The 144,179-nt window shown below is 31.6% G+C and overlaps 11 protein-coding genes across 15 annotated transcripts; 7 read left to right on the top strand and 4 right to left on the bottom strand.

Moving 5' to 3' along the window:
* Positions 1-4,237: 4,237 nt before the first annotated feature.
* LOC137823103 (lysine-specific demethylase JMJ26-like) lies at positions 4,238-8,370 on the bottom strand. Its single transcript, XM_068628225.1, is given in 13 exon segments — positions 4,238-4,448; positions 4,537-4,656; positions 4,745-4,811; positions 4,813-4,828; positions 4,905-4,977; positions 5,065-5,472; positions 5,988-6,317; positions 6,667-7,339; positions 7,424-7,487; positions 7,557-7,689; positions 7,806-7,905; positions 7,990-8,102; positions 8,185-8,370. Coding segments are annotated over 13 exon segments (2,355 nt in total). The 3' UTR covers positions 4,238-4,376.
* A 9,247-nt stretch (positions 8,371-17,617) lies between these two features.
* On the bottom strand, positions 17,618-19,718 carry LOC137820377 (caffeic acid 3-O-methyltransferase). The gene is made up of 4 exons (XM_068624442.1): positions 18,847-19,718; positions 18,454-18,764; positions 18,273-18,337; positions 17,618-18,175 (listed from the first exon to the last, which is right to left on the bottom strand). The coding sequence occupies exons 1-4, from the start codon at positions 19,263-19,265 to the stop codon at positions 17,873-17,875; spliced, it is 1,098 nt and encodes a 365-aa protein (XP_068480543.1). The 5' UTR covers positions 19,266-19,718; the 3' UTR covers positions 17,618-17,872.
* Positions 19,719-35,098: 15,380 nt separating this feature from the next.
* On the top strand, positions 35,099-36,120 carry LOC137822195 (RPM1 interacting protein 13-like). Its single transcript, XM_068627095.1, has 3 exons — positions 35,099-35,372; positions 35,647-35,733; positions 35,853-36,120. The coding sequence occupies exons 1-3, from the start codon at positions 35,142-35,144 to the stop codon at positions 35,937-35,939; spliced, it is 405 nt and encodes a 134-aa protein (XP_068483196.1). The 5' UTR covers positions 35,099-35,141; the 3' UTR covers positions 35,940-36,120.
* A 7,441-nt stretch (positions 36,121-43,561) lies between these two features.
* On the top strand, positions 43,562-46,020 carry LOC137820526 (nascent polypeptide-associated complex subunit alpha-like protein 2). Its single transcript, XM_068624658.1, has 4 exons — positions 43,562-43,836; positions 43,952-44,054; positions 45,362-45,480; positions 45,563-46,020. Exons 1-4 carry the CDS (start codon positions 43,735-43,737, stop codon positions 45,902-45,904), a joined length of 666 nt encoding a protein of 221 aa, XP_068480759.1. The 5' UTR covers positions 43,562-43,734; the 3' UTR covers positions 45,905-46,020.
* A 16,085-nt stretch (positions 46,021-62,105) lies between these two features.
* Positions 62,106-63,286, top strand: LOC137821240 (uncharacterized). Its single transcript, XM_068625739.1, has one exon. The coding sequence runs from the start codon at positions 62,327-62,329 to the stop codon at positions 63,020-63,022; it is 696 nt and encodes a 231-aa protein (XP_068481840.1). The 5' UTR covers positions 62,106-62,326; the 3' UTR covers positions 63,023-63,286.
* A 2,054-nt stretch (positions 63,287-65,340) lies between these two features.
* Positions 65,341-70,223, bottom strand: LOC137820904 (U-box domain-containing protein 62-like). 2 transcript variants are annotated; one of them, XR_011082712.1, is made up of 8 exons: positions 69,463-70,214; positions 69,056-69,356; positions 68,043-68,124; positions 66,670-66,727; positions 66,286-66,374; positions 66,068-66,162; positions 65,917-65,987; positions 65,341-65,735 (listed from the first exon to the last, which is right to left on the bottom strand). XR_011082712.1 is itself a non-coding variant. In XM_068625232.1 (8 exons), the coding sequence occupies exons 1-8, from the start codon at positions 69,929-69,931 to the stop codon at positions 65,615-65,617; spliced, it is 1,281 nt and encodes a 426-aa protein (XP_068481333.1). In that variant the 5' UTR covers positions 69,932-70,223; the 3' UTR covers positions 65,341-65,614. The 2 variants fall into 2 exon arrangements, 1 of the variants encoding a protein (XP_068481333.1); XM_068625232.1 differs by having other exon boundaries at positions 66,068-66,157; positions 69,463-70,223.
* Positions 70,224-79,135: 8,912 nt separating this feature from the next.
* On the top strand, positions 79,136-79,888 carry LOC137822194 (zinc finger protein 7-like). The gene has a single exon (XM_068627094.1). The coding sequence runs from the start codon at positions 79,136-79,138 to the stop codon at positions 79,886-79,888; it is 753 nt and encodes a 250-aa protein (XP_068483195.1).
* Positions 79,889-88,355: 8,467 nt separating this feature from the next.
* On the top strand, positions 88,356-89,108 carry LOC137822193 (zinc finger protein 7-like). Its single transcript, XM_068627093.1, has one exon. The coding sequence runs from the start codon at positions 88,356-88,358 to the stop codon at positions 89,106-89,108; it is 753 nt and encodes a 250-aa protein (XP_068483194.1).
* A 7,448-nt stretch (positions 89,109-96,556) lies between these two features.
* On the top strand, positions 96,557-97,720 carry LOC137822192 (uncharacterized). The gene has a single exon (XM_068627092.1). It carries the CDS (start codon positions 96,557-96,559, stop codon positions 97,718-97,720), a length of 1,164 nt encoding a protein of 387 aa, XP_068483193.1.
* A 13,185-nt stretch (positions 97,721-110,905) lies between these two features.
* Positions 110,906-115,549, bottom strand: LOC137820128 (probable LRR receptor-like serine/threonine-protein kinase IRK). Of its 4 annotated transcripts, none has more exons than XM_068623967.1 (4): positions 115,051-115,549; positions 113,590-114,913; positions 113,421-113,517; positions 110,906-112,648 (listed from the first exon to the last, which is right to left on the bottom strand). In XM_068623967.1, exons 2-4 carry the CDS (start codon positions 114,905-114,907, stop codon positions 111,199-111,201), a joined length of 2,865 nt encoding a protein of 954 aa, XP_068480068.1. In that variant the 5' UTR covers positions 114,908-114,913; positions 115,051-115,549; the 3' UTR covers positions 110,906-111,198. The 4 variants fall into 4 exon arrangements, with proteins under 4 accessions (XP_068480068.1, XP_068480069.1, XP_068480066.1 ...); XM_068623968.1 differs by having other exon boundaries at positions 115,386-115,513; XM_068623965.1 differs by having other exon boundaries at positions 113,421-114,913.
* Positions 115,550-135,688: 20,139 nt separating this feature from the next.
* LOC137821102 (tRNA-aminoacylation cofactor arc1) lies at positions 135,689-143,777 on the top strand. Its single transcript, XM_068625529.1, has 12 exons — positions 135,689-136,168; positions 136,489-136,584; positions 137,443-137,613; positions 137,910-137,975; positions 138,916-138,981; positions 139,895-140,008; positions 140,608-140,774; positions 140,907-140,997; positions 141,093-141,161; positions 141,266-141,357; positions 143,104-143,167; positions 143,475-143,777. The coding sequence occupies exons 1-12, from the start codon at positions 136,100-136,102 to the stop codon at positions 143,577-143,579; spliced, it is 1,170 nt and encodes a 389-aa protein (XP_068481630.1). The 5' UTR covers positions 135,689-136,099; the 3' UTR covers positions 143,580-143,777.
* Positions 143,778-144,179: the final 402 nt, after the last annotated feature.

The raw sequence follows: 144,179 nt of genomic DNA, 5'->3' as shown, positions 1-144,179 counted from the left end.
AGAAGCAAAAACAAATTAATTTTTTTTTATCTTACATCAATAATTTATTTTTTATTTTGCTTCAAGACATTTCACACTTTTTTTTTGTTTCAAAGCAATCTAGAATGCTACAAAGAAGGATTTGGAGATATTTTATTAGTAGAAAAAGTCATAAAATTTAACTTCAATAAACTATCACAAATATAGTATTTACCAACAGAAATATAATGTCTTGTAATAACAACTCTATTAGATTAAAAAACAATTCTGTAACATCTTTATACTAACAAAGAAGTACTTATTAACTATTTCCTAATTTCATAAACATGGAAAAAAATTTTAAAACAAGTAAGTTTCTAGATGACAACTCTAACTTCATTTGTCCCTCTCCTACAACTTGTGTCATACTCTTAATATAAAGAAAACATTTTTTATGGGCACACACTTGAAAATTAGCCCTAGAGTCTATAAACCAATCATTTAACTTAAAAAACATAATTTAACCCAGGTTTAGGGTAAATGCTAGCTGATGGTAACATTGAAAAAAATTATTGGATAGATGATTAGTAAGCTAAAATGTCCATTCTCCATATTTTTATTCTTAGGTTAATTGTTGTTATAAGACACATTGTTAATAATTTAGAAAAGAAAGATTTTTTACCAAACTTATTTTTTAAAAATAACGTGGTTTTTAAAGAAACAATGATAAAGTGAATGTTATGCTTAATGACATAAGAAAATAATAAAGAGAAAAACTTTTAGGTCTATCTTCAAACTTGAAACACATGATGTGAAGTAAAATGAGAACGTGTAGGCAGAGGCAGAGCTAGTGTCTAGCCTTGGGCACTCTAAGCCTAATTTAGTTCAAGTCCTTACCAATCTGTTAGTAGCTGTAGAGGGTGTAAAAAGTATTCAGCCCATTTTGGGCTGGGTCCATTCATGCTCTAAGTCAGCCCAGTCTTGTTCTGTTAAGGGTGGTATTGCTGTTGAGGAGAACGAAAACGCCATTTTGAGGGTTGGAAAAATAGAAGATAAGCGCTTGTCTCTGGAGGGCGACTACGAGGGTGCAAGTGCGGGATTGGCAAAGCACTTGGAGTATCGGAGGAACTCGGTATCAGCTTCCAGCTATGGCTCTTACGGTGTTGTGAAACAGAATGAGATAGCTTTGTTCGAAGGCCCACAAACAAGTGTAATCAATCATGGAGAAAGCGTAATCGGAGACCCTGAAACGGTGCTGTTATCTCGGTTCTCTGGAGGACGAATTGGAGTGTGGAGGCAATTTTTTTTACTCCATCACATGGGTGGAGGCAGCGAGGGCTGTGTGAGATTGGGGAGCCAAAGGAGACCTTCAACATGACAACATCTGCAATTCCAGGTTGGTTCTCAACTCCCTTAGTAGGTCCATCTCTGATGGTGGCATTGCATTGTTAACTGCAATAAACGGTTCTGGGATTCTGTTAATATAGCGGAACCATTTAAATTACGTTTTATCTTGTGAACAAATAGGTATATCTTGTGAAGGGGATGAGGTGGAAGTAATTAACGAGATGGAACGGTTGGAAGAGAGAGACTCTGAGGATAAGAAAAGATGTGAGGAAGGGTACAAATCGGTTTGATTATGATTATCATAAGCTTAAATATTAGAGGATTAGGAGGGTTACCAAGTTGAGATATGTGAGGAAACTAATTTCTCTTGAAGGTGCAGAAGTTGTTTGTTTTCAGGAAATAAAATCTACATCTGTATCTGAAATAAGATCAGTATTCACAGCTATTCCCCTCTTTTATCTATCCGTCTTCAAAGCCCCTGATTCGGTTTATAAAAATTTTATTAGCATCCAAAGAAGATTTCTTTGGGGTTGGGGGAGGGACAGGAGAGCAATCTCATGGGTTAGCTAGGAAAATCTGTGCAGAGCTAGGGAGGAGGGAGGGCTAGGGATTAAGGATGTACGTTGTTTCAACTATGCGCTGCTCGCCAAGTGGAAATAGTGGCTGTAAGGTGATGAAAGAGGGAAATGGAAAGATATAATAAATTCTAAATACGGAAGTGTGTTAGGGCAGCCTCCTACTCCTATAAAATATCAATCGTGGTGGTGGAGAGACCTTATCAAGGTGTGTGGTGAGGAAGGTATGACAGGATGGTTCAATAAAGCAGTTGGGTGGAAGATTGGAGCGGGGACAAAGTGAGATTTTGGGAGGACTCTTGGGCTAATAATACCAACTTAAAGTCAATATACCCTAGGTTATATTCTCAGTCACTAGACCAAGGGTTAAAGGTGGAAGAGGTTGGTATCTGGGTTGACTCGGTGTGGGTGTGGAAATTAAGGTGGAGGCGTCCTGGCTTCGAATGTGAATCTACTTTACAGGAAGAATTGTTAAGATCCCTGTCCGGTGTTAATTTGAATAGGGAGATGAAGGATTGTATGACATGGAAGGGTGAAGATTTTTCAGTCAAGTCTGCATATGATTGTGTTGCAAAGAGTGACATCTGTAATGAGACTGTAACTTTTAAACACCTTTGGATGTCTAGAGCGTTTCCAAATGTCTTAACCACTGGTTGGAGGGTCCTTCTGGATAGGATACCGACAAGGGTAAACCTATCAAGGAGAGGTGTTGTGGTCGACACAACTATTTGTGCCCTTTGTCAGAAGTGGCCAGAATCCTCTCAGCATATGTTCTTGGAGTGTGAGTATTCACAACAGGTCTGGACCAGGTGCTATAGATGCATTGGAATTCTTTATGTACAGCACAAGACTCTTAGAGACCACTTTGAGAATTTTCTCTTGGTTCATGTAAATTTTAAACATAATCTTGTGTGGAAAGATGTGTGGGCAGCTATAATATGGAGTATCTGGGATCAAAGGAACAGAATAGCCTTTAAGCTAGGCAGAGTTGATACGGAGGAAATATTCCATATGGCATAGCTTAAAACATGGTTATGGCTGAGGTATAGGATGAAGTCCTTTAATCATTCTTTTTCTGATTGGCCTCTGAATCCTGTCTTGTTCATTAAAAGCTGTTATTAGATGGGAAGGCGTGAGGGGCAGTTGCTAGGAATAGAGATGAAAGGTAGGTTAGAGAAGTTTGGTAGGGTCCTATGGAGTATTCATTTGGGAGGGGTTGTGTGTGGTATAGAACCAGTGTTTTCACTGTAATAGGAAGATCTGGGTTCTGTGGTGGTTGTGGAAATGCAGGCTTTTGAATGTATATGTAATGGGTTGGGTAAAGCACTCATTTTACGGAGGGATGGGCTCGACAAGCAAGATGGAAGGAGCAATAAAAAGAAGTAGCAGAAACAAGGATCAGATTTAAAAGTAGGAAAATGCACTCGGTTAGGCAAAGCACTCATTTTACGGAGGGACCGCAACTGTAGTTCTTGAGGTAGGAATTATGTTAAGAAGAGTGCCAAAGGGGTTTAGTGTTATAGAGAATTTAGATAGATTTATTTAAAAAGTTTTTATACGTTGGGGTAGCAAGCCAATTTGGCTATGTATTAGGTGGAAGCTTGCAATGCTATTAGATGCTACGATTGTTGCTATGATTTGTGAAATATTTATTTAATTTAATTTATTCTTCGCCGATACAAAAAAAAGTACTCAAAGCTTTATCTTTGGAAAGAAAACGTTTTCACTGTAAATGTATAAAATAATTATACACCATCCAACTGAAACACAACAACCAGACAAATCAAACAAAGTGTAACAAAAGATCTTCAAACCTCATGAATTCTAATCACATTAAAACATGATGTGAAACATCTTATTTTAAATTACCTTTCTAAAATGATAGTTAGACTGACATTAATTTTATGAGAATGAATGAAGCAACTTAACTTTTTTCATAATTGAGGAAGTGGTTTTAGACTCTTAAAAAGAGTAAATTGCATTTGATATTTTTGTGACCAACCCAAGTTGGTAATAATTCTATACACTTATCCTGCAAACCATAGCAATAATACATACCATTCTGCACACTTTGCAGTGCCATTAAATTGTTGTTGTGGGAACCATCTGTTAGTCATTTATTTACAGTCTTATTATTTAAATGTTGGTCAAAACCAGCCTTATTATCTGTCTACTTGAATTTTCTTTGCCAATGAATACAATAATTTTCATTTTGTATTGTTTTGATCATTAACAGTTTACAAAACTTTGAGAATTGTCTTCTAAAATGTAACTCTGACAAAAAAAAGTTTCTACATTATTACCAAAATGGGAAACACTCAATTGTGAGTGGCTTTAGCTCTCCAATAAAAAACTTCACAATTTTCTATCTAGACTTTAACCCTCCAATAAACATTTCGACCTCACAATTTCTATCTAGACACTTAATATGCACAATCTAGAGTATCAGCGACCAAGGCAAAATTAAGTAGCTTTTTGAAAGCAGCGTTCATCCAGTCAAGAAAAGTTCAGCAAAGCTTTTAGGTCTGTGACAGCTTCATCAATGGCATAAACTATCATCTTCTTTATCTGTTCAACATGACCATATAAATCTGCTATTAATTTTGATGCATACATCATAAAGAGGAGAAGGAAATATAATTTAGAAGCAAATTACCTCAAGCTTATCTTCTCTAGCCTTGTGGTTCTTGGGAAGCTGGCGGAACTCATTAGTTAAACGCAGACACTCATGGATATTTTCTGGAGACACAAAGTCTACCGCAACTTTTGTGCATGACTGCAAGGTTTGGCATGTGGTGCTTAGAGCAACAGAAACAACTAAGTTATTTAGGAAAATTAGTCGAACATGTGTCTAGATATTTTACCTTGAGATTCCTGACTTGATGTGGGCATCCAGCAGGAATAAATACCGCCTCCCCAAGTTTTTGCTCAAGTCCACGGTTCTACATCTAAAAAATCAAAATTCCTGTTAGTAACAAATTACAGGCACTGAGCAAAAATTGTATGCAATTTCTTTGTACTAACCGAACTCCTCCTTCAGCTTCTTCTTGTGCTCCGATGTCAAATAAAAACATTGGTCATGAATTGGATGTGCAACCTAGTTAATAAATAACTTGATTTGAGCATCGGGGATAAAAGAATAAGGTTTGAGCATCAGAAATGTAAAGTGTTACAATTGTAATACCTGTTCAACGGGAGAACAATAAGTATGTCTAAATTCTCTTGAGTGCTTTCTAAGATATGTTTCTAACTTCTCAGAATCTTCTCTCCGAAAGATATCCCATAGAGCACTGCCTGTTTTCATTGATTCATTCTCTGTAGCAGACGTGACCCCTTCATGTACATCATTTGGAAAGATCCTTCCATTAATTTCAATAGGGCGCTTCTCTATGTCTTTGGATTCTAAAACTACCTTATTTTCTCTCCATACTCTGTTGTGTTTGAAAGGTCGGCCATTCAGGCTGTTGGAAACCCTTTCTTGAGCACACTGCTCTCTCTCACCTTGTACCTTGTGTGCTTCTTTCAACTTTGAAATAATTAAGTGCTGCTCATCAGTTAATATCACCTCTGCTGTATGGGTCAAAATATTGACCTATGACAATTACCAAAAAAGAAATTAGACCAAGAAAGAAGCCAATATGCTTCCATTTCAAACACGAGACATAAAAGTTTCTAAACCAAAATGCACATATACACCTCAACTCAAATGCACATCACGTGCACACTTATTTATTCTTTGTAATAAAGAACTATATTTTTCACATCCAGACCATCTAATTCAAATAAAGTAAAAGAAAGGCAATCGCCAATTCTTTTAACTCCTAAGTACCAAATTTTTATATTGTACCACCTTACAATATAGTTACACATTAAGAAACTAACTTCGAACCATATGAAGATATCCCTTTAGACTAGTAGGAAGAAAATAATATTAACTCATCCTCTACAAACAAACAATGAGAATTATTATTCAAACTTAGTTTCCAATCCAATATGCAAACAAAAATGTGATGTGAGCAAATGTGTGTGAGCGTAGAAAATTCAAATGAAATTGGCCAACTACTGCTTAAGCAACCAAATTACAGACTAGCGAAACTTGATGCATACCGCATCTGACATATCACAGTGAAGCTTTGTTACAGAGTCTCCTCTACCAAGCTCTTCTTTAATCCCATAGGCAATATATGTTTTCGGACCCATGTCAGGTTTTAGGACATGTGCTGGCAACTTCGCAGCAAGATTGAGAATTCCGCTCCGAGGATCGCTGTACTCTTGGAATGGCAAGGAGCGAATAAACTCATCACAATGGCGGGGCAAAAGATCTTCAAATTTATCAGATGGGGGCCAGTCTTTTAGCTTGAGCATCTCTGGCCAGAGATTTCTGTATGTTCTTCCCTCTATATAACCTTTAAAAAATGTGTGATTATCGATTTCGACCTGCATAAATTTAGAAGGGTAAATACTTAATAATATAGTATGTTGCACGAGAAACAAGCTAAAAATATTACACTTGAAATTTAGAAGATGAAATACTAAGATGGCAGTTGAAGCTCTCCACAATATGAGGAATCTAAAGCTAAAAGGGTATGCCTTATACATATTGAACTAAAAGTTAGTTATCTTATATAATGATAATAATACTTAGGGGTATAAAAGCATTCTTAAAAAATTATAAATTCGCAGCCAATCCACACAATGAGAGATTTGGTAAAAGAAAAACACGACAACTTTAGACATGCATGCTATAATATGACCAAAGTATCGATCAAAATGGACAAGGCCAAACCTCACAATTAGCCAGGCAATCAATGGCTTTCACTTCTGACATTTTTGAACCGACCTCTGAAACCCTATTTTCGCATAATGCTCGCCACATTACCATCGGCTTCCAGCTCAGACCGGTGCCCAGTTTAAGGGCATCAGGAACTATAATTGGTTCGCCATTAGCCCAATGCTTTTGGAAAAGTAACAATCCTCCCTTTTGAATGTTACTTGACTCTGAACAGGACATATTATCATCCTTTCTCAAAGAGGTGTATCTTGATACTGCTTTTTTTTGCTGAAGAGTAGTGTTTACATTTTCCCAAATTTTCAGCATACTGCGAGTTCTGATTTCCAATTCAGATATCCACCCACTTGGTAGGACACGTCTGAGCTCCAATGCAGCACTACCACAACCGCCGAACTCCTTTGGTGCACATCGGATGCTTCCATCACTCTTAGCATTCCACACATTAGATAGCTTGGTATGACATTCTGATGTTCCGAAATCATTAGACACAGGTAGAGGGTCTCCACCATGCATATATTCATAGCCCCTATTCACATATGAGAACTTCTGCTCGACCCGGGGTGTAATGCTTCCATCTCTTATTTCTTGGCAACAACTAAGGCAGAGTTCATAGGAACAACTGGGGCAGCTTCTATGAAGGTCAATAATTGAAGTAGCACAGTGATCACTGTTGTATGAAAAAAAGTAAATAAAACAGCTATTATAAAACATGTAAAGATCAGACTAGTATCTTTACAAGAAGGGCACTTACCAATAGATACGTTCATCGTTGCCACAAAGACTTGGAGGTATTTCCTTCTCAAAAGAATTCTTTCCTGACAAGATTTAATGTTGGTGATCTTTTCAATGCAATAACGCAAAACTTAAAAGGTGAAGATTAAAACCTAGTATTTTAGCTTCAATCTGCTCCTCTTGATTTTGTTCTTGACAAATTTGTTTCAAAAACGGTAGGAGTAAGTTAATCATATAATGCAGATACTGAGCCTTTTCATAATCGGTTATGTCCCTGTTAGATGTCTGAAAGTAGATATAAAAAGAAATTCAAAAGTTAGCAGTGCAGATACAATCATAATATATGAAAGTTTGTTTCATTATACAAATTAATCTAGGGTAGACATCAGAACAAATCAAACCTTAATCACTCCTCTTGAGCACAAGCAAACATTGCAATTGCAGTTTTTCCGGCAAAACGGACAACTTACAGCAATTTCTTCTATTTTCATATCAGGGTACCTGTGTGTAAAAGTCACAAACAGCACGGTTAACAAGCACATAATCATTCAGCATCATAGATTGATTAAATGTAAAGTGCCATACCATTTATCAATACACTGCATACAGTACATGTTCGGGCATTTAGGACAACGCACAAAAAGTCTTCTGCCCTTTTTCATGCATTGATGACAATTTCGGGGCTTTTGTTCAACATTCTGATCAAGAAGACAATCGGTTAGCATTATTGAAATATGATGTATTATACCATCTATTTAAGGTGCTGAGAAAGATGTTCACCTTCACATTATTCATTCTTCTTGATCTTCTCCTGGTCTTTGCCCCTAAGAGAATAAGCATTTCTTCATCTTCTAAATCATCATTCAAGAGATCATCTTTATATTTCCTTTTCTTGTTTGAGACAGGAAGCTTTTCCTTCAGTGAACACAAATCTTCTCTGTAAACTTTTGAGAATCTGGACAACATCTTATCCTCAGTTTGCGGAGTTTTTTACTGTTCTTTACTTTGGACAGCAACCTTCTTTGTTACTGCAAAATGAAAATTGGAAATGCAACTAAGTATTGTCAATAATTCACAAGCACACTCATTTTATAGGATTAGGAGTGGGCCATGCGGCCCGGCCCACGATTCACTACCTAAAAGTAAGGGGGTGGGCTTATTAATCTAGCCTGCTGATCCTGTTTGGCCCGTCCGCATAACCCATAGTCCGCGCGGGCCAACAGTGGGACAGGATGGGTTGACCCGCTGGCCCGTATAAATAATTTTTTTTTTAAAAATGAAAATAAAAAACATCTCATTTATTGTAGTGTAACATTTCTTTTATTTTATTTTAAAAAAATTGAATTTAATGTACTAAAAGGAATATTTTATTTTTATCATCTAAAGGATTTAGTATTAAGAGTGAAAGTGAATTTAATTTTAAGTAAAGTCTTATATTTAAAATTTGTTAGTAAAAAAATAGTATACAAAAAGATTTTAATAGGATAGTTAAAAAATTAGTCATCTTCATTAAAATATTTTGTAGCAAAACTTTAATAAGATCCACTTATACATTTAGGTACATATATAGGAAAAAAATAGATGCAAAACAAAACTTTATTATTTTTATCTTAATTAAATGAATTGAAACACGAATAAAATTTTATTTTTTTCAGTAATAAAAATAATTCTTTTTATAATTAATGAAATTTTAATTTTTTAAACAAAATCTTATGAGGGCTGCCCGTTGGCCCGCATGTTACTTCATATGTTGGACGGGCCAGTGAAATGACCCCGCACTCCTATCACGGAGCAGGCCATCCCGCATTGCCACCCCTGTTTAGGGTTTAGGGTACATGGTTCATGATTTATGGTTTATAGATTAGGGTTTATGATTTATGATTTAATATTTAGGGTTTGACGTTTAGGATTTAGGATTTATTACTTAATGTTTAGGGTTTGGGATTTAGGGTAAGGGGTGGCAATGCGGGCTGACCCGTCTCGCATAGACCCACCCCACACTATGCAAGTTCATTTCAGTGGCCCGCCTCGCATTAGAAGTAACATGTGGGTCAGCCCGCATAAGATTTAAAAAAAATCATTAATTATAAAAAAAACTTATTCTTATTACTGAAAAATTAAAATTTTAATCATGTTTCAATTCATTTAATTAAGATAAAAAATATAAATTCAACTAACAGGGTTATTAGAAGGCTTGATTAAAAATAATAAAGTTTTGTTTTGCATATATTTTTTCCTATTTATGTATGTAAATGTATAAGAAAGTTTTGTTACAAAATATTTTAATGAAGATGACTAATTTTTTAACTATCCTATTGAAATCTCTTCTTTATATTATTTTTTTATCAACAAATTTTAAATATAAGATTTTACTTAAAACTAAATCTACTTTCACTTTTAATACTAACTCCTTTAGATGATTAAAATAAAACATTCCTTTTTTTGAGTACATTGAATTCAATTTTTTTAAAATAAAATAAAAGAAATGTCACCCTGTAATAATGAATGAATGAGATTTTTTTAAATTAAATAATTTTTATTTATTTATGCGGGTAAGCGGGTCAACCTGTTTTGTCTCGCTGTTGGCCGCGTGAGCTGCGGGTTTACAGGATGGGGCAAAGAAACCCAGCAAGCTAGATTAATGAGTCCGTCGTGCACTTTTAGGTAGCGACCTGCATTGTCACCCCTATATAGAATTTAGAGCTTATATTTTAGGCAGAGCGAAGCTTCAAAGAAACACATTCTCACCCTAAATAATCACCTACAATAAAAAAAAATTACATACAGTAAAAACATTATTTATTTTTATAATTACTTTTATTAAAAATATTTTTATATTTTAATAATATTTTTATTTTCAATAGTTATTATTATTATTCATCTTTTAATAAAAAATAATTTATTTATTTATTTAATAAAATAATAATTGAATAATTTATTTTTATTTCAAAATAATTAAATAATTAATCTTTTTAAAAAATAACAGTTATATATAATAGTTTAATTTTTTAATATATATATATATATATATATAATTTATCATCTAAACAAAGAATATACTCAATTGTTATTATAATTTAATAAATAAATTCATTAAAAAAAATTACTTCTTACAAAGAATATACTTAATTATTTTTATAATTTAATAAATAAATTCACTTATAAATTGTAAGTAAATTCAAATAGACTTTTAAACACTAATTTTATTTGTTCTCCTATTTAAGAAAAAAATATAGTGTTACATAATTATAAGAAAAAATATATTTATAAATTTATGTCATATATTAATTTAATGAAATTATAATTATTAGAAATTTATAATATATTATTTATAATAAAAAGAATAAAATAAAATTTTTAATATTTTTGAAAAATACGGACATGATTCATGTGTTTCTACTAGTATTTATATAAAAATAATAATAACAAATAATAAAATGAATAATTTTTATCAATAAAGAAAGTTAAGAAAAAGATGAAAAAGAAATTATAATTATTATAATTCAAATGTGCACAAATGTTCCTCCATGCACAGGATCTGTTCTTAGACCCTTCAGTTAAAGTACAGACGGTCATTGAAAGGTTAAGTCTCAAAATACCAAATGCCACAAAGAAAATAAACTCACTCAAAATGTTCCGTCAACTTTTGAGCATCTGGACAACTTCGGTCACTGCAAAATGAAAATTAGCCAAATGCAAGAAGTATTGTCAGAATATAACTCCAACTCCTAAACATATACATGTAGAATAATTCACAAACACGCTCTTTTTATAAGTTTAAGGGTTAAAATTATGGTTTAGGCTTGGATAAGGGTTAAGGGTTTAAGATTTTGGATTTTGGGTTTTGTGTTTTGAGGTTTTGGTTTATGATTTAGGATTTAGAGTGCAATGCAGGTTTCTCCCTCCCGCATAGGTCTGTCCCGCGTTATGAATGTGGGCTGATTTTACTGGCTCGACCCGTATAAGAAGTAACCCGCAGACTAACCCGTATAAGATTTTTTTTAGAAAAAAATTAAAAATTTTAAAAAACTTATTTATATTACTGAAAAATTAAAATTTTATCATGTGTTTCAATTCATTTAATTACGATAAAAATATAAATTCAAAAACCAAGATTATTAGAATGTTTGATTAAAAATAATAAAGTTTTATTTTGCATCTATTTTTTTCTATTGAAATCTCTTCTATAAATTACTTTTTTATTAACAAATTTTAAATATAAGACTTTACTTAAAATTAAATCCACTTTTACTCTTAATACTAACTCTTTAGATGATTAAAATAAAACATTTATTTTTTAGTATATTAAATTCAATTTTTTTAAAAATAAAATAAAATATGTTTTTTTTTAAATAATAATTATTTTTTCTTTACACAAATTTGGGTCAACCCGTCCTGTCTCACTGTAAGCTCGTGCAGACGGGCTAAACGAGGTCAGCAGACTAGACTACCTACCCCGTACTTTTAGTAGACAGGCCGTGGGCCAGCCCGCATGGCACACTCCTAACCCTCAACCCTATAAAATGATCGTGCTGGTGAATTATTCACAATACTTGTTGCATTTCTAATTTTCATTTTGCAGTGAAGGTTGTTGTCCCAAGTAAAGAACAACCAAAAATTTCGCAAACTCCAGATAAGCCGATGTTGTCCATATCCTCAAAAGTTTACATAACTTCGAAGAGAAAAGCTGAATAAATCCCTGAGCATGGTCATTACAAGAATTGTGCAGTAAGAGTGACGGAAGAGAAGCGAGAGATTCGAGAAATCAATAAGTCTGATAATACAAAACCAAAGTTAGAAGGGAGAGAAGATTTGTGTTCACTGAAAAAAACAAAACTACCATGCTGGAGAAGAGATGAGAAAGAAAAGTTTACTCTCTCAAATAAAAAGGAAATATAAATATGATTTTTTATTAAGCATGGATAAATGAGATATGATTTTTTTTAAAACTAATAATTTTGTTTATTTATCTGGATCAGTGGTCAATCCGTCCTACTCTGTTATTGGTTCGCGTAGGCCGTAGGTTATGCGAGATGAGTTAAAACGGGTCAACATGCTAGATTAATGAGCTCGTCCACACTTTTAGATAGCGGAGCACAAGTCCGTCTGTATATTCCGTCCTGCATTACCATTCCTATTTAGAATTTAGAGTTTCACGTTTAGGGTGTGTTTGGATTAAGGAGGGGATTTGAGAGAATGAATTTAAAGTGATTTGAGAGGAAAGTGAGGTTGTTTGGATTGTAGGTATATTAGAGTAGATTTGTGAGGAAAGTTTATTGAATTTTGTGAATGATGTGATAGTTGTATGAAAATTTTGACATTTTAATAGTATTATGTAAATTTTTAATAATTATAAAATATATATTATAAATTAATTTTAATTTTATTATTATTTATTTTTATCAATATTAATTATTATTTATAATTTATAATTATAATTGTTATTTCATAAATTTATTATTAATATTTTTATTTTAATTATCATTTTATATATTTATTAATATTTTAATAATTATTATTATTATTTATGTTGATAATATATATATATATATATTAATCAAAATCTTCGCATTTCTTCGGAATTTTTCGTAAATATGCCAAAAAAGAAAGCTGAAAATATTTTGCCTTGTTTTCTACATTCTATTGTTATTTTATTTCTTGATTTATGAACTTTTAACGCATTTTTTACCTTATAACTTTCTGTTAGTTGGATCCAAACGTAGCATTAGAAATTAGAAATTAAAAATTAAAAATTAGAAATTAAAAATTAGAAATTAAAAATTAGAATTTAAAGTTTAGAATTTGAGATTTAAAGTAAAAGCATCAAAGAAACACATTCTCACCATAAATTCAACAAATTATTTTACTATAAAATCATAATATAAAATTACATAAGAAATCAACAAGATTGCAGTTTGTTTAAATATATTAGAATTCATAAAAGTCAAGAAAAGAAGAAATAAAAAGTACAACTAACTCTCCAGTCAACTTTTAAAATCAAATCCAATGGAGTTGATCCGAATCAACCCAAGAACATTGATTGCTCCCAACACATCATCAAACAAACCAGAGCACTTGGCCGAGGAATGACACAGGAATAAAAAAAAAAAAATTCAAAATTCACTCATAAAACATAAATACTCAATTCAATGAAACCGAAGTCTGAGAGAAAATAAAAAATCAAAAGATAGATTTTGATGTTGATGGCGATGACAAGAAGCCCGTGGATCAGTAACCTTTCATATCCTTCCTCTTTTAACTTTGCCCTTCACAAAGTTTATTGCTACCCTTTGGGAAAGGGGAAGTGGCCTTAATATGTGAAAAATAATTATAGAATCTTAAAATACATAGATTTTTCTTTTCCAATTAAGAATCTGGAATGATTTAGAATTGATGGATGGGATGGGTTGTGAAATTCTGCCCTCAATCACATGATTGCTTCTGTCACTACTGTTTTAGATTTTTTTTTAATATTTTATAGATATCAACCATTTGTTGGATTTATTTATGAAATGTATTTGATTTTAAATTTTTTCAATCAAGGTATACTCATATTTTAAATCTATACCTTTGAAGATATGCTATTGTTTACAATACATCCTTTTATTTTATTTTATGTATTATTTAAATTTATTTTATTGAATAAACAAATATTTAAATAAAATAGTTTTGAAGATTTTAATTTTACCCATTTTTTAAATTTCACTTGAAATATAAATGGGTAGAGTAATAGAAATTAGAAAATACAAAAAGAATATACTTAATAAAAAATAATTGATATAATGTTGAACTTTATCAAAGTAGGAATGAAACACTTTCCAAAAATAGGTTGAAAGGAAAAAATTTAGTTTATAAAAAATATTAGATAAACTATTTAATATTGATTATTTAAAGAATGATATACATTTTTTAGTTAAGTTTCTCACCCTAATTTTTTTTATGAGTGGTGAAAATATAAGTTTCTTAAGTTAAAATGTTTTTTATTAAAATCACACTATACTACTCTTATCAACTAATTTAATCTAATAGCAAATTAAAACATTAGTGAAAATAATATACTTTTATTTAATATTTATATAATTTTTCTCAAAAATATTTTTACCAATTACATGTACTTTAGTTCTTTTTTAGAAATCATAATTAACAAAATTCATTATTTTCATAAATTAAGATTCCCTGTATATTCAAACATTTTTCCAGATCCTAATTTCGCACTTATCAAATATAATCCAAATATAATGTTAGTCAATGTTACTCTCTCTATTTATGTTATTAAATTTAGAAAAAATATAAAATATAATTAATATTGGAAAATAAATATTTATATATTCTGTTCACATTTATCTTCAACTGATAAATAATATATTGAGGTTTAACGACCACTAGGGATATGACTGGTTTGACAATTGATGTTGCAAGCAGATTATCTCGGAAAGGAAAAAGAATGAACAGCAGGACAACAAGGTGGAGCATATAAGAGAAACTGAAATTGTTGACCTTGTTCGCCTATTTCAGAAAAGGGCATTCACATAGATTAATATGTATGTTGAATTATTTAATATTTTTACTCTTTTAACTTGTTTTCAAATAGTTTTCGTTATGTAATATAATTTATTTTTAATTTAACTTTTTCTTAAATTATGTATTTGAAGTTATTTTTATTTATCTTTATTGAATTTTGAATATCTATAAACAATTTTGAATTTTTTTATTATAAAATAGTCAAAATACCATTTTAAATAGGTATTAATAATACATATAAAAATAGTCACCGAAATTGATTTGGTGGCTATATCTACAATGTTGATGTTTAGTGACAGAAACAAAATCGGTCGCTGTAATTAAAAAAATATTTAGCCTATGAAATCAATTTTTTCACTATAAGGGTCTCCATTTAACCACCAAATTAGTTACCACAAGTTTTTTTTTAATTAATTACTTTAATCCATTAGCCATCGCAAATGGTGGTCGTTATCACCTTTTATTTCGACCATCGACTTAGTTACCAATTTTTTATAAAAATTTGGTCGCTTATTTGGTTCCTAATTCTAGTGACCAAATTTTTCACCGATTTAGCCACCAATTTTTTGTAAAAATTTGGTCGCTAATTTGGTTCCTGAAGTCTGGTGACCTGCTTTTCTGTAACCGATTTAGCCATCGAAATTTCAGTCGTAAATTTACGATTAATTTATAATTTAGTCGCTAAATGTTTTGCGATTAAGGTTTTCGCTTCCATTTTTATTTGGTGACTATTTCGGTCATGAATATGTTTAGTGACCGGTTATAGTACTTTTAGTGACCGAGGTGATTGCTAAAAGTGATTTTTTTTGTAGTAACTTTTTCACAAAAAAATGATAATTATTGTCATTGATGCTTTCTTTTAGATTTTCACAGCTGCTTGATTAATCTTTAAGAACAAGTTTCCCTTGTCATGTTTCTTCAGAAATTTCTTCCTAGGTTATTGATTTCTTTAATAACTTACATAATAGATTGAGTTACTTCCTTCATTGTTAAGTTTTGTTTCTTTCTGAAGCAACGTATTTTGCAATTGATGTACAATTCATTTATCATTCATGGCACTATAGATCATTTGAATAGGCTACTCAAATAATAATGAGTTCAAAATAAATTGTACAAGAAAATTTCATTCACAGTTATTTCGAAGGTTTTTGGTCTTACTGCAACAATGTTTATCATTTCAATAACATGCTCATGCATCTCATTAAACTTCATGGTAGTCAATGTACTCATTAATGTCCTAACAAAACATTTATCAGTAGTTTGGGAGCGTTCTCCCATAAACCTCAAACTCTTTAGCACTTCCATTTTTGCGAAATATTGTTTAAAACAATCATTCTCATAAACATTAAAGTGAATATGTTTGATTTTTTTTCAAGCTTTATAATGATTTTTATGTTCATTGTTGCTACAACCAATAATATTGACCAAGATTCATAACACTGAGGCAAAATAAGACTTGCTCAATCTAATTAGAGAAATTAAATTCATCACCCACTCACCCATCTCTCCTCATTGCATATACACAGGGTAAAGGTTGACACAAACAAAACTCACCCATCTCTCCTCATTGCATATACACAGGGTAAAGGTTGACACAAACAAAAGTGAATTCATCAAATTGGGGAACCAAGCTATATAATGAAATTTTACGTGTTAGAATCATAAAACACATGTCATACACATGGTTCTCACATAATGCAAGTGTCGAAAGTATTGGAAGGAGGCGGAAAGATAAACTTTCTCATCCTCTCAAATATGGACAAGATGATAACTTTTGGGATGTATTTATTACCTATAAGCTATCACTTCATGTAATGAACTATGGTTTAAGTTTAAAGTATATAATTTTATGATATAAATATAATATTATATATAATTGTAAGTAGGTTCTTATTGTAATAAAAATTAAATGAGAACACGAACAAGATTATCTTTAAAGACTTGGACGAACACTACTATTAAGGACTTTTTTGCGGTATGTTATCCAAACCCCCACAGTACAACAAGAATTTATCGAGTAGTATGCCGAGGATCACATTACTAGCAAGCTCTTAAGAGCAAAGAACCCAATATAAGAAAAAAGAAGAGAATGAGTAAAAGTGTGATTTCTGGAAAGGAGTGTAGACATCTACTTATAGGGAGCGGAAACTTGAGTTACACAGTTACATGCTTCCATGATCTTGGTAAGTTACTAAAGAGAAAGATGAACGTTTTGAAAAAGGGAAGACAATAAGAATGAACTTTGTGAAAAAGGGAGACAATGTTCATGTAACGTGAAAGACAAAGATATTGTAAATCAAGGTTCCAACGTTTACAAGATAAAAAAAATTAAGTAAAATCTAGATAAAGTTTCAAGCAATTAAACCAAGTGGTATGAAACAACTTAGACTTCCCTATCACACAAAATGGTATGAAACAACTTAGACACATGCAAGAGAGGAATGGTGCACAAAAAATACAAATTAGATCTACAATTTCATGCATGTAAAATTTAGCTTCTTTATTGTCCACGTTAAAGAAATAAGGAGAGTTGCTGATAAAAAAAAAAAAAAGATATAAGGAGAGTTATTGTATATAAACATTTTGAAAGTGTAAAAAGTAAGTAATGTGACCCTTTTATAATACTAATAATGTATAACACTTCTTTATAGTAATTAACAATAAAAAAATTAAAATTATTAGAATAACATGGTAAGTAAAAGTGATGTTTATTGAAGAATGACCGTAAGAGAGACACCAAAATATGTGTGATCAACTCGTATATAAGTCACATAAGTAACTTGTTATTATTTTATAAAGGGAGTACACATTTAAATTTATTCATTATTATTTTCCTAATGTATGAAGAGAAATTTACATTTTTCCGTGAAAGCTTCGTAAGTAACACCACAAGCATATCCTCAGTCAAAATCCAAATCCAAGTCGATCTGAATACACGCCAAATAACTTAAACCTTCTTGAGAAACTCCATGATGTAGGAATTGAAAGCAGAGCACAAGACTCGGAAACCTTGGAATCCAGATCCTTTGGCCAGAGCCTCAAACTCTTTCTCTGTTCTCTCTTTCCCACCTGGATTATGAGCCAACATTATCACATCGATGTGAACCACACCCTTTGTGGCCAAGCTAGAATCTGGAGCCACTGGAAGAATGCATTCTGCCACAATCACCTTCCCGTTTTCTGGTAATGCATCGTAGCAGTTCTTCAGAAACTTCAAACAGTGTTCATCACTCCAATCGTGGCAAATCCACTGGAGGTATAAATGAAATTAAAATCATTAGCATAAACAAGTAAGAAGAAATCCTTTAAACTAGGTAAGAAAAAGGGATTCAAGTTTTAACATTCACCTTCATAAAAACAGCGTCAGCTTTTGGAACACTCACAAACATGTCTCCACCTACATGCTCCACTCCTGCACCAAAACAGCAATGTCAAAATTTTCCATGAACGGGTGACAATGCTTGGAAAAAAATAATATAAGCAACAGCTCTAATATGATCGCAACCTCCTGAACTTAAAAACACCTACCTGGATAAGATGGGGCGTCTTCGATGACATGGGGTAAATCAAAATTAATACCCTTAATATTTGGATACTTTGAGACTATCATGTTTATTATAGCTCCAGTTCCACCACCAACATCTACCAGAGATTTAAGACCCTCAAAGCCTGTGTAGGTCTCAAGAATTTTCTTCATTGTGATGGTAGAGTGATCAGCCATACCCTTGTTGAAAACCTTGTTAAACCTTGGATCTGTTCCATGGTACTCAAAGGCTGTCATTCCATATGCCTTGTTAAATGGAATGCCCCCATCAAGAACTGCATCTTTCAAGTAGTACCTACAATAACACAGTCATGTCAACTTTAATTTAACTGCTAAAGGGAAATAGTTTTAATTCAATTATATCCTACTACGGATACCAGCTTTCCATGAGGACTTTGTCCTGGTTCATGAGGTTGAGAGCAGCAATGGAGACGCCATCCTCGTTCTTGACCAAGTACTTGGCAACAGGAGCAAGACCATAGAGCCTCTCAACCTTGCCATCAGGGAGAGTGCGGAGAGTGAAAGAGAGGATATTGTAGGAAGCCAGTAGGCGCAAGATGCGGTCCAACATGACGGGTGCCTCAGGGTTGCGTGTTGGGAGCTGAGAAGCAATCTGGGAGGGAGAAAGATGAACTCCAGGGCCACCCTTGGCTATGATTTCCAACAGATCAAGCTCAATCGCTGATTTCAGAACCATTGGGAGGACAGAGGCACTCGCCAGTTGCATGGCAAACAGGTTTGCCTCTTCATCAGACACATGGCTTGGAGTGATCTGAGTCTCACCTGTTGAACCCATTCTTGATACTTTCAATTTACCTCAGATTCTTTATTCGAGATTGGAGCAAGTGCTTTTGCTATGAGCCTGTGACCTCAATGCTTCCATCTGAAGTGCTTTTATATTCATAAAGATATAAAGATATTTAGAAATGATGTTAATGGCTCCCCTACTTGCACCTGTCACCGTCCCAACAACCACACCCAGGTCCCACAAAGACCATGTGTGAATACGCAAACCAAAATTATATTCATGCTCCTCTTTTACAAAATTTTGTACAGTAAAGTGGCAAAAAGTAGTCTGGTATGGTATGAATATGATCCATGTGGAATGTGGTGGCGAGTGAAATTAAAAAAGAATAATGTAATAAATAAGTTCACAAAGAAATGGACTAAACAAAGATGTGATGTAAAAACCAGTGAATAAGTGCTCATTAATTGAAGCAGAGTGTTCTCTGTTTGAAAAATGAAAAGCGAAAAAATCAGTTCGTAAATTAGTAAATTTATAAAAGTTGGTGAAATTGTAGAGCAAATGCAAGAAGGAAAAGAAGCCTCTGACCAGAAGTGCACTTGTACAAGTTTGTCAATATATATAACGACAGAGAAATAAAATTTCAATGAGAGGACTTTTTGATAGAGGGTTACCTAATACGTCACTATTAGAAGGAACTTTGAACTAATTTACGTAAGAGTCAGCATTTGTAGCTGCTCCAAAGTCTAAGCTGTTACACATACGTACCCAACTGGTACGCAAATTCAAATACCCATAAAATGTATTCATATTTTATTAATATTCAAGACCACCGAAAGAGAGAGTGGAGTAAGTATGGTTCAATTTTCTTTGTCAAATAGAGACAATATGGCTCATTTCTATATTTCTTCTTCCCCTTCCCAAGAAGTTCTTGATTCAGACTCATTTCCAACTCCACTGTTTTAGAATTTTCACATCAAATGACAAAAATAGATAGAGAAGTCACTTAACTTCTAGATAGATATGCAAATCCATTATTCAAAAACAGTGTGAATGTATATACTATAACTTGCATTACTTTAATTTTGAATAACAATTATAGTTGTAACTTTTGTACTGTTTTCTTGTGATTCAATTAACTTACCTTGTATGGTGAGTGAGCTAATTGATTGCTTGCAAGTTTGGGCCATGCCATGGTTTCTTAAGGACGAGAAAAGGATTGATAAAGACTTCACCGTCTCATAAGCAAGAAAAACTATTACCACATGGCTACCAAAAAGGGTTATTTCCTCAACTACAAATTATTCCCAATTCTGTTTAAAAATTTGTTCGTCAATTAAAAGAGAGACAGTGACAGTTGGAACAAATTTGAGGTATTAAATATTTACTCCATTTTCCCTTTTCAACAAAAATACCATTACATCTTAAATTAGCACTAATGTATTACAAAGTTAATATTATGGTCGAAATTTTGTAGCGGTTGAAATCGTTTTGTAAAACTTTGACCATATTTTTTGGTAATTCATTTTTTATATAGATATCTTAATATCGAAGTTATATTTATATAAACCAGTTAATATATTACTATTATCATGATTGTATGGTGTTACATTATTTTTATCTTGACGTGATGTTTAATTTTTTCTATTCTAACTTTGGAATAAAGAGGTATTTTTATTTAAGGTGAAAATATATACGAATTAGATGGGATATAAGATTATTTTATTTTAATAATAATTTTAAATTAAATTTCAAAATATATAGTTATCTTAAATACTAAAAGAATCAATATTCTTGTTGGAAATCACACATCGACTAGAGATTAGAGTCTTTCATAATATATAAGTGGGGGTGCAAATCTCACATCATTGAGCCGGTTTTATGAGGTTGAGTTAGGCTTAAAGTTCACTTCTTAACATGGTATCAGCGTCTATCCTAACGAGTATTTGTTGGGTTTATCAGGTCACCCGCCATCGGGCCGTTATCGGACCACCCATAACATATAACTTCACGCACGAGTTGGTAGTATTTAGTATGAACGACATTAAATTAAATTTATCTCGGATTAAATAAAATCCTAAATTCTAGCATATCCACACGCAACATCCGATGACATAACTAAAATGTGATGGTAGTTTTTTTAAAAATGGCACTTGGGGTTTAATACGGAATACGACATCCTAATAGTTCGTGGTAGCATTTCCACGTCTCTTACCCAAATTTTAAAATAAATTATGGTGTGAAGAAAATGATTATGTGAAGTATAAATAAAGGAAATAACAGAATGTGGAAGCCGCTAATGTTTCTTTTTTTCCCCTTTGTTTTGGTGCTTGAAATTCTTTAGTTCTTTTGACAACCAAAAGAAATTCCACAAACATATTTAACTTAATGCCAACCTCCCACCAACCTCCAACAAACTTTCTTTTCTGACTCCGCTCACTTATGAGGAACTGCTTCAAACTAATTTGGTGAACAAATCCTTAATCAAGATGCACATTTTACAAAACTAGTATATGTGGACAACTGTTGTCTACTTTTGAAAACAGGTTAAGGTTTTCAATAAACAATAACAACACACAATTTAAGAATTAATTAAGATTTTTCCTTCCCAATGATTAAAACACACAATATTTATTAACTTATTACATAGTCCCAACTTTAACATGTCATTCCTATAGATACAAGACACTTAATCTCAATTTAATTCTAATTTAATCTTTTTTTACCTATTTGTTTTATCAACTAAATGTTATTTATTTATCCTAACAAAATAATCAACATTTAAAAAGTCACTTTTTTTTTGACAAAAACAATGATAATTATTACGAGTAAGACCAGTTGCATCTTGTCGTGACCCCTCCACCTATGCAACCCCGTCACTCTCCTACCGCTTCTTTCACTGTTGAAAGTTGACCTTTGTGCATTCCAGATTCAGGTTAGTGTTTTTAATTTTTATTATATTTAATTAGTATTTATATATTCTTAAATTATATACCATTTATTTTTGTTGAATTTGTTAGTATTGATCCCACAAATATTGTTATATTTGTAGAAGTTTGTATTTTATGTGTTATGTTGTTAAATTTTTGTTAGACTTATTTATTAAGATTTATTTTTTTAAAAATTAATATATTAACTTGTGTAATAATTTTTTCGTCATAGTAAGTTTTATATTAAAAAGTAGTAGAGGTTGTTATTGAATCTTTAATTGTTTAATTCTCTGGTAATAACTTTCTATTAATTTATTAGTATATAATTTATAATTTATATTTTATATATTTTACTTAATTTTAGTTTATTGTATTTTGTGTTGATTTTCAAGTACATATTTGATTGTGGAGATTCTATGTCACCTGAAAACCAATATGAAATGCAACTGAAAGTTTATGATATATAAGGGATGGTGATTAAAGTTTATGTACTATTGAATTATAATAAAAATGAATCTTTTTCAATATATAAGACAGGATCAGACCTTTGATTAAAAAAGTGAGATTTACATGCATCGTAGAAAACACAACTCTAATAATGTACGCATATAACGTAGATATAGATTGGTATGGATTAATTCACCACGTATAAGTGATGCTTATGAGAGAGAGAGGTGGAAGAATTTATACATTTTGCACAACGTAATGCCAATAGTAGTCACAGTGGAGGAAGGATGAGGTATCCTTGTGTGAATTGTTTGAATGGGAGGACATTGCATGATTTGGAAATTAGAGAACATCTTTTGTGCGATAGATTTTTTTAAAAATTATACATGGATGTGGCATAGTGAGTTGTTATACTTACCAAGTGTGTGACAAACTTTATTGATTTGACAGTGGATGACATACTAGGGAACATGATCCATGATGTTGGAGTAGAGTCATTTGTTGAAGCACTTGTGTATTACAATATGTCCATTGATGCAAAAAATTTATTATATCGCGATCCAACTAACTCCACACGATTATCAGTAGTGTTAAGGTTGATGAATTCGAAGGCAGTGAATGGATGGATCAATAAAAGTTTCACATGATCGCTTTAATTGTTGAAGAAAATGCTTCCAAAAGGGAATACATTACCTAATCAAAATTATGAGGCAAAGAATATACCTTTTTTGACGAGTATGAAATATAAAAATATACATTCATGTCCTAATGATTTATTTTATATAGAAAAGAGTTTCAAGACTTTATGTCTCAAGTGTGTATTATCACATTATAGGGTTAAAAATGGTCAACGAGAGAATAATGATGAGGTCAGAAAGGACGGTCCTCCAATGAAGGTGTTTTTGGTATCTTGCAATAATTCCAAGGGTTAAGCATATGTTTGTGAATCCAAATGACGTTAAGAACCTTAGATGACATGGAGATGATAGGAAATGCGATAGACTGCTTCTTCATCAAGATGATTCTTTGCAATGGAAGAACATTGATAAAGAATTTCCTAAATTTAGAAATGAATCAAGGAATTTAAGACTTGGATTGGCTATTGATGGAATGAATACTTTTGAAAATTTAAGTAGCAATCATATTTCATGTCATGTTTTCCAAGTGATTTATAACTTACCTCTAGGTTTGTGTATGAAGTGTAAATACATGATGTCATCTACGATGATCTCTAGTCCAAAACAACCAGGAAATGACATAAATGTTTATCTTAGTCCATTGATTGAAGATTTGAAGTTATTGTGGGATCATGAGATTGAAGTGTTTGATGGGTTTGTCAATGAATCTTTCTAGATGCATGCAATGTTATTTTGTACTATTGATGACTTTTATGAATATGAAAACTTGTCAGATTATAATGTGAAGGGTCATAGAACATGTCTAGTTTGTGAAGAAAACACATCATGTGAACAATTGAAACATGGAAGGAAAACTATGTACCTTTGGCATCATAGATTTCTAAATCAATGTCACATGTATCATGGATTGAGACAAACTTTTAATGGACACCAAGAATGCGAGAGATGTCTCATTCCATTAACTAGTGTTCAAATTTATGAAATGGTAAAAAAAAAAATATGGTTTTTAGAAAAATGAAGAAGTCAACTATGACTATGACTGGAATATGAAAAAGTAGGTCAATTTTTGTTATCTTCCATATTGGTGTAAGTTAGATGTGAGACACTGTATAAATGTAATGCATGTAGAAAAAAATGTGTGTGATAGCTTAATTGGAAAATTTCTAAACATTGAAGGCAAGATGAAAGATGGTGTGAATGCTCATTTGGATTTGATTGAGAAGATTATACGACAAAAATTGGACGTGAGAAGTTGGTAAACATACATATTTACCTGCATCATGTTACACTCTGTCCAAAAAGGAGAGAACGAGTTTTTGTGAATGTTTTAAAGGTATTAAGGTACCACACGAGTACTCTTCAAATGTTAAGAGTATTGTAGTTATGCATGGCTTGAAACTAATTTGATTAAATTTTCACGATAGTCATGTTTTAATGCAATTAGTGCCTGTGGCTTTTCGTGGAATCTTGCCAAAAACATGTTAGGCATACTATAACTCGATTGTGTTCATTTTTCAATTCCATGTGCGGTAAAGTTATTGACCCTCAAAAGTTTGATGAACTTGAAAAATAGATCTTGTGTTAACTAGAGATGTTTTTTCCTTCATTAATTTTTGATATCATGATGCATTTGGTTGTTCATCTTGTAAGAGAAATTAATTTTTTTGAACCAGTTTATCTACGATGGATGTACTAGTTGAGCGATACATGAAGATTTTGAAAGGATATGTGAAGAATCAATATCGTTTGAAAGTTTCTATTACTGGAAGATACATTTTAAAGGAAACTATCTAGTTTTGTTCCAAGTACATGTTAAAAGTAAATTCTATAAGAGTTTTTAACAAATGTAACACTTTTGTAGATTAATAAGTAAGTCTTCAAAATATGATAAGCAAATATAGAAAAGATGTTCTACCAGCACATTTGTATAGCATAGAGGAGGTCTTACTATATTTAGTTACACACAAAGACATTGTTAAAGAGAACATGAGTGTTGATGGACCATGACAAATAAGAAATCATCAATGATTCATCAACATGTGAAATATTAACATGGTGCAAATGAATTAAAGTTTGATGTTTTAAGATATTTTGGCTATGAAACAAATGGTTATTTGTTTTATACAAAATATAGTAATGAAAACAGTACACTGTGAAATAGTAAACTCACTTTAGAAATAGATTTCATGCATTTTCCTACTTCAGTGAGAGACAATTATAAATAAATACAACATTTTTCTTAAAAAAAAAACTTGGATAATCGTTTTTTTATGAATTTTTTTAATACAAAACTTAATTTTAAAATTATTCTAAAAAATTATATTCTTGGAAATTTGTTTTAAAAGTTATATGTAAAAATTTAATATTCTTATTGGAAGACTTTAAGAAAAATCTAATTTTAGACCCCTCAATATAATTATGGCTTAGTGTTGTTTTTTATTTTCGTACAAACTATACATGTTTTTTTTTTTAAGTTAAGGCTTTAGGAGACTTTAAAAATACTAATAAAAATATTCAGGTTTTGAAAAAGTATTGACTATATAAAGAAATTAAATTTTCATTGTTATATATTATTGATGAAATTTGACTTGTCAATCGAATCTAATTGAGATACTATTATCATAGTGGCATAAACATGTCAAACATTTTATTAAAAAAAAATGAGTTTTAAAGAACGGTTTTATTTCTAGAGAGTTTTTCTTTAAAAAAATATGGGTCTTTTTTAAAACATAACTTCTATAGTTTTTTAAAAATAAAATAATAAGTAAAGTTATGTTTTAAGGTGCAAATAATTGTGTTACATGTCATGTTCTAAATTAAATAAAAAAATACATTTTTTTTTAATTTTATAAATTAAATATTAAAATTAAAATTAAATCAATAATATAAAAATACGAAACTTTTAGTAAAGATCATTAGAGTACAAGAATTTTATTTTTTTAATCATTCATATTTGTGGTGTTTTGATTGTGTTAGATATTATTAGATATAATTAGATATTATTTGATATTATGAGATATTATAGATATTGTTAGATATCTCATATTTATGTAATGGGCTTAGTCCATATGTTTCTTTTCCTATATAAACATAATCCTATGTTTCAATATACATAAGGGATTTATCCTATTCTTTCTTTTTCCTTAATATGGTATCAGAGTCATTTCGAGCCTATCTTAGTGAGTGTTTGTATTGGGCCTATCGTACCACCCGCTATCGGGCCGCTATCGGACCACCTATAATATATAGTCTCACGCACGAGTTGGCAGTCTCGGCGTGAGGGGGTGTGTTGGAGATCCCACATTGACTAGATATTAGAGTCTTTCATTGTATATAAGTGGGTGCAAACCTCAACCTCATGAGCCGGTTTTATGGGGTTGAGTTAGGCTTAAAGTCCATTTCGTAACATGGTATCAGAGCAAAGGGCGTCACAAGTGTGACCATTGTGGAAAACTTGGCCACAAAATTGACAGATGTTATGCCTTACATGGTCGTCCTCCTAGATCTGTTGCGGTTGCTCAAATTTCCCCTGTGCAACCTTCTACCATGGACCATACTTCAATTGATACCTCAGGCCAGCCTGCTATTTTCAATGAATTTCTTAAATGGTATAAGGATCGTCAGAACCCTAGTTCCACGACGTCTGTTGCACATTCATGTACATCTTTTGTTGGCCTCACTCACTCCACTTCCCATGGCCCTTGGGTTCTAGATTCAGGTGCCACTGATCACATTACTGGTAATAAATCCTTTTTCTCTTCCCTATCTACTACGGGTTATTTACCTTCGGTTACCATGGCCAATGGATAGGGTACCATCACATGGTGTTGGTACTATTAATCTTTTTTCTTCTTTATCTATTGATAATGTTCTTTATGTCCCTGGGTCTCCATTTAACTTATTATCCATTAGTCGTCTCACCCATTCCCTTGATTGTGTTATTTCTTTTACCAAAGATTTTGTTACTTTACAGGACCGGAGTTCGGGACAGATGATTGGCACCGAATGTGAGTCTCATGGACTTTATCAACTACAACTCTCTGCACATGTTGGCGCAATTATGGATTCTCCATCTCTCATTCATGCTCAGTTGGGTCATCCTAGTCTTGCCAAGATGCAGCAGCTTGTTCCAAGTTTGTCTAATGTGTCTACTTTATCGTGTGAGTCATGTCAGTTAGGGAAGCACATTCGTAGTTCTTTTCCTAGTAGTGTCTCACAACGTGCTTCATCTCCTTTTGCCTTAGTTCACTCTGACATTTGGGGACCAAGTCGTATTAAGTCTAATTTAAGATTTCAGTATTTTGTTACTTTTATTGATGATTATTCAAGATGTACTTGGGTATTTTTAATGAAAAACTGTTCTGAGTTTTTTTTTTCTATATTTCAAATATTTTACAATGAAATTAAAAATCAATTTGGAATTTCCATCCGAATTTTTCGCAGTGATAACGGACGTGAGTATCTTTCTCATTTTTTAAAAAATTTTATGGCTTCTCATGGTATTCTTCATCAAACTTCATGTGCTTATACACCTCAACAAAATGGGGTAGCTGAGCGCAAGAATAAACATCTTGTTGAAACAACTCGTACTATTTTAATCCATGGTGATGTTCCTTAGCGTTTTTGGGGTGATGTTGTTCTTAGTGCATGTTATCTCATTAATCGCATGCCATCTTCAGTTTTAGATAACAAAATTCCTCATTCTATTTTATTTCCACATGACCCTCTCCACTCTTTACCTCCCAAAGTTTTTGGGTCCACATGTTTTGTTCATAATTTTAGTCATGGTCTTGATAAATTATCTCCTAAGTCACACAAATGTGTCCTTTTAGGGTTCACTAGATCACAAAAAGGATATAAATTTTTCTCACCGTCTTTAAACCGTTATTTTATTTCAGCAGATGTCACCTTCAGTGAATCTTCCCTTTACTTTAAGTCTTGTCCTTCTCCTTCAATTTCTTCATCTAATCAAGTTAATATTCCCCTTGTTGTGCCTAGTGCACCTAACAATTCACCACCGCCACCAACTCTTCAAGTGTATAGTCATCGTCAAACGTCTCATCGTCCATCAGCAGACTCTATTCCGGTGCCAACACCTCATCCCCCTCCGGCTCCTACAGTTGAACCTCCGACTGTTGAACCTGATCTTCCTATTGCTATTCGTAAAGGTATACGTTTTACTCGTAATCTCTCTCCACATTATACTGCTTTGAGTTACCATAGACTATCTCAACCCTTTTATACTTGTCTTTCGTCTATTTCTTCTGTATCCATTCCAAAATTTGTAGGTGATGCCTTAGCTCATCCTGGTTGGCGTCAGGCCATGCTTGATGAAATGAATGCGCTTCAGAATAATGGAACTTGGGAACTTGTTCCTTTACCATCTAGGAAATCTGTTGTTGGTTGCAGGTGGATTTTTGCTATCAAAGTTGGTCCTGATGGTACTATTGATCGTCTCAAAGCTCGTCTTGTGGCTAAGGGTTATACCCAAATTTTTGGTTTAGAGTATGGTGATACTTTTTCTCCAGTAGCAAAGATGGCCTTTGTTCGCTTATTCATAGCTATGGCTCTTCTTCAACAATGGCCTCTTTATCAACTGGATGTTAAAAATGTTTTTCTTAATGGGGATTTGCAGGTAGAAATTTATATGGAGCAACTTCCCAGTTTTGTTGCTCAGGGGGAGTCTTCTGGATTGGTATGTCGTCTTCGCAAATCCTTATATGGCCTCAAGCAGTCTCCTAGGGCTTGGTTTGGAAAATTTAGCAATGTTGTTCAACAATTTGGTATGACACGCAGTGAAGGAGATCATTCAGTTTTTTATCGTCACTCGAGTGCTGGGGGTATCTATCTTGTAGTATATGTTGATGACATTGTTCTTACAGGCAATGATCACCATGGCATCTCACAAGTAAAACAACACCTTTGTCAACACTTTCAGACCAAAGATCTTGGCAAACTCAGATATTTCTTGGGGATTGAGGTAGCACAATCCAATACTGGTATTGTTATCTCTCAAAGAAAATACGCATTAGATATTTTGGAGGAAATTGGGTTGATGAATTCGAAATCTGTTGATACTCCCATGGATCCCAATGTCAAGCTTCTACCCAATCAGGGGGAGCCTTTTTCAGATCCTGAGAAGTACAGAAGATTAGTTGGAAAATTGAACTATCTCACTGTTACTCGTCCTGATATTTCCTTTGCAGTCAGTGTGGTGAGTCATTTTCTTAATTCTCCATGTGAAGATCTTTGGAATGCAGTCATTCGTATAGTGAAGTACATTAAAGGCTCTCCTGGAAAAGGTTTGTTATATGGTCATAATAACCATACTTATTCGGATGTTGATTGGGCAAGATCTCCATCTGATATAAGATCAACTTCTGGTTATTGTGTCTCCATTGGTGATAACTTGATCTCTTGGAAGAGTAAGAAACAAAGTGTTGTGGCAAGATCTAGTGCAGAAGCAGAATATAGAGCTATGGCCTCAGCTACTTGTGAGCTTATTTGGCTTAAACAATTACTTAAAGAATTGCAATTTGGAGAGGTTACTCAAATGACACTTATATGTGATAATCAGGTTGCTCTTCATATTAGCTCAAATCCAGTTTTTCATGAAAGGACAAAACATATTGAGATTAATTGTCATTTCATTCGAGGAAAGGTTATATCGGGAGATATCAAGACTGAGTTTGTTAATTCAAATAATCAATTAGCAGATATTTTTACTAAACCCTTACGAGGGCCTATGATTGATTACATTTGTAACAAGCTGGGTACATATGATCTATATGCACCAACTTGAGGGGAGTGTTAGATATTATTAGATATAATTAAATATTATTTGATATTATGAGATATTATAGATATAGTTAGAAATCTCATATTTATGTAATGGGCTTAGCCCATATGTTTCTTTTCCTATATAAACATAACCCTATGTGTTCAATATACACAATGGATTTACCCTATTCTTTCTTTTCCTTTAATAGCTTGAAAATGTAAGATCAAATGTGTTAGAAGAATAGGATGAGTTTGGAAGCGGGACAAATGGAACTTTGAAAACTTTTTAAAAACTTGACAAGAATTAGAATGAATCATTTATTGAACTAATTAATTAAAGGAAACCTAATACATAAATTAACATATTGAAAACTTAATTATAGAAGAACAATTGATATTCAAACTTAGAAATAGATTGCATAGTAATTTTTATACTGGTTTATATTTACTCTTAAATAAATACTAATCACTCGGGTAAACAAGTCAAGTTAAACACTATAACAAATGTTTACAAGAACAAGATACATCAAGAACACATTTATTGAATCCTAAAAGAGTATCCTTTAACCCTTTAACATCATGTTATAGAACCATAAAGAAAAACAAAACAAAGGAACAATATCACCTGATTACAACAAGATCAAAATTAATCTGAAAAACTCAGGTTAAGAACCTCTTAATAAAAAAGATTGATCTCAAGAATGTCAAAATAAAGCTTCAAGAAAATACCTTTTTATATCTAGAAGAGTAACTCTATCAAATGTAATATATTTTTCAAAACTGATACTTCAAAAACATACTTAGAAAAAAATTATAGAAGAGAATTATATAAAATTTATCTTGACAAATTTAATGGATTGAAAACACATTTTAATTTATTGATTTCACTTAATAATGAAAATAATGGATTAAATAAATATTTCAATAAGTTAAAATAGACTGATGAATACCCTTATAAAAATACTGAAAATATCAATTTATTAAAAAAAATTTTTAACATATTAAAATATTCTCCCAAAATTACTTACCATTTTGAGTAATAACAATCGATTAGAATATCCAGTGCAATTTTTTACAACTTTACATAAGACTATTTGAATTGGTTAAAAGATATTTTAATAAGCTTTTTTTATGATATTGTTCCACTGTGTTCAATTTTAATAGCTTAAATTGTCTTTTAACCAATTAAAATTATTCTCTAATCACAAAAAGTTCTAACATTAGAAAATACACCATCTTTCTTAAGTATTTGTGAATATCAACCTAATTACCAAGAGGAAAAACATATAAATCATAAAAAAAACACTCACACTATACAAAATTAAGTCTTCAACATTCAAAGCTTCCTTAGAAGTGAATTCATCAAATATAGTTAATAACATCACTAGCTTCAACAAAATGGTCATGTCAACAATGACTAATTCGAAAAAATATAAAGATTTTGAACAATCAATAAAACAAAAAAAATTAATAGGAACTCAATCGAAAATATTTAAATTTGAGAGACTTAAAACTTGATTAAATTGATTTTTACTTTTCATGTAAAGACCCTAAGTAATGACAATGCATAGTAACAACTACATTACTTTAGTTCACTACAAGAAAAAATGATTTTAATGAAGGTTTATTTTTACATTATCCAAGGTTAAAACTTCTATTAAGTCATTTACTCATGTTGAAGTTTCCCTCGCTAAAGGGGTTTTTTTAAATCTCAGGAAAAGTCTATTAGAACCCGTGTTAAATACCATGAGTTTAAGAACCTTCGTAAAATACCATGGGTTTCAAAACCTCTATTAAATACCATGGGTTTAAAAACCATCGTAAAATACTATGGGTATAAGAACCTCCGTAAAATACCATGAGTTTCAAAATTTCTGTAAAATGACTTGCCATTTGAAATAACCTTCAACCCCATTTTCCATCATCTCTAACGATCTTACTGACTTCTCTCATCCACCGTAAACACACTACTCTCTGGCACATACTTAATGGCCATCGACGACAATCCTAGCAAGGAATCACAATTCATCCACACTTATGTCTATTATATCTAAGGAGAAGAAACACTAAATAAGACATTATCTTTTTCTTGCTCCAATATTGCTTCTTCCATCACCTTACTTCTCCAACTTGAATCACAAGCCACTGTTATCTAGCTCGACAACAACTAGTGTTTATCACTGCTTTCTCTATCCTAAATAATTGCATTATCAATCAGATATGGCCTTCAAAACCATGTGTGTTCTTGGCAGATTGTAAGGACATATTCCAAGGAGAAACTAACTTTATTACTTCTCACTTTCATAGTTAATTAATAATTAAATGCATTTTAAAATAAAGGCCTCAATTTTAAATATTTCAGAACTATGAGAATTGAATATTAACAATTATAATTAAAACTAAAATTCCACATAAAATATACGTATATCAAAAGTTAAAACAAAATAAGTTAGGTATTTTGAAGTATAAGCTCGTGACAAAAAAAACTAGAAATTATATACTATCAATCATAAAAAAAAATGCAAATACGGTTGAAATACTAAGTATACAAGATTAATTATTGAAATACTTATTATCCAAGATTATTTTGCTGAGTTTTTAAAATAAATTTTTGAAACTTTAGAAAACTTATTTGTAATGTAAAGTTACACTTTCAAAATTTTAGATAATTTAGTTATAAAATATATTAAAACTATATATTTTTTAATTATTTATTTATAAATAGATTTAATTATATTTATTTATTGAAGTTTGAAAAATCTGGAGTGTTTTATTAAGGTTCTACAATAAATTTTTGGAATTTAATGAAGGTTAAAAAAACCTCCATTATTTTGTTGAGATTTTAGAATAAACCTTTGAAAGTTAACAAAGGTTAAAAATACTTCCTTTAATTTGCTGAGGTTGTAGAATAAACCTTTGGAACTTACTGAAAGTTAAAAAAAAACCTTCATTATTTTGCTGAGGTTTTAGAATAAACCTTTGGAATTTAACGAAGGTTAAAAACATCTATGTTATTTTGTTAAGGTTTTAGAATAAACCTTTGAAATTTAACGAAAGTTAAAAAAACATCTATTATTTGTTTGAGGTTTTAAAATAAACCTTTAAAATTTAACTAAGGTTAAAAAAATCTCTGTTATTTTGTTGAGATTTTAAAATAACCTTAGAAATTAAAAAAATCTTTGTTAATTAAATCAATTTCTATAATTATATTAACCTATTCTAAATAACCTTCTTTAAAATCTTTTTTTTTTCTTATAGTGGTTGATGACAAAATTAAATAGTAAATATTCATTTGTATAAACATTTTAAGTACTCAATAAAAAATTATAATAAAATTATAATAGAAACTCAATTGAAAATACTCTACTTCATAATAAACTTAAAATTTAATTAAGCATATATAATTATAATTATATAAAGAAGGATTTTCAAATATTAGAATATTGTATATATAGAAATAACACTTTCATATAGGATGAAATTAAAAAAAAATATACTAAATTATACCGCGAACTTCCAATTTCGTCTAAATAAAACTGGTTTTCAAAGAAAATAAAAAATAATAATAATAATAAGTTTTAAATATATATATATATATAAATATTTAAAATTATTTTCTTTCTACTATAAAATTTTAAAATGTGAAATTTTTATTTTTAGATTTTTATCATTAATTTTCATTTTCGTTTTAAGAGATATATCAAAAAACTTTGGGCCTCTTTTAAAAATGTTTTCTTCCTGCACCTCCATAATTTATTGAAACTTATAGCTTAAGAAAAAAACCATTTAACTCTTAAAATTATGGATTGTAGAATAAAAAATACCATATAGAATCTGCAATCCAAAAGTGTGTTTTTTCTTCTTCTTAATAAAAATTGCCAATACAATGGGGTTAGTGGGTACATTTTGGTTGAGCAGATCGGGAGAATATCCATATATTTTAATAATATATTATGAATAGGTTTTTGGTGTTTTTTATTTTCATATGATTTCATATTAATTATGAGGATTTTGGAGTTTTTTTTATTTTCATATTATATGATTTTATTATCATATTATATTATGAAGAGAATTTTGGAGTTTTTTTTTTCTGATTTACAATATACCAAATGGTTAATCAATATTTGGCACCCAATTTAATTGGGGAAATGGGTTTCATAAAATTTGTAGTAAAGTGAATTTAAAAAAAAATATATACATATATTCTGATTATAGAATCCGAAATTATTATATATTCGGAATAGAATTTGTTAAAAAAATACATGAAAGATTCTACAATTTTAAATATTTTTTTTTTCAAAACATATTCCAAAGTTACTAAATCTAGAAAATATTTTCAAAATGAAAAAAATTAATAAAATAGAAGATAATTTTAGTATTTTAAGAAGTATAAAAGTGATAAAAAGTGGAAGAAGAAAACGCCCTAGAATAAATAGAAAACATGAAAAAAAAATTGGACCTACTCTATTTTCATTTTTAAGAAAATAATAAATAAATAAACGGTTTTCATTCTATCATAACCTCTCCTCTCATGTTCATTCTCCACACCACTTCTTCTCCTCCTTCCCGCACCAAAAAACTGCAGCTACAAACACCCACAAAAGCCGACAGCACACACACACATATTTTCTCTGCATAGACTCTCTCGCTGCACCTTTACAACATTGCACTAGAGCACACCATCGGAGAACCAAGATCGGAGACAATAGTGAGAAGGAGAGTAGAAAAGCACAGGGAAAGAGAGAGGACAGTATAAAGAAAACGAAAGAAGAAAGAAAGAAAGGGAGCGGGGAGAGGAAATATAAGTCAGCATTGGGAGGAGGTAAAGATGTTTAAACCTTTGCTTTCTTTTCACCATTTTATTATCTTTAATAAATGTTGTTCAAAATCTTTAACATTCAAACAAGAACAAAATAAGAACCCATAAGAGTGGTGAGGGAGAAAACTGAGAAAGTCTCTTCAGTTTTTATTTTATTAAAATTCAAACTAAAGAAACCTTAGTGTCTTTAAAGAACAGTTATAATTATCAATTCAGAATTTGATATTTATTACTTAAACTAGCTGTGGTATTTGTAGAGTCCGCATTCTCATTACTTTGAAACCAAAAAGGGTCAGAAAGGAAGCAAGAAGAAATGGAAGAGATAACGGTGAATGGGAAAGGTTCAGTCATTCTATGGCCAAAGAAAGAGAGAATCCTAGTCTGTTTGGGTAAAGAGGACATGAAACGTTTAGAGAAAACTGAGGATTGTTTCATCTTAGATTTCGACCCATATGACTCGTTCGACTTCTCCATGTTTTCCTCGGACGATAAAAACCAGGGTGATGTCTCTGAAGATGTCTGCATTATTGGTGAAAACAGTCAGGTAAAATACCCTACAAAACCTGCCACACATGTTAAAATCTTACTTCAATATAATATTATTTGCTTAACCCTCCTACAATTGCTGTCGATGCATGGCTTATGTTTTGGTTTGGAGGGAAAGTAAAATGTGGAAAAAAGTTTTCATTTCTGAATCAAACTTTTGAGAATATTATTTTCGAAAAGGAAACGTTTGAGAATATTCTCTACTTGAGTGAAGATGTTTGTTGTCGAGTTTATTATTCAAAAGTGATTTGTTTTCTTACAAATTTTTATAGGTAGCTTGCAGGGATTACCCGCATCCAAGACATATGTGTCTTAAATTTCCGTTTACTACAACACCTCACGAGAGCTATTGTGAAATGGTAATTATAACTATCTGATTGGAATTGCTGTTTTTAACTATTTTTTCCTTGTTCGTGTCTGCCTTACCTCTCCGTCACCACCAACGTGTTCTGAAATATCCCTGTGATCAAATGTGCAGTGTTACTGTTGTGTTTGTGACATGCGTGCTCCTTGTAAGCATTGGACCCGATTTACGTCCCCACACTGTGATGAAGCTTATATATAACAAATATGCAAAGATTCTGAGGAACATGAAGAAATCTGTCGAGTATAAACTGAATTTTTGTTTTCAAGTTGTATGATGACGTGCCTTGACTGTATATGCTGGGGAATGAGATACTAATCAACTTCAAATTTTGCTTTTCTGGTGTAGTCCAGAATCACGTTATGTAATTCTGCAGATCTCACATCCCTTCAACTTCATGTTTTTATGCTAAAATAGCTATTAAAAGAATGTTTAAAAATGAGAAACCCTTGGATTGTCATCTCACAGTACTTACATTTAAGATTATATATGATACCTGAGAGAATGATTCACATATAAAAAGATCAGTATTTTATTATAATATAATATTTTATTTTAAGAAATGGTTAGTGTTATAAAAACTTTATTAATGCAGAAATCGTTGCATCTTTTACCGACATGTGAGCTGATGATCTGGAGAAATTTTGAAACATTCTAAATTTGAAAATGGTATGGTAACATGTTGTGGACTAGATTGACGACTTGACGTTACACGTGACATTGGGACGCGACATTGTCGGTGAATTTTTTGTAATTGCGATGGGAGTGAGTGTAAGAGTTTAACGTTTGAGTGTGGGTGCGGAAGAGGGAGAGTTTTGAACGAAAGGGAAGGTCGAACGGAATGGAGAAAGAAGCAACGACTTCGACGAAGGGAGGAGAGAAAGAAGCAGCAGGAAACATGAACAAGCAGTAGAACAAGCGAAGCACAAACCATAAACGTTTTCTTGTGCAGTCGTCGCTGCTTCTTTGTTTGTTGTTTAAGTATTGAGCATCATTGGCTTCACTCATCAATTAAAATTGACCCTATATTACATTGGTTACTCGAACCAACCACTGTAATATGAGCCATATATTACACCCATGGTAGAACTGGACACTCACTCTACCAGAACTGGTTACCCAGTCACAGGTTCATCCACATATACTGACACGTAAAATTGGGTACTTGTATGCCTGTAAGTGGTCACTTTTGTGACGTTTATGGCCACCAACTCTTCATGAAAAAAAAATAAAGTTTTTGAATATGTGCCATATACTACACTGGTTAGAACTGGTTACCCAGCCACTTCTCCACATGTATTAACATACGCAAAACTAGTTACCCATGTGCCTGTAAGTGGTCACTTTTGTGACGTTTATGACCACCCACTCTTCATGAAAAAAAATCAATTTTTTTTTTAATGTGGATCATATACTACACCGGTTAGATGACTTATATATTACACTCATGGCAGAACTGGACACCCACTCTATCAGAACTGGTTACCCAACCACAGGTTCCTCCACATGTACTAGCACACACAAAACTGATTACCCATGTGCTTGTAAGTGGCCACTTCTGTTTCGTTTATGGTCACCCACTCTTCATGAAGAAAAATTCAAAAAGTTTTTTAATATGAGTCATATATTACACCGGTTAGATTAAATGGCTTAACCAATGTAATATGGACCATTCCGAGTAAACAAAATAATATATGAACAATGATATATGGACAACTTGCTCCACTATACAACTCTTCATTAATGATATAAAAAAATGGTATTTTTGTCATTTCATACAAAAGTTGAAATTTTAGATAAAGAAAGAGAGTTGTATACTGGAGCAAGGTTGTCATTGTATCATTTTCCATAATATATTACACCCATTGCTATTTGACCCTATTTTGAAGCTCGCATCTCACTGCTCATTCGCGCTACTACCTTGTCACATCACCAAACGCAATCTCACTCTGCCACATCATTGTCAAACCTCCAATGTCAAATCTGTACGACTTGTCAGACAATGTCAATATATCGGGACTCTTCTAAATTATAAATTAGTGTTTTTATCGATACAATTTTTAAAATAACATTTTTTCTTAAGATCATGAACACTTTATTTTTTACTACTTTCCACTTTATAACTTTATTTATTTTAAAATAAAATAATAATATATTTAGTTATCAAATGAAAAGTGAAAAAAAATATTGATATAAATATTGTTAGAACTTGCGTCTCTCGATCTAAACTCAGACCATTGAAAGCACCAAATACAATACTCTAGTTTTCAATAAAGGGTATATTAAAGTAGAGCAATGATATTTATTATTATTTCATAACAATCAAATATATTATTATTTTATTTTTAAATTTTATTTATATTAAATGTTGTTAAAAAAATATAATATTTATTATTAAAAGGATTGTAAAGTGGAAGTGATCGGGTGGAGAACCTACTGTGAAATAAAAAAAAATTCATCAAGGTAACCAATAATCACATTCCAACTTCACAATCGTAAATGTTAAAATAAGAAAAATACCATTTGACACTTTAAAATAAATATATTGAGTATTAAGCCGATATTTTTTTTTATCGTTGAGGTGTTAAAAGTATCACCTCCCTTAAGATAATTCAAAACCATAGAAGTTTTTTCTTCTTCATTATATATATATATATATATATATATATATACTAATTTTCTACTTGAATATTATATTTTAGTTGGTTATTAAAATGGAATGTTTAAAACAATAATATATTTAAAATAAAATGTTTAAAGGAGAAATACACCCTTATCTCTTGAATTAGATTCTGAAGTTGAATTCAGTTTAAACCAAAGTTTTAAGATATACAAAAAGGTATTTTCTATTTTGTACTCCATTCGTTACATCCATTTTTGCACATTCTTTTTTTACTTTCGAATTATAAAATGCATAACATATTATTAGATTCAAAATTACCTTAAGAATTGTATAATCTAATAGCCTTTTAAAAAATGTGTTTTCTGGATTGTACAATCTGATAAGTATTTCTAGATCTGGTGATATTTTATACAATTTGGAAAACACATTTTTTCAAAAGGCTTTTGTTCCTGCTAGGGAGATGAGACCTAGAGAACTATTGAAGTCTTCTTCTCCTTCCTTCGGTCGGGCAGGTGACTGGGTGATGAGCTGTGATTCTTCTCGTCTTCCGGCTTATCCTTCGGTACTCGGCGCTCGGTCGTCGAGCGAATCACCGGATGGTGGGGGTACCTGCGAAGGCACTCCGACGCTCAAGTCAGTAAAGCGGGTGGTCAGCTCTCAAGTAGGTGAACAGTAATAAATGACATACATTACTCCTTGGAATGCGTGCTATTTATATTATTCTAATGGGCCTACTTTGTTAGGCCCGTTTATCGAGGTGGATACCGCTTAGGGTTGCATTACCTAATTCTTGATGATGGATTAGCTTCTCTGATCTCGGTTTGAGCGTTAATTGTAATGGGGTTCGGCCATCGGCCAAATTCTCATGGTGAGGGTCGGCCATCGGCCAAATACCTGTGGTCTTCGGCCGTCTCAGTTAAGTCTTCTAAGGTCTCGGTCTCTCGGCCAAGTCTCCAAAGGTCTTGGCCTCTCGGTCTCTCAGCCAAGTCTCCAAAGGTCTCGACCTCTCGATCAAGTCTCCAAAGGTCTTGGCCTCTCGGTCTCTCGGCCAAGTCTCCAAAGGTCTCGGCCTCTCGGTCGCTCGGCCAAGTCTCCAAAGGTCTCGACCTCTCGGTCGCTCGGCCAAGTCTCCAAAGATCTTGACCTCTCGGTCTCTCGGTCAGGTTGACTAGGCATCGGGCAGCCAGGTGGGTCCCAGCCTCGCCCAGTACCGGTACAACTTTTGAATTGTACAATCCAGAATTTTTCGGTGTGCTAACACCTCACCTTCCAGATTGTATCATCCAAAAGTCATTTTTTTTTCAAAAACTTGTTTGTAACTTATATTATATATTTGTTTAGAATTTTGTAGATAATTTGTAAGCATAATTGAAATATTTTATATTGCTTATGGATTTTACATAAACATATGGCTAGGACTAGAGGTGGTAGATCATAACCTGATAGTAGGCAGAGACCTATGACATCAACTCGTAGAGAAGATTATTGTGGTCAAGCTATAGATCACACTGGTCCTCATATGAATGATGCATAACAACTACATGATCAACGTGAAAGATTTTCTGGAGGACCTTCATATCTGTCTCTCCTAGTTAGTTTCAATGTGAGACTGTAGGAGGGTGAGGTAAGTCTGAAAATGTTTAGTTCAATTTTTAAATTTTTATCTATTGTAATTTGTATGTATTACATTTTTGTAATTCTTAGGATCGAGAAGAACTTAAGTTGGTCTCCCATGGTCGTAAATTAAGTAAATTTGGGGTGACATCCTCATGTTCACCCATATGTTGTTAATTCTAGATTGTTGCCTTTGTGTAACATTAGTTATGAGATGGCCGATAAAGGCTTGATTTTAGCCTTTGTCAAGAGGTGACAACATAGAAACATTTTCCACCTTTCCATTGGTGAGATGACGATCATATTGGATGATGTGTCGTCATTGCTACATATCCCCATTGTGGGACAATTTTTGACCTGTTCAGTTGGATTCGCTACACCTTTAACTCTTTTGGTGGAGTAGTTTGGAGTCACGATGGACATTAGTACATTTGAGATGAGACAGTGTCGAGATGCACACGTGCGACTTAGCTGGCTCAGAAAAGTTTACGAGGACTACTGCATACAACAAAGTTGAGATTGTGCAAGTAGCGCATATTTGTTGCATTTTGTGAGATGCACAATATTGTCGATAAAAGTGCGACCTTCGTCTCTGTCTCGTGCTTGGAGTTATTCAACAATTTACACAGGTGAGGCACACTATCAAATGTGTATGACCATGTTGGTGATGCTTGCTTTGTGCAAATAGAGCAATTAGGCGGCTATACGTCTTTTATTCATGTATGATACAAATAACATGTTAATTTTATTCAGTTAATTATCTTATAGGTGTGTAGATAACATTTGCGACATTTACACAAGCGTGGACACATGAACATTTCCCTCGCATGGGAAGGAGGGATATAAATCCCATAAGTCATCTATGGGAGCAGTTAGATATGTTAATGGATGACACATTTGTAGTGTTTGGATGCTGTTGTATGATACCCTTGATGGGTGACTTGGACCCCATTCTGAATTTAGAATTACCTTCTAAATTGTACAATCTATAATACATATTACAATATGTAGGTGTTATGGATTGTACAATTCAATATACATTAAAAAAAAAAAAAAAAACGAACGAAAAATAAAATGGACAAACACCACAATACTTACCTCAATCATCAACGTTTAACAATCAACAACCACAATAATTCTTTATACAACAACCACAATAAGTCATTATACGCAACCAATGAAGAAAAATTTACCCAATTAATAAAATGTATGAAGGTGCAGGAAAAATGTATCCCTCTAATATGTATTCTATCAAGTCTAATATGTGCTACCCCTCTAACCTTTTAGCCCAAGTCCAATCCATTAAGAATTTAGTAACCCAAACCAGGGACAGTGACGAACATAAAATTGAATATTATTATATAAATAACAAAAAAAAATTAGAAGCAAAAATTTGGAAGAAAACTCCAATAGCACCACATGTAAAAAAATTTCTTAGGACTGACTTCGAGTTGTATATCATATAGATAGTGGTAATAATAAAAAATAAATAATAATATTAACAGACATTAAAAAATCTTTAATAAAATCACTATTTTTATTTGTTTCTCTTATCAAATTATTTTTATTTTTAATCTATTTTTTTATTTGAATAACTTGTTTCTTTTTTCCTCATCCGTTCACTTCTTTGCTTTCTATTTCTTTCTTCCATACTAAAAATACCATTAATGTCCATAGTTTGGATTAAGTTATAAATTTATCTGTTTGAGGTTGGTGTTAAACCAAAGTTTGTGTTAGATTGCAATAAATTTGATTACTGTTTTACTTATGAACATACTGTTAATTCAAGATGAATAGCTTTGATGGAAAACACATTATTAACTCTTTATTTTGTCTTAAAATCTACACTAGAAAGAAAGAACTATTGAATTAATGGAAGAAACAAGGAACCATTTATAAAATATCCAAACATGATATTAATTAACCAACACTTTTAAATATCTTGTGACATACTAAATTGTGGAGAAAAATTAGCATAAAAAGAAAATTTAAATTCAAACATTTATTTTGTGTTTCATAATTGAAACACAAATTTATTGTGTCAAATATGAATTTCATATTTCACAGATAATGGAAAACAAAAATACTGTAACTATTAATGATTAGCAATGCGATTGATATTTTCTAATTTAAGTCCTTTAAAATTAAAAGCATTAAATTATTATTATTTATATTTATATTAAAAAACATTGATAATTGTTTGGCAAAACTAATGAAAAACTAACGCAAACGAACAAGTTGATAGCTATAAATTATTAAATTATAAGTGTTTGATGAAATTATGAATTGAATTTAATATTAAATATAAATGACAAAATTATGTATATTTATGCAATTTCTTTACATAAATTTTAACTTTTTATTAATAAAATATATTTTAAGGTTATTTTTAATATTATTTTTATTTATGTTTAAAACTTATAATCTATTATTTATTGACAAATCATTTAAATCATATTAATTTTACTTTCAATTGTTAAATATTTTCCAAAAATTGTGTATATATTAATCTTATATTATATCTTACAATATTTATATTGAAAATAAAATAAAATAAAAACTTTTGAAATGAGTATAATATGTTTAAAATAAAGTAGCAATAAAAAATATTAATTTTATATTAATATTAATGTATTAAAATATGTTATAAATAATCTAATAGTTGAAATAAATAAAATAAAATAACATAATTTTCTATTATTGTGAATATCTTATTTAATAAAATTTTATAAATAACAATTTTTTCAATTGTTAAATATTTTCCAAAAATTGTATATATATTAATCTTATATTATATCTTACAATATTTATATTGAAAATAAAATAAAATAAAAACTTTTGAAATGAGTATAATATGTTTAAAATAAAGTAGAAATAAAAAATATTAATTTTATATTAATATTAATGTATTAAAATATGTTATAAATAATCTAATAGTTGAAATAAATAAAATAAAATAACATAATTTTCTATTATTGTGAATATCTTATTTAATAAAATTTTATAAATAACAATTTTTTCTCTCATATAAAAAAATAAAAATAAATTTCCTTATTAGGGATGAATAAAAAATATTAAAATAAAATGTTATGTAGCAAAAAGAAAAGAATAATAAATATTTAAAATAAATAAATATAAAAGGCCACAAACTTATTATAAGAAATGGTCACACCAATTTATTAAGTGATAAAAAGAAAAGTTATAATAAAAATAAGTGAGATCCAAGTATAGCCATGATTAACTCTCCATATTTTTCCGTAATAAAAAATGTAATACGATTTTATTTTAATTATTATATATATATATATATATAATATATATATATATATATATTCACACACACACACATAATTCCACATTATTTATTATTTATAAGCATAAGTTAGTCTGTTAATTAATTTTACTCAACATATTCAATTTAGCCAATTACCATATTAACCATAAAATTTTTGTTTCCAATTTATCAACTTTGAATTAAAATTTCATTATATAACCTTTTTGTTAATGATGCTAAATAGTAAATGAAATTTCAGAAATTAGGATAAAAAATGATCATATTTATTATTTTACTAGACTCAACTAAAGTGGGCCGATGAGAAGAATGGCCCAATAAAGGTGCAAACCCTGGAGGCGGAATAAGGAGCAAAAGTTATCCCTATCTATATCTATCTACCATCATCCAAGCTCAGTGATCATCAGAACCCACGCGCCGAGTGATACTGCAAAATCCCAATCCTACCCTCTCCGACACAACCAGCCATGTCTCCAGGTCCTGTCGTTGAAGCTTCCCCTGAGGTTCAAACAGAACAAGAGGTTCCTTTCGTTGACGACGCAACTCAGAAGAAGAAACCTCAACCTCAGGTTCCCTTCACTAATTCTCACTCTTTTCCCTTTTCTCTTGTTTTAATTCCCAATACGCGATTCCACTCGTTTCTCTTATTGACGTTTGGTGTATCATTTCCGAGCATGTTGTCAGGATGACGACGCTCCCGTTGTAGAAGACGTGAAGGACGAAGCCGACGACGATGAAGAAGACGACGATGACGACGACGACGACGACAAGGAAGACGGTGCTCAAGGTGCTCCTCTCTTTCACTGCATTTTATGTCTTTACCTAACGAAATCCTTATTTGGTACTTTTTTTATTGTTTTGTTAACAAAACCCCCTATTTATCAACTTTTATTATTGAGTTTCCATGTTCTTCTGCATTTTTTTAGGGTTTGGGTAGAGCTCTTTGCTTAACTCACGTTAGACTAGTTATGACTCCCTTTTTGTGGTAAACAGATTGACATATAGATTAGATTTTATTCTTGTTAAGTTACCATCTTGTAACGACCAAACAAGATCTCTCTAATTATATATGTTTGTGTATAGAAATTGTTGTTGTTTGTTGACAATTAATGATCAACCGCTTCATCTTTTGGCTGTTAGCTCTAGATGATGGTCTTTGATGATTTTGTTTTGTTTTGAGTAAAAGCATTATTTTCATGAGGGTCTGGAGGTATCCTTTACCCTTTAGGCATTAATTAATCATGGCTGTCTTGGATATTCATTGATTGTTTGCACAGGACAGAGTAGGAATTAAAAGGGGAATGGGTAAAACTATTCATTAGTTGTCACATGATGGTTGGATTTCATATGCTGTGGCTTGAAAAAGCAGATCTGAGCTAGGTTCAGTTGTTGCTAATGTAACGTCCAGACTTACAGAATGTGCATGATCAGTAACACAATCGTTCAATGTATATCCGAGAATTAACAGAGGTGACTTTCGCATAATGTGTTGTCTAGCTGAAGAATGACTATATATGACTTTTTGGATTAGTTTTCACTGTCAATTAATCACTGAAGCATATATCCTAAGGTGATCTCTGTTTTGAGTCTCAGACAACTAGTTAATTTTAAACGTACGGAGTGTCTTACTCGTTTCAGATGCACATTTTGAGTCAGATGGTTGTTTTTTTGTTTTATTTTTTATTTTTATTACAGTCTTCATTACATCAACTAGTTCTTTAAGGCTGCTTCTGATCACTGAGCACTTTCTTATACCACCATAATCATGTTTGGGGTTCTTTTTGTTAATGATGAATTTCACATCTTAACTATATTTTTTCAACATCTGCTTTTATGTGTTTGATGATTTTTATATGGTTGAATTGTTCATGAAAAAAAATTACATACTGTATAGCTGTTTCAATGTAGCAAGTAAATAATTGTCGCAATCTTTTTGGAATAAGGGGTTCTTACCTTGAGAAAATTACTACGTACGTAGTTATGCACTTTGCTATTTGTGCTCTGTTTTAGCAGCCATAAGTATACTGGGTTTGTTTGGCTTGTTATCTGTTGATCTTCTTGTTCAGTAATTTGATTTATTGAACTGATATGCAGGTGGTGCTGAGGGTTCAAAACAGAGCAGAAGTGAGAAAAAAAGCCGAAAAGCAATGTTGAAGCTGGGACTAAAACCTGTTACGGGCGTTAGTAGGGTCACAATCAAGAGAACAAAAAATGTGAGTCATTATATGTATTGCTCTTTTTTGTGATCTATCTGGAAGGTTGATAGCCTTTTAACCAAGTTATTTTATGCATTAGATTCTTTTCTTCATCTCAAAGCCCGATGTATTCAAGAGTCCAAATTCTGAGACCTACGTCATATTCGGGGAAGCAAAAATAGAGGACTTGAGCTCTCAGTTGCAGACACAGGCTGCCCAACAGTTCAGGATGCCAGATATTGGATCTGTAACAGCGAAACAGGATCAAGATGCTGCAGCAGCACAGCCTGTAGAAGAGGAGGAGGTTGATGAAACTGGCGTTGAGCTCCATGACATTGATTTGGTGATGACACAGGCAGGAGTGTCAAGAAGCAAGGCTGTCAAGGCACTCAAGACTCACAACGGCGATATTGTTGGAGCCATTATGGAACTCACTACATAATTGGGGTTTATGTTTTGTTTGTATGTTTTTTATATTATATTAGAACTAGTGCCGTTTCTAAATGTTAAACCGAATCAGCCGATCAACCTTTATTTCAACCGTTATTGTTTGATTTAGTATTTTAGTCCTAATTTTTTAGCATTTATTAAGAGATGAATTAAAAATCCACAACTGAAGCTTTTAAATTTAGAACATTCTTGTTCGGAACCCAAATCTCAATTTTTCCGACTGAGTTTACTTTAAACATTGTGTAGAACTATTAGGGATGACAATCGGAGCAAGCTATGCGGGCTGTTTCTGCAACTTGCGACCTTTTTATGTTCGTTTCGCATAACTTTTGCAATCTGTGTGGGTTATGTGGATTAACAGCGGGAACAAATTAAAATCTAATTAATTAGGTTGTTCTGTCACTTAACAACAAATTAAAGTCTAATTAATTAGGTTGCTCCAATTCATTACGCCGTTGTCTAAACCCAACATCTTAAATCCTATATCATAAAATCCTATACCCTAAATTCTAATCTTAAATCCTACATCCTAAACCTAACACCACCCACCACCACCCCACAACTATCACAACCACCACCACCATTATCACCTAACCAACACCATCACCACCCCACCATTATCACTACCACCATCATCACCCAACCAACACCACCACCATTACCATCACAAGCCCACCACCACCACCAACACCACGTGGCATACCACCTCTACTTGGTATACTACCACTAATAGTCTAATTTAAACCTTAAACCCTACATCCTAAAATCATAAACCACAAATCCTAAACCTTAAACCCTACAACCTAATCCATAACCACCACCGCCACGATAACCACCCCACCATCGCCACAACCACCACCACCACAACACCACCTAACACTTAAACCCATAAACCTTAAACCATACACCCTAAACATTAAATCCTAAATCATAAACCTTTAACCCTTAACCCTAATCCATATATCTTACACCCTAAACACTAAACCCTAAAAAATCCTACACCCTAAACCCTACACCATAATTGTAAACCATAATCCTTAAACCATAAACCCTAAAATCTAAACTCTAAACCTTAAACATTCAACCTTAAACCCTAAACCATAAACAATACACCCTAAAACCCAAATCCCAAACACAACACCCTACACCTTAAATCCTAAATCGTACACCTTAAACCTTATATCCTAAACCATACACCCTAAACCCTACACTCGAACCCCTACACCATAAACCCTACACTATAAAACATAAAACTTACATCCTAAAACCCACCACCACCATCACCACCACCACCACCACACCACCCGATCACCACCATCACCAACCCACCACCACCACTACCATCATCACAACCCCACCACCACCACCCCCACTACCACAACCATCACCACCCCACCACCACCACCACCACCATCAACACCTGACCACCACCACCACCCGACCACAATCACCACCCAACTACCACCATCACCACCACAACCACTACCACCACCTCCACCACCACCACAACCATCACCACCCCACGACCACCACCCCCCCTACCCCCCTACCCCCCCCCCCACCACCACCATTACCACCCCACCACCACCACCACGTGACATACTACCTCTACCTTGAATACTACCACTATTAGTCCCACCTAAACCTTAAACCCTAAACCCTACACCAAAAATCCTAAATTATAAACCTTAAACCTTAAACTTGAACTCTAAACCATAAACCATAACCCCTAAACCTTAAACTCTAAACCATAAATTGTAAACCCAAAATCCTACACTCAAAACCCTAAATTCTAAACCATTAACCCTAACCCCTATGTCCAAATCCTCACCCCTAAACCTTAAATCCTACACCTTAAACCTTAAACCCTAAACCATAACCCCTAAATCATAAACCATAAACCATAAACTATACACCATAAATCCTAAACAATAAACCCTAAACCCTAAACCCTTAAATCTAAACACTAAATCTTAAACCATATACCCTAAATACTAAACCCTACATCTTAAACACTAAACCCTATACCCTAAATCCTAAACTCTACATCCTACATCCTAAACACCAACCCTAAATCTTAAACCTTACATCCTAAACCTTATACCTTAAACTCTAAATCCTACATCTTACACCCTAAACCATGTACCCTGCACTTTAAACCCTAAACCCTAAACCTTACACCATAAACCACAACCACCACCACCATCACCTTCACCACCACCACTACATCACCCGATCACCACCACCACCACACTACCCCACCTTATTTTGTTTACCTAATCATATATTTTTTATACACTTAATAAAATTATATCTAAATCTATATTTTTTTAGGTTAGTTATTTTTTTATGTCATTATTTATTTAGTTATTTGTATTATCAATAAAAAATCACCATCACCACCACCACCACTAGACCCTTAGTTGCTGCTCACCACCACCACCACCACCAACACTACCACTGCCACAACCATCACCACCCGACAACCACTGTCACCACCATCACCACTACCGCCACCACCATCACCACCCCACCACCACCCCACCACCATGTGGCATACCACCTCTACCTGGTATACTACCACTATTAGTCCCACCTAAACCTAAACCTTAAATCTTAAACCCTAAATATTAAACATTAAATCTTAATCCATAAACCTTAAACTCTAAACCTTAAACCCTAAATCCTAAATCCTAACCCATAAAACCTAAACCCTACACCTTACATCCTACACCCTACACCCTAAATCCTAAACCATCACCACCCCACCACCACCACCACCATCACCACTCCACCACCCCCATCTCCAAATACACTTATATTTCCTATACATGCATTGAGTGATAACACACCAGAGAATAAAAAATCTTCATTTTTCTTACCATCTTCTTATATACAATTTTCTTATAATTATAGATCGGTGCAATAACAAAATAAAAAAGAAAAAATAGCTTTGGAATAAGAGTATTTATAAAGGAAAATGTTTTATAAAGTAGCTCAACAATCATTCTATTAGTTTATATCGCTATTATGTTTTCAATATTACATTATAAATCTATATTTTCGTTTTTTTCAAGTTACAATGCTATTTTTTTCTGTTCTTATTTCATATACTAAATATATATTTGTACTAATATATTAAAAAAAATTATATATTACATATATTAGTTTTAAAACGTTAATTTTCTAATTTTTATAGTTCATTTTTTTTAATATTAAATATTTCTACTTGAATTTTACTCAATTTCTTAATCGTGTTAGCTTATTTTTTATTAATGACACGCAAAATTAGAATTTTAGTAATTTACAGAACAAGGAGTTTGGAAATACAATAGAAGTAAATAATATATATTTGTGTTATTTTATCAAGAGTTGATTCAAATAATTTTAGAATATGAAAATAAATTAACTTTTTTTGTTTTAAATAAATTTAAAACATGAAAAAGATGAATTGATCATTTTAATATTATCGTACACAATTATTGGACATTGTACGTAGTTATTATACGTTAATGACTATACGCAATTAATTTGATAATGATAGAATCACAAGATTAATGGATCAGTACATAATTAGCTTGTAATTTAGATAGAAAAAGTTTCCAAATACACTTATATTTCCTATACATGCATGGAGCGATAACACACAAAAGAATAAGAAATCTTCATTTTTCTTACCATTTTCTTATAGCTATAGATCGGTGTAGTAACATAATAGAAATGAAAAAAATGGAAGGATCAAATTTAGTTAGTTGTATTATGAATAAAATAATCAATTCTTTTAAAAATATGACAATATAACTAATCAAATTTAAGAACGTAAATAAACAATAAAACAAAAAAAAAGTAATTTAACCTTTTCTATTAATTAATCTTTTTCTTCTGTTATGAAAACCTCATTTCTTAGTTATAATCAATTATGAAATCAAGTTGAAAAATTACTATTGATAAAAGGAAAAAAACATTGAACTAAAATATTGAAATTCATGTTACAGCACATACCTTAAATTTCATTAAAGAAACTTAAAGAACTTAAAGAAACTAAAAGAATTTTCTTATCTTCTTGATTTCTTTGTAACTTCTTTTTGTCTATCAGGTGTTTCTCGAATAAAAGTACATATTGAGTCAGTCTTATCTCTATTTTGGAAAGTCAAAACTTTATATTGAAGTTATCTTTATCATATTTTTCTCTCGGTTTATTGTGAGAGTAAGATGATATTTTATTTTGTACAATGATCATTCATTTTGTAGAATACCATTTCTTTTGTACGATGAACATTTATTTTATACGATAACCACATTCATTAAACCATTAATTAATTTTAATTTACAAAGTTGAACAACTGAAAACATAAAAAAAATTATGTTGAAGCAGCAATAACAAGGTATACTCTGAAAAACCTTCAGAAAGATAGCAAGACAACAATATATAGGACAAACAACCAGTTTTATTAGTCATTCAAGACTTGTGAAAATATGTAATTAAAAATATGTAATATTTAGATAATTATTTGATATTATAAAAAATTTGTTTGTAATTTAATTATTTTAAAAAATCAGTATAATTTTTTTACACTTAAGAATAAAATGTTTACGTAATGATATATTTTTTTTACACTTAATAAAATTATATCTAAATCCATATTTTTAGGTTAGTTATTTTTTTATGTCATTATTTATTTAGTTACTTGTATTATCAATAAAAAATCAATTCTTTTAAAAATATGACAATATAACTATTTTTCTTCAAAAATCAATTCTTTTAAAAATATGACAATATAACTTTTTTTTCTTCAATACTTTAGGAACAAATCTAATAACATAAATAAACAATAAAAAAAAGAGTAATTTAATTTTTTTTATTAATTAATCTCTTTGTTCTATTATGAAAAACTCATTTCTTAGTTATAATCAATTATGAAATCAAGTTGTTAAATTACTATTGATAAAAGAAAAAAATATTGAACTAAAATATTGTAATTCTTGTTACAACACATACCATAAATTTCATTAAAGAAACTTTAAAATTAAAGAAACTTAAAACAAACTTAAAGAAACTAAAAGAATTTTCTTAGCTTCTTGATTTCTTTGTAGATTTTAGGTTAGTTATTTTTTTATGTCATTATTTATTTAGTTACTTGTATTATCAATAAAAAATCAATTCTTTTAAAAATATGACAATATAACTATTTTTCTTCAAAAATCAATTCTTTTAAAAATATGACAATATAACTTTTTTTTCTTCAATACTTTAGGAACAAATCTAATAACATAAATAAACAATAAAAAAAAAGAGTAATTTAATTTTTTTTATTAATTAATCTCTTTGTTCTATTATGAAAAACTCATTTCTTAGTTATAATCAATTATGAAATCAAGTTGTTAAATTACTATTGATAAAAGAAAAAAATATTGAACTAAAATATTGTAATTCTTGTTACAACACATACCATAAATTTCATTAAAGAAACTTTAAAATTAAAGAAACTTAAAACAAACTTAAAGAAACTAAAAGAATTTTCTTAGCTTCTTGATTTCTTTGTAGATTTTATGTCTCTCCATCTGGATGTATTTCTATCATTTTTAAATCTCCTCGTGTCAACAAGAAAAACAAGCGCTTTTTTGTTTATCCGGTGTTTCTCGAACTCATGAGCATATGTAGTCAACCCTATCTAGAAAACCAAGACATTATATTGGAGTTCTCTATCATATTTTTCTCCCGGTTTATTGTGGGAGAAAGATCATATTTTATTTTGTACAATGATCATTTATTTTGTACAATAAACATTTATTTTGTACGATAATCATATTGATTAAACCATTAATTTTAACTTACACAATTGAACAACTGAAAACATGAAAAGAATTATGTTGAAGCATCAGTAATAAGGTATACTCTGAAAAACCTTCAGAAAGATATCAAGACAACAATATATAGGACAAACAACCAGTTCTATTAGTCATTGTGACTTTGCAGTGATGCAAACTCTGTGGGCAAAAAGTGATGAGACATGTTGTGTCCATCTTGGTTTGAAGGAGATAACTGGTTATAATTATATCAAAGCAAGTGTTTTTTTGTCTATATGATATTTCTCAAACTCATTCATATAGTCCTATTTCTATCTTGGAAAGCCAAGACTTTATATTAAAGTTGTATCCATCATATTTTTCTCCCGGTTTATTGGGAAAGAATGATCATATTTTATTTTGTATGAAGATTATTTATTTTGTATTATTATTTTATATAATAAAAAATATGTAATTACTTTAGATAATTATTTGATATTATAAGAATTTTGTTTGTAATTTTATTATTTTAAAAATCAGTATAACTTTTTTACACTAAATAATAAAATGTTTACCTAATCATATATTTTTTTACACATAATAAAATTATATCTAAATCTATATTTTTAGGTTAGTTATATTTTGATGTCATTATTTACTTAGCTAGTTGTATTATCAATGAAAAATCATTTTTAAAAAAAAAATATAAAAATATAACTATTTTTCTTCAAAACTTCAAGATCAAATTTAATAACATGAATAAACAATAAAACAAAACAAAAAGTAATTTAACCTTTTTTATTAATTAATCTCTTTGTTCTATTATGAAAACCTCATTTCTTAGTTATAATCAATTATGAAATCAAGTTGAAAAATTACTATTGATAAAAGAAAAAAACATTGAACTAAAATATTGAAATTCATGATACAACACATACCTTAAATTTCATTAAAGAAACTTAAAAGAAATTTAAAAAAACTTTTAGAAATTTAAAAAACTTAAAAAAACTAGAAGAAACAAAAAGAATTTCCTTACCTTCTGGATTTCTTTGTAAATTTTACGTTTATCCCAACTGAGTGTATTCCTATCATTTTTAAATCCCTCTATGTCAACAAGAAAAGCAAGCACTTTTTTGTCTATCCAGTGTTTTTCGAACGCAGAGGCATATGGAGTCAACCCTATCTCTAACTTTATATTGAAATTCTCTATCATATTTTTCTTTCGATTGATTGTGGGAAAAGGATCATATTTTTTTTACAATGATTATTTATTTTGTACCATGAACATTTATTTTGTACGATAACCACCATATTTATTAAACCATTCATTTTAACTTACACAGTTGAACACCTAAAAACATGAAAAGAATTATGTTGAAGCAGCAGTAATAAAGTATACTCTGAAAAACCTTCAGAAAGATAGCAAGACAACAATATATAGGGCAAACAACCAGTTTTATTAGTTATTCAAGACTGGTGAACTTGCAATCATGCAAACTTTGTGGGCAAAAAGTGATGAGACATGTTGTGTCGATCCTGGTTTGAAGGAGATAACGGGTTATAATGATATCAAAACAAGTGTTTTTTTGTCTATCCGATGTTTCTAGAACTCAGATTCAGGTTAGTCCTATTTCTATCTTGGAAAGCCAAAACTTTATATTGAAGTTGTATCCATCATATTTTTCTCCCGATTTATTGTGGAAGAATGATCATATTTTATTTTGTATTATTATTTTATATAATTAAAAATATGTAATTAGTTTAGATAATTATTTGATATTATAAGAATTTTGTTTGTAATTTTATTATTTTTTTAAAATCAATATAACTTTTTTACACTTAATAATAAAATGTTTACCTAATCATATAATTTTTTTTACACTTAATAAAATTATATCTAAATCTATATTTTTAGGTTAGTTATTTTTTGATGTCATTATTTATTTAGTTAGTTGTATTATCAATACAAAAAATCAATTCTTTTAAAAATATGACAATATAAGTATTTTTTTTTTCAAAACTTCAGAATCAAATTTAATAACATAAATAAACAATAAAACAAAAAAAAAGTAATTTAACCTTTTTTATTAATCTATTTCTTTGTTCTATTATGAAAACCTCATTTCTTAGTTATAATCAAATATCAAAGTTGAAAAATTACTATTGATAAAAGAAAAAAACATTGAACTAAAATATTGAAATTCATGTTACAACACATATCTTAAATTTCATTAAAAAAAACTTAAAGAAACTAAAAGAATTTCCTTAGCTTCTAGTTCTTTGTAGATTTTACGTCTATTCCAACTGGAGTATTCCTATTATTTTTAAATCTCCTCATTTCAACAAGAAAAGTAAGCGCTTTTTTTTGTCTATCCGGTGTTTCTCAAACTCATGAGTATATTGAGTCAACCCTATCTTTATTTTTAAAAGCAAGACTTTATATTGAAGTTCTCTCTATCATATTTTTCTCCCGGTTTATTATGGGAGAATGATCATATTTTATTTTGTACAATAATAATTTATTTGTAAGATACCATTTATTTTGTACGATGCACATTTATTTTGTACGACGGGATGAGATATTTGTCATTTTTTGACTTCTTTATTTTTAAAATCTAAATTTTGAATTTTAAATTATGAATTTTAAATTTTAAATTTTGAATTATGAATTATGGAGTAATTGTAAACATAATTCAAAATGTTTTTCTTCTTTATTTTTAAAAACTAATATTTTGTTAACATAATTCAAAATTGTAGTTAGGGAGCCGTGAGTTACTCAACCAAACATTTTCCTTCAAACCTCATTTTCTCCCTGCTGTTAAAAAACGCATGCGAAAGCAGCACACATAATCACGAATCAACTGTAGAAAATAAACAACATAGGATTTAACGTGGTTCGGTCGCCAACTACAACCTACATCCACACGAGCAACTATTAGGTTTTCATTCTGTCTTGTTGCGCACCAATTACAATACAATGATTTCTTTCAATAGAAATTATAAAGGGGACACAATGATTAAGCTTACTCACTAAACATGGTGTCTAGTCAGCCCAACCCAATTGGTTCTGACTTCATACCCAACAATCTCCCACTTGAAGCCACGGAACAATGTTCACCTGCGTTTCGACTGTATACATGTACTTCATTGTTCCACCTTTAGTTGACACCAGCCTTCTTAATCATCTTGAAGACTTGTTAAAACTCCCCTGAGTTTCAACACGTCAGTCACTGACCCGTTCTATGTTCCTACCGACTCACACTTACAAGAACTGTTGGATCCTAGAATAGCTTGAGAACAAACACTCTCCAAATTCAATAATAAATTTTCTGGAGATGTTTCAACAGCTGGAATATTGGTTCTCCTAACCCATTGTCGTCTAGGAACCTCAACTGAAACATGACACGTGCTCCCATTGTCATAAGTACCTCTGACTAGTCTACCTGAACCTTTCCATGCTCGTTTATCCGGAATCTGACCTGTGGCTCTGGGTTTCTCTCTTGTAAAGACAACCCTCTTTTGCCCACGAGATTTTGTGAACCGGACTTTGTTTATCTTCTGAACTGGGACGGTCACTCCCTTAGAGGTTAATCCGACCATATACAGCGAACTTCTTTTTCTTCCAAGGGTCATGACAAGATTTCCCTTGACGACCTTCCACTGCTGATTTTCGAACTTCACATCATGTCCCTGTTCGTCCAACTGCCTAACAGAAATCAAACTTTTCGTTAAGCTTGCAACAACTCTGACATCCTTCAAAGTCCAGAAACTGACTGGCGTCTTCAACACTATGTAACCCATGCCTGTAACATCAAGAGTTTTGTTGTCTGCTAGTTTTACCTTTCCAAAGTCTCCAATAACTAGATTCTACAATGCTTCACTGTTGTGGGTAACATGAAATGAAGCACCAGCATGACCCATGAATCCACACTATTATCCGCGCAACAGACTAAGACGTCCTCTTCCGTGAAGTCTTCTGCAATGTTGACTTGTTTATCATTTGGGCATTGATTCCTGAAATGCCCCACCTCCTTGCAGTTCCAACATGTTACACTTGAGCAATCCCTAGTCTTATCTCTGATGACATATAGCGATTCACTAGATAATTCTCCATAACTCATTCTTCGGACATCCTCGGCAAGAATGAGATCACGACTCTTCTCAAAAGTGAATCCATCGGACTACCCTATCACTGCTGCACCTCGCGCCTAGCACCGCACGGTCACTGCTGCACCAGCAGAAAAATGCACACGCCACCCTGCGTCTTCCATCACTGCCATCGCATTGCACCCTGCGTCTTCCGTCACTCCGCCGCACTACCTGGACACGACCCTACTGCGAGCAAGCCACCTGCACAACGTCGCTAGCCACCACCACTCATGTCGCGACCCACACCACTGCACGTCGCACCTTCTATTGCGTGCGCCTGCCGCAAGTCACAGGTTTGGACTGTTGCAAATCCTGGGACGCCGTGAAACCCTTGCTTTGGGACACCGCTGCAACCCATGCGAAACCCTAGCTTTAGGACATTGTTGTCGCCTCTGCAAAACCCTAACTTTGGAATGCTATTGCAGCCCCTGCGAAACCCTAGCTTTAGGATGCCGCTACTGCGCCTGCAAAACCCTAGCTTTGGGACGTCGTTGTCGCCTCTGTAAAACCCTAGCTTTGGGACGCCGATGCAGCCGCAATTTTCACGTCTAGAATCGATTAATTTTTGCTGATTGGATCTCTAGTGTGTAAACGACAAGCTTTGATGCCACTTGATGGGAAAAAATGCACGCGGAAGCAACACAAATAATCACAAATCAACTGCAAAAAATAAACAACACAGGATTTAACGTGGTTCGATCGCCAACTGCAACCTACATCCACACGGGCAACTATTAGGTTTTCATTTTGTCCTGCTACACATCAATTACAAATACAATGATCTCTTTAAATAAAAATTATAAAAAGGACACAATGATTAAGCCCACTCACTAAATATGGTGTCTAGTAAGTCCAACCCAATTGGTTCTGGCTTCATACCAAACACTATCTTTCTTCTTCTTCAATGGTTCCGAAAAACCACTTACGTCATCCAAAGACTCTCTCTCTACAATGTCATTAAACATGTAACTTTCTGAATTCACATTGGATTTAAGAAGTGAACCCTTTCCCTCAAAAGTGTAATTGTGTGTAATGATGTAGGAAATAAGAAAAAGAAGAAAAAAGTTGCATGCTTCCAACAAAAATAATCTTTCATTCTTCTTAGGTATGCACATACTCTTCTTCACTTTACCCAACTTATTTATTACACTTTTTATGATTATATATTATTTATCATTATATTATGCGAGTACACACCTTTTTCACTTTTTAGAATTTAAAATTATTAATTATTCTTTTAAAACGAGTGATTTTTTAGTCTTTGTATTTTCTTTTAAATCTTTGTTCAAAATTTGTAAACATTGATTAATTGTTGGATCTGAAAAAGGAGAAATAAAAGAAACATGTAAAAAAAAAGAGTAAAGTGAAATTGTTTAAATTTAGATTAAAAAAGTAAAAATGATATTTTTCAATTTATTATTATTATGTGTGTGTATTTTGCAATTTATTCATAATTGACATTTTTTCGTAAGAAACAAAATTTGGAAACAATGAAACACTTAAAAAAAATTATCAATCACTCGCATTGGTTAAGCCAATTCATACAAAAGTATAATGATTTTACATAATGATGATGATAATGACATTATTTTATTTATAATGTACTACAAATTTATATTATTAATACAAGTGTGTGAATAATAACATTAAACATAATATACATAAATATTATTTTATATTACTTATTCAAATTTTAATATTAAACATAAATATATATATATATATATATAAATGAAAAAATAAAAAAATGTGAATACTCTCGCACCTGTGTTTCATACTAGTAAGAATTTATGTTTAACACCACACGTGTTTCATACTAGTAAGAATTTATGTTTAACACCACACGAAGGAAACACTTCCGGCTTGTCCATACTTTTAAAAGGAAAATAAATAAATAATAGTGGATTATTTTAAAAAGGAAATTAAAAGTGAATGTTATTATACATATAAAATAGATAATTACATAGGGAACATGAAACTGAAATAAAACATGAAAATTATACTTGCATTTATTGTTTATTATTTTACTTTCCAAAAATAAAAATTATTGTGTATGTAAAAAAGGGTGCCTAATAGCAAAAACAATCCTTCTCTTTTTTTTCTAAACGAAATTGGGTTGAGTCCAACTTTTTTTTTTCTCTATGTCTCTTCTTTTTTAAAACCAAATTGAGCTGGGCAGAAAACATGTTTTTTCTCTCTCTTTTTTTTATATTTTTTTAAAAACGAAAATACAAATAAAAATTAATAAAATAATAAAAAGAAATAAATAATTTTAAAGATTTATATTTTTTATTATTTTTATTTTTATTTTAACATTTTTTATTTTTTATTATTTTTATTGTACCATAGCGATATTGGGTGTTGACAAATGTGTTGTCATTTCACAAAGAAAGTATGTTTTTTTAATACTTTGGAGGAAAGCTTATTAGGAAAAGAATTTAACACCTATGATTTTGATTAGGTGCTTAAATACAACAAAACATAAAACATGATCATGTATCGTCGGTAAGACAAATGTTTTATTTAAATAGCAGATCATGTAATACACAAATGTTTTGTTTAACAGACGATATTTTGAAATTATTTCCTTACATCTAATAATAAGCACCTAAATTAAGTTAACCTCCTATTACTCAAATATCTATACACATATTTTATTGTTGCAAGAAATGTTCATTGTTTTCGTCTTACCAAAGAGATAAGTTCAAGTCCAAATACAAGTCAATATCAAATGATCTATTGGAGAAGAGTTGAAGTTGCATTCTTCAACAACTTTCTGACATAGAGAATTTCAACTCTAACTCAGTTGTTTGCCTTGTACGGGGTGCACTTGTACAATGAATTGGTGCAAAAGGTTATGCTATTCAGGGAGATGAGTATTGTCAATAATCAAGGGTATTGCGTAAAGTAGTATACTATTTAAATATGCATGGAGTGAATTTAATGCAATGTTCATATTTAAGCTTATCAGACACAGAAAGGACATGCTTGAAAAGAGGAAGCTACTCAACGACCAAAAATTGCCTTCTATAATGACTATCTTTTTCTAGCTTCTATAAAAAGCATCTTATCAAGAAGAATAAATAGGTAGTGAGGTTGCATTGTTCCAAAATTCTTCTTAGATGTTGAGCATTCCTCAAAGCTTATAAGAAAAAGAAAAAAGAGAACTCAATGCTTAGTCAAAGATTTTGTCAAATCCTTCGATCTAGAAAAACTTCAAGAAAAACACTTTGAGTGTTCATATAGAAAAATAGGAAATAATGTTTATCATTATGTTCATCGTAAGACGCAATCATTTCCTAGAGAACAAACAAAATTATTAGAATTAGAAGAAAGAGCATGAACCTTGTACTCGTTATGAGACACAATTCTCTCTAGTAGACAAATCCTATGATCTGATGATCATGGAAATACTTAACCTTCCTACCTCAACTAGGAGTGACTATTTGGCAAATACCCGTTAAGCTAGGAGTTGCTTGGTAAAGAATACTCAAGGGAGTAGTCAGGAGTTGCTTGGTAAAGAATACTCAAGGGAGTAGCCAAGAGTAACTAGATGTCCAAATAATACTCATTTATCCAGGAGTGGCTTGGTAAAGAATATTTGTCTAGCCATGGTTGACTAAGATTCAAAAGAATACTCAATTAAGCCAAGATCACTTATGTCAAGAATACTAAAGGGAGTTAACCAGGAGAGACGATGAGTCCAAACAATATTTAAGGGTTTTGTCAAGAGTGACTACAAACCCAAAGAATACTTGTACTTTATAGCATTAGTCTACGTAGTAGAACTCAATTTGTTGATTGAGATATGGATGTAATCTCTTGCGACAGATGAACCAATATAAATTGTTATGTGCATTTCTCTCTTCCCTATTCTCTTTACATCATATGTTATTATCATATGTACTAAACGAGGAAGGGAAAGTTATTGTGAATACACATATTGAAATCATTTTTATTGAAGTGTTTTGTCTAAGGTTTTAAGTTGAGATGCGTCTGAAAAAATATATTAGACGAAAGACTTACAGTCTGATCACTTGATGAACTAAACTATCGTGTAAATAGTTTTTTATTTGATGATGTTTGTAAAAAGTCTATAACTTTGATAAAAACACAATTCAATTCTCCCTTATTGTTTTTTTCCTCATAGACCTAACAAATTGCAGACCCATTGATAATCAATGAGAGACCAAGATAAAAAAAAATTAAACCTATAAATATAAATATAAGAGATTGGTAAGATTGGTAGGAAAACAAGTGTTGACTAGTGAAAGTCTTGAGTCAATTTATGCATAACCTTCACATTGATCATTGAAATGTTGTGATATGCATTTTCAAATATGTAAGACTTTTATGAAAATAAAGCAAATACTAAAGTCTTATGATATGGTGATGTAGACTCTGTTAGTTGTCCCATTGAGAGAAGATATATCACTTGACATTGTGTACTTCTTGGAAAGAGCTTTATATCAACGTAAGAAACAAAAAGTGTTGTTGTCCAATTTAGTAAAAAAAAAAAAAATATATATATATATATATATATATATTATTGTTGGAGTGGAGAAGGATAAGATCAAGATCATGGTATTCGGACGAAAAAGATGAGAATATAAGACTCAATTATCTTCTTTAGAAAGCCTGAATTCTAAAGCTTCTAGTCACACCCCTTGGTTTACTAAGTAATAAACTATCCTACTACTTTTTGTTTAAAAACTCTAAACCCTGTTCCAGCCCATATTTAAGGCCATCATACTCTCCAATTCTATACCCAAGGGTGTGACTTTCATTTCTCACTTATATTTTCTTTTCGATTGTCACACTCTTTATTTAAACACAAAGCTAACAATGCCATAATTAAACACTTAAATAAATTAAATCTTAAATTTTTATTAATTTTATGTATCTATTTTAATTTATTTCACACTTTTATTTGTAACATACAAAAGAATAAATCCTTGCATGCATTTTTTTAATTTATTCGTCATACATATATAATTTTTTTTTTAAATTAGCAAATCATAAAATCACCAACAACTTCCACAATTAGAAGAATTTCTTATCAAATCATAAAAGATGCAATTGGGTATTTAAAAAATTTCAAAATCAGAGCAATTCAGTTAAAATTCACAAATAGTTCTTCAAAATATGTTAATTCTATTATATAGTTATAAACTATCACGTATCATAAATTTTTTGACTTTTTCTATTATTTATTTTAAAATTCATGTTTAAGATGATTTTTAATTTATTGATAATATAAAAATAATTTCATAACAATATATGGAAATTAAATTAAAAACAAATCATAAACAAGCTTTTAACACTTTTCTTTAAATACCGTTCCATATTTAAAAATAGCATATAGGACACTAAATTTGAAACTAAGTTAAGAGATGATAGATAATAAAGAGATTTTCAGTATGAAATCAATTTAAACTATATTGTTTATCATCTATCTTAACATATCTAGCTGGTTCCTTATCAGTTTATTTGATTAGCTGTTAATTATTCTTAAAGTTGGAAATACTTGTTTATTGCAGTTATTGCTAATACACGGTTACATTAACTGTTAGATTAACAAAATTCTTAAAGTTTTGTAATTAATGATTGTGTAGTCTCACATCAGAAGGAATTAAAAGAGCACGCAAACAATAATGGCGCGCGTGTGTTTTTCTCGTTTTAAAAATGCGCGAGAGGGTGACGTGGAGATCAAGATCCGACGTGGCATCCACTTTGCACTCTATTAGCCAAGCTTTGAGCAAAGCGAATGCCAGCGTTCGCAATCCATGCACTTTTCGCGTGCCATCTCGTGCGATTCTCCCACACGCACAATCTCCCACACTCGTTCTTTATTACTCCTTTTCCCAAATTCCATCTTCACCGTTCATTCCAACCCAAATCACTCTAAAGTAATCAAAACGTGTGGTACTCAGAATTCGAAAGAGTATGGAGATTCCACTCCACAGGCGTCGCGTGTGAGCCTCGTGGAGGAAACCGTTAAGCCACGTTCCCATGCAACCCAACCTCGTGCCAATCAAACTTCTATTGAAGTACAGCGCGGACCACGGTATTCCCTGCACCCTAGGTTAATCAGCGTACAATGAATATGGTTTAAGAAAATGATGAGAAATAAAGAAAGAATGGGCAGTAGTATGGTATAAGACAATGGATAGGACCGCAGAGGAACAGAGACAACGTTCCCAAAGCTAGGAAATAACAGTGGTTGGTGAATGGGTTATAAAAAAGAGAAATCCGAGTCAGAATTGGAGTATGAAAAGTGTTTATCGGCCATTGATTTTGAACGCGTCACTTAACATCCATTATCCTATCGTGGGTTTTGCTTCTTATTAAATCATCTTTTCCTTTTCAAATTCTTCAAGATCTTGAATCTTTACACAAACGTAACCTAAACCAAGAACCGCTTTCGCTTTTTTTCGTTTTTTTCCACGCTTGCTTCCTTCTCCGGCCATCTTCGCTGATGGCGTCGTCTAAGGGAATTGCTTGCGCCGGAAACAGCCGCATCGCAGCAAACTTCGGAATCAGGAGCCGGAGCGGTTTGGCCATCCAACCCCCGTGCTCCGTTGCGATCGCGCGGTCGACGGCGAAGGCGGGGAGGATCTCGGCGGAGATGGCGACGGAACGGGCGAGTGTGACGAGTGTGGAACTGCCCGGGAAGCGGAAGGCAGGAGCGAACGACGCCGTTGAGGGACATGAGAGGCTGGACAGGTGGATGAAGGAGTCAGTGGTGGATATTGTGAAGAATTTGAGAGAAGCGCCTCTGCTGGTGCAGGTTTACCCGAAATTAGGAGCGGCGGCCACGACGACGGAGAAGAGGGTGTTGGTGGAGGACTGGCCGGCGGTGAAGGAAAGATGGGAGAAGGGCGAGTCGCCGATGCCGGAGGGGGTGATATTCGTGGAGGAGTTGGAGGGCGATGATGCGGAGGAGGGCAGCGGAGAGAGGACGACGAGGGCGTGGGGGGTGGTGGTTCAGGGGAAGGGTGTTGGATGCGGGCCGGTTTGCTATCTATTAAAGACGTGTCGGGTCGGGTCGGGACCTGGTAATGGAATGGGAGTTTGTTCGACCCACTTTTGCTTAGTAAAAGTGAAGGACTTGAGGGAAAGGGTGCAGTCGCAGCTGAAGAATTGTTGGCTTTTGCAGAGTCAGTGGAAGTGATGAAATTCAATGAAGCTGTACATTTGTTTCTTCATGAATAAGTTTTTGTTGCCACGGTTGATGCAATTCTTATAGCCAACATCCACTGTGGATCTGTACAGACTCAATACTCCCTTTTAGGGAATTTTTCATCAACCTGTCAAATACTTCTTCTTATTCCCTTCATTATTAGGGCTGCCCTCCCTTGTTTCTAGGTTTTACACCATTATTATTATTATTTGTTCTTCATTTTATCACAATTAATGAAGGACTTCTCTTTTATTACTCGATCTTATTTTATCCACCCACTTGGGTCATTTAATCATTCCACTAACTTCAGATTCAATCACACAAAACATACTTTAACTTAATTATCTTATTAATTCATGATGAATTATTTATGAACTGTGATGAATGATGATAGTGATTGTTAAATTAATTATGGTGTCAACCTCCTAATGATTTTATTAAGGTTCACATGGCTCCTCACTGTGCACATGTATATTATGTATCACATTTGTTATTTCTCTTATTTTAAAAAGATGCACAGTTGCTGATTATGTATCAATGTATCATTTCTTAGGATTTTTATTTAGGATATTAGATATAAAGTAAAGTCTTAGAACATTAGTTTATATAAAAAAATTAAAAATCTAATTTAGTTTAAACCATCTCTAATGTTTCCTTGTATAAAATAATAATGTTTAATAAACTGTACAACTGCAACAAATTATATAAGTATAGTTGTCAAAAAATGTAAGCTATGAAGAATAGAAATTAATGAAGAGAATGTCTTAAGTATTAAAATATAAGGGTCAGATCCACAGTGGAAGTTGGCTATAAGAATTTCATCAACCGTGACAACAAAAACTTATTCATGAAGAAACAAATGTACACTTTCATTGAATTTCATCACTTCCACTGACTCTGCAAAAGCCAACAATTCTTCAGCTGCGACTGCACCCTTTCCATCAAGTCCTTCACTTTCACTAAGCAAAAGTGGGTCAAACAAACTCCCATTCCATTACCAGGTCCCGACCCAACTCGACACGTCTTTAATAGATAGCAAACCAGCCCGCATCCAACACCCTTCCCCTGAACCACCACATCCCACGCTTTCATCGTCCTCTCTCCGCTGTCATCCTCCGCATCATTCACTCTTAATCAAGATTTTTTAATGAATTCATTGATTGGATTACTAATTATCTTTCTTGTATGTCTTTTACTGAAACTTGTTATACTTCGTGTGATGGAAGGACCCGGTTTCACAAAATACATAAAAAGTTGAAAATTGAGCAGTGAGTCTGAAATAAAAACTATTTTAGTAATGTTCACAATACAGTGCTCCTTAACAGGGTCTCCTCCTTGCATTCAACAAACTTTAAAAACTTATAGTTTGTCTGATATTGAAGAGATGAGCTTCGCTGTTAAGAAAAAATTGCTAAGGAGGAGCTTGATAATGCTTTTCATTGTCAATATAATATTTGTTTTGGAAAGAAAAGGCCAAAATGCTTTAGTTTAAAGATGAGGATAAAAATACTGTTTTTTTCCATGTTGTGGTTAAGAGGAGAAATAATTAGATTCATCGTCTACGGATTGATAATGAGGTTATTGAGGATCCTCAACTCATTGAAGATCATATTTTGAATTTTATAAAAATATTTATGTTGAGTTTATTTCTAATGCTCAGGATACAGGGTTGAGTCGGTTTATAATGCTCAAGATACAGGTATTATGGAAGGATTGGTACTTATATTCCTGAGCTGATTTCTTCTAAAAAAATATGATATTGATTAAATGTTCTGATTATTTAGAAATCAAGAATATTGTTTTTAATATTAATGGTAATAATACTCCTGGTCCTCATGGTTTTTGGTAATATTTTTTTTATTATTCTTGTTGAAAAATTATTGGGACACATTATAGCAAAGGTGTTATGTATTGATATTCTTCTTTGCCACTGATATATTTATTCACCCTAATCAAACAAAGTTTAAACACATTTTCTATTGCCAGATTGAGTTGGGGTCATGTAAAAAAGCAACCAATAACATTGTAGTAAAGAAATAATATTCATAATTATGAGTAAAATATAGCATATACATCAAAACAACCTATCTCTTTTTATGAGTATAGATATTGTTATTACGATATATTTAAAAATACTTATTATAAATTTTACTCAGTCTAAAACACTAAAACTATCTTTTAGACCATCTTTATTAAAAATTATAAATCTCCCTTTAAGTCTTGCTAATAATTAATTACAATTTTGAATAAAATTTAACCACCAAATAAAAAATGTATTACAGGAAATGTTACTATCAATCATAATAGTCTACAGCCGAAAATGGTGTATTACTGTTGTTTAAGGTCACAATCATTTATATATTCTGTCAGTTGTATCTATAACAAAATGATTACGCAGATACTAAAAATCGACAAGCACAAAGCATGGGTATGGTTTCAATATTTACAAACTCATCTAGCACAGTCTCTCGCAAGGGATACAACAATGGAATTACAACAAAGAATTTTTGTTGGTATGTCAACGCTTGAAGTGTGGAGGGATCAGCTTGGTGTAGAAGTATTTGATGACTGTGTGCTGCAGTTCTAAAGCCAATTAGGTGACATCTTGCTGGAGGCAGGCTTTGAAGGATCATCCAAAACCTTAGCAAGAGATCGATACTGCAACTTTACACTCTCTGCATTGTCCAATGTCTTCACCACATACCTGTACATAAGTCCTTTTGTTAACAACAGAAACAGCGTATTTTCTTGAGAATTTTTTCTATTTGGTTAGCTTTATGAAACAACGAATAGATTAGCATCTTATATATTAAGAAAAACCAAATTAAAATAGCAAACAAAGATTTGATAGTTAACTGCTTGAAGAAAAAATATAAAGCACTAACCATCCATTCAGGCATTGCGTTGTTACAATCGCTTCACGCCCAACAAAGCGTTCTGGAGTCCTTTTGTTTCCCTGATCCATTTTCTCTCTAATTAATTTCTTTAAAAGAAAAAGGTGAATGTTAAATAAAACCCCAAACCTTTTCACACTACCTTTATGACAACCCGGTCCATAACAGCAAACGGAAACTGAACACCTCTACTCCTTGATGGTTCCATAACAGATGAATCTCCAAATCCACCCTGTCCTATGAAAAATATATTTCATATTAAAAGAAGAGGCGACCAGCCTAAGAGGTTACTGATTTTCTTTTAATCTCCGTTTCTCACTATAACAAAGTATAAAATGGTACAGTAATGGGGATAAACACCTGATCAAATCTCTCTCTTCTTCTTTTAGGTGACCGGTAGAATTGAGACTCCTCCTCCCGACGATATGCCTGCACAGCAGCCCGAAGTGCTGATCAAGGCAGCCAACATCCAAAGAAAGAAAATCAGTATTGCACAACATGGACTTGCTCAGTACCTCAGATATCTTTTACGTGGTGTTAATGCATTTTCATTGTCAAAACCCGTCAATATTCAAAAAATAAATTGGTTGCACAGTTTTACTTAATTTCTTAAGTAAAAAAATCTAGGAGAAAGACTTTGTCAAAATTATACGTTATAATTTGGAGTATAATGGATATATAGATCACATTTAAGAGAAAAAAAATGAGTCATGATTTGAGTGCAAGTGATTGAATTTTGCTTACATAGGTTTGGAGATATTGATTCCTCGGTTATGGGTTGAGAACAGGTGCAGCAAGCTTTCTGAGTGCATCACATAACAACTATATTAGCTAGTTGACGACATGGTAAATCCTGATCAAGGAAAGTAATTTCTTATACATTAAAAAGGAAACTTTTTAATAAGAAACCTAAGTTGAAAGACCTAACTAACAGTCACTGACTAAAACAGGTCAAAAGTACTTTTAATAGGTGGGAGTCAAGTGTACCTCTTAAAACTTCTATTATAACCAGCTATGGGCTGATCAGCAACCCAAAGATATACAGACAAGAGAAATAACCACATTAATTTTCATTTCTAGTCAATTTATATTATATAGGGAATTCCGAATCTTGTCTTCGGTATTAATCCTCAAGAACCATAACTAGACTTCAGTTCTGACAAGTAAGCAGGAGAAGGGGAAAAAACTGCATTCAATGTCCATCTCCATTTGTCAACCTTTTTCTTTTTCTTTTTTAAATCAACTTCATTCTTCCACTTAAAGTTTTTGTCAGCTTCATCAATAATTCTTTTCAAAACACATTCCATAATTTTCAATTGACTGCCCATCTAAGTTACTCAAAGGATCACTGCATTCTTATGTCCTAGACTCACAGGTGACTCCTTAACCTTGTGTTTCTTTTAAAATCACTTTCGGAACCATACACAGTTAAGGAGTACAACATATACTTCTCCATGACTAAGGACATGTGGGCTTTTACCCAATGTTCCCTCCGTTGAATAAAAATATCTCCAGTTATTTTTCTCAATTTAAATTTACATTGAAAATGTAGGATCTGAACCAAATTTTGTTATCAGCACAGATCCTCAGATATTTTCTCTTCACAGTGGGGCCCCAACGAAAACAAGTGTAACATTTCACATGAATTCCCATCAGTGTCATCTTATGAGCAAAGCAGACATTTAACTTCAACAATTTTGATACTAAGTCATTCGAAGAGCAGAAGATTCCAATATTCCACTCGGTATTAGTTTAACATGGTAAATGAAAAAACTATTATTCTTTTCTTTACCTAAATGCATAATTTTAACAAATTTTATACTGTTGTGAATACACAGAAACTTAAATGTTCTTGGAACAGTAAAGTATGATCAAGATCATGCAAAAGAAAAGAAGACCAATAGTGGATAAGTTGAAGATGCAGAAGCAACTACATGCATTATTTTGCAAAAAAGTCATTAGATGGTTTGAGACTCCTGCCAACCTACTGTGTAGAGGCATATATACAAGAAAAAGAAGTTGAAATTACCATCTCCAAAGTTAATAAAATTTTTCAGATGTCTTAGTCACAAAAATGTCAGTCTGAAAATTATGGCATTTGATGGCTTAGAACCCACCATTCTAATAACATGCTGTATTCCACTTCCGCTAAATGAATGTCCACACGGTAATATCATAGCGTCATCCATAAGAGCTCCACTTTAATTTCACAGAGTGTCATAAATCAAATATGAAAAGTATTAGTTAGTTGTATTTGTAGGCATGAATAAACAAAATATACGCAACACAGCAGATCAAATATATTTTATTGTATGCTTGGAAAAAAAACATGTAAAAACAACAAATTTGATTTTGCTACTCTGCAGTCTGCACCATTAGATTTTAAACTTTAATTAAAAGAGAACAAAATAAAGAAGGCCTGTTTCAAAAAGTTGGACAATTTTTTCACATGAGGGATCAATTAATGTTAATAGATAATCTGGATAACCCCAACTGAATCTTCTTCTTCTTCCTTGTTACACAAGTTTTCTGTCTGACAACAACAAACAGGTAGAGAAGAGCTTCTTTGATGGGAAACTAATGACTATCTACTGGAAATACCAAAAGCATTAAAGCTATGGAGAAGATAAACATAAACTTTGGTATTTTTTATTGATAGGTAAGAAAGGTACATTTATAATTATACCAAAGCTAAATGATAACCCTACAAATGGCATCATCTCATTTTAGAGAATTGAAATCTAAACTAAATATTATAAATAATATTATAATATTTTAACTATATCCTATAAAATCCTTTAACCCCTTAATTTTCTTTCGGCGTCATTCTTCTAAAGGAAAACAAGAGTATGTTTACAAAGAGAGTAGTATATGTTTGGTTTGACAAGCTCAATAAAATGGGTTAGTCGGAGAACTTAACAATTTCAGCGCCAATTAGATTTAACTAAACGCCGTACTCAGAGAACACGAGCAATAAAAATAAATAGCAAATTAGGAAAGATGATGTTATCCTGCATAACTCTAAACAATCTCAAACATTGATCAACAATCATAAAAAGAAAGAACCCATCACCAACTAAAACAACATTTTTTTTCAATCCTCGGGCTTTAAAATGAGTTTAAGACTTACGTAACGGGATCTGAAAGAATATTTCTGAGTGATTCCCCTGACTCGGTGGAATACATCGCATCCTTTCGCCCACTAAACCCACAACCACTATCCACCATAACTTTGTGGCCAGAAGCCCCGTCAGCACCTTGAAGATAATGCGAATAGTACTCCTCACAGTCAGTTTCAGCAACGGTAACAGAATTCTGAGACTTACCTAACCCCTCTTGCCGTTGATCTTCATCACCACCACCACTCATATTGCTAAGCACCAACTGCCCAATCTCTCCACCATCCTTCCCCAACAGATCTCTCCCAGAAACTACCATCCAGAAACAACAAAAATATGCATAAAAATCCAAAAAAAAGTCACATTCTGAAGATAATTAATTAAAAATGCAAAAATTTCTTCATTCATAGTTTCATACCAAAAGTATGAGCTTTCCCGTTTGTAACAGAAGGCAAATTACTACCGCTACCGTTGTTGTTAGCGATAATTTCGCTTTTGCTTCCACCACCAACGAGTCCTTCAACTTCGGTATCGCCTTCGTCGTCATCGTCCTCGTCGTCATCTTCATCGTCCTCGTCAGAATCGTCGTCCCCGCTGGGAGTGGCGGCGGTGCCGTTGACGGTCCAATTGCGGGGGTCTTGGCGGGAGGAGCAGTCGGCGTAGCGACGGAAGTCGGGGTTCTGGGCGGCAAAGAAGCGGCCGCGGTCGATAAACATCTTCTCGTCGATGAAGGCGCCGAGTTCGCGGGTTTTGGGACCCGGGTCCCCGACCCGATGCTGCGGTGTGGGGCAATTGAAGCGGAGAGGGTCGTCTTGGAAGACAAGAGGGGAGGTGAGACCGTTCTCGATCCTCTGGTCGGGGACGAGGGTGATGTCTTCGGAGGACATGGAAGGAAGAGAAAACTAGGGTTTCGACACGGTGGTTGCTGGAACGACGTCGTTGCGATTTGGTGTTTCAGTGTGGTGGAGGGAGAAGGAAGGGATTGGAGTGTTCACACTCGGTGGGAGATGAGTTGTACGACGCGTCGTTTTGGGCTGCGACGTTTGATGAGGATTTCGTTGTGCAGCGACGTCGTTTGAGTAGTGAGCTATTATTCTTTTGGATTGACACATTAGTCGTTACAGTAGTGTTTTTCCCCCCATGTCCCATGTTATGTGATCTATAAGATCTATCTATCTTGACTTCTACTATCTCTACTAATCATTACTTCCTCACATATTGGGCTTCCTTGTTATATCTCATACTCCTTTTCCTAAAGTTCACACTTCACACCCCCATTTAAAAATAATAATTCTAAGATTCGAAAATCTTAGTATTTTAAGGATTGTAACTTCATAATCCATAGTAAAAACATGGTTTTTAGGACATCTTGTTTAAATTGTAAACTTAACAAATTAGATGTAGAATAACAAATTTCTAATACTTATCAATTTGAACCTGGTCTAATGTTACGTCATGAAAATTGTGATCCAGATTAGGACATTTTTGGTACATAAAAGTCTTATATATTTGAAAGATTTAATTATTTCTTGTTTAACCATTTGGGTTTGAGATTGATTGATAACCATTTGAGATTCTAAGATTAATGTGTATTTAAAAAAATGTAATTTCAGCAATTTTTTTTTTTTAACGAAAGAAATTATAGTTGAAAGAATCATAATTATACTTTATATATTTGTTAAATCATGCATCTACCACGAATCTTGAGATACACAACTAACATCAAAACGTGGAAGTATATGAGAATTGTACACCTAAAGAAATTACCAAGGGACAAGCCAAAGGTATGAGGTATGAGATGTCTGAAACTATTTTAGTGCAAGGTAATAAAAGGTGCCCTAATGGCCGATTAGGTGATTGAGTATATTAAGAAATTTTTGAAGTTTGTATTTTCCTTTGCACAAGTTACCACAAGTTTGATCTTGTAATAGTTGTGCACAAGTATGCTTTTAACTTGGCCTTAATTATCATGTGAACAAAATTGATGAACCTCTATCAAACCAACCTTGTATGTGGAAAATTTCTTGACAAACATTTACAATATAGGTATCATAATCATGATTTATAACAAAATAAAAGTAAAGGATAAAAATAAGAATGGAAATTTACGCAACATTTTAGTTAGGATACCATGCATATATTTTGACATCTAAGACATTTTTAAGTGTGTTTTCATTGTTTTTCTAATGTGTTAAGTTGTATTAGTTTTTTTTATTTTGATTTATATTAAATATTCAATACAAGATGTACATACCTCAACTCAATGTGACGGGTATGTAATGAAAATTCCACATAGATTAAAGATAATGTCAATTTACGATATATATCTCAATTTTTAATATGGTATTAGATCATATTACTTGTTTTACTTATGTTATCCTTGTTTGTTCTTCGGTTATGTTTCTTCTATTTTCTTTCCATCATGGAGTTTGCAACCACCAGAATTCAATCAACCATGGATCACATCTTGAATCCCTCTAGTCTATATTATTTGCTCCCGGGAGAGAACCCAATAATGGTTTTGGTCTCTCCTCAACTCAAGGGTATTAATTATCATTCTTGGAGTAGAAACAAGAAATGTGTCATCCTCTCAAAGAACAAGATGTAGTTTATTGATGGAAGCATCAAAATCTTATAACACAATGATCCTACCTTTGAGGCTTGGGAAAGATGGAATGCCATGATACTATCTTGGATTACAAGGACTCTCATCCCAACTACTGAGAGTATCATCTACACAAATATTATCAAGAATCTATGGAAAAACTTGAAAGAAAATTTTTAAAAAGTGACTATTTCAAAATTTCTTATTTACTTCAAGAAATGCATTTGGTTAAACTAGGGAAGAGAAGTATGACTTAATTCTATACTGATCTCAAGACTCTTTGGGAAGAATTTGACTCTTTAAGACCTTGTGGACCAACTCCCCCTGTAGTCGGCCAAGTTGGACCTCCTGCTGAGTGGCCCTTTCCTCCAATTTGGCCATCTTAGCCTGTGTCTCTTCAGCTTTATCCTTTAGTTCGATAACCTCATTCTGAAGGGGCAGAATCTTTGAATGAGCGAGAAGGGCCTCCTAAGATTTGTCAAAGAGGAGTTTCTTGGTCTCCTTCTCGATTTAGCGAAGATCTGCCAACTTCTGATGCAAGGCAGCTTCGCGTTGCGAGAACGTCTTGGCCTGGAGGGCTGATTCCTCCCTCAGCTTTGATACCTCAACCTGTAAGTCTTGCACCTTAGTCATGGAGAGGTTGGACGCGATGAGAAACTCCCCAAGGCCTTAAGCTACACGACCTTGTAGGGGGTCCTCACCCAGGCTCTCCACCACCTCTCGGTTTTGGAAGCACTTGAAGGCCTGCTAAAGGAAGGTTGGCAGATCAACAACAGGGGGTGTGCTGTGATCACCCCTAGGGGCGCTCTCCCCCCCGCCTTCAAGCACCATGAGGTCGCGGGGGGAGGAAGCACTGGGAGGATTCTCCCTGAAGGAGGGGGCGTGGCCATCTGAAGCTGAGAGTGATGGAGCCACCACATCAGCCGCTCTCTTCCTCTTGAAGACGAGGTTTGTGCAGGTATCCTCATCTTCGGAGACAGTGGTCTCCACCACCCTTTTCTACCTCTGGTCGATAGGGGCTGGTTTAGGAGAGATTGGGGTGGAGGTAGCAGGAGGAGGAGTGTCCGCAGGGGTAGAGGTACCCGCATCGGCAAGAGCAGCCTTGCGTTTAGAGGTCAACTCAGCCAGTTTTCTCCTTTTCTCTTCATTAAGCACCATATATGCACAGGAGAGACAGTACGTAAGAGTTTGAATAAGTAAGCAAAGATAAGTACACACAGGATAAGCGAATACTTAGGGCACTCATAGAACAGATGGCCCCGCAGCATTGGTGCATGAGTTGGTACCTTGGCAGCCATTTTGTTAGTCGTTGTACTCCAGTAAAGGGAAGTCCTATGTGCTAGATTATGCTAAGATTGTGTAATAGCGGCGCAGAGACATTCTCCAAGGAACCCTATATATGGGTAACAGAACAAAAGTAAACCCTAGCTACAACCTATATAAATGTTGGTAAGAACCCTAACAAGCTACATCATTTATAAAACTGAAACTACTTTATTCACTTACTATTTCTTTGCTCCAGTACTGACTTGAGCGTCGGAGTGCAAACGGTCCCCAAGGCGCCCTTTGTCTTTGCAGGTGAAAGGTTCTTCAACCCTAGGAAGCTTGATTCACAGGCGGAGACAGGTGGGCCAGAGACTACCGTTCGAGTCAACTGACAAGCGAGTCAACCGACGATAACATAAATATGTTGGGTATGTTTTCTTCACAACATATCAATAGTAGGTGTACTTAGATAGTTTATGTGTCTTCTCATATGCATTTGTATTTATTAAAATAAACTATAAATTTATAATCTTAATATAAATATGCGATTTGAATTCAAATTTTAATATTAAACATAAATATATAAAAATAAAAAATGTGATACACCTCGATTACATAATTAATTATGTGTTTTATTTAAGCTTTGTCTTGTTTTGTAATTTCATTTTCTGAAGTTGACCTGGCAAAGTTGGAATGTGTAAGTTTTTTTAACATGTTTGTGGCTGATATACCCTAGGAGTATTGTTTATAATATTCATTATAAGTTAAATTCATATTATTGAATGAAATCATAATATTAAGCCAAAATATATATTTTAATTGTTATTAATTCATATTTTATATTTTATTTTGAATTCTTATAACGTAAAAGATTAGATTATTTAAATTTGAAGTAATATTTATGTAAAACAGTTCATTATAATTTCAATTAATAACCATTTATGAATAAAATAAGTAATTATTTTCATTTGAAATTCGATAGTTAATTAATAAATGAAGTTTTGAAAAAAAACTGTGACCCTAAATTTGTAATTTATTATTGTAATTTGTATTTTCTTTTAAATATAATTTATTGCAAATAAATAAATCACATTTTTTTTAAATTATGTTTATATAAATATCATTTTATGTATTAATTTTTATAACAACTTTTCATTTCAACTATCATACCTACCCAGTATTTTGTGAAGTATTAATTCAATGGTACAAAAATTTATTCATAATTTTTTAATAACTCAAATATACTAAAAAAAATCTTCATATTTTATTATTTTTAAAATTATAAAGTATATTTAACATCTTTTAAAAAAAAAATTCTTATAACTATCATATCACTCGCATTTCAATAAAATTTCCTAAAAAATATATTCTAATATACCTTAATTTAAATACATCAATTTTCTTCCATCATCCTCAAATCCTCAATTTCATCGCTCTAACATACGCAAATTGTATTTTAAAATAATAATTTAAATAAAATACAAAAAATGTTGGGTATGTTTTCTTCACAACATATCAATAGTAGGTGTACTTAGATAGTTTATGTGTCTTCTCATATGCATTTGTATTTATTAAAATAAACTATAAATTTATAATCTTAATATAAATATGCGATATTTTTAATTCAAATTTTAATATTAAACATAAATATATAAAAATAAAAAATGTGATACACCTCGATTACATAATTAATTATGTGTTTTATTTAAGTTTTGTCTTGTTTTGTAATTTCATTTTCTGAAGTTGACCTGGCAAAGTTGGAATGTGTAAGTTTTTTTAACATGTTTGTGGCTGATATACTCTAGGAGTATTGTTTATAATATTCATTATAAGTTAAATTAATATTATTGAATGAAATCATAATATTAAGCCAAAATATATATTTTAATTGTTATTAATTCATATTTTATATTTTATTTTGAATTCTTATAACGTAAAAGATTAGATTATTTAAATTTGAAGTAATATTTATGTAAAACAGTTCATTATAATTTCAATTAATAACCATTTATAAATAAAATAAGTAATTATTTTCATTTGAAATTCGATAGTTAATTAATAAATGAAGTTTTGAAAAAAAACTGTGACCCTAAATTTGTAATTTATTATTGTAATTTGTATTTTCTTTTAAATATAATTTATTGCAAATAAATAAATCACATTTTTTTTTTAAATTATGTTTATATAAATATCATTTTATGTATTAATTTTTATAACAACTTTTCATTTCAACTATCATACCTACCCAGTATTTTGTGAAGTATTAATTCAATGGTACAAAAATTTATTCATAATTTTTTAATAACTCAAATATACTAAAAAAAATCTTCATATTTTATTATTTTTAAAATTATAAAGTATATTTAACATCTTTTAAAAAAAAAAAATTCTTATAACTATCATATCACTCGCATTTCAATAAAATTTCCTAAAAAATATATTCTAATATACCTTAATTTAAATACATCAATTTTCTTCCATCAACCTCAAATCCTCAATTTCATCGCTCTAACATACGCAAATTGTATTTTAAAATAATAATTTAAATAAAATATAAAAAGTTGGCTTAAACGAAAAAAAAAACATTTATTATCTTAGCATGTAATATTTAATTAATGAGATTTTAACGTCAGTTAGGTTGACTCGTATATGTAAATAAGAATTTAAATAAAACTAGAAAATTGTGAGTGGGCCTAAGCAAAGATAAATAATTATTTTTTATTACTTGAGCATCAACCAAATTGACACTTTGTTTAATGAGTTTAGGGTTTGTAAATGAGTTTTCCTCTTTCTCATTTATTTTTGCTTACTGTATACTTTTCCCTTTCTTCTATGCATTTCTTGGCTTTGCTTTATTTCTCTGGTTTCTAAAACACTTAACACAAAAACTAAATCCTAAATCACTTTTCTCCTTATTCTCTCCTTCTTGCTTTCTCCTTTCTAAATCACTTTTTGCCTTTTTTTGATTTCTCTCATTTCTAAATCACTTCACAAAATAATTAAACTCTAAATCAAGCATTCTGACTGTCATTGTTAGATCTAAGGTTAGATCTTCACTGAGTTGCTAAGTAATGTTTAGAACACTCACTTATCGTTTGTGTTGCTTATTTTATTAACAAACTCTAATACGTAGAGAAGACGTTCAAAATTGGATTATCTTGAGGAGACAGAACAGTTCGTGTTTGGCTAAAGGTTCTTGGGTGGAGCTGAATCTCTTGACTGTTGTGTTGTCTAAAGGTGAGTTTTGTGGTACATTTTTTTATTTTGATAATATTTATTTTATTTTTTGAGTATTATTTGGAGTTAAATCTAACGGTTGGATTTAATCAACATTATTTGGATTAAGAGTAATTTTTTATAAATTAGATCCCACTTTATTTTTCATTCTTCCTCTCATATCTTAGATTTAAAAATTTATTGAAATATTTGTGTGTTGCATTTCTAGTTTCTTTATTGGCTGGTGTTACATGTGCTAGAAAAAAAATACAATCTAATTCTATACAAAATTCATGGACCTTCAACCTACTTTTTTTTAACATAACTTTGATATGTACTTTAAAGTTCTACTGATTTTGGGTAATGGCAAAGTGAAAAATTGAAATCTAAGACTTGATGCATTCAAAGAACGAAATGATAAAAAGAGAAAGAAAAAAATGAAATCAACAAATTTAGGCACACATAATTATTGAATTCTGATAATGAAAAGGAATATAAATTTGAAAAAATTAAAAAGTAAATTTTAACCGGTGAAGATAAGTTTGAATGTATAACATGAATAGTGTAAAATATTGTTTCATTAAATCAATCAATTAACTCAAACAGTTAATCAATTAGTATTTTTATCTTAAGAAAGTAATGTAATTCATACAATAAAATTTGCTTAAGTTTAAGTCACATAATTTAATGGACTGATTCAACATAACAATTTTTTTATGGTAAAATATGTAATTATTATTATTATTAAAAATATTTCCAAATAAGAGTTCTTATTTATAGAAGTTCATCAATTTTGTTTTTTTTTTCTTTTTGTTCTTCGGTTCAAGTGTTTGCTCATAAACAGTGTCAAAATGAATATTTTGGAAGAAAAATAAACATGTTATTTGATATTTGGTGATAATAATAAAATTTGAGAGACTAAAAATATAGGTATAATAAAACTTACTTCCCTGAAAATGTTAATTTAATTTTTTTTAATTTGATCCCTAACTACTTCCTCTCTTCGCACAAACCATTTTCCTGATCAACTAATAATTATGTTTAGAAACCTTACTCCTTATACAAAAACTTTTTTAAAGATAAAATTTAAGAAAATAAATTATACCCAAATGATATAATTTATTTATTTTAAATAAATAGATTGATTTCATATCATATCATATAATAAATGAAATTATTTATTTTATTTCCATTTTAAAAACAATTGTAAAATAAAAAAAGGAAAAATATTGTAACGGAAAAAACAAATGACAATTAAATTCTAACATGTTATGTTAGACAAATACAACACCAATTTGAGATATTTTATAGGAATTAAAAATCAGGAAATATCATATTTGTTACAACTCAATATATGTTTAAATATATAACAAGTTTTAATTTATGGTTAAAAATATATTTTTTATATTTTTATCATAATTGATTGACAATTATTTCTTTAAATATTATAGTTGTGTTAAAAAGGGTCTTAGAAAAATAATATGGAAAAGTAAAGGACCCTGAGATGGTAAAATGTTGTACCACAACTTTATATACAATAATGACAATAATATCCAAATGTTATAAATAAAATATAAAAGTTAATAATTAATACAAGATTTATATTTATATGGTAAAACATTATATGATTTCATTTCAATCTTAAATAATTATGTTCCGATGAATATTACCTTGAATAGGAAATTGTTCATGTTATTATTCTTTTTTATGTAAATTTTATTATTTAAGTAAGCTACCAACATATCTTTTAAAACAGTACACAAGAACATGAAAGAAAATAATTTTAAATCTTAATTGATAAAATAAAATATTCAAAAATAAAAATTGATATGATTTCAATCTTAAATATTTATGTTTTGATACAAATACAATCTTGAATAATTAATATACGCGTGCGCAGTGATAAGTAATGTTATTTATTAAACTTTATTATCTTTTGAAATTTATTTTGAAACATCCACTTAAGCAACATATAAGCAAGATAAGAGCACGGAATCAAACTATATTTAGATATTTGTTTTCAATAACTTTATATTGGGATCTTGGAATTTTTTAATTATTTTAAGGTTATTTCTATTGCAAGAATGTAGGACGTTTTAAGTTTTTTTTACATTTATTTGTGTCACGTCATTTTTAACACTTTATTGTAACTTTTGTTTTAACGTAGGAGTAGTATAAAATCTTCTTTTAATTTCTTGAAAAAAATAATTGTTTCAAGATAAAAATTAATAATTTGTATTCTTATAATATAAGGTCATGGTAATATTTTATAAAATTCAGATTTTAAAGTTAAAACTATGATCTAAGAAATGAAAAATTTACAGTCTCTATTTTAAATTTTATACATAACTACTCATTTCTAAACATAAATGTCATGTCCACTTCCTAAATTCCTTTTTCATATCAATCGTTTCACCCATCATTTTGTAATAAAAAAAAATTAATTTAAACATTAAATCGTAATTTACACAGTTTAATATAATAGACATGGCTTAAATTAATCGTAATTCTAAAACAAATTAGATAGGAAGAAAAACGAAATGATATAGTATAAAACAAATTGAAAGAGGGTGGAATGGGTTGTTTTTGAAAAACAAAGGCCATTAAGCTAATATTTTATTGTATATCCTTTCATGATTATATTAAGTAACTAAATAGTAATAAAATAAATAATGTACTCATTTATCTTGTATTCTGATTGATTGTAGTATGATTGATATAATGTATAACAGATATAAAAATAGTAATTTTTGCACATCATTTATGGTAAAATTTAGAAATTTTAGCGGTTAAAGTAGTTGAAAATATTACTTTGATTTTTTATATTTTAGATTATACTGATGGAAAATAATAAGAATGTAATTTATGACCTTATTTATTAATGTAGATATGATAACACTTTTCTAGAATAAATAATATTCTCGATTTTTTTATTTATTTTTGTCTAATTCATTCTCAACATCAAAAGTTTCATAGAACTCTCTCGTTTTAACCTTATATTGTAATGAAATATTGTGAGAAAAAGAGTTTTGTTCCTCATCAAAATCAAGGTTCAAATTCTAATACTAGAGTGTTGGTTGATTTCACGAAGATGTCAAAGGATGGTGATATTACTCAAGAATCATCAGATGAAAAGGTAATTGATTCATCTATTTCTCACTCAAAAGGTGCAGCAAAGAAGAACACAAAGGTAGTAAAAACAAAGATTTTTTCTTGCAATTATTGCAACAAAGAGTTTTCTACCTCACAAGCTTTGGGAGGACACCAAAATGCACACAAACAGGAACGTGTTGTTGCAAAACATTGTCAAGGTTTTGATGTTAGAGGGTTAACACAATTTCCTTATTACCCATATTATTCAAGTTTTTACAACTCTCATTCCCTCCATGGAAGATCCTTCAATGAGGCTCTTGGACTTCGAAGTGACTCCATGATTCACAAGCATCCTAGGACTTCAAGGTATGAACATCCATTGTTTAAAAGGGATCATGAGAAGTTAATATTTGATGGGTTTAGAAATATGAAAAATGATTATCCAATTATAAAGAGTGATGCAACTCTTAGTTTGAAGTTGGAAGATGGCAATGATAGAATCAATCTTGAAACACTCACTCTTTTTACGAATGATGCTACCATTTCATCTAGTCAACTTAGAAAGATGACTACTCTTCCAACAACGGAAATTGTTGATCATTATGTTCCAAAAGAAATTTCCAATGAACCATCTTACAATCTTGATTTGTCATTGAAGCTTTAAATGCAGTATTTTGTTCCATTTTACTTGAGTCTTTTACTCTTAACAATGTTGTTTAGTTTAAATTTTAGGAGGATATTATTTTGGGATATTTTTTTTATTTGGTATTTTTTTAAGTGATGTAAAAAAGATAATTATGATATTTTCAACTGAAAATTAATACATTTGTGATTGGTTAGTGAGTTAAAAGTAAAAAATATTCAATCCGAATTAATTTGACTTTTTCTAATGTGTATCATGTTATGCATTTCTCTCCCAACTAATGATTAAACATTAATTTTATAGAGAATTAAACATGATTAAAACAAGTTTATTGTTTTTTATAAAGCTTTTATATATGCAATAAAATTTATACATGCTATGACATTTTGTTATAAGTTATCAGTTTAATAAAATATGAAAAACGAAAAAGCACAAGTTTTTGCATAAAAACGCAGAGTGTACACCCTTTTATACAAATACAATATGAGAATTACACAAACGTTATATCTTCCTAACATCACTCGTTGTTAAATTAGTAACTTTTTATTTTGGAAGTATAATTAAAAATACTACTTTATCCTTAATTGATTGTTTTCTATTTTAAATTATACTAATTGAAGATAATGACGATATCATAATATTTATTTATTAATGTGGGTATGGTAACATTTATAGAGAATAAATAGTTTTCCAGTTTCAAAAGCTTTATATAACTTAATGTTATTATTACCTTAAATTCTCTTCATTAGAATACATTATAGTATATCCAGAAAAAGAATTTTAAGTTTGGTCAAGATCTAGGTCCAAAGTTTCTCTTTACAAAGAGTTTATTAGGTATTAGGGTTTCTAATTCACTTCATAATTCAAAACTTACTATTATAAGATATCAACATTTGTGAAAAAAATACTATGGTAATTGAGAATGATGGATTTGAAAATTTGGGACATCATTATTCAATTATGAGGATATTCAATTATGAGGAGTGATGGAATTTTAAATTTGGAGAGAGAACATGATAATAGTAAAACTAATGTTAAAATTGAAATTTTGTCTTTTTTTACAAATGTTCTCGAGACTTCATCGAGAAACATATCAATACTCTTGAATAAAACTTCATCATTCTATTTCAAAAGAATTTTTCGATTGAACAACTTGCAATTTTGATTTGACACTCAACTTTAAATGTCGACTCTTTATTATTTTTTTATCTTAGTTTTTTTTTTATCAGTAAGAAAGAAAGAATAAATAGCACCATTTCATGGGTGATCCAACTCTAAAGGTGGCAATGCGGGCTGACCTATCTTGCATAGGCCCGCCTCGCATTTAGTCTGTGAAATGCGGGTTGGGTTGGTCTATCCCACGCAAGGAATGCAAGCTCATTTTACTGACCCGCCTTACATAAGAGGTAATCTGCGGGCCTGCGAGTCAGCCCACATAAGAAAAATATTTTTAAAAAATAAAATAAAATTATTAATTATAAAAAAAAACCTTATTCCTACTACTGAAAAATGAAAATTAATTTTATCTCTCTTTCAATTCCTTCAATTAAGATAAAAAAAATATGTAAATTCAAGTATGAGGGTTGTTAGAAGACTTGATTAAAAATAATTAAAGTTTTGTTTTGCATATATGTATGTAAATGTATAAGAATATCTTATCAAAGTTTTGTTACAAAATATTTTAACCAAGATGACTAATTTTTTAACTATCCTATTGAAACCTCTTCTTGATATTATTTTTTTATTAACAAATTTTAAATATAAGACTTTACTTAAAATTAAATTTATTGTCACTCTTCATACTAACTCCATGGTTCAACTAAAGACTTGGGGCTAGGTAACCTCTAAAGTCATTTATTTTGTTTTTCCTTTTCTGAATAGTGTATGGATCTTCTAGTTTTTATGTATTTGATTAAACATAAGTGATTTATTTAGGTTAGTTAGACTATATTTGTTATAATAAGAAGTTAATGACAAACTTATGAGAGGAGGGGTTGTTCGTTTTTGTGCGCTTTTGTACATGGGTTAGATCACCCTAAAGTGGTTCTTATTTATTTATTTTTTATTACTGATAAAAAAAACTAACTTCTTAAAATGATTAAAATAAAACATTATTTTTTTGGTAAATTAAATTCATTTTTTAAATAAAATAAAATAAATATGACACTACAATAATATGTGAATGAGGTATATAATCCAACCCGCCTGCCTCGCTGTTGGCCCGTGCGAGCTGCAGGTTATGTGAGACAAGCTTAAGTGAGTCAGCGGGCTAGATTAGTGAGTCCGCCTCACGCTTTTTTTTGTAGCGTGTTGCAGGCTGTCCCGCATTGTCATTCATATCCAACCCTTATACAAATCATGAAAATAAAACACACCTCAACTAGCAACCCACATCCTAAAGAGGGAGAAGAGCCAACACCTAACAGAAAAAATCAAAACAGAATGAAATCTAATTACTAAATATACGTGTATTTATAATTTAAATATCTAATTCTTAATTAGATTAACAAGTTCCAAAAGAAATATCTAATTATAATTTAGAAAAAAATCATTCATTTGAATGAAATTTGCTTATTTTTATTTGACAAAAAAAAATTAGATCTACAAAAATCTAAGTGACTAGAGATTCAAATATGTAAAGGTGTTTTAATTACTTAGACACCATCCACCATAATTACTAGCTAATCTCGAACAATAATTTTAGAACTAAAATAATATATTTAAAATTAACTTGCTTTAATGTTTAATTTTTATTTAAAGTTATTAAAGTTTAATTTTCATACATAGTAAAGTAGTCTTATCCTTAATCACCAACAACATTCTCTCTTTACACCCTTCTTAATCACTAGTAACATTGACCCATGTCAGAAGTAGTCAATCCTACGTTGAGGTTGGAAGAGTTGAGGCTTTCCATTTTTATTAAGATCCATAATTGAACATATTTTTATTCAAAATTTTCAATTAAATTACCAAAGTAAAGTTATTGATAAGAAAAATATTGACAATAGAATAATTTTTTATAATTTGATTTTATAAAATAATGTTTTCTATTTAAATTTATGGAATTAAAAGTTTTAAAGAGATTAATTTTATTTAATCTGTACTTGGAGCATCTCTAATGGTAGTTTCTTAATGAGTTACTTAAGTTGCAAAAAAATCCAATATTAAAAAGAAATCTATACTTAGCAAGATATTAGGTGACATACCCAATTTTTTCATCTCACAGAAAATTATTTTTTCTGAGTAAAAATATGAATTTCTTTTGTTAGTATTTCTTTTAACATCATACAACTCACAAAAATTTAAAAGGAACTAATATAAAATTAATATTTAATAAATATTAATTTTTTTCGATTAATATAAATTTTTAAATTGCTTAATAAATAAAAATAAATAAATAAACACTGAACAACAAAGAAATTACTTTCATATATATAAAAAAAACTAAAATAATTCAATTTTGAATGCAGTTTTACAATCCATACTTTTCTTGTGCATTTATGATCATATTAAAATCCTTACTTTATTATTTAGTTTAAAGGTCTTTTAGATAGTAAATCAACAAATTTTTTAATATTGTATTTCAAATTTTATAATTTGAAAATAATTTTTTACATAATTTTTTTTAAAAGTTATGTAATTCCTTATACAATTTGGATTAATCCAAAAGAAAGTTGCTGAATTAGTTTTTTTTTTTAAGTCAAAATACAATAGATGGAATAGATGGAAAAGCAGTAACAACAATGATGACAAGGAGGTGACCCATAACAAGAGAGTTGACAGTTAGATGGGTAGTTTTGTCTTTTGCACATCTTCTGAATGTGTATTATTTAGGATAATCCTTTAGGGATAGTTTCTTCCTGCATTTTCATTATTTCTTCAGGCACTTCCATAAACTTTTAAAATCCTTCAGTAAAGCTCATTTTGGTATTTCGGTAATTAAAGTTTATGCCAAATTTTAGGATAAGATTGAGGTTTCTAGGGTTATTTCGGTAATTAAAGACTTAATAAGCTTCAATGAATAATGATATGTTCGATTTCAATGTGATTAAATTTTTCAGTATTAATACTCGTAGTGGTAAAGTTCTTTGCCTTCTTCTTATTATATGGGAGTTTCCTTCACTTGGCTGGGTTAAAATTAACACTGATGGGGCTATTAGGGGATATCCTAATCTTGCTACTTGTGATTGTATTTTTCGTGAGAGTATGGGAGAGTTTATTGGTGCTTTCTCTGTGTTTTCTTGAAATTCAGACTACTATGGTTAGTTTTATGGAGTTATACATGCTATGGAGGAAGCTCAAAAGATGGGACTTACTAATGTTTGGCTTGAATGTGATTCTGCCTTGGTTTGTGTTGCGTTTACTGCTTGGACTAATGTTTCGTTGATGCTTTGTATTCGATTGAATACTTCTCTTAATTAATTCCTGTGAAAAATTCAGGTTTATGGTTCCTCATATTTTTCGTGAAGAAAATGCATGTGTTGATAAGTTAGTTAATTTAAGATTTATTCATAGAGAACCATTTCATTGGTATAATAGGCTTCCATCTAGTTTGTTATTAAAATCGTATGTATAGGTATAGTCTACCTATGTATCATTTTTGTTAGCATATGAGTTTTGGTCTAGTCCCCCATATTTTTGTATTTTTTTTGTTTTTTATTTGTTTAATAATATTTTTTTCATGTGATGGCAGATGATTGTTGTTGCTTAAAGTGTCAGCCTAACTGAAATGTCAAATTGCATAATGAAGTATAACATGAAAGCTTTTATATAAAATAAATTCATAAAATTTTAATTAACTCAAATATACTAAAAAAATTTCTTATATTTCATTATTTTAAAAAATTTAAGTAAAACGGTAAATTTGTAAACTTACATTTAGTATCTTTAAAAAAAAAATCTTAGACTCTAATAAATTTTCCTCACAAATTTAGTCTAAGATACCTCAATTCAAACACACTCATTTTTCTTCATACTCTTCCTTGAAATCCTCACACATCCACTTCTTCAAATTCTATCCCCAATTCAAATTACAATAAATAATTAAACTCCAATATCACTATAGCCGACACAAACTGTATTTAAAAATAATAATTTAAATAAAATACAAAAAAGTTGGCTTAGGTAAAAAAAATATATTACGTTAGTATCGGTTGAATATACTGTTTAATTAATGAAATGTCAGCGTCAAACACCTATTTGTAAATAAGAATTTAAATAAAACTAAAAAATAATAAGTGGGTCTAAGCGAAGATAAATAATTATTTTTAATTACTTTAGCATCAACCCAATTGACATTTTATTTAATAAGTTTAGGGTTTGTAAATGACTTTTTCCTTTTTTTCATTTGTCTCCGCTTACTCTATGTCTTCCCCTTTCTTTTACGTATTTTTTTATTTTATGTATATTTTTATTTTCTTTCTGTCGTTTGTAAATCACTTCACAAAATAATTAAACCTCAAAATTAAGCATTATGACGATTATTGTTAGTTTTAAGGTTAGATCTCGATTGAGTTGCTAAATAATATTTAGAACACTCACTTGTTATTTGTATTGCTTATTTTATTTACAAACTCATAAAAAAGCCGATCAAAATCAGATTGTTTTTTAAAGATAAAATTTTATTTTTTTTATCAGCAATAATAGATATATAAATGTAAATCACTTCAGAGGTAAATGAATCCTTATACAATATTTGAGGAGATAGAATAGTTCGTGTTTGATTAATGATTATCGGATAAAACTGAATTATATTTGTCTAAAGTGAGTTGCATGGTTAATTTTTAATTTTGATAATATTTTTTTATCCTTTGAAGTTGTTTGGGGTTAAATCTGATGATTAGAGTAACTTTTTATAAAATAGATCCACTTTATTTTCCTTTTTTGATATTAGATTTTAAAATTTTCTAAAATATTTGTGTGTTGCATTTCTAATTTCTTCATTGGCTGGTGAAACATGTGCTCATAATTATTGAATTCTGATAATGAAGAGGAATATAAAATTGAAAAAATTAAAAAGTAAATTTTAACCGGTGAAGATAAGTTTGAATGTATAACATGAATAGTGTAAAATATTGTTTCATTAAATCAATCAATTAACTCAAATAGTTAATCAATTAGTGATTTTTCTTAAGAAAGTAATGTAACATACAATAAAATTTTCTTAAGTTAACAAAGTTATATATATATATATATAACTATTTTAATCAAGCAAGTAACTAATTAAGTCACATAATTTAATGGATTGATTCAACGTAACAAATTCTTTATGGTAAAATATGTAATTATTATTATTAACAATTAACAATATCTCCAAATAAGAATTTTTATTTATAGAAGTTCATCAATTTTTTGAATTTTTTCCTTGGTTAAAGTGTTTGCTTATAAACACTGTCAAAATGAATATTTTGGAAGAAAAATAAACACGTTATTTGATATTCCCTAACTCCTTCCTCTCTTCGCACAAACCATTTTCCATTTTCCTGATCACCTAATAAGTATGTCTAGAAACGTTACTCCTTTTACAAAAACTTTTTCTAAGATAAAATTAAGATAAGAAATGATACTCAAATGATATAATTTATTATTTTTTTACTTTAAATAAATTGTTTGATTTCATATCATATCATATAACAAATAAATGCAATTATTTATTTTATTTCTATTTAAAAACAATTGTAAAATAAAAAAAAGAATAATATTCTAGTCGGAAAAACAAATGACAATTAAATTCGAACATATTATGTTAGATAAATAAAACACCAATTTGAGACGACAAAATATTTTTTTATAGGAATTAAAATCAGGAAATATCATATTTTTTACAACTCAATATATGTTTAAATATTTAGCAAGTGTTAATTTACGATTAAAAATATTTTTTTTTCACATAATTAATAGACAATTATTTATAATAATATTATAGTTGAGTTAAAAAAGGGTCTTAAACAAAAGATAATATGGAAAAATAAATGACCGTGAGATGGTAACATGTTGTACCAAAAATTTATGTACAACAATAACAATAATATACAAAAGTTATGAATAAAATATAAAAGATGATACTTAATACAAGAAGAGAACTATCAAGATTTATATTTATATGGTAAAACATTATATGATTTCATTTCCAACTTAAATAATTATGTTCTGATAAATATTACCTTGAATAGGAAATCGTGCATGTTATTATTCTTTTTTATGTAAACTTGATTATTTAAGTAAGCTACCAACATATCTTTTAAAACAGTACAAAAGAACATGAAAGAAATTAATTTTAAATCTTAATTGATAAAATAAAATATTCAAAAATAAAATTTGATATGATTTCAATCTTAAATATTTATATTTTGATACAAATAAAATCTTTAATAATTAATATACGCGCGCGCACTGATAAGTAATGTTATTTATTAAACTTTATTATCTTTTAAAATTTATTTTGGAACATCCTCGTAAGCAAGATATAAACAAGATATCATATAAACAAATTGTTGAAATTTTAAAATATTTTAAGGTTACTTCTATTGCAAGAATATAATAGGAGATTTTAAGGGTTTTTTAGTTTTATTTGCGTCACATCGTTTTTAACACTTTATTGTAACTTTTGTTCTAACGTAGAGAATGTAAAATCTTATTTTAATGATATTTTTATTTGAATTTCTTGAAAAAATAATTGCTTAAAGATAAAAAAAATAAAATTTATTCTTATAATATAAGATATTAGTAATATTTTATAAAATTCAGATTTTAAAGTTATAACTATGATATAAGAACTGAAATTGTGTTTATAATTGTTACACTCTTTATTTTAAATTTTATACATAACTACTCATTTTTAAACACGAATGTCATGCCACTTCCTAAATTCTTTTCATAGAAATCTTTCACCCGTCAATTTTGTAATGAAAGAAATTAATTTAACATTAAATCGCAATTTACGCTATTTAATATAATAAAGATGGTTTAAATTAATCGTAATTCTAAAACAAATTAAATCGGAAGGAAAACAAAATGATGTAGTCTAAAACAAATTGAAAGAGGGTGGGATGGGTTGCTTTTGAAAAACAGAGGCCATTAAGTTAATATTTTATTGTATATCCTTTCATGATTATATTATAAGTAACTAAACAGTAATAAAATAAATTTCAAATGTACTCATTTATCTTGTGTTCTAATTGATTGTAGTATGATTGATATAATGTATAATAAATATAAAAATAGTAATTTATGCACATTCTTGTGGTTAAACATGGAAATTTGTGTGATTGAAGTAGTTGAAAATATTATTTTGATTTTCTTTTATATTTTAGATTATACTGATTGAAAATAATAACACAATGCAATTTATTACCTTATTTAATAATGTAAATGTGATAACACTTGTCTAAAATAAATAACATTCCTTATGTTCTTTTCATAATTCATTCTCAATTTCAAAAGTTTATAGAACTTTCTTTCAATTCATTGTTCATTATAACCCATCGTAATGAAGTATTGTGAGAAAAAGAGTCTTGTTCCTCATCAAAATCAAGGTTCAAATTCTAACACTAGAGTGTTGGTTGATTTCATGAAGATGTCAAAGGATGATGATATTATTCAAGAACAATCACATAAGAAGGTAATTGATTCATCTATTTCTCACTCCAAATGTGCAGTTAAGAAGAACACCAAGGTAGAAAAAACAAAGACTTTTTCTTGCAATTATTGCAACAAAGAGTTTTCTACCTCACAAGCTTTGGGAGGACACCAAAATGCACACAAACAAGAACGTGTTGTTGCAAAACTTCGTCAAGGTTTTGATGTTAAAGGGTTAGCACAATTTCCTTATTACCCATATTATTCAGGTTTTTATAACTCTCATTCCCTTCATGGAAGATCCTTCAACGACGCACTTGGAATTCGAAGTGACTCCATGATTCACAAGCTTCCTAAGACTTCAAGATATGAGCATTCATTGTTTAAAAGGGATCATGAGAAGTTAATATTTGATGGGTTTAGAAATATGAAAAATGATTATCCAATTATAAAGAGTGGTGCAACTCTTAGTTTGAAGCCGAAAGATGACAACGATAGAATCAATATTGAAATACAGCCTCTTTTTACAAATGGTGTTGTCACTTCCTCAAGCCAAGTTAGAAAGATGACTACTCTTGCAACAACAAAAATTGGTGATCATTATGTTCCAAAAGAAACTTCCGACGAACCAGCTTGCAATCTTGATTTGTCATTGAAGCTTTAAATGTAATCTCTTGTTCCATATTTTACTTAGTCGTTTACTCTTAGCAATGTTGTTTAATTTGAATTTTAGGAGGATATTATTTTGGAATTTTTTTTTATCTTGTTTTTGTATTTTTTAAGTAAAGTAATGTATAAAAGGTAATTGTGATATTTTCAACTGAAAATTAATACATTTGTGATTGGTTAATGTGTTTAAAGATATATATATATATATATATATATATATATATATTTTGAAAAAGAGTTTCAACCAAATTAATTTGACTTTTTTTAATTTATATCAGCATTTTTTTTTCAATTAATAATTAAACATTAACTTTTTTTTATGTATAAGAATTGGAACATTTTTAAGTGTTTTTTTTTAATTTATTAATTTTTGACTGATAAAAAAGATATTGATTTTTATAAAGGATTAAACATGATTAAAATAAGTTTATTTTTTTATAAAGGTTTTATATATGCAATGAAATTTATGTATGCTATGACATTTTGATATAGGCTATCAGTTTAATAAAATATGAAAAACGAAAAAGCACAAGTTTTTGTAAAAAAAAACGCAGAAGTGTAAACAGTTGTATACAAATACAGTATCCAAACTTCATAAACATTCTAACTTCCAAACATCACTTGCTGTTAAATTAGTAATTTTTGGTTATGAAATTATAATTAAAAATACTATTTTATCCTTAATTGATCCTTTCCTTTATTAGATTATACTAATTGGAGATAATAACGGTAACAAAATATTTATTTATTAATATGGATATGATAACATTTATAAAGAGTAAATAGTTTTGTCCACACCACTCTTTACATAATTCATTCCAATTTCAAAAGCTTCATATAGCTTAGGGTTATTACCTTAACTTTTTTTCATTAAAATACATTATAGTATGATCAGAAAAATAATTTTAAGCTTGATCGAGATCTAGGTCCAAAATACATTAAAATAAATATAAAACTTGTAAGGAATGAATATTTTTCTAAATTGTATAATCACATTAATAAATTAACTATAAATAATATAATGAAATACTATTTAGTAGTTTAGTTAGAAATAATTTTGAAAGATATATACAAATTAAAAGTTTTATAGAGATATAATAAGGTAAAGGTATTATTCACCTTGTCCTATCACATGAGCTTATTTTGAGATAAACTTAACATACAAAATTATAGGTGTGAGTAGTAGATCTATACATATTTGAGGGTAAATGGTTGCATCTTTTCATATTTCCAAAACACAGGAATTTTATTATCTTCAACAGAGGAGTGGCTGATGCGTCTGAAGTGTGTGCACGGGTGCAAGCAAAGGTTTGGTCTTGGATTAATGTTAGATCTCGATCCGCTTCGTTTCCCTTTTCTAGTTGGTGTATGATACCTTTGGAGTGTATGAGAATGATTGTTTGATGTAGTTTAAGTCTATGTCCGGTTAGTGCTTGTGTTTGTTAGTTTGGGGATTTTAGCTAGTAGTTGGTTTGGTATCTCTTGTTTCCTTTGTATAAAGGTTAAACTACCCCTGAAGTGACTCACATTTATTAATTTTTTATTGTCGATAAAAAAATAAAAATAAAAAATAACTAAATAGATTGAAATTTCATTATCTATATTTACCAAGTTTATATATTGATACACTATCAAACAAGAAGCTTATATATTATTATAAGTGTGGATATCCATCTTTTATAGGGAAATAATATATCTGGAACTTGAGGGTTGCATTAGGGAGAAAATTCAAATATTCAATTGATCTCATTTTCAGTTATTTGGTGCATTTAAAAAGCCAGGAAACATGATATTTAAAGGGATTCTTCCTAATATCAAATAACTAAATTCTATCAAATTCAAAGCATAAAGTAAAGCCATTTAAGTTTACTTGTACACCTTCATGATATTTTATTTTAATGCAAGAAATTTCTCTTTACAATCCATACTTTTCTTGTGCATTCCTATTAAAATTCTTACTTTATTATTTAGTATAAAAGTTTTTTAGATAGTATAATTCACAAAAAAATTAGATTATAAATTCTAAAAATTAAAAAAAAATTAATTTAAAAATTAATATTATATTCTAAATTTTATAATTTGAAAATAATCTTCTGCATAAAAAGTTTTTAAATTACATAATCCCTAGCATATGGAAAAACAGTAACAGCGAAATATATGGGCTGGCAAGAGAGTTACAGCGGCAAGAGGTGACAGCAAGATGGGTAGTGTTGTCTTTTACACATCAGGTAGAAATGGGGGTACAAAACGAAATAGTCTTTAATATAATGTTGGTCATGGTGGATTTAGGATAATACAAATTCTTTCTATACTTAGCCTTTTTAACATGCACCCTACATATTTTTTAATTTCCAAAACTGCTATTTTAAAAAATTAAAACAGAATAGATTATTCTGTTCTAAAAATTAAAATTCAAAATAAAATTTAAAAATCAAAATTCTATTTGGGAAAAGTAATTTTATAACGAAAAAAAAAAATTGAAAAAAATCCAAAAATATATCTCGGAATAACAAGTCTGGAATGTATTTTTATTCACATTTTCCTTTTATTTAAATACATTTTTATTATTTCACATGAAAATTAAATGCAGGTTCAAAATTGATAAGGTGCAAGTAAACATCGCCCAAATTTGTTTCTATTTTTTATTTGTCCCGCAAGTTGAGCTTGGGCTTTCTGTCTTTGTCCATCACTAATTACATACTTTCTTCCTGCACCCCTGCACTTAAACTAAGAGAGGTTTTGGGGTTTCTAGAAAGCAATATAGTGACAATTCTCGTAAATTTATATAATTGATAACCGTCATTTATATAATTTTATTATCAAACACTTTTGTTCTAGTGATATATAAAAATATATAAGTTTATAACAAAATTACAATATATATAAAAACACATAAATTTATGATAATAGAAAATAAAGATATATAGGTTGATATTTAAAAAATTGCAAATACACTCACAAATTAGAATATTACAGTATAAATTTATAGTTAATTTTAATAAATATAAATACATATATAATAATTATTAAAAAAATGCTAGTAATTATAAACATGATAGTTACAAATTTATAAAAAATTAAATTATATTTTCATTTTTAGTAACCTTTATTTTATAAAGTTTAACTGAATTTAAAACAATAACTTATTATAACTTTAATTATAGTACATCTCAACTCTTTTATTTTATTCTTTAAAAAAAAATTAAAAGGTATAAGTTGTTTTATGAATTTAATATAATAATTGTGTGCTTATCTGTTGGTATATATATTATCTATGTTATATTACTAAATTATTTTCTCATAATATTTGCATAATCTATATCTATATATAAAGGGGATTATCCATTATAATTGATTTTTTTTGTGTACACACTTTTTTTTTCAATTCTTTCCTTATTTAATATATCTTATTTTATTAGTATGATAGAATATTTTGTCATTTCATATAAATTATTTAAGAAATAAAATTATTTTTTAATTTTTAAATTAATATTAATATTAATTTGTTTTATGCTAACTCCCCACTCTTTTCTTACTTCCTTATTTTAAAGCAATAATAGGAAGAGAAGGAACATACTCTCTCATGTTTCCACACCAAATCTCACATAATAACTTCCATTTTCAATCACCATCTTCACTCTATTTCAAACAATTATATTTTTTGGTAAAACTATTATTCTTTTGTATCTATGATCAAGTCAATCATAATCTTAACATGATCATCATCACACTTTCTATCCCAAAACTACCAATGGAAGAAAAGAAAAAACTTGAAGAAAAAGAGAGACTCAAACAGGAGAAGAAGAAAAAAATGTTGTTTAATCAATTCATCTTTTTTGTTTTTCAATTTCAGAGTCATTTCTGTATATATATTAAATTTCTATTATCATGAAAGTTGAGTAAAAAAAAAATGTGGATACACAAACATTGTTGCGCCTATGATCTCGTAGTAATTTCATAACATCAATTCTTCAATCCTTTTCTTCATAATTAAAAATTCATTTTGATTTTATTAGCAAATTTTAAGTAATTATTGAACAAATATCTAATAAAAAAAATGTCACCACCAATATTACACTCTACTTTCCTCGTTTATTTAGCAATAAAAAATATAAAAAATAAAATCATTTCATTTTTCTTAATAATTATTGTTGATTGTTTTTCATAAAAAATTTAATACCTTCGTTATAAACTCGATGATATGAATCTAGACCGTATTATTGAAAATCAACTAATACAAAATATTTAAAAATATAATAAGGGTTCTAAACGTATAAAAGTAAATTAAATTTTTTTTATATTAATTTAACAATTATATATAACAGTAGTAATAGTAATAAATCAAAACAATAATCCTTAGTAAAAAATCTTATGTGACATAGAAAAACTTTTGAAGTAAAAAATAGAGATTTTTCTTAAAAACTTTAGCAAACACAAAAAAATCTTGTATATGGTTACGGCTATTTTTCTATAAAGTGGTATTTATAAACACTATAATATACACGTGTGGCAGTTTCCTAAACCATCATAAAATTAACCGTCACAAAATTTAATATGAGAGTCATATGCATCCGTCGCAACACCCGTCATTTAACGCTTTGTATAAAGTGACAATTTTTATATGTAATTAATGTCTGCCAAAATTGTAGCAATTTATTTCATTTAAAACGATTTCAACGCAAAACACGACACATGTAAACGTCATTATATACGATATAATGTGATGTTTTTAACTGTCAGTATTATAATAAAATTATATAATAATTATATAATGTAATACGTCAGTTTTAACTTATGTAATTTTAATTCTAAATAAATAAATTCAACCACCACTTTTTATAATCTTGTATTAATAATTAAACAACTAAACATATTTAATTATAATACCATTTAATTAAATATATTTTCATAATAAAAAAATTAAATACTATTAAAAACATGTCTCTCATCAACTTTGAAACTGTCAAACTAGAAGGTAATAAATACCATTCTAGATTATCTATCTAATAGTTATTGGGGAGGTAATCTTACATTGCATGAGTATAGTGTAGTATTACAAAGCATATGTATGAGATATAACATCAGATTGTGAAAAGACTATGAAGGTTCCTTTCATCTTATTCAGGGTGAAGAGTCACTAGAAATTAAACGGATATGCAAGAACTACCCTATCATAAGTTGGTTACTATTTAGATTAAATTGGAATTATAAAATCAAGGAATTTTCCTAAGAGGACCACATATTTTGTAAAATATCTAACAAATGTTAATCTTAGATGTTAATGTTCAATATTATCTTTCGAAAGTTGTCAAGTCTCATGATTATTAATGTTTTTCTGTTTTGACACTACCATACCTCATGATCAATTCACAAGAGTTATGTTTTTAGTAGATCATATTGAATATTTAAATCTGAAGCAAAATATACAATTTTAATTGACTCAAGAATGCTCACTTTTACAACTTTACCTTTATGACTCCAATTATATAACCTAAAAAAAAAGTATAGGACTGTACAAAGAAATTATGGGATTGTAATAAGAAAAATCCCACTAATTAAACTTAGCTAACTGTGAACATTCTATGATTAATTTTAAGTGAATTAAACCTTAAATCCAACCAAAACATCAACCTAAGTAATAAGCTTCCATAAAAAAAATTCTAATACAATTGAAAAGAATGTAATATGTGATAGTCACACACAAATTACACAAATAGCCCTCACTATCAAACCAACTCAAGTAAGTATAATATAAGATTATCGATATGCAACATTATCGAAAAAATTACTCTCACTTAATAACTCAATATATTATTATTTTAATCATATTCTTTTTTATATTTTAAGATAAACTATTAATATATATTATTATATGAATGTAAAGTAGGAGTATCTTGTCTTATATGCTGTGCAACTATAATTTTTCATTCATAGTATAATATGCGTGTTTGGATTTAAGTTTATAAATAGAACAATTATTTTATTTTATTTTAAATTGAGTTTCAATACAAAATTAAGACAAAATTTAATTTAAAGTTATTGTACCGGTCAGGTCATCGGGTGTGATGGCGTGGACAGTGAGTGACTATGTGGAGCATGCTTGGAGGGACACGTGGTCGAGAGAAAGACGAGTAGCCAAGAAGTTAACATAGCCGCCATTTGTTGAAGCGGCGTTCTCTAGTGTACATAGTCGCTTGTCGCCAGAGTTTCATATCATCGTCGTGTTTGAATAGAAGATCAAGTGGTCAGGGATCGCCGTAAGAAGCACATCGTCGGATGTTTCAGTAAACTTAATTAAAGCTGTTAGGAGGTACAGGCGTGTAAACATCAGTACGGAACATAGAGGTTAAGATACAAGGTGATCATGTCCCAGCATGAGAAGTGAGTTAGTGGAAGCAGCTTGCTCATCGGTGATAAGGTTTCCCATAATGGACATTCATTGATAGCGAGGTTTCCTTAGCTAGAACATGCATGGCGTGTCAGTGAAGAAGGTGGCACTTGCAATAGGCGGTACCACAGAGGTGGTGTACTCTGTTGCATTCTGGTACTAGCCTTGTCAGGTGTGCATTCCAGAGTGCGTTACGTGCTAGGTTACTCCTTGTATGGGTAACTTAGTCGCGTAACGAGACACATAGAAATGACGATTGAGTTACTTTAGCCCCAGATGATGACACGTGGAGAGTTGGATACGAGCCACGTGTCCAAAAGTGTAACTGTCTGGAGAGAGAAAATGCATAGGTATAAAAACTAAACTTAACAGAATTTGAAAGGGGATTCTTGATTACGATTCATTTTCTAAGAGAGAGCACTTGAGCACGGTTCCACAGAATCCAGTTTCTCTGAGTTTTTGGTGTTCCTGCTGTTGACTTGACTGTAGGAGTGCACCGGCCGCAGTGGCGCTATTCTGTAATTTCAGGTTCTCATCCGAGGAAATTTGGAACGAAGACTTGAAGTACACGTAGCGTTGAAGCTGGTGAGTATGGATCGTGATGAGGCAACATTCTTGTGTTTAGTCAACTGACTGGATCATTTGTCGCCTACCGTAGGGCCGTGTAAAAGGTGATTCCCAACCACAGTTCAAGTTTATTGAAGTTTTGGTTATCTCTGTTCGATTGTTTGCTGTCGTAATCGGTTTTCTGAGGTTTTCACCGTTTGTTTGGAATTTTAATCGGGGAATTGGAGTTTCTTTGAGTTTGCTGAAGTCTCTACCGATTGATTGCTGGATCAACCGCCTTTCTGGAGTTTGTTGGAAGAGTTTGAAGTTTCGTACTGATTTCTTAGAGGTTTTATCGAGCCGTAAAGCATTTTCAGAATTTTGGTTTAGAACGTTTGCGATTGTACAATCCTGTGAACATAGTGTGATTTTCTGAAGTCTATTGAGAAAGGATGAGGACAACACGATCCAGTTCAGTCGCACCATCGACCGGGGAGGGCGCTGTGACTATGGCGCAAGTAATGGAGATGATGCGGGCATTGCAAGAGAACGTGGCTGCATCGCGTGCTGAACAAGAGAGAATGCACGAGGATCTAGTGGCCTCTCAGGCTAGAAACGAAGAGCTTAACAGAGTCAATGAAGAGTTGCGTAAAGCCTTTCAGGAGCAGAAGGAGCGTGCAAACGTGGACAGAGTTGCACCGCCGTCTCCGTCGCGTATTTTTTCGATGCCGTTTTCTCAGGAGATCATGGACACGGCGGTTCCTGCGAATATGGTGGCGGTGAAAGCATCCTTCACCGGTGTAGAAGATCCTGAAGCTCATCTCACTACGTTTCACACGCAGATGATGCTCTCGGGTGGTTCAGATGCGGTTTATTGTAAAGTATTCATGAGTACTCTCAGTGGTACAGCGCTGGAGTGGTTTGTTAGTTTGTCTACTGGTCATATTACCACCTTCCAGCAGTTTTCCAAAATGTTTGTTGAGCAGTACATAGTGAATAAGGCGCCGCCATTAGTGTCTTACGACTTGTTTGATGTGAGACAGGATCAAGGGGAGTCTTTAAAGGATTACTTGAACAAATTTGGAGCTCGGATTGTTCGTTTGCTAGGTAAAGACGAAGACATGTTTGTTCACGCCTTCAAAAAGGGCGTGTTACCTGAACCGTTTAGCGAATCGTTGATTAGGAGTCACCCCGCCACGTTTGCTGAAATTCGACGACGTGCTGTGGTCCATATCGCTGCTGAGAGCGAAGTTTATGAGAAACAGGGAAATGTGGCTCCAGCTAAGCCACGGGTTCATACGAGGTTTCAGCCGCAGAGGGTGATGGAGGCGGCGACTGGGAAGAAGGATCAGAGGATGCACCATCCTTATGATCCAGAGAAGAACAAAGGAAAGGGGTCAGGGCGACCTAAGGAGTTTAATCGCCCTCCGAGGTACGAGTTTGTGATGGGATTGGCTGACTTGATTGCCATTCCGAATATTGCCGCCAGGATTAAAGTGCCTGAGAAGGCGACATATAAGGTGTTGGGGCCAAAACCGGATGTGTGGTGTGAGTTCCACAAGAGTTTTGGCCATTCCATTAATTCGTGTTTGGCTTTGGGTCACCAACTCGTTGAGTTGGTGAAGTGCGGGTTCTTGAAAGATTACTTGCTGGAGAAACAAACAGGTCAATAGTCAGACTTGCAATCGGTGAGTGATGAGGGACAACAACATGAAGTACCCCTTCACGGCGAGATTCACACTATAGCTAGAGGTTTCTCGGGTGGTGGGTGTACTGCATCACAGCGGAAGAAATATGCGAGGTCGGTGATGTCAGTAGAAGTTTTTGAGCATCATTCACCCGATGTGGACATTACGTTCACCAAGGAAGATCTTAGGGATGTTGTGCCTCATGACAACGATCCCATTGTAGTCTCACTTGTTACGGCGGAAGGAAGGTTCACCGGGTGTTGGTCAATCAAGGAAGTTCGGCAGATGTTATGTTTTGGCCGACTTTCAACAAATTACAGCTATCTCCTAACCAGCTGAGGCCAAGGTTATCAAACTCACGGGTGAACCCTTAAACCCGTTAGAGTTTACGAGTTGACTGGTGCCTGGCGAGTGAACCCGTGAGTAAACTCGTTTTTTGACAAACTCAGTGTAGACTCGGACAGACTCGTTGAACTCGGTGTAAACTCACGAGTTCGAGGCCGAGTCAACGAGTTATGAAAAAATCCCAAAACGATTGAGATGTTCGTCGTCACACTTCACTGTCACCGTTCCTCACCTCGTCGCCTTGCTGTCATCGTGCCTCACCGTGTCGCGTCTCGCTGTCGTCGTGCCTCACCGTGTCGCGTCTCGCTGTCATCGTGCCTCACCACGTCACGCCACGCCTCGCCGCGCCACATTGTTGCCGCACTGTCGCGTCTTTTTCATTTAGGATTGAGAGTGAGGTGGGTTTGTGGGTTAATTGGGGGAAGGTTGGATTTAGGGTTGAGAATGATTTTTTAGTTGGGTTGGGTCAGTAATTTTGAACCTGATTGGGCTGGGCTGGGTTGGGTTGGAGTTTTTAACTTAATTGGGTTAGGTTATTTTTAGGTTGGGTTTGGGAATTTTTAACTTTATTTTATTGAGTTTAGGGTTGGGTTTGGGGATTTTTATGCTGATTGGATTTAGGTTTGGGAGTTATTTGTAAGCTAATTTGGGGATTTTTTTTATTCAAAGTGGCTGAAATAAAATTGGAATTAAGATTAAGTTATTTTTTATTGATTTGATGTTTCAGCATAATAAAAAAATTGTAAAATAATATGAAATTGATATATGAATATTTTTTATTAAATTTTTTTATCTAAAGTAGACTCTTACGAGTCTACGAGTCGAGTTTATAGACCAACCACGAGTCTGAGTAAACTCTCGAGTCTGATAACCTTGGTTGAGGTCATATGTGGGCTGTTTATATGGTTTTGCTGGTGATCAAGTGGAGGTCAGGGGGTATATTGATTTAAGAACCACATTCACTAATGTGGTGGCCTCGCGTACAGAGAAGATCAGGTACCTTGTCGTGAATGCTCCTTCAGCATACAATGTTCTGTTGGGAAGGCCGACACTTAACAGGATAGGAGTTGTGCCGTCAACAAGGCACATGAAGGTCAAATTACCTTCAATGGAAGGGATGGTACGAAATCAACCTCAAGAATAAGCGATTGGTGTGCCACGTAACCACAATGTCGCTCCCTGGTGTGAAGCCTAGACGAGTAAATCGGCGGGTTGTGGACACAGTTTCGGAGGCGACTGCTGAAAGGGAAGTAGTGATGCAGATGTCGAGGTGAGGTGCGAGAACGCCGCTCGGGTAGAAGAAGAGAAGGACTGCCCGGAATTTACAAGGGAGTTAGGAATAGCAAGAGCGGCAACCGCCAGTGAGAAGAGGCCTTAATCGACTAAGGATTGGCTGGAGAGGAAAATCGGTGGCAGAATGTTTAAACTTGGGAAGTCTTTAGGTGACGAGATACAAGACCAGATTGCCAAAGTGATAGAAAGGCATTTGGACGCGTTTGCATGGTCTGCTTCAGACATGCCAGGGATCGACCCTGACTTCTTGTGTCATTGCCTAGCAATGGATTCTCGAGTCAAACCAGTTCGACAAAGAAGGAGAAAGTTTAACAAAGAGAAGAGGCAGGCGATCAGGGACGAAACGCAGAAACTCCTCGCTGCGGGTCATATCAGGGAGATTCAATATCCAGAATGGCTCGCCAATGTTGTGTTGGTGAAGAAAAGCAATGGAAAATGACGAATGTGTGTTGATTTTACAGATCTGAACAAAGCATGTCCAAAGGATTCTTATCCTTTGCCAAGTATAGATGCTCTGGTAGATAGTGCATCAGGGTGTAAATTGTTTAGTTTCTTGGACGCCTTCTCGGGATATAACCAGATTAAGATGCATCCAATGGATGAAGAAAAGACTGCTTTCATGACGGAGAGGTCGTGTTATTGTTACAAGGTAATGCCCTTTGGGCTGAAGATTGCAGGAGCCACGTACCAGAGGCTGATGGATAAGGTGTTTGCGCCCATGTTAGGGTGGAATGTACAGGCATATGTTGATGACATGGTCGTGATGTCCCTGGAGAAAAGCAAGCACATTGCTGATTTAGAAAAGTTGTTCAGTACAATAGCCAAGTACAAATTGAAGTTAAATCCCGATAAGTGCATTTTTGGCGTTGAGGCAGGGAAGTTTCTAGGATTTCTCTTGACTGAGAGAGGAATTGAGGCAAATCTTGATAAGTGCGTCGCTATTTTGGCGATGAGGAGCCCTTCTACTGTAAAGGAGGTGCAACAACTTACAGGTCGGATGACCGTCTTGTCTCGATTTGTATCTGCTGGTGGAGAGAAAGGTCATCCGTATTTTCAATGTCTAAAGAGGAATAATAGGTTTGTGTGGACAAATAAATGTGAAGAAGCTTTTGTGAAGCTTAAGGAGTATTTGGCGAGCCCGCCAGTTTTGTGCAAACCTCAATTGGGAACGCCACTCAGGTTGTATTTTGCTGTAACTGAGAAGGCGGTGAGCGCAGTACTCGCCCAAGAGCAAGATCAAATCCAGAAGCCTATTTACTTTGTCAATAAGGTGTTGCAAGGCCCAGGAGTGAGGTATCAAGCCTTGGAGAAGACGGCTTTGGCAGTTGTGTTTTCAGCAAGGAGGTTGCGCCATTACTTCCAGAGTTTTACAGTGCTGGTAATGACTGATTTACCTATGCAGAAGGTTTTGAAGAAGCCGGATGTAGCTGGAAGAATGGTAAAATGGGCAGTGGAGTTATCGGAATTTGATATTAAGTATGAGCCCCGAGGACCGATCAAGGGGCAAACCTTCGCTGATTTTGTGGTCGAGCTCTCTTCTGAAAGGAATGATTTTCGTTGGGTGCTCTCAGTGGATGGATCGTCTAACCAGCAAGGTAGCGGTGCTGGAATTATTTTGGAGGGGCCCGACGGTGTGTTGATAGAACAATCCCTGAGGTTTGCCTTCAAAGCCAGCAATAATCAAGCAGAGTATGAGGCATTGATTGTCGAAATTTTATTGGCAAAAGAAATGGGAGCAAAGGTGTTGGTGGCCAAGAGTGATTCGTTGTTGGTCACTGGGCAGGTAACTGGCGAGCTTCAGGCCAAGGATCCGCAAATAGCGGCTTACCTGGAGTATATCAAGAGTTAAAGAGGTCTTCTGCCTTGTTTGAAGTGGTACACGTGCCAAGAGAGCAGAATGCCGAACTGACTTGCTAGCCAAGATCGCCAGTTCGGGCAAGGGGGGCAGGCAGAGGACCGTCATACAAGAAACTTTGAAGATACCTCAGGCGTTTGTGGCAGATCATCAGGTTCTTCAAGTAAGCAAGTTGACGAAGGGAATGGCAAGGAGTCATAGATCTTTGACTCAGGAGACTTTGAAGACGCCGAGAATTAGAGCACATCCAGTGGTAGAAGTAAAGATGATACAAGTTTGTACTATCCATGAGCCAGATACATGGATAACGCCGTACCGACGCTACATGGCGGATGGCGTGCTCCCACTGAACCTGACAGAAACTAGAAAAATAAAGACGAATTCCAACAAGTTTACCCTCATTGATGGCGAGTTATACAGGTTTGGGTTTACGCATCCTCTTCTAGTATGTGTACACGGAGAGAAGTGCATGAGAATTATGGCTGAGCTCCATGAGGGGATTTGTGGAAGTCACATCAGGGGTCGAGCTTTGGCAACGAGAACTCTCCATGCAGGTTACTATTGGCCTAGAATGAGGGAAGATTGCAAAAGATATGCCAGTGTTGCAAACAATGCCAACAGCACATTGATTGGCACAAGGCGCCTCCGGAAGAACTGAGGTCAATTTACAGCCCTTAGCCGTTTCACACATAGGGAATTGATATTCTGGGACCCTTTACATTGGCGATTAGGCAAATGAAGTACTTGGTTGTGGCAATCGAGTACTTCACGAAGTGGATTGAAGCAGAGCCGGTGGCCCAGATCACCGCGCACAAGATTCAGAGTTTCGTGTGGAAGAATATTGTGTGTCGATTTGGCGTGCCTAAACATTTGGTGTCGGATAATGGAACTCAATTTGAAAGTTTCCGGTTAAAGAAGTTGTGCGAGGATGTTGGAATACAGCAGGTGTTTGCTTCTGTGGAGCACCCACAAACGAATGGGCAAGTTGAGTCTGCCAATCGGGTTTTGCTGAGAGGCTTGAAGAGGAGGCTAGAGAAGGCTAAGGGGTCTTGGGTTGAGGAAGTTCCCCGTATAGTATGGGCGTATCATACCACCAAGCAGTCAGGAACCCATGAAACCCCGTTTAGTTTGGTATATGGGTGTGATGCAATGATTCCAGTTGAAATCCAAGAAAATTCGCTGAGATTTCAGAATTTTGTGGCTGAAGATTCGAATGAAGAAAGGAGAATGAATTTGGATTTGCTGGACGAAATTAGGGAAGAGTCTCGGGTGAAGGCTGAAGCAGTGAAGAGAAGAGTGGAACGCAAGCATAACTCTAGGATAAAGCCAAAGCAGTTCAGAAATGGCGATCTGGTGATGAGGAAGGCCCACCAGCACGAGATGGAGAACAAATTGTCGCCCAAGTGGACAGGACCGTTCAGAATAATCGAAGTGCTCGGAAATGGCGCCTACCGCTCGGAGACGTTGGAGGGAGGGGCGATTCCTCGTACTTGGAATGCCACCCATCTCAAGTTTTATTACAGTTAAAATATGGTAAATAGTGATTAAATTGAACAGTTTTAAACAGTTGGTATTCAGTTGAAACAGTTTCAAGGGGGTACTCTTTTTTCCCTAATGAGGGTTTTTAATGAGTTCACCCAATAAAGAAGGTTTCAAAGTTTATTAAGTTTGCATGTTTATCATTCTAAAGTTTTCAGAAAAATACCTTATCACTCTTGTGTGATTTAAGGTAACAGCTTAAAGATTATTGCATGCATTCAGTTTAAAGTTTAAAAGTCTTCATCGCTCTCGTGCAATTGGAGGCATTAGTATAAAGTTTAAAAGTCCTCAACGCCCTTATGCGTTTTCAGGTGATAGAAAGAAGATTGAAAGGTCCTTTGTTGTAAGCCAGTTGAGGCAAGTTTGAAAGTCCTCAGTGCATCCAGGAGGGATGAGGTATCACCCCTGGGCAAGTTGAGGCACCAGAAAAAGTCCTTCTCACGCTCAAGTGAGTTCAGGCAAGTTGAAACTGAAAAGTCAAGGATGTTAATGATCTTAAATGTGGAGGAGGAAGGTTGATGGAAAACGCCTCCTCTCTTTAAGTGAAACATCAATATTGGCCTAGTAAGACCAGTTAAAGCTTCTGCGTTTGCGGGTGTTGTGAAGATAGATAAAATCCTTCTCGTCTTGAACGAGTTTAGGTGCGGTGTGAAGGGTGGAAGAGGTTAAAGGGTGGCTGAGGTAGGTTCGCAGTGAACACCTCACTATCCGGAGCAATGATCAAGTTATTTCAGGCTAAAGACTCAGGGAAGGTAGAGGGGGAATCCATAAAAGGCACCTCCCTTTCTTAGATAAGTGGATGGTAGTAAAAGATTGAAAGCTCAGGGAGGTAGAGAGAGATCTGCAAGGCAGCTCTCCTCCCAGATGAGTAAAGATGACCACTCAAAGTTATGAGGTAGCTCCATAGAAGACGCATTTCCAGTTAAAAGAAAAATGACATTGCCGAAAGCCTGTGGCTTTGAGATTGAGATGGCAAGAGGATTACACGGCAAGAACCAGATCAGCAGAGTTTTGGGCGATGACATAGAAATACCCATTTCACTTGACAGATCGAACAAGAGTATCTAAAATACTAGATTGACTTGCACCTACTGCCCAACAAGAGATTTTACATTAAATATTATTGCTATAAGTTAACAGTTTATTCAGGATAAGTTGATTTTCAGAAAATTAAGTGTCAGTTTGTGCTAAGTTATATTGGTTAAGCAAATTCAGCTAGTTACATTGGATAATTGCACAACAGACAAAGGTAAAGATATACAAAGCTAAGATAGATTGAATTACCATGAACAGGTGATGTCGCGTATACAAAAGTAGTTTATACAAGATGAGAGTTATTACAGATAAATCAAAAAGTTCAATATAAGATTTTTCGAGATAATAAGGTTGAAGTGGCGGATGAAAGCAGTTAAGTCGAATGAGCGATCTTGCCATCCACCACTTCATTGTACACAGAGAATTTAGAGAGGTCGAGATTGGGAAATTCACAAGCAAACTGCTCCAGAGCGGCCCCAAAGCCTGAGGTGAGAACATAGGCGGTATTGAGTTCAAGTTCGTCGATCTTCTTCTTGAGCTCATTGTTCTCTTCATGCACTTGGGCAAAGCTCCATGGTAGTTTTGCTCAGTTCTTCAGATTTTTGATCCCGTTCTGTTTTGACTTGTCCTAGAAGGTTTTCTCTCTCAGCTGATCTTTCCTTTAGTGTAACCATCTCAGCCTTGTCGGTTTCGTGGGCCTTCTCCAGCTCAGATGTTTTGACCTTCAAAGAAACAAGCCCATTCTCTAACTCAACAGCTTCTTGGAGCTTGGCGTCCAACCTTTGGCGCAGATCAGCATTATCTTCGCACAAACTTCGAAGCTCAGCGTTGAGGGCATTTTCTACTCGCGAGAACTCTAACCCTTGCATCGTTATGTCACGTCTAAGCTTGTCGGCTTGAGCTCTCGCGGTGTTTGCCTTTTCCTGATAAAGGCGGTTGTCGATTTCATACTTGCTCAAGGAGTCCTTCAGAGCTTCACCAACAACTTGGGAAAGGCGTTTCTCTAAATTTTCAACAGCTATGGCATTGAAGTGTGAAGTGAAGGACTTCAGAGCTTCTTGGAGAGGAGCTAGAAGCGTTCGAGCTGGAGGAGGAGGAGTTGGTTGATTCTCACCACCACCACCTTCATCAGGTTGGATGGTAAGAGCAGTTTCAAGGTGTGGTGGTGAGGAAGGTTGCTCAGCTGCAGGTTGAGGGGATGTTTGGGTATCAGCAAGTTGCACTTGAGAATTCCCAGCAGCGGAGGCATTTGAAGGAAAAGCGTCGTCAGCAGATCCAAATGGTGTGGAGGCGCTTGGGGGGTTTTCTGTGTAGTCGAGGGTGACGCCTTCATTCGCAGATGGTTCAACAGCAATTGCTCTTTTCCTTTTAAAAGTCGATTCTTCTTGAGGGCTATCATCCTCTTCCTCATCAGAGATCACCCTAGCAGTTTTTCTTTTGGTATTCATTAATGGCAGCTCTCTTTGTTCAAGGGCAGGGGGAGCTGGGCCAACTGTCGGAGATTTGCCACGTGCTGCAGCAGTTTCTGCAACGGAGTTGGGAACAGTTTGGGAGCCCGCCGCCAAGTTGTGTAGTTTGGAAATGGACCGCTGTCTGGCCATCTATTCTTTTCCCAACATCCTATCTGCATAAGAGGAACAAGATTTACGAACTAGCACAGAGAATTTTGACAGTTGATAGTATGCAGAAAAGCAAGTAAGAACAAACGCATGAGTTAGCTAGTGAAGACTGAGTGCAAACCAGAATAACACAAACAATGGCGATAAAAGATAGAATGATTTGGGACACAGGGAAAAGGGAATTTGGAGAAGAGGGGAAAACAAACCAATATGGAAGTCTAGTTTATCTTCATGGAATTCAAAGGTAATTATGGAGGAGGTGGGCAGAGTGATGTTGAAAGAAGCGACTCCTTTCCAGAAGTTGCACAAGTCTTTATCGAGGTCCCCCATCTTCTCTAGACTCCTTGCCCTTCTAAAGTTGTCTTTAGATTCTTTCTTTCCCTTATTCACCCAATACAAGGGAAATCCGTCGAGGAGGGTGGGGTCTTGATCGTTATGGCAAACACGAACGAATTTCCCTTTCCAATCTTTGTAGGACTGTTGGAAGATGGAGAGGATGAACCTCCCTGCAATCCCACTGAGGCTAACCCATAGTCGATCACCTAGGTTTTTAGCCTCGAACAGGAACAGGAAGACATCAACGGAAGCTGGATGTCCCAAATGTGCGCACATGATTTGATAGGCCCTAATGAACGCCCAACTGTTGGGGTGTAATTAGGCAGGGGCTATGTCCAGTTCAGTTAGGAGCTCTCTTTCAAAGCGGGTGAGGGGAAGGCGAAGTTTGACCTTCTTGAAGACGGTAGTATAAACGAAAAAAAATGGTCCACCGTTGCTCCCTTGGCCATCGGTGCATACGGGTTGTCCAGGAAAGCAGGGGTGAACGGTGACTTTGTCGTCATGTTCTTTGCTAAACGAAAGGTGAGCCTTATCGCCTCTCTTTAGACGCAAAACGAAGGATTATGTGTTAATGGAGGAAGTTTCACTCAGCAAAGCTGAGGTGGCCAGAGGATATAGTTTTTTGTAGTCATAAAGGGGTTTCACAGGTTCTTCAGTTTGTGGTGGAGTTGGTTGTGGTTGGTTGGGTTGAGAAGGTGCGGGTCTCTCAGCTTGATTTGAAGGGATAGTGGAATCCCTCGGTGGATTGCGAGAGGAGGAAGGGTTTTGTGAAGGATTGACTCTGCGAGTCTTTGGTGGAAGGTTTCGGGAAGACAAAGGTGGGTTTGGGATGTTTCTTGTACGAGCCATTGGAAGAGCTGCAAAAAAGGTAAAAAGGGAAGAGATGAAGGTTTATAAACAAAATGATTTGATTGAAAAGAAGAAAACAACATGAACAAGGGGGGCTCGCAGAGAGAAAACGTAATAGAGAACCTAAATACAGAAAAACAGAGCAACCCACAACGTATGCTTCAGAACAGTTAATGGATGATGCAAACCGATTAAAATACAGTAAGTGTCAGTGGGAGAAATAAAAACGTTACCTTTTGATGATCGGAAGTGCTTTGAGAAAGGCGATGATTGAGGGAGATGAAGGGTTCACAAGAATATTTTGAACGCAATGAGTAAAGAAGAGGGTAATGAAACAGTGAAGTGGCGCGAGGGTTTTAAGAGTTTCATATCATCGTCGTGTTTGAATAGAAGATCAAGTGGTCAGGGGTCGCCGTAAGAAGCACATTGCCGGATGTTTCAGTAAACTTAATTAAAGCTGTTAGGAGGTACATGCGTGTAAACATCAGCACGGAACATAGAGGTTAAGATACAAGGTGATCATGTCCCAGCATGAGAAGTGAGTTAGAGGAAGCAGCTTGCTCATCGGTGATAGGGTTTCCCAGAATGGACATTCATTGATAGTGAGGTTTCCTTAGCTAGAACATGCATGGCGTGTCAGTGAAGAAGGTGGCACTTGCAACAGGCGGTACCACAGAGGTGGTGTACTCTGTTGCATTCTGGTACTAGCCTTGTCAGGTGTGCATTCCAGAGTGCGTTACGTGCTAGGTTACTCCTTGTATGGGTAACTTAGTCGCGTAACGAGATACATAGAAATGACGATTGAGTTACTTTAGCCCAGATGATGACACGTGGAGAGTTGGATACGAGACACGTGTCCAAAAGTGTAACTGTTTGGAGAGAGAAAATGCATAGGTATAAAAACTAAACTTAACAGAATTTGAAAGGGGATTCTTGATTACGATTCATTTTCTAAGAGAGAGCACTTGAGCACGGTTCCACAGAATCCAGTTTCTCTGAGTTTTTGGTGTTCCTGCTGTTGACTTGACCGTAGGAGTGCACCGACCGCAATGGCGCTATTCTGTAATTTCAGGTTCTCATCTGAGGAAATTTGGAACGGAGACTTGAAGTACACGTAACGTTGAAGCTGGTGAGTATAGATCCTGACGAGGCAACATTCTTGTGTTTAGTCAACCGGCTGGATCAGTTATATATTCAAGTAAAAGTCAAACAAATTTTTCTTTAATTTTACTTTTTAAATGTATATGTTTAAAGTTTTCCAATTGAAATTTCCAAAATTGTTCTTATATGGTGTTAGAGAATTTTTTCCTCTTTTTGTAATATTATTGTTACATAAAATTTAATTTTAGTTTGTCAACAAAGAATAGCTGCAAGTTACTTAATGAATAAAAAGGTTTACCAAATAATAAAAAGAGTATAAAAGGAATGAGAAGAAATATATTGTTAACAATTTTGGCTACAGATCCTGGTTTATGCAAGTTTCTAGTTGTAGTATTTACATCCAAGACAACAACAAACAGGGATCAATTCACTTAGACATATTTTGTTTACTTAAAAATGCTAAATCTTCACTCCTCTACCAGACAACTTACATGTAACAATACAAGATTTTTACTAAACAACCATGTATCACATTAAGGTAGTCCATGTGTTTTGGAGCTGAAACTTGTTATGTCTCCACCAATTGAAAATGTCTTGGATGATAAAAAAAATACATATGATGAACCTAGAACATTATAGTCCCTCTCTTTTTCGTATTCAAAAAACCTACTGCATAAGCCATTGTCATAGAGAATTACAGTCAAATCCAAGAAAAGTTTGATTGACACTATGAACACTAAAAAAATACTTTTGACATTGTTTACAATAATATATAATTTTGTAAAATTAATAATAAAATATTAATTTATTAAGATGTGAAGTGTATATTTTTAGTGTTGAAAGTGTTAATATATTAGTATCCAACATAAATTACTTGATTCCGAGAAAGAAAGAAAAAAAGGTTTTCAGCACTACTCGGAGTTGTTTAGTGCCTCTTTTCCCGAATGTGTAAGTAAAGAGAAACTTTACTTTACAAATTAATTTAGTAAAAATGAGTTAAATTTTAACTCTTGATTCCTATAGAGTTATGTCACATGAGCCCTTGAGACATCAATGTGGTAAGAGTGAAATAAATGAGATGAATGGTTCATGTGATGTGGGTATTCGTTGACGATGAGAAAACCAATGCATTTAGGTTCCTTTGGGCCCAACAACGTTTGTGGTAATTTATATCTATATGCATTAGGAGAATAGGGACAACTCATTTACTACTTCCCATATGTGCACATGCTTAGCCTACACCTAAAATCCTTCTTTTCCTTTTTAGTTTTGAGGGAAAGAATGAATGAATGGGTTAGAATATGAGCTAATTGTGTAAATATGTTTTTTTAACTTAAAAAATGTGATAAATAAGGTGGAAGAAATAAGTGTAAATAAAGTCAATAAGAATTTCGAATTCACAATAACCATCAATAGCAAAGGATTGGCAGAGAAGTGAAAAGTGAATCAATGATCAATGTTTTTCAAGAAAAAGTCCTTGATCTTGGAGGTTTAAGTTTTGGTAAAAAGCTCGACCAAATGAAGTTGCATTAAGAACAAAGTGTAACAACAAGAGATGAAAATCATTTTTATAATGAAACACGACTTCAAAAATTACTTTCATTATAATCAATAGTTTTTATTGTTATTTTTCTCACTTCCTTCAAACCAAACATCCATCAAATTTATTATTTGACCCTTTTTTTCAGCTTTCCTCCTATTTTCATTCTTTCTTAAAAAAGAGCTTCCATGTTTTCATTTTCCCGAAGTCTCTCTGCTACCAACCAGAGCATATATACGAAAAGAATATAAATATTGGTCATAAATAAGTTTTAAAAATTTCCTGTTATCTTGAACATTTTGATTTACAGAATATTTTCATTATTTTATTCTAATAACATATTTTATAATAATTTATTCACATTGGCAGTTGATAAAGTCCATCAGATACTAAATTATGCAATGAAGTAGAATTCATATTGTGTGAGTAAATAAAGTAAGTTGCAGGTTGAAATATATATAATTATGAAAAGGTAGCTAGAATAGAAGAGGTAGGAAGTAAGTAAATGGAAAAAAGAAAAAGCAAAGAACATGGGAAGCAATATAGCACCGAAAAGAGAGCTTCTATTCCGACAGCATCATATCTGGTAATATTGTATAATCCAGTACAGAGATTTACTATTTCGTCCTCATCTTTAGGTCGGGCGTGCTCTCTCTTTTTTTCCCCTGTCATCTTTTTTTTTCTCCCCATTCCATTATATGCAATGCTGGCATTCCATTATATCATCCTCACTACATTTCAAATAAACATTTTCTTCAAAATGGGTGCAAAGAATCTAGGAACAACCGAGGCTCTATGCACCACTTCTCAACTTCTAATTTTACACTTTATTTTATTCAATATTTTATTATAAATAGGAACGTATATCTTAGCAAATGTCAAATCGATTAAGATAAGTCAATATATAAGTAATGATAATCTTCCTTTACAGCTAATTTTTAAAGATGAATTAAATTTAAACTCGTTTTCTAATCAATTATAATCGAAATTTAAGTATATCATATCATCCATTAGGTCTCTTAGATTTTCATGATCTATGATCTCGGCATTGAGTATAGATTAGACTAATTTAAATTATATAAAAGAGGATAAATCTCACATTCTTTAACCCATTTGATTAGATTGAATTAAGTCTAAATATGATATCAAAATTTATCATAATAAAATTTATTAGATTTATCGTTTCACTTAATATAGACTACTATTAAATTACTGTGAGACCACTTCCAAATATTTAATCTCAATTTGTGAGGTTGAATTTGGGTCTAAATTTCACTACCTTACGGGAATCTAAAATTCATTTTAGCCCAACAACCACATCATTCTATCAGGGCAAGAGCTATGTGAAACTAGAGACAATAAATAAAGTGTTGGTTTCATTTTTATCTCCCATAATAACATATTTCTCTCTGGCAAGTTAACCTGTTAAATTCATTTATACACAACTTGAACCAAAACAACACACACTATAATAACTCAAATTATTAGATGCGATTAACTTTTTTCCTACATTTCCCTCCAGAAGAGAAATAAAAAAAAAAACGATACAGTGAATGTAAGGTAGAGCATGCGGTGTTTGCACAAGCCAAAAGCGTAGGAACAAAATAGATATGATAATTCCTAGACATGGAAAAGCGCAAGCTGTCTGAAGAATTAAATGCGACACCAAAATAAAGAAAGTAGAATATGAAAGATGAGTAATTGAGGAACAATTTTGAGGGGGGTCCAAAACGGAACCCGGTGAAAAGGAATCCGGCATCCTAGGTGTAGTAGCATAACAAAGAGAAATCTTAAAACAAACAACTAAAGACTAACAAGGAAAAATTACAATGGAAAAGGTAAACATTTTGCAAGAAATCATTTCTCTCTCTCTTGAATAAATAAAACCGGATTCTTCTTCCCCGGACAACCCATTGTCTATCCTACTAGTAAAGAAAACGGCAAAGTTAATTCATCCCAATTCTTCTTGTCCTTCAGAGGGACATCTTATGAGCTCCAATATGTTAACTACCTCTCCCATGTCAGGCCTGTTAGATGGCACTTGAGAAGTACATATTAAGCCTAACTTCATTACAGGAATGGCTTCTTCTGCTGGGAATTTCCCTTCAAGCCTCTCATCAATGCATTCCTCCACTCTACCTTCTTCCAAAGCGCCTCTCACCATGTCACAAAGTACCACCACATCATCCTCCATGTATTCAACTGGCCTCTTCCCTGTTACTATCTCCAAAACCAGGATCCCAAACCCATATACATCACACTTCTCAGTGATTTTCACTGTTTTGCACGCAAACTCCGGTGCCATGTATCCCAGTGCACTCTGAATTTTGCTGCTCAACACATATCGGTCAAGCATTGGTAACAGCCTTGCTAGGCCAAAGTCCCCTATCTTTGCTTCACCATAACTGTCAAGAAGGACATTGGTTGACTTTATGTTATAGTGAATAATGTTGGACTGGTGCAAGTGTGCCAAGGCCTTGGCCGTTCCCAGAATCACATTAAATCTCTCATTCCATGAGAGGAAGTTTCCACCAGATCCTTCATGGAGATGCTTATACAGACTGCCACCGGAGACGTACTCGTATATAAGAAGCTGCAGCGATGGAGTCCAATAATAACCCTCAAGTTCCACCAGGTTTTGGTGTCTGATTTTTCCCAACTTTTTTACTTCTCTTTCAAAATCTTCTTGAGACTTCACAAGGCTTGATACAGTGAGCTTCTTTATTGCAACTGAATGCCCATCTCTAAGAACCGTTTGGTACACTGCACCAAATCCTCCACGCCCAAGCTCACAGTCCTTATTCAGCAAAGCATGCGCACCAGAACTGAAATCTGGCTCACCAGAAAACATCACAAGCTTGCCAGAGTTGGCATCTGTAGTAGGGGAACGGCTGAATTCATCTCCTGCAGAAAATGTGAGGGCACCTGCATCTCGTGATGTGGAGGACCGAACACGGAGATTGAGAACGGTGATGCTAATAACACCAATTACAATGACAGCAGCTGCACCAATGGCAATGAGTGCCGAAATGCTGAGAATGATTCTTTTGTGACCCAAATTTTGAGGCAATGCACCCGGGCTTGCGTCAGTAGAAGTGTTGGGATTTAGAACAATAGGCTTTGGGAGGACAGCAGGGCATGATTTGTTTACTGCAGCTCCACAAAGTGATGGATTGCCAGAAACAGAGGTGGGTGAAATGGTGTTGAAAAAACCACCAGCCGGCAGTTCACCCTGAAGGTTGTTGTGAGATAAATTGAATGCAAGAAGATTGGCAAGGTTGGCCAGTTGCTTAGGAAGGTTTCCAGTAAGGTTGTTGTAAGATAAGTCCACAGTTTGCAGGTTGGTAAGTTTTGCAACTGCTGCAGGTATAGGGCCACTCAGCCAGTTCTGGGATAGGCTCCTACAGAACGTACCAAAAGAGAAAGGGGTAAAGAAAACAAAGCAGAACCAGGGAAATCAGAACAATAAAAAAAGGAGCAGTTGGATCTCATCTTACTGTATGATTTTTAAAAATTTAACTCAGGACTACAAAACCTACATAATAGCTCCTATTATAATTAAGAAAAAAACAACAATGCATGAAAGTGCAGTGCTATTATCTTTAAAGCCACACATTAGTAACAGATAGTTATGTTCCGAGAAAAAATATAATAAGTCATTCATGTCACTGTCACCGTCACCATCCATTCCCCAAATATGAATTATTGACATAATTTCTTCAACCTTTGTGCCTTTACTATTTTGCAGGGTGGGCATATAAAAGTTTAGAAGTACAGATGAACTTAACCAAGTTGTTGCAGCTCCAAAACTACTGAATTGATCGAGATTAAGCCAAAAATACCAAAACTCCATGCCAGATTAAATCGAGGCCAAGACTTTCAGTATTATGATAAAAGACACATTTCAATACAACATAGAATAAATAAATGATAATAAGCAAAGAAAAATTCCATCATGTGCATATGAACAATGAACAAACAGGCTGGCTTTTTAGTTTATATGCATTAAAGAGTGTATTAAAGTGAGATAAGCACCTTTCACCAAATATACAGCATGCAGAAAAGTTATCCGTCTGATGAAAATTATGAGAGCAACACTTATATACCTACTGTAAATACAAGCGCATGTATGAAAAGCCGAAATGAAAGATGGGACAGGGAAAAGGAACTTACAGAGTAGTTAGCAAAGTGCAGTTCTCAATTGACATTGGAATTTTCCCAATTAGGAAGTTCTTTTTCAGTACCAGTTCTTTCAAGGACACAGCTCCTCCTATTTGCCAAGGTATAGTTCCATTTAGATTATTATAGCTCAAATCAAGACTAGAACATGTTTTCAACTCACCAATTGCAGCTGGTATAGGACCTATAAGAGAGTTATTTGCTAAATTCAAAACATGCAAGCTGCTTAAACCTCCAACAGCAGATGTGATTTCACCAGAAAATGCATTGTGAGACAAATCCAAAACTTGAAGACTCTGAACTGCAACTTCAGCCAAGGAAATCAAAGGGCTTTTCTTGCTACCACTTGCGCCATTTTCCGACAACAAAACCTTGTCCAAATCTGACTTGAAAATCCACAATGGAAGCCCCCCGGACATCGAATTCCGGCTGGCATCCAACACCAAAAGTTTCGTACAATTAGCCATAGACTCAGGAAGACTACCACCGAAACTATTCCCAGAAAAATTCAACATCTTCAATGACTGAAGATTTCCAACAGAGTTTGGAACCTGACCAGTAAGCCCATTGTTTGAAAGGTCCAACGTTTCAAGACCTCTCATCTCCCCAATCCACTCAGGAAGCTCTCCAGAAAAAGCATTCCCTCGCAAACTAAGGTAACCACACAATGCAAGTTCCTTGAAATCACCAGGAATACTCCCAGAAAATGAATTATCCCCCAAATCAATGGACCTCAAAAGCGAACAGCTCCCAAACCCACCAGGAACATTCCCAGTTAAACGATTCCTGGCCAAGCTAACACTCCTTAAATTCTTCATGGCCTCAACCCCCTTAGGAATCTCTCCCTCCAACAAGTTATCAGACAAATCCAAGGACCTAAGAGCACTCAAAGACCAAACCCCGGAGGGGACAGAACCAGAAAACTGGTTATTAGAAAGGTCTATAGCAGCAAGAGCAGAACACGCCCCCAAAGCAGAAGGAATGGACCCAGAAAACCTGTTCCTAGCCAAGGAAACAGCCCTGAGAGACCCACATTGTCGGAAAACATCATCGGACACCTGCCCTGAGAGACTATTGCCACTCAAGTCGATGACCCTAAGACTATCTATTCGAGCAATGTTGGAGTTTATCCCCCCAGTGAGGTTGTTGTTCGCCAGAGAAAGCTTCCTTAGAAACTGCAACCTTTGCAACCCTCGACCTATTCTCCCAGAGAGAGAAAACCCATCAAGGTTAATCTCCACCACTCTGTTGGATCTAGGGTTGCACTTCACCCCAACCCAACCAGCTCCACACGCACTCTCATCGTCCTCGCTCCAAGACGCAAGCTTGCCCTTCGGATCTCGTATGTCAGCCTTGAACACAATCAGCCCCAAAACGTCATCGTTCAGAGAGGGGTTCACCGCCGCCACCGCCACACAAACCACCTCCAACAACCACACAAGTAAAAGAAAACCTTTCATGTTCGAAAATAACGCTCGCATTTTACCCTAAAAACCCATGTGAAATTGAGTTAGGTAAAGCAAGTAAAGAGGATCAAAGCCTCCGAATTTGGATAAGACAAGCAAAACCCAAAACTCAACTTCAGATTAAGCTCTAACCAAAACCAAAAAAAATGAAAAACAACCTTTTTTTATTTCAGTAACGGCTAGATTTGAGAGTGTGGGAGAAAAAAAGAATAGTGCGGAACACAACGCCGCAGTGGCATTCGTGACTGATGGAATTCAAAGAAACGCATCGAATAACCAAAAAAAAGTTTAACTGAAATAAGAAACGGTCACTGAAGGTGAATCCTAAACCCCACTTCGCAAGTAAAGCACTTTTTTCCTCTGGGGGAGCTTCAAAGTGAAACAAAGCAGAACATATGAAAAAATCAGCTGCGAGAGTGTTGTAGAAGACTCGATCCAGAAACAGTGAAATGCGGGAACGGAGTATATGGAGTTCAGCTGAAGAGTAACGAACCAGAAACGGAAAATAGATTTTCCGACGAGTGTGAGCGGAAGTTCCTCGCCGGCGTCAAGGTAACGTCTCTCAGTCTCTCTCTTTTCTCTCTCTCTCTCTCTCTCTGTAGTGTCTCTCTCTGGTTCTACACACAGAAGGAGTAATATTCAGTTTTTATTAACGGCAAAAGGGTCCCGGTTGGTAGATAGGAAAATAAATTACGACAAGGCCAGGTGGCATACCATGCCGAGGTTCTGGTCCTATGTGTTTGCCATGTCATCATGCTCTATTATGCTTTTGACCTGGAGGCTGACCTGGCTTTCCATTTTCCGACACTGCCCTTTCCTTTGCAGCTTTCTCTTTTATTTTATTTTTTCTTAATTAAAAATGTTAAGATGTCACTTGGCTATGATTTCCTTTTAGAATTAGAAATTGTTGGTGGAAAACAGAGATATTAAGTTGTTTTTTCCTTTACACCTTTCTGCGCAGAAAGGAATATTGATAATGTTATTGACAAAAATCTTTCTTCAGTTATCATCTGAAAAAACGCTACACGTGATTGCATCACTATATACTGTTTTTTTTTTTTACAAACGTAATGTAATATAACCATTTCTTGCTTTCTGTTGTATATAGGTAATCTCACTACTTAATTTTTCAAGGTTGAGAAAAATAAAAATAATGTGGCGTGCTTACAGATATATTCTGCTTGTCTCAATGTAATTTTTTGGTTTCTTAAATCTTAAAAACAATAGTTTTTGTTCACAAAACACAGTAGCGTGTTATGCTTTTTGCACAGTTTTTTGAAACTTTCTTTACTTATTTTTATGAGAAAGCACATTGTTATTGCATCAACTCAAATTAAATGTTTTCATTCAACATTTTCCCACTTTGACCACTGTTAAAGTTTAACTGGGTAATATTCTGGATTTTTCTTGCCTAATGAAAGAAATGTTTGGTTCTCTATCTACTCAATTCTATCTCTTCAATCCCTTTCTAAACTAATGAGCAGAGTTTAATGTCGTGTTATTTCATATTCTAAAGGAATGAACATGAGCTGGTAAAACCCTATGGGACATGCTATATATTAATAATAGCTTATTACTAAATGTTTAGAGTGGATAGGTAGTGCTAAATGACAAAATTCAACCTTAGGGTCTTCAACTACCACGACAAAATTGAAAGACTAACATAAATGAAAGAGGAAAATGTAAAGAAGCTAAAGAATCCTGGTTAAGTAGTGGAACAATAGGGTTTTCCTTGGGTTGAGTAGATTGAACTTTACCATGATTTAAGGTATCTCTTAACGGAAAACGAGATTTTCAGTTCATGAGAAAAGTCCTCTTTAACTAATTAGAGATATAAGCTGACATGCACACACCATATGTCAGAAAAGTTGTATTTGTGTGTGGTGTTGTGGATGGCATGTGAGTGAAGGAGTAATATGGGGAAAGAAGAAGGGCATTTATAAGCAGTGTGAAGTGAAAGTGAAAGTTAGTTGGGTAGAGAAGAAGGAAAAAGAAAGGCAATAAAGAGAAGTAGGTGGCAATGGTTGGTGGTGCAATTAAAGAAAAGAGAGAAGGTGGTGGGGGATGAATGGTGTGGAGCAGTGGATGTAAGAGTGCGCAGAAATCTAAGAGGGACAGATCTTTTCATGCTTTCTTAAATTTCATTTAGCAAGCACAGTCTTTTGTTGCTCTTTCTCACCCGGCAACTACAGTAGCAACTCAGATTCACATTTATCAGACTTCTCCCTAAATTTCCTCCAACATTGCTAAAGTAGTGTTTAATTTGACCATCGCACTAAAGATAAAGATCATGTTAGTCATGGGTTGTTTATTGTACATATGTCAAATATGTTACTATTTCTTTAAAAAAATATGGAAACATTGGTGAGAATGACAAAGAAAAGAGATAAATAAAAGTATATCTTAAGAATTACACTAAACTTTACAACACTGCTCACCACAGGAAAATCATAAAATAGAAACCAATTTTTAGATACCAAAATAATTACTTATAATAGGAACTAAAATAAAGACTATTTTAGAAACTAAAAAAAAATTGGTTTCTAAATTAGTTTCTATTATTGTTAAATAGTTTCTAAATTGGTATCTAATTAGCAACTAAGGTTTTAACGAGCAATTATTTAGTTTCTAAATTTGGTAGCAAAAACCTTAGTTGCTAATTAGATACCAATTTAGAAATTATTTAATAATAATAAAAAATAATAGAAACTAATTTAGAAACCAAATTTCTTTTTAGTTTCTAAAATGGTCTCTAATTTAGTTATTATTGCAACTAATTATTTTGGTTTCTACAAATTGATTTATATTTCATGATTTTCTTGTAGTGGCTTTTCAAAATGCATTTTTCTTATCTTTACTTTTAATTGATATGAAATCTCTCACATATTCATCTTAGGTTAAGATTATCAATTTGTGTGTGGAATTAAAAATTTATAGGTGATCGGATTAGTGGTTTAATAACGGGTGACACAATAAATTCAATAAACTCTCATTAAAATAGTATGTGATACCATGTTAAAAAGTAGACTTTAAATCTAACTCAATATTACAAAATCAACTTAAAGAGTGAGGTTTACACTCACTTATGTGTTGTGAATTAGTCTTATCTTTAGTCTATAGACTTTAAGGTTAATTCAACCATACAAAATCAGCTTGTAAAATAAAATTTATATTCATATTAACTGGTTTTATCTTTAATGGATTAACTGGTCTTATATTTAATGGAGATTAAGTGGTGTTATCTTTAATAAATGTAAAATATTTATTAGTATAACTATTTTTTATTTAGATACTAGATAGTAAATAATGAGTTATGTTTCTTGATTTTTAATTGAACAAATTTGTATACCTTTATTCATTATAAGTCTGGGTTATTAGGATCAATTTTATCTAAGGCAAGGTCTAGTTAATTAGTGATATAAGTTCTTACATTTTGTATCAATTTAATTGAGATTTTAAAGAACAATTTTCATCTCATTATTATATATAATAATATATAAAATAAAATAAAATAGAGTTACTTACAATGATAGTAGGTCAGGCCACCTAGCCCACAACCGTTTCAAATTAAGTCTAGACATACACTCCACGGCCCGCATGGATGAAGAAATCTATCAATTAAAAATATTTATGTTTTTGTCTATTTCCAATCAACTTCCTTGTTTTCAATTACTTTCTCTAATTTATTTCTTACAGATTTTATTAAATATTTAAGGTTAATTCATATGGATTAATAAATACTTAATGAATGTAGTTTTTTACTACAAAAACCTATTAAATACTTTGTTAATAAAAATATTATATTACAAATTATTATTTATAGTAACCTTTGTATTGAGATAAAAAAAAAGGTAAAAACACTTGAAAAATATTTTGGGAATATATCAAAATAATAAAATATATATAATAATTCACAATTATATTGGTTCACAAACATACCAAAGTAAATAATGATAGAATGTAATATAAATTCATTTAAATATTGTTCTTACACAAAGAAGAGTATCTTTAGTTAAATTTTCATTATCTTTCAATTACTTTCACTAACAACTTGTTCTTTAGTAATTTGACTTTCCTCTTCCTCAATATGACGCACAAAAGGTGGGAGTAATTGCTATTTATACTAACTATTAATTCTGTCTATTATCTTATCTTCACTTCGCAATAGGTTCACTAATTAATTTTTATAATCAAAATTTATTTTATAATTTTGTATTTAATTAATAATTAATTATCTTTTATCATATTTATGTGTCATTGTTCCAACAAAAAATACATAATATTGATAGTTGTTTAATAGGTCGTTTTACAAGTCATTCGGCCTTTTCGATCCTTCAACCTTTCAGTCTACCAGTTTAAATATTAATTTTTCACCACAATTTTTATAATTTTCAAAATATTGATTTTAATTTGTTTTTTTCCAAATTATTAAAATATAAAATATGTTATACAATATTTTAAAATTTTAATTGATATATTTAAATAATTACTGTTTATTTTTTTAGTATTTTAATAAATACTATAATTTAAATTTATGTATCACAATAATTATAAATATATATAAATATGTTAAATTAAAATTATTATTTATATTATCATATAAATTAATATTTAAAGTTGTACAATATCTTATTTATATAACTAATTTCCATTAAAATATAACTAAATTTTATAACTCTTTAAAAATTAATATTATAAAAATAATTTGTTTTTACATTATGATTATGATTATAATATAAATTTATGAGTGAATATTATATCTAGAGAGTTGGAAAAAGGAGAAAGATAGAGTTTATCATAGCTTACATTTCTCATGAGGATAAAATTATCTTACAATCAAACAATATGATAATCAGTGAGATAAAAAAAAATCAAGTTAACTGGTTGTAAAAATATATTTTACAAATATTTGATATATAATATTAAGAATTCTTCAAATTCTGAAAACAATAAATATATAATGAACAATTTATCAATTGAGAGGTATAACAAATAGAAAAGTAAATATTTATTGGTTCTTATATCATAAGAAATATATTTAATCATCGATCGATATCATGATTTTAAAATTTAATTGGAAATGACACATTGAGTTCTCAAGAAAGTTTTAAAAAATTGAAAAAGCAAGTTTGATTTATATTTTGACATTTTTAATTTCTAGAGTTTTAGCCCCCATTAGCAAGGGGCCTGGAAAACTTTATATGTAGGTATGAATCCGGATTTTTGGATCTGGATCCTTATATAATAAACAATAGAATTACTAACTTTTTTTTTCCTTTTTAAACTATATTGTTCAACATAGTATAAATTGAATTATTTAAATTTATTTTTTCTCATTCGATATTAGAATAGTCATTTACTTGAAACCGATCTACTTCAGTTTCATGTTGGATACACCGTTCTTATAAGTCAGAAAAAATCTATCAACGGTTATCTACTTCATAAATATAGTCTAACACATCTTTTTTTAAGTAAGTACAATTGTAAAAAGTATATTTTTTTTTGTTTGAAGCCATACATTTTCATAATCCATTTTTTTAGTTCAAAGAGTTCCTTTCAACCATTCATGTACTAATTAAGTTGAAGGGAAATATCTAAATACATATCTTATTTAGAAAATATATAAGTGATAAAATGTGATTTGTTCAATGATAAGGTGAAGAAGGGAGAGAAGAGAAAGATCAGAGAGATAGACAAAATGAATTTTATATTGTACTCAGATAAACTTTATGTCTATTATATAAAAATCCTATATAGGGTTACAAAGATAATTACAAGTGTTTTTTTAACTTGTAAAGATTATCTCATTCTTAAGAAAGGATTTAGAGTGTTATAATGGATTAAAATATGTTATTACTACAAGAAAATCATGAAATAGAAATCAATTTTTAGATACCAAAATAATTAGTTGCAATAATAACTAAATTAAAGACCATTTTGGAAACTAAAACAAAAATTGGTTTCTAAATTAGTTTATATTATTAGATATCAATTTAGAAACTATTTAACAATAGAAACTAATTTAGAAACCAATTTTTGTTTTAGTTTCCAAAATGGTCTCTAATTTAGTTACTATTACAACTAATTATTTTGGTCTCTAAAAATTGGTTTCTATTTCATTATTTTCTTGTAGTGTATAATCAATTTTAATTCATCAAAACATATTTTAATAGATTAAAATATCATTTTAATATATTAAAACAATATGATAATTTGACTATTTGAATGATAATCTGACTCTATAAGAAAATGGTATATAAGAAGATGGTAAGAAAAATGATAATTCCTTATTTTGTTGTGTGTATTTATGAAATATATAAGTGTATGAAGACTTTCTCTTCAAATTACAAACTAATTATGTGGTGATTCACTAATCATGATATTCTATCATTATCAAATTAATTGTGTATAATTATATAAGCGTATAATAATTATGTATAATAATTTCGTATAATTTGATAGTCATTATTTTCTTAAGAAACTATTACTTTAAAATATTTAAGTAATTTCAATATATTAATTTATGTTTGTAATTGATTAAAATATTCTTGTTTACACCCATATAGTTTAAGAATATTTAATACATTAAAAACACTTTTCAATACATTAAAACTCAACTGAACATTTCATTTCAAAAATGACTAAAACACTTTGATCTTAATAATTTATAATTTCAAATAAAATAAATAAAAGAATAAATACACTACCTTATGTCTATATTATTATCAAATTCAATAAAATCTAAACATAAGATAAGTACATAAAATAGTTTTTTTTGATAAATAAGTGTTTTTTATTATAATATTGATGAAATACTTTTTTTACTTTGCAGTTTTATACACAAGTGTACAATAATGTAAAATGGATTATAATATGTGTGATATTTCATTTTATTTTATTTATATATTTTTTTTATAAAAAATATATGATAATTTGTATAGATTTATATTTTATTATAAAAATTTATAATTTTAGTAAAAGTTTATTAATAGAGGTTATTATAACCTCTAATATGACAGGTAGAGATTTTCTAAACTTCTAGTAAGACCTACATCTAGTAGAGGTTTTCTAAACTCTCTTAAATATTAATACTTTTTAATAATTTATAAATAAATTTATATTATTTAATTTTTTTATTTTTTAAGAGAGTGGGGAATATCTTAATTTTTTTTTTCAAAACACAATTACACTTACAAGAATTTTACACAGGAAAAAGTTAATTATGTTTTTGAAAAAATAGAAAAAATTAATTGATTGTTAACAAAACTGTCTTAGCTCAATATTATTATGAATGAATCATTAGATTTTGGTGCCACTTGTTCCCATACCATAGTATTTAAAATAAAATATCAGAAGATTATATTCTCCAACTAGTGGCTAGGTAGAATCCACGTCCACATTTTGTTCTTTGTTTACTACAATTTCTTAAACCACCAAGTAAAAAAAAAAAAAAAAAATTTAATTTTAAGATTTATTATAAAATTAAATAAAATTTCTATTATTTTGACAATTGTCACTCAATAATAGCATAAAGAGTGAATGTATCAATTTTCAGTATATTCAATTACTAATTACTATTTGTTTCAAGAGAAAAAGAAAATTAAAATAAAAAAGTTTATTTTAAACGTGTTATAAATATCATAACACTGACCAAGGTGTGCTTTTCTCCAAAATTTTGTTGGCGACAAAGAAAATATGTATTTCGATAACCCTTTTTCTTTGAATTTTTAATAGCATTAGTTTTTATTGTTATCGAGATTGAGACTAATTTTCATTGAAGGATTCGCACCAGGGAGTCTGATGTCTTTCTCTTTAAGATGTAATTAGATCAACTCAATTTTAAGATCCAAATTCTTGATTTGATTTTGTTTTTTATACAAAATAAAAACCTAACTCTACTTTTAATCTATATTTTTTCATATTTCAGATTTCAGTTTTAGTAGTTGCACTTTTTGATCATCAAAATGTTCGTGTTTATAATTTTTGTTTATGTGCAATTTTTATTTTGAAATTAAGCTCATGATTTTCAATTAGTTCTTGTTACTTTGTTTCAAAAGCAATTTTCAAAGTTTATAGTTTATTTATGTTGTTGATTTTGCGTTGTTGTTAATGATTTATGGTTGAAATGATTTTTTTTTTTTTTTATGGTTTCCTTTCGTATAGTTTGAATTCTAAAGAGTTATAATTTTCTCACCTTTATTCATTTTGATATATGCTTATTTCTGATGATTTTTTTTTATGACTAATGCGTATCATGTTTTATTTTCTTTTGAAGAATGAAAAAATTAGAGAAAAGACAAAAAGAAGTGAAGAAGAAGGATGAAATTGTGGCCGAAAAAGAAAAAAATTATTGAAGATAAATTATTGAAAACCTGGATTGCAATTTTTCTTCCTCACACAAATGATTTTTTTTAATATTGATTGTCGTATTTCTTCATGTGATAATGATAATAAGTATCGTGATAAATGTAAACTCATTTTCATACTTTAAGTTAACAGATTATAAATGTAATCTTATTATTTTTGTTTAATGTTTGTTGGTTCAACATCATATCAATAATGTGCTTTTCTTCAAAATAGTTAACCTAAAAACTTAATTGGACCTAAAATATTGTATGTCTTTTTATAAATTTTATATATTTTAATTAAAATGATGACAAATATATGTGGTATCACTAAATAAACTTATTTAAGTTATTCTTCCAAAAAAAATGTAAAAGTTGGAGTTAATTAAATTTTCAAAAAATTTAAAATATTTGTCTTTTATCATTTTTTTTAGTTGTTTTAGAATTTATGTGTATTAAAAAACAAATCATTAAAAAAATAAAAAATAAAATTAATGGGAGGTTTGAAAAACCCTTGAAAGTGATGGGGTTTGAAAACTCTGAAAGTAACGATGTCTAAAAATCCCTGGAAGTAACAGGAGTTTTCCAAACTGTCGGAAAATAATTGATTTTCTAGAGATTACTCAAAATGGTCGGTAATCCATTAACGATCATGTATCTTTCAGGAAAAAAATAAAACGTAACACATTTAATGGAAGTTAAAACTGGACATCTTCTTTGAATATATCGTTAGATAATTTATTTTTAATTCAAGTCACACGTTCTCATAATATTTTTTTTTTTTAGAGTTTATATTCTATTTAGATACACCTGATATAAAAATCATATTACAGAGATAATTACATAACAGTACCTTTAACAATCTTAATGTCATTAATTTAATAAAGTAATTCTAAGAAGTGTTTTTCTAACTTGTAAAGATTATCAGGATTTTGTCTATAGTAATTATACTAATAATGATTATAATGATGGAGATAGTTCTTATCTAAAACAAGTCATAATAGATTAAAATATGTTATAATTCATTTCAATTCATCAAAAAATATTTTAATATTATTTTAATTTATTCAAACAATCTGATCATTGACTTTTGAATGATAATCTGAGTCTTACTTTGAAATATTTGAGTAATTTCAATATATTAATTTATGTTTGTAATTGATTAAAGTATTCTTCTTTAGACTCATAGTTTAAGAACATTTAGTACATTCAAAAAACACTTTTCAATACACTAAAACATTTTGATCTTGATAATTTATAATTTCAAATAAAATAAATAAAAGAATAAATAGACTACCTTATGTCTATGTCATTATCAAATTCAATAAAAACTAAACATAAGAGAAGTATATGATAATATTTTATTTGATAAATAAATGTTTTGTAATATAATATTTGATAAATAAATGTTTTGTAATATAATATTGATGAAATATTTTTTTACTGTACAGTAGTTTTGTGCACAAATGTACATTGAGAATAATGTAAAAAAATTGTAATACTTTAGTATTCTATTTTATTTTATCTATTATTGTTAATAAAATATATAAAATAATTTTTATAGATTTACATTTGACGTAACAAATTTACTTAAAAACATAATGATTTAAAATTGTTGATGAGAAAAAAATTAATTTAAAGTTTGATTTAATAGATTTAAGTTTTTTTTATTTAGATGTATGAAATTAATTGTTTTAAAGAAATGTTAATTTTATTAGAACTTATATTTTATTGTATAACTTATTTGAACTTGTTTCTTAAAAAACTAATTCTATTTGTACTGATGTTTCAAGAAGTAATTTTATTTATATTATAATTAAAAATTAATATTTTTTTCTGATTATATCATTTAAAAAGTATTTTTATCAAAATTTAAAAAGAAAATAACCATGAAAATAGCAAGAGTAATTTTTATCTAATGAATAACAAGACAAGTAACAAAGGCAGTTTGTTGTCTTGTCTTAACATGTAAGCTATTTAACTAAAAAATCATCTTTCCAACCATAAATAAGTGAATTATGGGAGACAATAATGAAATAAAATATTATATAAATATAAATTTTATTTTATAAAATTAAGTTAATTTCCAACCATAAAGAAGTGAATTATGGGAATCAATAATGAAATAAAATATTATATAAATATAAATTTTATTTTATAAAATTAAGTTAATTTCCAACCATTAAATAAGGAGACAATAATAAAATAAAATATTATATAAATATAAATTTTATTTTATAAAATTAAGTTAATTTAAAGATAGAACACAAAAATTTCAGGCACCTTAACACACTTATTATTCTTTATAATTAATTCTGCTAAAATCTGATAAACAGTTGTTCATTTATTTGAGTTTAAAACTTAGCTTAATTAAAATAATTGTAAGTCAAATGATACATTTAGTCGTACTATGCAGACACACTATTATATGTTGTGGCACTGTGGTTGACTCCAATGTGCTATGCTTCTGCTCTGGCTCTTATTCTGCAACCAACACAATACGACACGCAACTCAATTCTACATTTTACATTTCTTCAGTTGTTTCTGCCATGGAAGCAGGTACTGATCATGTGAATTTTTGGTGCTAACAACATACCCTATACTGTATATGCGACATGCGTGCTGTTATTATTATCCGAATTTCAAACTAGATCCATCCACAAATAAACTACTGATACATTAATCATATAAATAATTGCAATTAAAAGTGATGGTGAGTTGCAAAGCATGTGTAGACCACATGAATTGGGTTGACAATGACAAGTAATGAAAGTTGGAAGGGAATGAAGAAGGGTTTGGTTTGATTCATGCAGATAAGTGCTGAAGGAAGAAAGAGGTAAATGTCTTAGGTGGAAAAGAAGGGAGACAAAATCCGAAGAATGTCAATGGAAGAGAGATGATGGGAAAAGGACGAAACAGTAAACGACGAAATGGTGGTGGCCTCTTAAGGTGCCTTTCAATAAATAAAATATTTGCGAATTCCAAAATGAAAGTGGAAGAGAATCTCACAGTGGCAGCTTTAACTAGCCATTGTGTGTATTGGTCAATCCTTGCATAGAGTTGCAGGCTTTACAGCAATGCAATTTCTCATTATTCATTCCATCCTTCTCAAAAACCAATCACCCTTTTACTTTTCACTGTTTCCACTTTGAAGCTTTTGCTTTCAAAACTGCAACACCCATTTCATGTGTCACTGTTTCAACCATTCAAATCTTTGCCATATCTATTACATGTTTAGTCTTCGATTATGTAACTATTACATGTTTAGTCTTCCATTATGTAAGTTTCTCTTAAAAAAAAAAATCATTAAATAATAACCAATTTTTAAATATTAAAATAATTAATTACAATAAAAATTAAAATAAAAATCATTTTAAAAATTAAAAAAAAAAATTTAAATTAGTTTCTATTATTGTTAAATAGTTTTTAAATTGGTATCTAATTAACAATTAAGGTTTTAACTACCAATTATTTAGTTTATAAATTTGGTAGAAAAACCTATTAGATACCAATTTAAAAATTATTTAACAATAATAGAAAATAATATAAACTAATTTAGAAACCAAATTTCTTTTTAGTTTCTAAAATGATTTCTAATTTAGTTACTATTGCAAATAATTATTTTGGTTTCTACAAATTGATTTATATTTCATAGTTTTCTTGTAGTGTGCATTCGAGATGTGAAATCACACTAATCCATCAAATTAATTACACTATATATTTAGAAATGCATTAACATTTTTATTATATTGATTTTTATTATCTTCCATTTCATCTATTACAAATTGTAAATAAAAATAAGAAGTATGCTGTGTTAAAAGCTCAAGAAAATAAAAAGAGGAATATATGTTAACAAGCGTTCTTAAAGAAATGGCTAATGAATCAACAGTTATTACTAATTAGGGTATTTGTAGTAATATTTTCTTTGCAAACCTCATAATTTTTTAAAAACTATTAGTAATGGATATAAAACGTACTTAATAACATATAAGAAAAGTATTTTTAAAAAAATTGTTCAGATTTATCTATCTCCTATGCTTTATGAATGTTAATTATAATTAAGTATAGTTTTCACTTAAATGTACTATGAAGTATGTCTTAAATAAATAAACATTCAATATATTCTTTATATTAAAACATAATCAAGAGGGATACATATAGTAAGTAATAATCCATAAAAGTGATAAAGTATTTCAGACTACTTTCATATATGTGGAAACCAAATATTTATATAATGATATTGTGTAGTTTGAACTCCTTTTTCAACCCTATTAAGCTTATTAGTTTACTTACCCTTAATACAATTGCCACAAGTCTCAAAGTTAACAAAATCAAAGTAATTAGTTATTTTATTGTTTATTAGTTGTTTAATTCTATTAGTGGATATGCCTCAATCTTTAGTGTCACAACATAGAGAATCTTCATTCACAACACATCATTTTTAGTCTAACAAAAACATACATAAAGTTATAAGGAACATCATTTTGTAAATTAAAGATCATCACATAACATAGTTGTCTAGAACCTTAGATTTATTCAACAAAGCAAAACTATAATCTATAAAATTAAAAGAAAAATCCAAAGGTACAAGTGTTGAAATAAAATTCAAGTTCTTAGAAAAAATAGAAACATAAAAAGTTTTTTTTAAAAATAAATTAGGACTACTTAAAACTAAATTGCACATCCTAACGACTCATGTAAACTTCTCTTTGTCCTTTGAATAAATGTTTTGCTCACTTTCCATTGGTCTCCTTAGTTTTTGCATATCCGATAGCATATTACAAGCATGGATTATAGAACCATAATTAATCGACCTTATATTATGATTAATATTAATCGTATTAGATTTTTTTTATGTGTTCATTTTTTACAAAATAAACACTTAAATTTTTTATTTATATAATTGGTTGTGAAGAAATTGTTTTCTTGTGATTTAGTCAGGTTTTTTTATTCTTTCTAAAAGTAGTCAATTTCACATTTTTGTTCCTCTTCACTTAGTACATTTCTTTCACTTAAGCATGTATGATCAATAATTCATTATAAATACTTATATTTGTGTGTTATAATAGATTTTAAAAGGAACATATTGATGAGGTAAAATACTCAAAATACAATATACTAAAAAAAAATTAAACATGGTAACATCTAGGACTTTGAGTCAGACACTTTTTTAATACCAATGAGTTTTAAGTATGAAAATGACATTATAAATATAAGAGACTTATGATATGATATGTGGTAAATTGTTCATTAATAGTTTTTAGTAAATCTTTAACATTGTCATATTTGTCAACATAACCACACATTTCCAACATGTTGGTCTTTATGAACATCATATAAAAGTGATTAAACATGTAACTTTTTTATAAAGATAAATATTTTTTGAGTGTTGGTTTCAATGATAGTTAGAGCTTTTTTTTATAATGATATAATCAAACTCATCCAACCCAAATGGAGAAGAACTTTCTCCTTCTAAACCTTATACTTATCGCTTTAATTTGAGAATACTACACTTAAGTATAAAAAAATATTCATAGAATTGAGAAACTACAATGTTAAAAAACACATGCTTGTCATCATAAATTGATAATGAAATCATGTTTTACATATGTAAATATGTTTTAATTCATAAACATATATAGTGACATAAACTTGCATGTGTACTAAAGTCCTACTCAATTATACTCATGATATTTTATCTTGATTTATTAACAACTTCTTAACAATCATACCACTTCTTACAAACGGACAATAGTCAAAACATAGAATTCATCTATCAAATCATAAATGTTTGTTATATAATTATTTGATTATAAAGAAAAAAATAATGTTTGATAATAAGAACATAATTTTTTTTTTGGATTAAAATATATTAAAGTAATCTAAACAAAAAGATAATTCAAATAAACAAATAGACACTGGAGATTAATTTTACTAATTTTTTCACGCAGTTCACTTTAATTCTTATCCAACAATTTTGATTGTCGGTTAATTTACTATTCATGAATTTATTTTAACTCTCATTCTTTGGTTCATAAATTCTAAATTACTTAAAGAAAAATATTCATTCTTAATGAGATTTATTAAATAATCGATCAACAATTAGGTTAAAGACTTAAAAATTAATTGATAAATTTCAGCTTATTCCTAAAAAAATATGTGATATCTATAATTTTTTTTTATCTAAATCCTAATTATAAGAAATTTTCAACTGTAGTTAAAATTATAAAATAAATTTAATATGCATCAATTGATTAAGGATCTTGGGACTATTTTCTAATTTATTAAACTTTAAACAACCATAGCATTAACATTTTGCATTATCCAAACATGTATTAAACAACAACATATGCACAAATAATAATAAATAATAATAATAATAATATATGCACAAATGATTTAATGAATAATAATCTCTAAAAAGTTTATCTGAGATGCAGAGTATTTAATATTTCATAGATAAAGGAAGAAAATAAAACATACAAAACTCATGCATTTTAAATAATAAAGCAGTGAAAGAACAGTAAACTATAAATGAAGGTCACAAAATATATTAAATGAGAGCTGAGACAGTAGTTATGCTAGTGCAACTGTGAATGACTTCAGTTAAAGTCATACGAAGACAAAAAAAAAAAAAAACCTCTTTTTTTAAAAAGAAAAGATTGAAAACGTTACACATTGGGATTGAACATGACTTGAATCCTTACTTTTCATAAAAAAAAAAAACATATGTTGCATCAACTTTATTTCTTTCATATGCTAAATAGTATTGTCTTAAATTAAGTTGAGCATAATTAATTTGAAACTATTGGATATATTTGAGACATGTAAGACAAAATTTCCCGAATAACGTACAAAAATGAGATCTTTGTATTTTATTGAACAAAAACATTAAATTTAACCATAAAAGGAAACGGGACCATACGAAAATCATGTTATTTGTATTTGTATTTCATGCGTGATTTAATTGAACTTTTTATTTCATTCATGTGTGATTTCGTGTATCTCATTAAAATCCAGTTACAACGTACAATAATTGATTGTAAATATTTCCAAAATAAAAGCTAAACAGGTATAATTGCTTACGTGGGACATTTCATATTTTACACGTAAATATAGTCAAATACCCTTTGGTTATGGATTAAAGATGAGACTTTAGGTTTTCTCTTAAGGTAAATGGTGTAATTTTGTTTCGTTTATTTTAAGATGAATATTTTTTTTAGAAAAATAAATAAGTCTGGTTTTGAAACGCAACTTTGAAATATAGAATTTTTTCTTCATATAAATTTGAAGTTTCTTTTTATAGTTAAAGTCATGCTTAAATGTATGATTTTATATATATTTTTTTTAAGTGGCCACATGATGCAACACAACTTGAATATTAATAATTTTTTTAAAAAGTTTTGTAAAATTTGTATTTAAAGCTACAATTTCAGAATTTTAAATTTTTTTTTTAAAATAATGTTTTTTAACTTTTTAGTAGAAGTTGTGGGTCGCGCAGACAACTTTAGTAAATAATTTTTGTTGGCAAATTTTGCCTACACCTCAATCCTTCTTTCATGCACTTCCATATAATTTATAAATGGAAAATATATACTTATATATAACCGATTGAATTTCTGAAATTCAATTAAAATTATTTTATAACTTGTGTTCTTTCATTCCTTTGGTTGTGATTCTTCTTTGACTTTCATTATGTCTTTAAAGTTTGCGAAAATCTTTTATAAACAATTAATCCCTTCTTGTTTAAGGTCCTCGATTCTAACATTAGGATATTGAATCCATTCAATATTACATGCCTAATGTTGTTGCTAATTTCAAATTTAAGATAATTTTCAATATACTAGCGGATAGACTTGCACTTGTGGCTGCTAGAATAATTTCTCCTAATCAATATGGGTTTGTGCAGGGTAGACAAATTCATGATTGTATTGGTATTGCTTATGAAGCTATTAACATGCTTTCTAAAAAAGTTAGAGAAGGTAATATGACTTACAAAATTGATATTCATAAAACCTTTGACACTTTGAGTTGGAAGTTCTTATTATTAGTTTTGACACGCTTTGGTTTTCACCCCTCGTCGGTTGGATTAGTACAATCAACTATGTTTTCTATCATAATAAATGGCAGTTTGGTGGGTTATTTTCCTTGTAATAGAGGTGTTAGACAAGGTGATCCTTTGTCTCTTTTACTTTTCTGTCTTGCAGAGGAAGTTCTTAGTAGAAATATCTCTAAGCTTGTGATTGATAAAAAGATTCTACATATGGTTAGTCCAAAAGGTTATCTCATTCCCTCTCATATTTTATATGTTGATGACATAATTGTTCTCTATAGGACGAATAATAAGTCTCTTAGAAATTTGAGTATTTTTCTTAAAACATATGGTGAGTTTTCGGGTCAATATGTTAATAATTCTACGAGTATTTTTTTTCACCATGGATAATTCTGCAAGATTTGTCACCAAAATTCAATGTATTCTTTCTTGTAGTAATGATTGTTTGCCTTTCACTTATTTAAGATTGTCTATCTTTGTTGGTGCTCCAAAGTGTCAATTTCTTCAACCTTTGGCTAACAAAGTCAAATTGAAGCTAGCATCTTGGAAAGGTAAATCTCTTAGCATGATGGGTCAGATTCAGTTGGTCAATACATTGATTACTGGATTTCTAGCTTATAGCTTTAATATGTATAAATGGTCTGTTTCACTTCTTAAGCAAGTTAAGTAGTGGTGTCGAAATTTTATTTGGACCGGTGATATTTTGAAAAAAGGCATAACTACCGTTAATTGGGCTACAATTTGTTCTCCTTTTGAGAATGGAGGTTTGAAAATTATTAACCTTCATCATCAAAATAATGCGTATCTTCTTAAGCTTGCTTGGAACTTTGCTTATAGCAATAAGCCTTGGTCTTTTCTCTTGAAAGACAGGGTTCTTAAATAAAAATACGAGTTTAGAATGATTTATAGATCCTCATCTTTTTGTCTATAATTAAGCAGTTTTATTCTACTATACTTTATTATACTTCTTGGAATGTTGGTACATGTTCTTTTATTAATTTCTGAAATAATAAATGGTGTGCTACAACTTCTTTAGCAAATATTGCAAGGTTATCTGATGGTGCTAGCATTCCGAATACAGTCTCTTAGTTTTGGTCTGGTTGTGATTGGAATATTCTTTTGTCTTTACAGCAGATGCCTCATTTTTTTAAACCATACCATGGTTAAAGAGGAAAAGGATATTCCTAATTGGATTCTAGACGAGTCTGATCGTTTCACTCTTAAATTGGCTATGACTTTTTTTCTTGGAACCTGGAGTTCCCTGTGGTTGGGGTAAATTCATTTGTTCTTCATATATTCTGCCTTCCAAAACTCTAGTACTCTGAAAGTTTTTCATGGACGACTTCCTACAAATCAACATATTCAGAATAAAGGTTTGCATATATGTTCTATGTGTACGCTTTGTGAAAAGCACGATGAATCTATTCGAACATTTATTTTTTAAATGTTCTAATGCTTTGCATATTTGGAGTTGGGTTCGACAGATTTTTCTTACTTCTCATTTCTCTAATAAGGATGTCTTCTTTCTTTTATTAAGAGTGATGGTAGTCCTTTGGTTAAATTGATTAGGCTTGCTATGATAACTTTTTTCTATTTGGACGATATGACGTATGAGGAATTATGCTAGATTTCAGGATAAGATTGATGTTTATAGAGCTATTTCGGTAATTAAGATTTAACTTGTCTAGTGGGAAATTCGTCCAAAGTTTCAATGAAGATTGATATGTTGGATTTCAATGTGATTAAGTTTTTTGGTATTATTACTAGTATTGGTAAAGTTCTTTGTCCTTTTCCTCTTAGATGAGAGTTCCCTTTACTAGGCTGGGTTAAAATTAACACTGATGGGGCTGCTAGGGGATATCTCGGTCTTGCTACTTGTGGAGGTATTTTCTGTGGGAGTATAGGGAAGTTTATTGGTGTTTTTTCTGCGTTTCTTGAAGTTCAGACTACTATGATTACTGAGTTTTATGGAGTTATACATGCTATGGAGGAAGCTCAAAGATGACGCATACTAATGTATGACTTGAATGTGATTTTGCCTTGGTTTGTGCTACATTTATTGTTAGGAGTAATGTTCTATGGATGCTTCGTAATCGATGAAATACTTGTTTTAATTACTGTGGGAAAATCAGGTTTAGGGTTACTCATATTTTTCGTGAAGGGAATGCGTGTGTTGATAAGTTGGCTAATTTAGGATTTCATTGGTATAATAGGCTTCCATATAGTATGTTCTTAGAATTCTTTATGAATACATATAGTTGATAAGTGCCAATGTGTAGTTTTTATGATTGAGAAAATTGAACACTTTGGAACTTAATTGTTGCTTAATGTAAGAAAATTACCCTAATCTGAGAATTATTGAATCTGATTATATATTTTTTTGAACCAAGAAACAAATGAAGAAATTTAATCTCAATTTTTGTGTAAATTGCAGATGAATATGAAGCATTGAAAGAAAAAAAAAAGTAAAAACTTAATTGGATCACAAGAAGATTTAGCTCAAGCTAAAACTGTCCAGAATTGATTAAATGTCCAGTAGAATTCTAGCCCAGGCTAGAATCGCTAGCTCAAGCTAAAAATGCACCGAAAGATCTAGCTCAAGCTAAAACGGGCTAGCTTGAGCTAAAGTTGATTATATAAATTCTGAAACATAACTCAAAACCAGGGTGGAAAAACAGATTAGGTTTTTTAGAGAGAGACTAGTGAGAGAAAGAGAAGAAACCTCTGTTCTTAGGAGAAGAACTTGCTCAGATCAGCCCTTCTTATGCAATCCAGATCGAGAATGAAGATTGGAGGAGCTGTCATGAGTGGCTAAGTTCTTTCTAACTTGGGATTGAATGTAATTTATCTTGATCAAATGTATTCTTGGTGATATATATATATATATATATATAATTATCTTTTCTACTTGTTCTTGGTATTTTCGTTTTATGCTTATTGCTTGATTCTGTCTGATCAATAGAGTCTTGATTTTGATCCTTAAATTTAACTGGAAAGTACCTTTAATGATCTGAAATAAACGAAAATACTTGATAACTTGTAATGCTAGGAATAGATTCCAGATTATTGATTGCATTATAATTCTGTTCCTAAAGCTGGATGATTTGTTAAATATATGAGGAATCAGTGTTTGAGAAATTATCTTATGAATTTCATATGTGAGGAATCAAGATGAATGACTTTAAATTAAGCATCAAGAATAAGTAGTTTTGAGTATTATATATTGTATTATTCAAAATACAGATGATTGAGATAGACGCAATTCAATCCCAAGTATCTTTCTCTATATTTGATAAGTTGGTTTTGTTACGTCCTGAATCAAACCCTAACTCTCCGAGTTATTTGTGAAATCTTTAATTTGGTTATGAACAAAGTCACAAAATTATTTTCTATACTTAATGAGTTTTAAAACAGAACATCTTAATTAGAATTGTTCCCTGTGGGTTCGACATTCGTACTTTAAGGAGTACTATATTACAGTTGATTCGGTACACTTGCCGAGAAATAATCAACAATAGTCTACCTATGTATCAGTTTTGTTAACATATGGATTTTGGTCTAGTTCCCCCATATTTTTGTTTTTGTTTTTTTTTTATATATATTTTTTAGATAATACTTTTTTCATATGATAACAAATTATTGTTGTTACTTGAGGTGCCAACCTAGCTGAGATGTCAAATTGCATAGTGATGCCCGCGACCCATTATCAAAAAGTGCGGGACGAACTCACTAATTGAGCCTGCTGACCCGCGTTGACCTGTTCCGCATAACACGTAGCCCGCGCGAGCCAACAGTGGGGTGGAGCGAGTTGGCTCGCTGGCTCGCGTAAATAAAAAAAAATAGTTATTTAATATTTTTTTGTAAATAAAAATCATATCCCATTCACCCATTATTGTAGTGTGATCTTTATTTTATTTTATTTAAAAAAATTGAATTTAATGTACTAAAAAAAGAAATGTTTTATTTTAATCATCTAAAAGAGTTAGTATTAAGCGATAGTTAGTATTAAGAGTGACAATGAATTTAGTTTTAAGTAAAGTCTTATATTTAAAATCTGTTAATAAAAAAAATAATCTAAAGAAGAGATTTCAATAAAATAATTAAAAAATTAGTCATCTTCATTAAAATATTTTGTACCAAAATTTTGATAAGATATTCTTATACATATACATACATATATAAGAAATAATAGATAAAAAATAAAATTTTAATTATTTTTAATCGAGCTTTCTAATAACCCTCGTACTTAAATTTATATTTTTATCTTAATTAAATAAATTGAAACACAGATAAAATTTTAATTTTTCAATGTAGAAATAATTTTTTTTATAATTAATAAAATTTTAATTTTAATTTTTTTTTTTTATGAAAACTGACCTACCGGTCACTTCTTATGTGGAAGAGACTAGTAAAATAAACCCACCCAGCCGGTATTTTACGAGTCAAACGCGGGTGAGCCAGCACACATGCATCCCTAATTTTAAAAGTTATGGAGTGCCACAATCACATATGGAGGTGGATGAAGAAGCAGCCTTAAATCAAATTTGAAAAGCCTTCCCTAAGCCCATGTAATCAGTTATTGGGCCTAGTGACATACCTAGCAGAACCATAGTGGAAATCTGAAGAAAGTTAACACGACGCCGTTTTTCACAGCGAACAAAATCCCAGGAAAATAAGGATGTCAGAGAAATGGGACAAAAACCTAAACCCTGCAATGCAAAGTTGAGTTTACAGTTAAGAGAGTTAGTAGAGAAATCGAAGCTGAAAGGATAATAGATAGTTCCAACACCATTCTTTACTTATCAGAGATGGCTTCCGTTGATAGTAGAAAGAAATCAGTGGTTTTGGCTCTTTGCAAGTACCTTTCATTGGATCCCGTTAGTGCATGCCTTGCTCCATTTTTTCTCTCTCTCTAATTTGTCACTCATGTTTTGATCATTTCAAAACTTATGCAGAATAGTTACATGGGTTTAGGATTGCATTGCATTTAGCTTGTCTGCGTTATCCGTATTCTGTGAGGCCAGATTTAGGTGCTGCTTTATGTTGAATTGCTGACTTGATTTCACTGAACGGTGTTTTTATGTTTTTGGAATGCCAACTAGAAACTAGACTAGATAGATGGTAATAATAGTAGATGAGTATGAGTAGCATGATACTTATGATGATGCAAATTCTGCTGCTCTATTTTTGCTTGCAGAGTGTTGTTCCGGCTGAAAGTTTAGACAGTGATATTAAGAGTCTTTACTTGAAAATCAAAGCGGAAAATGGACACGGGGATAATCACTCTGATGAGGTAACCTGGCTTTAACTCACATTGATTAGGCCATTAATATCATTTAGTGTCACATGCTTCTGTTTCCTTGTTTATTCCCTTCTCCTTCAGACTTGTATTGTAAGTATAATGCAAGTGGTTAAGAGCTGATCCATCAGAATTAGCTTCAACCGCGGACTGTGGTTGTTGGAATCTAAGTGTCTGTTTTTATTACTTGTGAAAAATAGATTATTTCAATAATTGACTATAGAGAATAGGTTTAATGTTTGGATATATTAGGCATAAGTGGTTTTACGATAATCTATTTTGTTTGGGTTGAATGGAAGTATTTTTTTTATATTAGTATTACAAAAATGGTTTTGGGGTTGTTTGTAGTAGTTGGTTTTGTGTTTACTTTAATCAACTGTTAGATATCAAATGGAAAAATAAAGGCCAACTAAAATATGAACTATTAGCTTTTAATCCAAAGCTCCAAAATTTGGTTTCCGATTGGAAAGATACTTCCTTTATTGAGATTATAAACTTTGGTCATAGTCCAAATTGCTAAACATATTTGAATAGTAATGCCAACGCTTATTTTCTTTTTCTACCAATCAGATTATGCAAACTTCTAGAATCAGTTCCTCCCATTGTGGTGACACCCATTTCAATTTTGAAATCTGTGGCTGATATTAATTTTACCCATCCTCATTACATTAGCTGCTCAAAATTAATTCCATGATAACCAATTTTACATAATTTTAAAACAAACAGGTCTATAATCTTTAAAAGAGATCTATGCTGTAATTGAATGCTCCTTGACAAAATTGATTTGCTCCAGAACTTGTATGTTTTGTTCTTTTCCTGTTAATTCTGCTGAGTTATATGCTTCAAATTTAGGTGTTGAAGTGGGTAGCATTTGCAGAAGCCTTCCCTGTGGCCAATGATGCATGCTTAGAGAATCTCAAGAGATTAAACGATGAATTGTCTGGAAAGTCTGTACTTCTGGGCAATGGACTGAAACCCTCTGAAGCCGATGTTATAGTCTATTCAGTGGTTCATTCTTCCCTGGTATGCATTGTCACATTTTTCATACTAATTATGCTTTCAGAATAAAGAACCGCTTCCCCATCCGAGAGCTGAAATAGTTGGTCAAACAGGGTTTTTTTGTTACTGCTCTTTCTTTCTTGTTTTGTCTGGATTGTGCTTTTAACATATATCAATCTGTATAATTGTGTAGGATTCTTGATTTGTGTTGAATATATATCTAGCACTTTGTTGTACCTATTTTATCTTAATCTTGTATTAAAGAGTTATAATTTAAAGATATAGGTTTTAATTAGCTATCTCTGGTTGCTTATTGCCAGGTCAACCTTTCAGATACAAACAAAGAAAAACTGCCACATGTGTTGAGATGGATTGATTATATCCAGGTAATACTACACTTTAGAGCGCTTATGTTCATGGCTATTTATGTGTAAGATATCATGCTATGTTGCCACTCACACGTGACATCTTCTGCTGTTTGGTGCTATTTCCACTGGAAGTTAGTTTTATTCATCTTCAGAATAGGTGACTGTAGTTGGTATAGATGAAACCTATGTTTATCTTTTATTTCTACAACAAATGGAAGAGATCATAAATTGAGAAATAGATTGTATATTCATTAAGGTGACACCTCCTCCTCGACATTATTCTTAGAAAGTTGAATTAGGCCTTACTCAATCTTACAAAATTGATTTACAAGGTGAAATTTGCACTTACTTATATACTATACTATAATTTGATCATATTTCTAGTTGATATGAGATTTTCAACACATTTTTTTACGCTGAAGACTAGGCATGTCGAGCATGAGATTAGATATTTGTAGGTGATCTGACAGTAGTTCAATAGCGAGCAACACAATAGATCCAACAAACCTTGTTATTATAGGTCTAATTCAACCCTACAAAATTGACTTCCAAGATGAGATTTTGCACTCAGTTATATACTTTAATTTGACCATATCTCTAGTTGATGCAGGATCTTTAACAATTATAAATAGATTTATTATTTTATATGCATTTTCATGCTTATGACTTTGTTTCCAATGGGAGATTAGCCATATAAGACCATAAGGCCCCAAGAAAGCTTGAGATTCTTGCATCAAGTTTAAACCCATTTCTAAGTTCTTATTTTGTCTTTACACAGATTACGCAGTTGACTATATATCCAAGAAAGCTTTGTGGCATATATTTATAATATCTTAGTTCTTGTAGTGTGTTGTGTAGTTATGTTGAGTTTACCAAAAGAAACATTGAATTGAGTTTTACTTTCAACTTTTGTAATAAGACCATTTATTAATTGTTCTCACTGTAATTCTTTCATCAGCATAAGCAAGAATTTGTAGGTTTGTTTGAGAAGATATCGTTGCAGAAGCCTGGATTTGAGCCTCCGGTGAGACATCATTCCTTTATTGCCTTTTGATTTTCTACTTATGTACTAAACAATGGTAAGCCACAACTATTCAGTGGTAGTCATTTTAGACACCGATTAAATATAATTTTTGGAAAATAAAGTGAGGATTTAAACAAGTTAAATGTATATGTTTGTTGTTTGTTATTTTAGATTCCAACAATTCATTAAAAATAATAAAATATCAAATGTAAAAAAAAAAAAGGTTAAGCTTTGTATAAATATTCCTTAACTTTTTTTTTAAAAACTAATTGGGACCAATTCACAAAAAGTCTTAATGGTTTGAGATGGTAGTCAACATTGGCCAATGATTTACCAATGTAGCAGTGAACCCTATCTAGACAATTTTTGGTCCCAAATTCCAATTCAAATAAAGCATTTCGTTAAATCTCTTTCTTTCATGGACTAGAATGAAAAATCACTTACTTTTTGGGGATTCTGTAGTTAAATTGATTACAATATAGACATCAATGAGTGCTTGTATATCTTCATGTTAAATTGATTACAATACAGACTTCAATGAGTGCTTGTGTCAAGTTCTGGATTTGTACTTGTTATTTAGATTAAGTCTGACATGGTGCTAAGTTCCTTAAGCTAAAGCCTGTCGTATGGCATGCAGAAGGTACTGTCTAGTGTCTATTTCTAACTAAGCTATAGTGCAGAAGCAGTGTTAGCAAAAAACCCAGTATGTCCACTTTAATAATGGTCTTTTCTTTTAACAGAATAAAAGTATCCTTGATGAATTGTGAAAGCTGTTTGAACTTTGAAACAAATATTGTGTATATGCCTGCCAATATGCCTTCTGAAGTTCTATTATGCACCCTAAGACAGGTATTAGGAGATTTGTTATGTCTAATAGCTGCTTAGTTTTTCATTTCCATGCTGTTTTTTCAAGGTGACAAAACCTGTTGGAGTCGTGGAAGCTGATTTAAAATCAAAGACGGAGCAAAGCATAAAGAATGTCAACAAGTCAGAAATAGAATTATGCAAGGATAAAAACAAAACTGAGGTAAGGCAATCTATTTCTTTTGACAACGAATAGTATGTATATATATATATATATTTATTTATTTTTTCTTTTAATTTTTCTATAGGAAGAGTACCTAGATAAGACATGACAGTATGAGGTTATGGACTATATGATAAGGATTAAAAGCCTTTTCTGAAGAAAATGGGAGTTAACCTGTTTTTACATGTCACTTAAAACATCTATCTTGATCCATACGTAATAGTGATAACAATTTTTTTCTTAAATTTGAAAGTTGATCTTAGTCAATACTCACAACAGTAACTTCATACCAGAAGAAGAAAAGAATGACTGAAGCTAAGAACACTAAATTGATTTTAAATCCCAAATTAGGTTAACAATTCTTGATGTACAAGACTGGAAAGGGTGATAAGTGGTATCTTTTTCACTCGTCATTTAATTTTCTCTCAATCTTGATATTATTTGGATAGAGCCACATGCATGCTATACTCCAGAAGATTGAGTATTAGAATAGAAATGCTGATATATATTACAAACTCCTTGTACTTTTGTAATTACATCATTGTATAGTTTCTTCTCACTGGCTTTACTTTTCATTTCATTTATTTTTGAACATTAAGGGAAAGGCCACTGGAAGAAAGTCAACAGGAGACAAAGAACCCACCAAAGCGAAGGCAAAACCTGCTGAAAAAGAAGTAGCTGAGAAAGAGAATGAAGTTAGCGTCAGTTTGCTTAATATTCAAGTAGGATTAATTTGCAAAGCATGGAAGCATCCGTCTGCAGATAGGTCATTTGACAAACTTACTGAAAAAGTTTTTTATAAATAAACATGTTAAACTGACAGTAATGGAATTTAATGCTTCTGTAGTTTTGAAATGTTTGAGGTAAATATCATTATCAATGAACTTAAATTATGCAGTTTGCTAGTTGAGGAGATAGATGTTGGGGAGGCCAAATTGCGGCAGGTTGTCAGTGGTTTGGCAAAGTACTTCAGTCCTGAGGAGTTAACGGTAATGTTGTTACCTGAGTGTGATGGTTAGTTGTATTCATTTTGAATTGTAATTAACTCTATCTTATGTTCCTGCTGTTTTATTTCACTATACAGAATCGTCGTGTTGTACTTATAACAAATGTCAAACCTGGAAAACTACGGGATGTGGTGTCTGAAGGTCTGGTATGGATTCTCATACTTGCTGCGTGTGTTAAATTGTTTTGTAGTATGTAGCTTATGATGGTCAAGAGATCTTATATCTGTATTTGACTTCTCTTGGTTGGCAGGTATTATGTGCTTCGAATGAAGGACCAACTGTCGTGGAGCCCTTGCTCCCTCCAGAAGGAGCAAAAATTGGGGAACGAATTTCTTTTTCTGGGTAAGCTGTTCAAAATCTTCTAGATGGGGCATTCTGTCTTGTATTCATGGTTGAGTGACTTGTTCTATCCTCTATATAAATTGTGAAAGTGAAGATCACTATTGCACCCAACTATGTCTTAGCTTAGTTGGTTGCTCAGAAGTTTTAGTTTGCCGTGGTCTAGTCCCTTCCAAATTTGGCTACTTTCAGTAAGGGTGGGAACAGGCTGAGTTAAATTAGGATTTATAAGGATTGAGCCTGACTTACTTTCTAAATCAAAGGTCTGAGACTTGCCTGTTTACTTGATGAGGTTTTTTTAAGGCCTGATTTGTTAGATATTATGAGATATTATTAGATATTGTCAGATATTTCTAGTAATGGGCTTATCCCATATTTTCTGTATGTTTTTCTTTTTATATAAACGTAACCCTGTGTGTTCAATATACACAGGGGATTTATCCTATTTCTCTTTTCCTTATTTTAATATGATTTAACCTTTTAAAAGTTCAGCTTATCTTTGACGTCTACATAAATGCCTACATTGTAATAAAGATCTGTTAAATAAGGTAACATTGTTCTAAACATAAGACTTTTTGAATAACCTTTTTAATTAAATAAGCTTTTAAAAAAGCTTGGATCTGACCTATATGACAAATGGCCTACCCAATTGGGCCTAATATGGATTTTTTTGCCATAGGCTCTCAGCTAGTGTTCTGACCTGTTTTTGTCCCTAATAAAAAGCCAATTTGCTAAGGATCAGCTCAACTTGACACAGGTTGGTGATGAACGGTCAAAGTCGATCCCGTTTGGACTTTTTGGACCTATGAAGTCATGTGGGCTTGAGATTTTTTTTTCTCATTGATTGAGCGAGCTAGTTTTAGATTAAAATTAATTTTTATAAAATGTTTAGGTATTTAGAAGGTGGGTTAGTGGGTCACAATCTGTTTAAGCTACTGGTAAAGTAAACCAGATTTGTAAACTTGTTTAAATAAACCTGCTAATTGCCGGGCTCTAATGACCCAAAATATATGCTTTTTCCTTATCCATGCTGGTTGTAAGGTTAAACTGGCCAGCCCTTGTTGAATAATGACAATTTTTTCCCATTTGATTTCTCATTCCCCTGAACTGAATCAATTTACATTGCATTGACTTAGTATTTGCAGAGTAGAAAAGCGAGACAAATTATGTTTGGTAACCCATATTTAGTTTTGATATATCCTCTTCCTATCATCATCGTTTGCCAAGTATCTCATCACTTTGTAGTATGCCAATTACCAATTTCCTTTATTCCGTATTTAGGTTGTGTTACTTTTTTTTTACATGGATTTTGGTTTGGTCCCCATGTTTTGTATTCCTTTCTTTTCTCTTTTATGTTATGTTTCATGATGACAGATGGTTTGTGGATTTTGAGGTGTCTTCTTAACTCAAATGTCAAAATTTATAGTGATGCCTAACATGAGTTTTATTAAAAAAATAAATTACCTCCCATTGGATCTGGATATGTCTCTTTAATTATCATGATAAGATCGAATTTAATGTTAGGATCAACATGGCATGCCGTCAGGCAAACTGAAGTATCAAACGTGAATGAATATTTATATATATAGGTACAACTTAGCAATGGCTATTACTTTTTAGTTAGAATTGCATAGCACTCACTATAAACTTTTGTTCAAATTTTAGTTAGTAGCACTTGTTGCTATCTTGTGTTTTGGATATAATTTACTTGAGATTATTAATTATCTACGCTTTATCGTTCTAATTTAGGATTGATGGAAAGCCAGAGGATGTGCTAAACCCAAAAAAGAAACAGCTGGAGAAGATTACACCGGTAAAATTCCTCTACTCTTTTCTTTGTGTGTTTCCAAACTTACGTTTGTATCTGAAAGGGATGAAAGTGGGAGGTAAGAGAATAGAGAGGAAAGCAAAAATCCTTGGGTTTAGTTGGAGAGAAAGTGAAAGAAAAATGTGAAGAAAAGTTTATTTCTAGAAACAAAATTCTAAACTTTTCTTTTGAATTTAAATCTCAAATTTTCCTCTCTTCCCTCACTTTCCTTCATCTCAAGCCAACATAGGGTTAATTTTATTTAGAAGTGAAAGTGATGGTGTTCACAAGCTCATGATGCTTGTCCATGCAGCATCTTTTCACAGATGACAAGGGGGTGGCCACATTCAAGGGAATACCATTTATGACGTCTGGTGGACCATGCACATCATCCATTCCCAGAGCAACTATTAAATAGTGGGAGAGATATGGTCCATATCCACTGTTCATTTGTTCTTCACCACTCTGATTTTTGGCACCACAAAATATTCAAAGTTTTTTATTACGTCAATAAGGCGTTACTATCGTATCTTGTTGGCAAGTTTATGTTGCAGTTGCACTTGCGTGGTATTAAATGCTTCAAATATAATCTTGAATCCAGTGATTCTTGAGTTTATACTATAGTAAGTAACTCTACACATTGCAAAAAAAAACCAAAGACTATTTCAAATTATACAACAACCTACCTACCACGCGATATTATGCAGTCCTTAAATGCTACAATCATGATATCGAATCCAATGAGTGGGGCGAATGCTACAATAACTATATGCATTGATAAAAGAACGCAAGACCCAAATTATTTTACAGTTAGCTAGCCAATGATTATTGCAATTCCTCATAAGTAAACAAGAATTTAGAAATAACAGCATAAATGAGTATGGTACGAGGCATTCTGGTCAAATATGTTTTTAGACATATAAGTTCTCACTACTTGAATGAATGAAAAACAGAACATATAAACAAGCCATATCAATGTTAACTGTTGTCAGCCGAATAACAAATTAACTAACTATCA

The sequence above is a fragment of the Phaseolus vulgaris genome, chromosome 9, assembly GCF_000499845.2.
Source record: "Phaseolus vulgaris cultivar G19833 chromosome 9, P. vulgaris v2.0, whole genome shotgun sequence".
In the NCBI taxonomy this organism is placed as follows: Eukaryota; Viridiplantae; Streptophyta; class Magnoliopsida; order Fabales; family Fabaceae; genus Phaseolus; species Phaseolus vulgaris.
The sequence above is the reverse complement of the archived record's forward strand: the minus strand, read 5'-3'. Positions and strand labels throughout refer to the sequence as shown.

What these genes read in the sequence shown, in the direction of transcription:
- LOC137820377 (XM_068624442.1), bottom strand. Translation starts at nt 19,265, where the DNA reads ATGGGTTCAACAGGTGAGACTCAGATCACTCCAAGCCATGTGTCTGAT. An exon ending in AAAGTCCTCATGGAAAGCTG is followed by an intron (nt 18,765 to 18,846) that starts GTATCCGTAGTA and finishes GTGTTATTGTAG; the next exon opens with GTACTACTTGAAAGATGCAG. An exon ending in AGACGCCCCATCTTATCCAG is followed by an intron (nt 18,338 to 18,453) that starts GTAGGTGTTTTT and finishes GTTTTGGTGCAG; the next exon opens with GAGTGGAGCATGTAGGTGGA.
- LOC137822195 (XM_068627095.1), top strand. Translation starts at nt 35,142, where the DNA reads ATGGAAGAGATAACGGTGAATGGGAAAGGTTCAGTCATTCTATGGCCA. An exon ending in TTATTGGTGAAAACAGTCAG is followed by an intron (nt 35,373 to 35,646) that starts GTAAAATACCCT and finishes AAATTTTTATAG; the next exon opens with GTAGCTTGCAGGGATTACCC. An exon ending in ACGAGAGCTATTGTGAAATG is followed by an intron (nt 35,734 to 35,852) that starts GTAATTATAACT and finishes TCAAATGTGCAG; the next exon opens with TGTTACTGTTGTGTTTGTGA.
- LOC137820526 (XM_068624658.1), top strand. Translation starts at nt 43,735, where the DNA reads ATGTCTCCAGGTCCTGTCGTTGAAGCTTCCCCTGAGGTTCAAACAGAA. An exon ending in AGAAGAAACCTCAACCTCAG is followed by an intron (nt 43,837 to 43,951) that starts GTTCCCTTCACT and finishes GCATGTTGTCAG; the next exon opens with GATGACGACGCTCCCGTTGT. An exon ending in CAAGGAAGACGGTGCTCAAG is followed by an intron (nt 44,055 to 45,361) that starts GTGCTCCTCTCT and finishes ACTGATATGCAG; the next exon opens with GTGGTGCTGAGGGTTCAAAA.
- LOC137821240 (XM_068625739.1), top strand. Translation starts at nt 62,327, where the DNA reads ATGGCGTCGTCTAAGGGAATTGCTTGCGCCGGAAACAGCCGCATCGCA.
- LOC137820904 (XM_068625232.1), bottom strand. Translation starts at nt 69,931, where the DNA reads ATGTCCTCCGAAGACATCACCCTCGTCCCCGACCAGAGGATCGAGAAC. An exon ending in TACAGCATGTTATTAGAATG is followed by an intron (nt 66,728 to 68,042) that starts GTGGGTTCTAAG and finishes TGATGCACTCAG; the next exon opens with AAAGCTTGCTGCACCTGTTC. An exon ending in ATCAATATCTCCAAACCTAT is followed by an intron (nt 66,375 to 66,669) that starts GTAAGCAAAATT and finishes TGCCTTGATCAG; the next exon opens with CACTTCGGGCTGCTGTGCAG.
- LOC137822194 (XM_068627094.1), top strand. Translation starts at nt 79,136, where the DNA reads ATGAAATATTGTGAGAAAAAGAGTTTTGTTCCTCATCAAAATCAAGGT.
- LOC137822193 (XM_068627093.1), top strand. Translation starts at nt 88,356, where the DNA reads ATGAAGTATTGTGAGAAAAAGAGTCTTGTTCCTCATCAAAATCAAGGT.
- LOC137822192 (XM_068627092.1), top strand. Translation starts at nt 96,557, where the DNA reads ATGGCGCAAGTAATGGAGATGATGCGGGCATTGCAAGAGAACGTGGCT.
- LOC137820128 (XM_068623965.1), bottom strand. Translation starts at nt 114,907, where the DNA reads ATGCGAGCGTTATTTTCGAACATGAAAGGTTTTCTTTTACTTGTGTGG. An exon ending in TGCACTTTGCTAACTACTCT is followed by an intron (nt 112,649 to 113,420) that starts GTAAGTTCCTTT and finishes TACGTTCTGTAG; the next exon opens with GAGCCTATCCCAGAACTGGC.
- LOC137821102 (XM_068625529.1), top strand. Translation starts at nt 136,100, where the DNA reads ATGGCTTCCGTTGATAGTAGAAAGAAATCAGTGGTTTTGGCTCTTTGC. An exon ending in AGTACCTTTCATTGGATCCC is followed by an intron (nt 136,169 to 136,488) that starts GTTAGTGCATGC and finishes TTTTGCTTGCAG; the next exon opens with AGTGTTGTTCCGGCTGAAAG. An exon ending in GATGGATTGATTATATCCAG is followed by an intron (nt 137,976 to 138,915) that starts GTAATACTACAC and finishes TTCTTTCATCAG; the next exon opens with CATAAGCAAGAATTTGTAGG.